We start from the raw sequence: 119,967 nt of genomic DNA, 5'->3' as shown, positions 1-119,967 counted from the left end.
GTATTGCAGGCTAACTGCCCACAACCTGGAGTTTGATCTTGATGGGGCTCAAGGTTTACTTAGCCTTCCATCCTTCCGAGGTCGGTAAAATGAGGATATAGAATTGAAAAGATTGATATAGCTTGATTTATTAACTCAGCTTACAATTGTGAAAAAGGAAATATTTTTGTTGGGGGGCTATTAACAAAATGAAAAATGGAAGTGCTAATGCTGTAATGCAAATATATATATAAAAACTAGGAAAGGGACAAGAGCTGTTGAGCAGCTGAAATGATTACTTACTTATATTTTGGCCTTTTTAATTCAGAAGCACTGTAATGAAAATGCAAACATGTTCTTTCATCATCTGGGTTAGGGGCCACTTTATACAGAAAAATAATCCCATCAAAGTATTAACCAATAGTTTAGCCATACTGATTAAAACAATACAGAAACAACAAATTACATTAATAGTTATGGATTGAATAATGCCCATATTTCTCATTTAAGATACTATAATATCAAAAGCAATAGCACTTAGACTTATACGCCACTCCATAATGCCTTACAGCACTTTCTGAGCGGTTTACAATGTCAGCATCTTTTCTATTCAGTCACTGCAACTTGTTTCTTCACAACATTTTTGTAATGTTAGTTTTTTTGTCCCTAAGCAGATCCTTTTAATTTATTTTATTTATTTATTTTTATATACCACCCTTCTCCCTGAGGACTCAGGGCGGTGTACAGCCAGAATTAAAAAACATGAAATACAAATATTAAAAACAATTAAAATATATATAAATTTGGCCCAGAATTAAAAATACAAACCAATTAAAACATTTAAAATTTCTTCTTAAGCCAGCCCGGCTTGCTGGAAAAAGTGGGTTTTAAGGGCACGGCGGAAGGCACTAAGGTCTTGGATTCTCCTTATCTCTGGGGGCAACTGATTCCAGAGGGTAGGTGCCCCCACAGAGAAGGCCCTCCCCCTGGGAGTCACCAGCCTGCATTGATTGGCTGATGGCACCCTGAGGAGGCCCTCTCTGTGGAAGCGCACAGGACGATGGGAGGTCGTCGGTAGTAGCAGGCGGTCTCGAAGATAGCTGGGCCCGATGCCCATGGAGCGCTTTAAAGGTGATAACCAACACCTTGAAGCGTACCCGGAAGACCACTGGGAGCCAGTGCAGCTCGCGCAGGAGCGGTGTTACATGGGAGCGCCATGCTGCTCCCATCACTACCCGTGCTGCTGCATTCTGGACCAGTTGGAGCCTCCGGGTGCTCTTCAAGGGGAGCCCCATGTAGAGAGCGTTGCAGTAGTCAAGGCGAGAAGTGACGAGGGCGTGAGTGACTGTGCACAGGGAATCCCGATCAAGAAAGGGCCGCAACTGGCGAATCAGGCGAACCTGATAAAAGGTCCCCCTAGTTACAGCTGTCAGATGTTCTTCTAAGGACAGCTGCATATCCAGGAGGACTCCCAGATTGCGAGCCCTTTCTGTGGGGGCCAAAGACTCGCCCCCAATAGTCAGTGATGGAGTCAACTGACTATATCAGGATGCCGGGAGCCACAGTCACTCAGTCTTGGAAGGGTTGAGCCTTGCTTACCTGCAATTTCAATATTTATTTCAGAATTTGAAAACATTTTTTAAAGATTTTTTTGGGCTACCTTGTGTTATACTAAGTAAATTAACTGCTGATGTATGTCATCAGCAGATTAAGCTACTTTGCTCTTCACCCTTCAGAACAAATAAAAAACCAGTGGTCCAAATACTGACCCTCAGGGATCTTCTTGGTTAAGTTCTTCCACTGCAAGAATTACCTGTCTACTTTCTATTACAGCAGAGACATTTTCCTGGGTCCTAGAATATGATTGGAAAAGAGTTGCATGTCTTTTCCAGTGTTTATGACTAAATTATATTCACTTAATAGACAGAAAAAAGAAAGCTCAGCCAAACATTAAAAGAGTCAAGCAGCTCCCCTTTATCAGCTAATTATTTTGTATCCTTTATTAAGTAGTTCCATTCCTCCAAAAGGTGCTGGATTCTGAGGTTTTGGACAACTATCACACATAAAACTTGCCTTTTTGACAAAAATTATGGAGGTAGTTCTGGAATAACTGCTAGAGAAAGTATATTCAGTCATCGGGATTCAGCCCTGGGTTTCAAACAGCGACAACACTGATAATTTTGGTCAGCAACCCATGTTGAGGCCTGGATAAGGGTAGTATACATATCCTAGTCTTTCTGAACCTCTCAATGGCTTTCCTGATGGACTACATGCTGGGGTTGAAGAATGGGGGCATTGTTTTACAGTGGTTTCATTCTTTTCTCATAAGCCAGTTCCAGTCACTGGTGATTGGGGAGGAGGATTGGCTGCTCCCTTGCAGAATGCTGAAGGGAGTCAGATCTTCTTCCATTAGTTAATATCTATATGAAGCCTTTGGGAGAACAACTCTGGAAAGTGCTCACAACCTCAAGCCCCACTAGAGCTGCTGTCAATAGCTTGTTCAAAAGCCTGGAAACTTAGGATTTGGTTGGGAGAGAGAAGGCTTGAATTGAATGCTACTAAAACAGACCTATTGTGTGTACACCAAGGTTCCTCCGTCCTCAATGTATTGTTTCTGCCCCTGAAGGAGGAGGTCATCAACTTGGGTGTCCTCCTGGCCTCAAGGCTCTGGATCAGCAGATAAAACCTACGACCAGGGTGGAATTTGCACAACTCCTGCTAGTGCACCAATTATGACTTGTCTTAGGGCAACAGATGTGACTGGAGGTCTATGACCTCACCATCATGCACATAGACTATTACTGCAAAGTGTTCTACGTGGGGCTGGTTTTAAACATCACTGGAACCGCCAGTTGGTGCAAAATGCAGTAGCCTCGGTGCTTGCTGGTGGTCATGTATTACACCTATTTTGCTGGCAATGCCAAGACCTGTTTTAAACTATAAAGCTCTTTGTGGCTTGGCGCTGGGCTACCTTCAAGATCTCCTATCTCCATTGAATTTGCCCAACCTCCTTGAGAAGTGGATGATCGTCCCTCATTTTGGGGAGGCCCTACTTCAGGCCAGTCTGAAGAGTGGCTTCCTGTAGGAAATATGTCTGGCCCCCAACTTCAGTCACATTTCAGAAGTTCTTAAAAACAGATTTCTTGGAGGTAGTTTATGGGCGGATGCCAGATGCTATTTGCAAAATATGTTTTTGTTGTTGTTTTATTAAGATTTATATTTTCAATTTTTATTGGGTTTTTTTTATGTTGCAAGTCATGAAGAAGATGCTTTTGATTGTGGCAAGATAAATGTTCAATAAATAAAGACACAAACATCCATATTCATATATAAAGATTAATTTAATTCCTCAAGCAGATTACAAACTTCAAAAACATTTGGCATGGTAATAAAAAATGTATTTTACAAGAAGGTGATGAGCGCTAAACATTTGCCTAAGTAATCTAGCCCAAAAACAATTATTCACAATTTGGCAAAAAAACTCAAAAACTGTCCTTTTTATTTGAAGAATATTTTCAAATATGTACAATATTATTTTCTGGCTTGTTCCTTCTAGGTTTCTGCCATTTTATCAAGAACCAAAAGAGGTGCAAGAATTCTGGTTTTGTTGGTTTCTGCAATGCAACTATTTAGAACCATTTCATCCAAAATTATATGCACTCTGTCTAATTTGAACATGATCTGTATTCATAAATCAAGTTAAGGTCTTGTATTACTCCTTCAAGCAAATAGTATGAACTAAATTGCAAAATATCATATTTCATCAGTGCATTTATTTCATGTTTGAACAACTTAATTTAACTTTCTAATCAGATATTTCAATAGCTATGCCAAATTTATGACACCATGATTTATATTTCAATGTGGAATTTGCAAGAGTACATGAATGAAAAGAGACTTAGAAACTTGAAATAGTAAAAGCAGATGTTTGTAATATCAGTTACTACTGCAGACCTGGGACTGAGAAATACTTGAATTCATGTTATGAAATCTAATGCAAAGGTCTCACTATAAAATAATTATCCAAGTTTATATTATTTTTATAATAATAGTAGTGAGCTGGCCATGTTAGTGTTCAGAAAACTAATGTGCTCTCATTCCCATTTTTTTCTTTCAAACTATATATATTCAGATATATATATATTCAGATATATATATATATTCAGATATATTCAGTATGCATAATATTCAGTCTCAAAGATTTGCATAACTTTTTAAGAAATCGGCTTCTTTGGTTCTTTTAATATTTAATTTATTGTCAATGTGCTTCAACCTTAAGCATATTTTATCAAGGGAGATGATGTGTGATGTTACATCAGCTGGCTATTGTCTTCTCCAATAATCTCTGTGTTACAAACTTAAAAGAATTTTATTCTGAATTAATTCTCATGGCTTTTCTCCAACAATCCTGAGAAATTATAATTTGAAATAAGTACTCAAAATTCTTTAATAAAGATATTTGGCCCCTATCTTTTCTTGAACAGCAGCTTCCAGGGCTCACTCTCTTGAGATTGGAATAAAGCAATTTGATGACAAGTATAAATGAGATGGCGTCCCTATTGAAAACATTGTCTTAATTATGTACATAACTATACATGCATTCCACTGAGAGTCAAACATTCTTGACTTTCAAGTTAAGTCTTGAGTTTTATTATGAAAACGGCACAATTGAGATAGAAAGGGGAGGTTTGTATCCCTATTTAAAACTAGTGAATGAGTCTATTTAATGTATTGTGTGGGCATAGAATGCTGTTTGCCATTAAAAGCTAATTATATAGGAATAATCCAGGTATTTCAATACTGCTAATTTAGCTGTCAGAAATCTAATAAATGCTACCATTTCCTGGTGGATGGGGAAACCAGGAAGATCATTGGATAGATCTCCAAAACATGATAAAGCTTTAGGATTTGATGGGATACACAGTGCATTCCATTTTACAGTTCAAAAAGCATCTAGAGAGTAGTTGGGAGCTGAAAAGAAGGAAACCCTAAGAGGTTTCTTCATCATATCACCATGATGTGTGAGCTAACCACACCCTGCTAAGGAGCATTCCACAACTTCATTCCAACAGCAAGTATTTCATCTGCTCTTGACAACCAAGTGACTAACTTCCTTTTCATTCTCTCAGTCTTCTTTTGCTCATCTTGTTCTAAGTAAACGCTAGAGCAACCAACTGGCTTTTTTATTTTTTATTTATTTATTTTGGTGCAGCACACATTCTTAAAAATATGTGTTTAAAAGATGATTATTTTGACCCATTTTACTTAACAATGAAATTAAAATTAGCATTTTTTTTTCCAATAAAAAGAGATTGGCATCAATTTCATCAGGGACAAGTATTAAATGGATAGGAACTGGCTTAAATAATAATACATACCGGTACTACTTTATATAGAGAGTTTGTTGAGAACTGAAATTCTTCCCTATTCTTCCCTATTATAATGGGACTCAACATGATAACACAAATCACTGCCATGAGTGAGGGTTGATCTAAAATTGTGGTCGGCTCTGTATCTAAATGACGTGATCTGAAAGGAACCCTGTTAAGAACGTTTTGTGTGTGCTTTGTCTATACACCAATTTAATATCTCTGATTTTTGTGTACCTTGATCTCCTTGTATCTCAAACAAGCCTTCTTCTGACAATGTCACAGTTGGTGCATTTACCAGAATGGTTATTTCAATCATGAAAGGATAGTTCTTCCTTTAGCAGAGATCATTGAAATGTTGGCACTTGAACAAAACATTTTAGATGCCTACTATGGAGTAGCAAGCTTGGTTTTTGGTATTGATTACCTTGTGCGTCTGTTTCTCCTACCTATGAGTCATATATTTTTTTAAACTCTAACCCACTTCTTCCTTTCAAATGTTCTAACAAGCTTTTGTCCAATGTGCAGTGACATGTACATGTAAAGTAAACAGTGTACAGTTGTTCAGAAATAAATTCTAGTATGTTCACTAGGTTTCACTTCAGCTGTCTGGGTGCAGAATTGCATGTAGTGAACTGTTCACAATCCCACAATCAAGATATTTAGGTTACATTTTCAAAAAGAAATGTTTTTTCCCCACAAGCATTTAATTCATTTCAGATACGAAATTGCTGTAGCAGAATAGTAATTTAAACTATAGAAATTCAGGTTATGTTTAACCACGCTCCTCCAAATCCTTCCTGCTATATAAAAAAATTAGGACTTTAAATTGTTCCTCTTATATATACAGTATATATTTAAATAAATATTGCTTTCCTAAATTAGTTTCTCCAGCATTATCTCAAAGACTTCTCTTCCAATATTTTCAGGCACAAAGCTGTGAGCTTGTCAAATATTAATGGAATAAAGAACTCTTAATTCTATTCTATGGAGAAAAAGGTTTATATCCCAGCAATTTATAAAGACTTACTCTCTTTATCTTATTTTACTTTTTGTTATACTGGAACGTTTTTTTATAAAGGTAAAAATAATTGCTACTTCCTTTTCCTAAGATGTTTTCCAACTTTTTGGTTAACCTGTTTTATGCCTTCAAATCAGTCTTGACTTCTGGTGACTGCCTGGACAAGTCCCTGCAAATTTCTTGGCAAGTTTTTTTTTTAGAAGTGGTTAGCCCATAACTTCTTCCTAAGGCTAAAGGAAAGTAACTGACCCAAGATCACCAGGAAGTTTCATGCCTAAGGCAGGAATTGAACTCTCTGTCTCCTGGTTTCTAGACTGGGTTTTAATCATTACATCAAATTACCCTGGAATCCCCTGGTAGTTTTCAAACCAAGTGCAAACCTGGCACAATCCTGTGTGCTTTCAGGGCATGCCAGTACTTCCATCTGCAGAGATAAAGCCTAATTCCTAATAAACTTCCCCTGTTAGAAAATCCTGCAGGCTGACATAATGTAGTTTTCTGAAGATTGCACAATTTCCTTATCTAAAAATCAACCACTCAAAAAACTAAAAATGTTTTAATTGTTGAAATTCAGTTATTATGCATGCTCTTGTCTTTTCTTTTCTTACTGCAAATATTCCCCAAACGTTTGCAGTAAGGTCTATTGTTGAGTGTGCTGCATGGACATTTTTGTATTGTGCTATTGGGGTTTTTTTTAGTTATAAAGTGTTTATGTATTGCTACTACTGGTATTTACAGACTACAGGAATGTCAGTAACTAGGATGGAACACTATGTAATCAGGTTTTGGAAGGAATAGGGTAAAACAGAAGAGTTAGCAAGTGGCAGTGAGAAGGAGGGCACAGAAAGAATGATGAGCAAAGAAGAAGACAGGATCATCTGAATAAACTAGAAAAGTATCTTCTGGGATGGACAGTAAAGAAGTCTTCTTGATTGTTTGATCTGTCATATGGGAAGGTGAGTTTGCCAGGGCCATGAATCATCTGTGTCTTGGCTCCTATTAGAGCATAAATGTCCAGGAAAATGGAGAAAACTAGAAGTTTTCAGAAGAGTAGCAACTATGCGGAGATGCCAAGAAATAAGTTCCAGAGGAAATGCAGTAAAACAAAGAATTCCATTGGGCTCAATTTGAAGCTGATGGCAAATGAAAGATTCTGACAGTTAGTTTGGAAAATTGGCTACAAACATTTAGAGAGACTGTGGGAAATATGAAAGAACTGATATTTGAAGATACAGGGCTCACAGATGAGGATTGATGGGTTAAGGAATTTTGCAACTTCGGTATGCAGATGTGTGGAATGGATGAGAAAGTGGGATTTTGATTCCTGAGCACTTAACGTCCACCTTTACTTTATGATAGGTCGGCTACTCCATTTGGAACTAGGTCAGTAGGGGCAATGGAAACTCCCTGTACAGGAAACAAATTCCCACCCAAGAAAGGAATGACAGAAGGCACCAAGCTGGTTATGACATGACAAAAGAAATGTGCAATTTTGTTTCAGTCCAGCTTTAGGCATCTCTGTCTCCTCCCAGAAACTTGATGATTTGCTAGACGATCCCCTTGGCCGCCAGATAAATTGCTCACAAGGAAGTTGCTACTTGTGCTGAATCTTTCCAGATGTCTTAGACAATGTAGGTTTCTTTGAACTTCTAGAGATAGAAGAAGCAGGAGAAAAAATCTGGGTCAGGATCTCTGACCTTGATTCATGTCCTGCTTGGCTCACTGTAGCTGGTGAGGGACATTTCTTTAGACTTGGGAGAAGATTAATGACTCTTTGAAGGAGAGGATATTGCTCTCTGCCTTGAAGGAAATGGTGATGTATACCTTGCTGAAGAACCCATTTCTTGATCTAACTGTATTAGACAACTTTCATCTAATTTCTCTTCTGGGGGGAAACTGTTGCAGAAAGTGTTGGCACTATAGTTATAGATTGACTTTCCCAGGTTTATGGTTCTGGAAAATTTTAATCTATCTTTTGGGGAGGGATCTGAGATAGATCAGGAGTTTGTAGCCACTATGACAGCCATGGGTCTATCTCAGGTCATCCAGAACCCATCATGGGATAGTGGTCATACTTGATCTGGTTTTCTTTAAGACCAATGACAAAGTGATCTGGGGAAGCTCTCTGTGGTTCCTCTATCATGCTTAGATCATGTCCTAGTAACAAAGAGATACCACTTAAGGAACACTCAGATAAAAGAGGGAGGAGCCTACAATTGAGTAACAGGCAGAAAAACAAATACTTTCAGATTTGCAAGATTCTATTAATGTAGCCTTATAATAAAGTAGAATTAGCTCATCTTATTGTGATTCCTGCCTAGTCTACTTGGGACACTGACAGATGCCAAATTTAATGTGGGTCCTGTGAAAGTGCTTGGGGAACAATTTTGCCCTGATATCTAGAAAAGGTTTAAACCTGTGCCTAAAAAAGTGAAAGTTTGCCAGGAGGGAGATGTATGTGTGGGTTCTATGAAGGTGAATTCAATCTTGAGAGAACTCCTAAATTTAGCAGTTAAACCGTCAATGAAAAAAAAGGCATAGTGTTTCTATCCAAATTCCACTTATGTTACTCCAGTTCCTTTAATTTCAGTGGTGAAATTTAGGACCATGGTTTATCATTTGGTTGATGTTGTAAAAACAGCAATCACACACTAAGAAACCTTCCAAAACATGTTGCAAATCACCTGGAGATTTATATCTACATTCGGATGTATCTTTCTTCTATCCCTAGTTTAAGTGAATATTTTAGAGTGTGAAACTAGTCATCATGCAAATAATTATTTTATTATTACCATTTAAGAAAGTGTCCACTTTGCTTTTTTTGGCCTTTCAGATTTAAAATAATGAAAAGATAGTAGAAATAACAAAAACATATGCAGTTTCTCAAAATGCAGCACACAAAGGATTTTAAACAACTGGGTTAGTTTAAAAATCAGCACAGCATGACATTATTAAAGGCATGGTAGAAAAAAACCTTTCCTGCTCATCAGACTCAAGGGATGGAGACAAATAAGTCCTTTTAGGGGCAAGTCCAACTGGAATAACTTTCTAAAGGTGGGAACTAGCTCCAAGCCAGAAAAGACACTCCTTCAAAGGAATAAGAACAGGTATCACACACAGTCAGACTACAAATGTGTGTATTTAAAGCTTAAGAGCTTTCTAAATTGATAATAGCCTTCATTAACTATAAACCTTAGTTTACAGAAATGTGCTGATTTTCTATTAGTGTCTGGAATGCTTTTTTATGATTTGTACTATACATTTTTATATATGCAAGTTTGGAGATTTCAAGTTAATTCCTAAAACGGTTAATGCTCAAGTTGGTTAAAAAGAAGGGATAAAGCTTCAATATCCCAATATCTATAATCATGCCACTTTTCCTTTGTGTAAAATCTTTGTGACCTTTAACAACTTACCACAACTTTTAACGCTCACATATTTTATATTCTGGTTCAATATGATATAGCTTTAAATCAGGTGTTTGCCGAGTAGTGTGCTTTAGGTAAGAAAGAGCAAGAACATAAAGAATAAATAGATCGGTGGAATCAAAAAGGATACATCTAATTCACTCTGAAAAAATAATAATAAAAAAAAATTAGCAAGAGAACAGAACTGTTATTGTTTTGCTATTTTTTTCTAAAATCGATTTGTATATTAGTTTGCAAGCATAAGGATTCTAAATTCCTTCAATTTGCAAAATAGGTTTTCAATTTAGCAGAAACTTTTTCAAGAAAAATAAATGTGACATTTTTTATCATTTTCTTTTGCTGCCACTTCTTATGACCCCAAAAGCTCACCTCTTGTCATTTCTTCCAATGGAATGGAACAGTTATTTTTATTATTCAAGTAAAAGTTGAATCTCAGAATGCTGACTATGTTTAAACCCAGAGGGCATAATTGATCCCTGAGGGCATGTTATGCTATTCCCAACTTAACAACTGCAAGTGATTTTTGAGGATAAGTGGATAAGGAGGAAGATGATGGATGCAAGAGGAAAATCAAATTCTAAAAGAAAAAGTGAATGGGACTTAAGGAAATGATGAGTTTTACTCCCAAGTTCTGCTTTGAACATATTTGTTTTCCATTTGCCTAACTGATATGTGGACATTCTACAACTCCAAATGGTTATTTTCTAAACCAAATAACTTTGTACTTCTATCGCAACATTAGAAAGAACTCAAAAGCTAATGTCTTTTTAATGTCTATATTTGTTAATGTGTTCTGCAGAGGTGAGCTGCTAAAAACAATAACATTATATTTTGCCCATGTCAGTCTGCATGCCAAAGATTATTATATGCAAAATGCATTACATAAATTCAGCAGCCATGTAAGGAGTACCTTACACTTACAGTAATTTGAAAATCTGCAAATCTCATTCCAAAAACCTTCCCCTACTATTATACACTTTGTGATTATAGATCATTTAGCAGAGAATAGACAATTCACAATGTGTTCTCTTATTAAAAAATAATACAATTGCATTAGCAATAGCAATTTATAGGAATTGGTCTTGCCTCTCACTTTGTTAAACTCAGAAAGGATGAAAAGTTGGATAGACTATATTTTACATACTCTATTTCAGTGCTTCTCATCCTTGGCAGCTTCAAGATAGGTGGACTTCAACTCCCAGAATTCCCCAGCCAGTATACCACTTCTGAATTAAAATTGTATTTAAAAGATCTGTCCACAGTTGAGAGAGATTTGGGTATATGGGAATGGAACTCAAATCCTCACTCTCATGTCATCATAAACCTGATACTGTTAATTAATCCACCAATAAATTCATAGAAATGTTAATATGGACAAGCTATTACTTTCTCTAATAATCTCCATGCATTATTATTTTTGATTACTTAAAGCATTTTGGCGTGTCACATTTTTCAACTTTCAACTTCCAAACATTAGGGGTGTTCAAAAGTTGTGACATGCCCTAGGGATTGTAAAGATACTTTGGTAACTTTAATATAATGTAGATGTGCTTGGTAAGTAACTCCATAAATATCATAACTTTTTAACATTTTGTTCGAATCATGGAAAAAGTGAATCATGGAAAAAAACTTGCTTGGAAGGCACTTGAGGCACATACAGTATACGGCACAGCTGATAGAGCATACTCATGGTTTGTAGGTCATGATCTAATGATGAAGGCTGGACAGCCAATTGGTAGTGTGAGAAGGAAAAAGTGCCCTACGCACAAGTTTCCATATTCATGACTGTTCTCATGCATTTCATTAGAATTATGCCCTATACAAAGACATGCTACATGGCCTTCAGGCTGACTGTTCACAGTACAATTACAGCTGCTAAATTCATACTTACCACTCTGCTGAAATACTTGTCCAAAACCTCAACAAAATTATGAATCAGTTCAAATACAGCCATCTCATTCTGAAATTAAGTTCAAAACACACTTTAAAAAAGAACAATAGACAGGTGTGCTAATATGTTTTCTTTTTTTACAATAACTTACTGTATACAGTAACTCTAAAATATTAAACAGTATCAAGAGAAGCAAAAGTAGAAATTAAACCACCAAAGTCTCCTTAGTTATAGACTGGGGAGATAGGTAAGGGCCTGTGGGCCTTAATCATTTCCTGTAACATTCTGCTTTGTTTGGATACTATGGACCTATTATTGCTTTTTTGATCAGCCCTCTGAGAAGAATTTCTGTACTTGATATAATATAGTAATTATAAATAGAAGTTCTGTCCATCTTTGATATTGGATGTGTATCAACTGCCCCTCCTGAATGACATCCCCCAAGGGTCAAAAGAAAACAGTGTCCCAATTCTCCCTTAAATTCTGTATCTGCTGCACTGGCAAAATAAAGTAAAACAATAAGTGGTACAAGCAGAACACCAAGCTACGACACTGCACTAAATTTCACTGTGAGCAAATTGCCACTGACATGGATGTTTTAGTTCATGATTCCTGTTTGTAGCCTTGGGTTTTTCTCAAAGGTTTTTCTTATTATAAATACAGTTTATTTTTCTCAGGATTGAATTAAATATTTATAAAGTAATGAGAACAACACATTTCAGATGCATGTACAGCAAAAAGAATATCCATGAAGGAAGAGGTAGACTATTTTCACGAGGATCTGAAGATACAGAGTACCTCTGTAGAAAACCTCTGGTCACAACCAGAATTCGTTTCATAACTTTGGTTGCAAACCGATTTGGTTGTGACCTGAACCTAATTTAGGAAATTTGGCGCTTCTAAAAAAAATGGCACAGAAGGGGAAATCGGCCACGGGGTGTGTGTGTGTGAATTTTTTGGTCAGAACCCGATTTGGTTGTAGTCAGAAGCATTCGAGACCAGAGGTTCTACTGTAATTGATCTGCTGACAGAATTGAGAGCCAATCAAACTCAGAAGTTAGCTTGTGTGTCATGTGAGTTCATAGTATTCAATTTAGATATCTAGTTAAATCTATCATTATCACTACAAAAATTAATGCCAGCCTTTTGATCTTTAATGCACCATAGAAGTTTTAATTTGTTCCAGGGGACCAATACTGCTATCTGCTGGAATGTTTCTTGTAGCTGGTACCTCGTAATAGTTCCTTACTCTTCTTTTTAGGCTTCAGATTAAATAACAGTGTTAAAAAATTGGACTTATTGAGTCCTGTTTTGATTCTAGGATATGAAAGAGAATAGAAAGCAAGAGAAATGGAACAGAGAATCTTGTGTTACATCTAAGATCCATATAAAAAAACTCCTAAAAATATAACTTTCACTGTGATGAAAGCTTTCTACAGTTCTGAAGCAAAGAGCAATTTCAGTCTTTCTTTATGATTGGCTACTCTATTTTTTGTAGTTCCCCTCCTCTCACTGCATCAGTGTATTTTTATTAGCAAAACACAAAAAACTGGCTGTGCAGTTTGGGGCAAGGTCTAAACCATTGCAGGGTTTGCCATCTTTGAAACCCACACATCTCACCAAATATATATTTAAAAGGCCAAAATATTTCTATTTCATTCTTCTGGTGATGTCATAACATTGCTATGTGTTCCTTGGGGGGCAACCAGCATTTATGTAGTGATCAGCAGCAGAAATATTTGATGACTTATGAACATCAGGACAAAGAAGTATCAACAAGTAACTTTTGATGTAAAAGGCTCTTCAGGGTATATCTATATCTATAAATAAGAAAGTCAAAACATACCTCTGTTTCATTGATTCCAACTACTATGAAAAGAGCAGCATATTGTCTATAGACCAACTTAAAATCTTTGTATTCAAGAAAGGAGCACTAAAGGGAAAAAAAGTAAAAAGATGTAAATTGATATAAAATACCTAGATTTGTAGATGTGCATTAGCAATAATAATTGGTCCGATTTCTTATTTCATCACAAGAATATATAATTTATGATTGCTGGATTTGCACAACATGCTAATATAAAATCAAATGAACTACAGAATTATTCAGTGTGATAAGTGAATTTAATCACTCTTAGTCAAATTATATATCAGAGGCCACACCTTGTATTCAAGCTAGGATATAGAAAATGGTGAAAAAAGGATGCAATGAAGTTCAATAAGATACTTGGATTGTTCCCTTCTTGCATTATGTCAGTAAAAAAGAAACATCCTTATTCTTTATATACATATTATGAACAAAATGTTGATCACTTCTCTGTCACATTTAATAAAACAATTAAAACTCAAAAGACGTACGGATTTCTGAATCATTTAAGAACAATTATTTTTATATGTGTCCAATTAGATCATTCATTTATACTTTGTGCATACCTCTAAGACATAAATCAGGACTAATCTGATCATGGCTTGTGCTGTGGTCTAAATATCTTCACAAGGTATATAGCTTGTTATTGAATGGTTTCTGATGGTCCTAACTAATTGTGGTGTTACACATTTTGTATTTATAAAGTAAATGGCTGAATTACATATAGTTTGGCCTTCAAACGTCTGCTAAAGACAATGAAAAATATATAAAAATTATACTACCATAAAAACTACATTAACATTTATAACATTTTGGGAACTCTAGTCCAATTCATCAGATGCATGAAATGTCACAGTTACTTACTTGCTCCTTTGTACGAGAAAGGCACTGCTTGATTACTTCAGCTTCCAGAACTGTCCGCTTATGAAGGTCCATGTATTCATAATAACGAGAAAGCCTTGTTTGGCCTTGTTTATTCACCATCAGGAAAAATTTGATCATGGCTTGTGCTTCAGTCTAAATATCTTCACAAGGTAAAATGCTTGAAAGAGAAATCAGAAACTCAGATTCATCAGCACTGTCAGAAATGACCTGAATGAACATATTAAGAATAAATTGGGAACAAAAATTTACAGCAAGTAATTAGGCTGTGGAAGGTACTCCAAGCTAGTAGATGACATGGAAGGCCTAGAAAAGCTAGAGTTTTAGATAAGCCAGCTTTCAAATAACATTATCTCTTAAATGCATGGCTAGCAAATTAATTATAACAAATTTTTTCCAACATGGAACCTTTTTCCTTCAGTAGATTGCCAGCAAAGAGATATGGCTAGCAAGCTCAATGAAGAAATTGCATCATCAGCATAACTATGAAAGATTAGTATTCTATAGAAAATTGAAGGAATAGAAATAAGAATTATGAGAAATAATTTTATTAAAGATTAATCAGAGAAAGTAAAAACTAATACAAACTACAAAAATATTAAAAAGAAAAAATAGAAAGTGTGGAAAAGAAAAAAGAAAAGTATATAAGAAGCATCCTTCCTCTTCATCATCTGTATAAACAATTTTAGTAAGTTATCACCATCCCTTAAATACTACAAATACTCTCTTCTTCCCATAACTCATGTCTAAACTATAAACAAAACTCTGTATCATTCATTCCTTATCAGCAAATGTTCATTAAGGGTTATCAGAAACCACTACATATCTATTTTAATCTTGATCAATTCTGTATCCGTTCCCTGAACTTTTAACAATCTTAGGTTTTAATCCTTCAAATAATGTCCTATAATTTAATTTGTTTTTATTTTTTATTTGTCCCTTCTCAGAGAATCCTTCAAAACTTTAACAGATCTCTTCTGTACATTCAGTGAAAAAGGTTATCCAAACCACTCTAGTTTGATATTTGTATGTCATCTTTAAGTATTATGACACCAGCTAGTTTCATTTGTATGCCGGGCATGTCATCTTTTTTCATATTATTCTTATAACTTCTCATATTTAAATACACATTCAAATCAATTTCAGTCTCATTCTATATAGCTTGTTCGTGTTCTATGACATCATTAATACACCAACTATCTATGGTGTCAGATATTCTTAAAATTAATTTCTGAGTCCATTATTCAAAAAGACCCTTCAAAGCAGCCACTGTTAAAATATTGTACTCCATTCTTTGCTAACAAGTCAAATTGAAGTATTCTTCTCCTATAATAATTGTAGTGTTTAATTTCTTCTAGTTCCCTCTAGCACTCAACTTTCAAAGTACCATTCTATCATGTTTTTCCTCAAAGAACCCAATAATGACAGTCTCCACAAAAAGGATTTTAAAATTAATTTCAATGTTTGTATTCCAAATCCATCTGGGCTCTTCGTCTATTTTTAAACTTTGAGAATAACGCTCTAAACTCTCTTTTGCTATTTATTCCAAAAAATAATATTTTTTGAATCCTTAAAGTCATATTTAAAACTTTTTTCACTAAGAAGATGGAAACACATCCAGTGAATATAATAAAAATTGCCATTATGAAGGTTCTTAATACTTCAAAAGCAGGTCAGAACAAATCCAAAGGTGATTAAGAAATGGAGCTCCGTCGAGTTTTTTGACTCTAAATGTTTAGATGGAATCCCTCAATTCCCAGCCACTCAACTCATAAGCTGACTACAAAAACCACAATTCATGCAGACAATCTCACAGCCTCTCCTTCCTCCAGAGACATTTCACCAGCCAGAATCCTGCATATAGCCACTGATCTCTATCATGACTGTTGTCCCACTTTGGCAGGCACGTTTAGCTCACCATGACCTCACTGGAAGAACTCTCCTTTATTGTTACCACAGTTTGATTGGTCAATGGGAGGATTTGGAAAGTAACAATCAATATAATTGATGCACAGGTCGTTGCAAGAGTACAAGGAACTGTTACTTGTTAGTAAAAGATGCTTGTATTTAATATAGATTTCTTAAAAGTAAATGGCAAAGGGAGTTAATTTTTGACAATTCTATGGCACCTTCCCATATTTTTTAATTTGTCCTCTAAATTCATCAATGAGCAAATCCAAATTTAATTCTAGGGCTGTACCAGTAGAATGCCAGAGGTGATGAAAAAGGGGCAGTACTGAGCTACTGCTCAGATAAGGTGTTTGAGACTCTGGAATATAAAGTCATACTAGCTTTCAACACATTACTGACATGGAGAAAATTTAGGCCAGCTCTTGAAATGACCTGAAAATATCTAAGTGCTTTCAATGCCATTTTTATCCAATTTCTACCTTGGGATAATGGAACAAACATGCTTACCCAGGTCTAATTTACTGGGAGCTTTATCTGTTGGAGTCATCACCCAGCTCAGACTGAAAGTAAGAAAAGGATGACACAACATCAGGTTCTAACACTAAACTGGAATTAATCATCAGGAGCATGCAGAATTTGAATCGGGACCCTTACAGATAAAGACAAATATATTGCACAAATCAATTAATTCACATATTACTGAAAAATAAACACTCTATATAAAACTAAGATTAAAAACAGAGCCACAATACAAAATACTAGCATGTTAATTTAAAAGGCTGACTTGGGTAAAAGAAAAATATAAAGTTAGTTCTCTCTAATGTTTCTACAAATGGGGCATCTCAACTGAGAATAGGACTCTACTAGTCAGGGAGTCTGAGTTCTGGAACGTTCATTCCTTACATACCAGAGATTGCTCATGATAAAATTACTTAGGTTGTGGTCAGCAGTGTAAACAATACATCTTATTCCCTGGCTAACATCTTTAACCCTTGCTTAACTGATTTTTCCAGCACAAAATTAGAGTTTTAAAATCAAGCTGGGTAAAGTGTATCTCCCTGAACAGCAAAAAAAGTCATCCTTTGGAGTCCTCCAGATAAACCTGCCAAAAGGAATCAAAATGGATAGACACAAGAAAAATAACATTCTAATCAACATTTAGAGACAGTAGAATCAGCCAATGCAGAGCTATGAAAAAAATACCGGATTAATCAGCAGCAATAAATAGCTATTATGGATAATTATTAAGGACCATCAAACCAACTCATGGGGCCTTTTTAGACAAATCTTTATCATTTTATTTTAGTTATAACTGATAAGTCTTCAAACAGCATTCCAGTAATTATTTTCATCCTATCCAACCACCTTATGCATTGCCTTCTCTCTTCCTTTCCTTAAGCTAGAAGCTTACACCTTAAATCAGTATTTCTCAATCTTGGCAGCTTTACGTGGTTTAAACTTCAAACTGGCTGGGAAATTCTGGGAGTTGAAATCCACATCTCTTAAAGCTGTCAAGATTGAGGAAACTGCCTTAAACACTGCCCCATTATTCTTCTACACTCAGAATTCTTGGATTGCATTTGTATATGCTACTCCTTAAATCATGATTTACAAACCATAATATGGTAAATCATACTATGATTTCTTTGGCTTTTACTTAGAATTATGATTTGTAAATCATGATTTATGGTTTAGTGCTTTATGTACACACAGCCTGGTTCAATGCTCTAGCTTGGCCCTTTATTATGGATTAGCTTTGCTCTTATAATTTTTAATTCTTTTAAATAATTATATAATGGTTTTAACTAATGATTTCCTTATTTACTGATTTTACTGGACTTTTGTACACCACCCAGATACATTTTCCAGAGATAGGCAGCTGTATAAATTTGTGTAGTAAGCAAGTAAATAAATAAATAAATACGTCTCTCCTTCTGTTTTAAAAATAACTTGTACTTCATCTCTAGACTCAAAATCAATGCCTATATGCAACAGTCATATATACATCTGCATTTTCTCATTCTACATACAACACACAGCCCTCCTGATTCTATCGAGACAAGTGTTCATTTGGAGCTTTTTACTGTAATGATGTTCAATCCCCTGGCCTGTTGTGCTTGCTACAGTGGAATCAACATTTTCACAGGATGAAATTAAGCAAGGGGAAAGCTACTGCTAATGACATTTTCTATCTGTGAGCATCTACTGCCAGAATTCTCTGGTAACATTGCCATTGCAAAGAATTTGAGAAGTTGAAGTCCATAAATCTGGGAAGTTGCTGCATATATAAAGATTTGATTTGATTAGATTTGATTTGTATAGAAAATGTTATTTTCCGGACAGCTATTTTCAAATATTATTTTACTAGACATGTACCCTTTCAAGTGGAATTACTCTTTTGCCTATGAGTGTGAACGTTTGTTTCCTTCTCTGCAGTATGTGAGGAGAATCTCTTAGCTATCAATGTATAAAGGAATAATAAAAACACAATAAAGGAAAGCTAGAAATCTGTCTAGTATGTAAAAGTGGAACTCTACTTACATCTTTATAAATCTTTAGTTACAGTGAGTATTGAATCTTGAGTAAGTCCCATATATTTTAATTCTGACACTTTGGCACCCTTTATTTGATTATCTGTATACTATGCAGGAGTATAGCAAGTGTTAATTCACAGTTTAAAAATATTTGGTTTAAAGAAATATGGATTCCATTGCATATGAAGATATCATCCACCCACCACTCATAATCACCCCAAGAATTCTGGTGTATATTTCCAATAGAGAAGTTAAATTTTCCAAAACCAGGAGATAGCACTGTAGAGTTGTTGTTGTTATCATTCATTTTACATAAATGCATATTCAATTACATAAATACATGCTCAAATTTTCCTGCTCCACAACCTTTTCCAGTTAAACTGGCTTTACAGGTTCCATAAATTTCAGAGCCTGATTTCTGATGTTACAACTTGCCCTCCTACAGTAGAAATGGTAAGGCTTTTTTTAAAAAAATGTGAAGCTATATCCAACAGTATGGATACAGTATGGAATTGACACTTTGATAAAACACATTTCCACTTCCCCAGTAGATCCAAAATTTGCTCTATAAATTTGGGGAAATTTCTGAAATGGGTTTGGGTGTGTGCAAATTATTGAAGGAAGCAAAGGGTAAAGGAGAGGAAGTTCCATTGTGCAAGCAGAAACCTGCTTGAATTTTTTTGAAGTTTCACAAACTAATGAATCAGTGCTTATCTACAGTATATAACTATATATCTCTACATTTAGAAATACAATCTATGTCTCAGGAATGTGCTACTTTTCAAACAGTTTCCTTCAGGATTAAATCTGACTAGCATAAAGTAAAATCAGTTTCATCATGTCAGTGATTTGTACTGGCCCAGAGAAACTTCTACTTTGAAATGAATTAAGATGTTCTTATTTATTTCCATTTGATATAATTCCAATCTGTTCTGATTAAATGCAGTAAATTGTTGGTGGCTAGTGCCAAGGCAGGGTTGTAAAAAAAGTTAATTCCCACTGGTCATCAAAAGGTACTGCACAAACTATGGACCCATACTCTTCCACGAAGGTTTAGAATCAAAAAATGCTATTGATGATATACAGCACAAATGCAACACAGAACTGTGCAAACTACTGTGGCAAACAATCAAGTATTGAAGTTGCAAAAGAAGTACACATTTCTTCTCTCTCTCTGTGTGTGTGCCTTCAAGTCAATATTGACTTCTGGCAACTGCCTGGATAAGTCCCTGCAATTTTTTTGTGAGTATATTTGCACCCTGATCTGCATAATGGGCAGCTACAATAATAAGATCTAAGATCATAGGAGTAATATAACTGTACTTCTACTCATGTGGAAGTATATTAGGATAGTGGAGAATTATCATTCCTACATTTTTCCTACAACTTAGTAAAACATAGAAAATATAGTCACCATAACGTGCTACACTGCCAGAACTACACGGAAGTTTTTTAATTCTCTATCTATCCTTTGGCTAATTCTGATGTTATTGATTGATGAATACTGGATTTCTTCATAGGGACCTTATTTCTATGAAACACTGCCACTATGCAATGTTGCTCTTATTTATACATGCAGGCATAGTTCTTGTTCTAAATGCAAAATTTAATTATGAACTTGGTTAGGGATATCTGAATGTCCTATTAATTTCATCTTAAAGATGCCTTGTTTACTGTTATGCACATGCTTACATGATTTATTTCTCCTGTCATCAATAGTCCATAGATGAGCAAAGGTAACATAATTTTTTTTCCCCCTGATCAATGTGGAAGTAAGATTTTCTACCTTCTCCTAACACAAGGCTTCTATTTGCATCAGATGTGCGGCTTCAGGCACAACTGCAGAGATGATTGGCTGGCTTTAGTTGCTGTGGTCATGCCCCTTATTCTCAGGTCATTATTAACTTCTTTGCATCTTCCTTTCATTTTGGTTGCTGACATGGCATGACATGACACAAGTGAGCTGCAACAAAATTAACCTCACTAGAGAAGACAATAGACCAGAATCTCCCTCCGTGTTTTCTTTACATGGTGAAGCTATGTTAGACTAGGTAGATCAGGACATCTCTACTTTATCATTTTTAACAAACCTGGTATTGCTAGGGCAAGGCTTAATTGTTAGAGAAAATGGAATACCACTGAACTAAGAAAGTGATAGTCCAGAACATTTTTGAACAGTCCATGAGATACTAACGTACCTCCTTTTTAGAGTTCTTGATATTGTTAGAGAGAAAAAATAGCCAGGGTCTCTCAAAACAAAATTGCAAAGATTCTGTCAGATTGTTAAACTTGCCATTGCTGCCATATATCTAAACATGACCCTTTACCAAGGCCTAGGCTCATACCCTTTTGACCGATGGTTATTTTTCCCACTAGTTGGGAACCCTATCGATTGTTGTACCTTAATTTGCCTTATAGACTGTTAGAGAGTGGTACTTTGGTGAAATGGTTAATGATTAAGGTACAGAAACCAGGAAACTGTGAGTTCCAGTTCTGCTTTGGGTAAGTCACTTTCTCTAATCCTTAAGAAGGAGGCAAAGGCAAACCCGAAAAACTTGGCAAAAAAAAAAAAAACTTGAAGGGACTTATTCAGGCAGTCTCTGAGAATCGGACATGATTGAACAGAAGATCAAGCAGACTTGATCTTCTAGGACAGTAGCACTGACTGGATTGTTATTGAACACATTAGAGACTGGCTATAGAGGCAAAGCTAATTTCTGCTGGCATGTTTTGTGTGGTCTCATGGCCTGGAGCAAATCACATTAAAGCTGTCTATCTGCATGTATCCTTACCATATATTCAATTAGTACAGGAAGTCCTCTGTCCCCCAAATCTGACAATATAGTTGGCGTCCCCAAATTACAAAGCTTAGAAACTATGTGCAAAGAAACAGAAATAATGTTTTAAATATTACGAAGGTTTGTTTAATGTTAATTACCTTCTGCCTAATTAATTCCTAGGAAAAGCTGTGATTTTAAGAAACTGCAAAAAGACAATTTGTTGATAATATTTTTTAAAAGCACATTTTTTAAAAAATGCAATATTGTAATAAATGAATCCCAAATAATGACATTCACTTATTTTTATTTGCAACTATATTGCAGTTTTGGAAGCTAATTCTGAAATAACAGTAGAAATAGAACTGATTCATAGTTAATAAGACATATGTATGCATACAAGATATTTTGACAAGTGTGGCCTACCATTCACTTACTCAGCCCTTTTCTTTCCTGACTTTATTTCTTTGAATCATAGGAATCTATTTTAAAGAGTGTCAGACCATCAATATCAATATCAATATTGTTAAAACACTAAACAAATCTCTAGGGTTTCTGACTGGAATTTATCAACACTTGAACACACCAGGAAATTAACCTGGGACCTTTGACATAAAAAACCCAACTGTTTTACTATTAATTCACAGCCTCTCCCTGTAAGAAGTAGGGCTGAGAAGGTGTCTGAGAAAATCATAATTGTCTCTTAGAAGAGGAGGTGTTACTAACACCTTTGAAAATCTTAAGAAGTTTCTCCCAGAAAAAAAATCCTCTAGAGAAATGCAAAATAAATAGGGATGAAAATTGTAAAACAAGATGAACAGAAGCTCTTGGGGCACCTATAAAAACTCCACAGTTGTTTCCATTTCTCTAAGATGCCTTTTAATACAATACAGAAAGAAAATTAAAAGAAGTTAAGGGGAGGGAAAGAACTCAGAATTTTAGAATTGCTAACATCTCATAAAATTCAGAGCAGAAAAAACCCTTTTTTCCTTAAACTGTCTCCGTCAGTCCTTATCATTGGCAAAGCCAGATAAGATAGTTCTCTATTTGGACAAATTTTTAATTTAATTTAAAAGAGCTACAATCCATTGTATTAGTGTCCTTTTGCCTAATTGTAAGCAGAAAAATGGCTGAACTGTGATTAGTTTACTTTTGATGCAACTCAGTAATCATTAAGAAGATCAGGACTATAAAGTGATCAAAAATCTGATCCCAACTTGATTATAATTTTAACAAATATATAATTTTAATTACTTAAGAATGTTTTTAAAATTTCATAAAATTGCTTTTTGATGTTTAGATAAGGATCCAATTTCAAAGCATTAATATTTAACACTAAGTCAAATCAGATGTTGCAATAACTGCAAATCAGATTAGCGTATGTGTAGTAGAAATAAACAGGAAATGGAAAAATTCATAGATCCAGTAGAATGATCTGAGAAAGCTAAGAAAATCTGGAAAAATATAGTTTCTGAAAGATTTAGAAGCATGTATGATAATGCTAATAAGTAACAATGAAAATTAGTTTATACAAAAACAAGGGATTTCAATTCTACAAATTGACACTAATTTTTTATTCTTTTATTCTAAAACTAATCTGTTATTTGTAATGATGGTTGATGGAGAAGAAAATCTGCAATTTGCAGGGATTAGATGAAAATTAAAGCCTCTACCAATGACATTCTTCCATGAAAGATACTAATGCATCCAGTTTATCATTAAAACTAAAAATATATGTTAAAACCATTAAAAAATTTAGCAGCATTGATATGTATTGAAAGCTGTTACAATCTTGGGTAATAACATATCTTTTCTTTTATGTACACTGAGAGCATATGCACCAAGACAAATTCCTTGTGTGTCCAATCACACTTGGCCCATAAAAAATTCTATCCTATTCTATTCTAATAACAAATGGGAGGTTAAATCGTAATCTGAAATGCTTCCTCTAAAATGTGTTTTCATCAGAAAGACTGGTTAGGAACACGAAGAAAAATAAAGATGTGAGTACATGTGAGCATCGGGTGCTTGTCTTTCCCTCAACCATTACACAGTATCAGCTTCTGAGAGCATCACCTCTGGATAACAGAGACCTCACTAATTAAGATCTTCATTTTGAATTAAGATTATATAGAGTCTTTAAATACAACTCTGCAGTTCTTTTCTCTTGTTATTAACAAGTACATCTAGCCCTCTAATTTTTTACTTAATCCTTTTTAAGGCCATTGATGTTAATAACCATTGCAACATCCTATAGAAATAGATCTGACCAGTTAATTACCTGTTATAAAAGTACTTCTTTGCTTTCTTTGAAATCTGCTACCTGTCGGTTTGAATTAGTACTTTGTGGAAGTTCTGCTTTTGACAGCCAGTGCGGTGTAGTGGTTAAGATGCTGATCTAAAACAGGGGACCCAGGTTCTAATCCTCCCTTAGGCACAAAAGCCAGCTGACTCACCTAGAGCCAGTCACTCACTCTTGGCTCTAATTAGCATCAGGCTCTGCCAGAAGCTGGCTGAAAATAAAACGTCTCATCACATCATCTACTGAAAGCTTCATTATGTGAAATGAAGTGACTGTATTTTCAAATTTTGGCTGGATGAGAAATAGGGACTATCCTACACTGAGATCTATTCAGCTTCTTTCCAGTAATGCATTGGTCACAATTCTGGGGTGGGGAGATAGAATGACTGTTGTCATTTTTCCACAAAAATACTGGTAGATAGGAAGTGGCTGTTCCACAGGTGGCCTAATATGAAACTGTATTTATGAAACTGGCCCTTGGGGATAACCTGCTGTTGCTACTGTACCATACTTCCAAATGCACAGCAGCATCCCTAATTCAGCTATCAAATGTCTTTGAAGAGCTATTGTGGGTTCACTTATATTGGTACTCTAGGCCAGGGATGGGCAACTGTGGCCCTTTTACAACCTGTGGACTTCAACTCCCAGAATTCCTGAGACAGCCAAGCTCTAGGCCGATTCCCCTCATACTATGGAAAATTTCCGCCAGTTCCTTCATCAGATTACTTCTTTATGACAATGGGATTGACTGGAGACCCTCATTTCTACTGGAAGAATGGGACCATTCAAACATCCTACAAGGACCGGATGAATCTAAAGGGCTTCAGATAGGATTTTGGGAATAGCCAGTGATCTAGAGGGCAGTTCTGTTAAATGCCTACTTGGACTATGGAACCCAATGGCCAGAAGAACATTAGATAAGCTTATTTCTAAATAGCCTATCCACATCGATTGTTTTTCTGAGGAGGTCTGGGAAATTACTGTTTATTAATATATGCAGTCATATTATTATTGTTGTTGTTAATCTTTGGTGAGATTCACAGCCTTTGAGGCTGGTTAATAGCTCAGCAGCTCGAGTCCTAACCAGGGACCTAGGAACTGTTAAGGTATCGTCGGAGGATGTAAGCTGTTCCGAGTAGGGTGGTTTTTTGTAGAGCCAAAATGTTCAAGTCCGGTAAATTTAGAATTTCTAAATAGCGGGGTAGCCCTTTGGGTATTGCTCCAAGGGCTCCAATTACAATTGAAACAACACACGATTTCTTTTTCCACAGTCGCTCAAGTTCAATTTGCAAGTTCCAGTACTTTTTGATTTTTTCTTGCTGGTTATCTTCAATCCGTGCATTACCAGGTATTGCTATTGCTGAGCACATTGTAAGTCGCCCTGAGTCTCCGGAGAAGGGCGGCATATAAATCAAATAAAAAAAAAAAATGTCAATGAACCATACTTTTTTCTTTTCAACTATTGTTATGTCAGGTGTGTTGTGGACCAAGTGCCTGTCAGTCTGAATCCTAAAGTCCCACAAGATCTTGAGTTTCTCATTCTCTAAACACGTTCTCAACCTGATGTTCCCAGTGGTTTTTGCTGTACTCAAATCCAAACTTCTGGCACAATTTCCAGTGAATGATCTTAGCAACATGATCATGGCATTGTAGGTAGTCAGTTTGTGAAATTTTGCTGCACCCACTAATCAGGTGGTTGACTGTCTCATTTTCTCATTGCAGAGGCGGCATTTGCTGTGTTGGTAACATGTTGAATTTTTGCCTTCATGCAGTTTGTGGCTAGGGCTTGTTCTTGAGCTGCCAAAATAAAGCTTTCTGTTTCTTTTTTCAGTACTCCTGATTTTAACCAGTTCCAGGTTAGTTTCTAGTCAGCTTTGCCTTCAATACTTTTCAAGTATTGGCCATGCCTTGCTTTGGTTTTTCCAATTTTCAGCTCGCTGCTCAATTACTTCTTTCTTATATTCTGCTTTTGTTTTAGTTGCCTTTAAAAGGCCTCCTTTATTTACTTCCTTAATCATTGGTTCTTCACTTTTCTGGATGTAATCATTCAAGCTGCGTTTTTCTTCTTCCACAGTCTGCTTTACTTGTAGGAGTCCTCGACCACCCTCTGCTCTTGGTAAATATAATAGATCAACATCACTTTTAGAGTGCAAGGCATTATTCATTGTCATAAGCTTCCTTGTTTTTCTGTCCAAATTGTCTAACTCCATCTGGGTCCAGTCAATTATTCCTACAGAGTATCTAATCACAGGTATAGCCCAGGTGTTTATGGCTTTTATGATGTTTCCTCCACTCAATTTGGACATTAATATCTTACGAATTTGCCGAATGTACTTGGCTGAAGTTAATTCCTTATCTTTATTATGCATTAAGTCAGAGGCTTCTAAAATCCCCAAGTACTTGTAGCTTTCTTTTGATTTTACTGCCTTTATCATTTCTTCTTCTTCTTCTTCTTCTTCTTCTTCTTCTTCTTCTTCTTCTTCTTCTTCTTCTTCTTCTTTTCTTCTTCTTCTTCTTCTTCTTCTTCTTCTTCTTCTTCTTCTTATTATTATTATTATTATTATTATTATTATTATTATTATTAATTTGTTTGCCACCTATCTCACCATGATATACCCAACATATTCAGGGAAATTAAGTGGGTGAAGAGATTTCTAGAATGACAATGAGCAAAAGAAAAAAAAGCAAATATGACCAGACACAGGAATAACTTCAGGTTCAAATATACTTCGGATGATAAGGATGATGGAGAAGAATTCCTTTTTTCCTTACTGTATCTGTGGAATGAATTGGATGTGGGATAGACAGGATACAATGAGGCCTACAGTGGTTCTTAAGGATGTTGACAGAGTTCTTTGTAGCTGTACCTCCACTACATGTAATCTTGACCCCTGTCCCTCTTATCTAATTAAAGCAACCAAGGAAAAGCTTGGAGGTTGATGAATAGACCTGAATTACTTATTGTCATTTACTTCACATGGGGCTGACCTTAAAGATCAACAAGGGGAGGCGAGAGAGGTTGAGAGTTCAATCCTAGGCAGTGAGAGATACTTCTCTATCAGGGAGCAAAGAGAAAATATCTCCTGTGAATTCCATGTAGGTGTCAGGAAGGATATCCGGCCAGTAAACGCTCAGCTCCATTCAGCCGCCCAGACCCCACCCAGAAGCAAGGGATTACAGGGTTATAAAAAGAAAAAAAAAGTCTGTTACTATTACTGCATGGCTTACTATATACAAAAGGGATATTTTTGTACATTGTTTCCAATCAATTTATACATTTGTAAACAAAGAAAGTAAAATATAAATTAACAGCAAAATATTTTAAAAACAATGTTTGTTTACTTTTTTGTGACATGATTTAATGAGGGCATGCTTTTTCATTTTAATTTAATTTAATTTAATTTAATTTATGTGCTGTTTCCATTAAAGAACAAGACATTTAGGAATAAAAAGGAATCAAGACCACAAAAGAATGCTTTAAGAATTATTATTAATCTATAGAAGTAACAATAGTATGGAACATTAACCCTCTTTAAAGAGTTCCTAGAAGAGACAGAGAACACTACGAAACCAAAAGGATAGATTATCACCCAGCCACCAATATAGTAGTTGAATCCTGCATTTCCCCCAAACTTGTGTCCAGATTCCCTCATGGGAATGGAAGAACTCTCTTTTTTCAAAATGTATTGAAGGACAAAGGGACCTTGCCTTGAGGAATTAGTTGAGAGGCAAATTTGGGGAAGGAAATGAGAAAGTCTTATGTACAACAACTTACTTAAAGTTTAAAAGTATCTCATTTTTGGATTGTAGAAAGAACATAAATTGTAATCTGCAAAATAAAACTAGAGGGTATGATTTTCAGAAGTGTTAGCTCAATATTGATTTAACAAGGAAATAGACGTCTTTATCTGAGAACCAAGACAACACTGTTAACAAGCTGCTGCATTCCAGTGTTTTTGATAATTTCTGAGCTTTTTTCTATTTGATTTCTGATTTTTAAAATTTTAAGAATTATTTTTTTAAAAATCTAGGAAAGTGTTGCAGAAATTTTTTTTTTTTATTTTGGGATAGCTTGCCTTTACTTAGTAGCATCGATGATGCATTCCTGCTCAGATAAATAAGGGAAAAGGCAAACTTTGGAAATGGAAGTCCTGATTTTGACTTTGGGGCAGAGAAAGCTTGATTTTACCTAAGGGCTATGAGAGGAAGCTACAACAGCAAAAAGTGATAAAGATCTATTATTGTCAGTCGCAGTCAGCCAGAAGTTGTAAAATGTTTCTGCATGTAGCTTATAGTGTATATATGGGTTTCAAAGATGACTGAATAGACTATCAAAAGAAAAAGAAGCTGTTCACCACAGCTTTAACTAATTTTATTTTATATATTATAATGGATTTTCCATAGCTGATCTCCAGAGATTGCCTAGAAACCTCTCCTCTTACCTATTTATCCGGAGAGAAGTTATCATCTCTTAATATAATTTCATATTCATCACAGTTATTTGATACTAAGCTCATTCTCCAATTTCTATCTGCTGTCCTTCTACTTTGGATGACAGTATAATAATAACAACTGCAGCGTCAAAATCAAAGCATGCTTATATCCTAGAGCAGGGTATATGTGCTGTGCGTGTGATGAGTGAGGAAGCCTCCCCATCCACCCAAGCTGGTCAGCTGTAGAAATATGAGGAATGAAACTGCAATGCTAAGAATCTGTTGCTGGCCCAGTCCATCATCAGTGACTCAAAGCAAGTGAATTGAATGAGCAGCAACAGTGGGAGACTGAGAAATCAGTATTTGCCTTCTAAAGTGAGGTACTGTGCAATGAAGCAAACAAAGGACTCCTATGCAGTCCTTATAAAACACCAATGTAAGTTCCCTTCCCTTCTATGTTCCCGTTTTGTGGAAGAGTGAGATAAAGAATTACATATAGACAGAATTAGATACCTGAACCAGAAATGCTTTTCTTCTTGGCTTCTCCTGCCATTTTTAAGTATATTTTCCTGCATGAGAAAAATTTCATTCTAATGGGGGAGAAAACATTTTTAAAACATATTCAAATGAATATTACATTTATTTATAAGTTACAATGGCATTGAAAAAAGTGACTTATGACCATTTTTTACTCTTACGTTTGTTATAGCACCCCCATAGTCACGTAATCAAAATTCAGATGCTTGGCAACTGACTCACATTTATGACCTTTGCAGTGTCCTGGGGTCATGTGATCCACTTTTGTGGCCTTCAGGCAAGCAAAGTCAATGGGGAAGCCAGATTCATTTAAAAGCCATGTTACTAATTTAACAACTGTGGCAATTCACTTAACAACTGTGGCAAAAAAGGTCGCAAAATGGGGCAAATTTACTTAACAAATGTCTCACTTAGCAACAAAAACGTTGGGCTCAATTGTGGTTGTAAGTTGAAGACTACCTCTACCCCTTCCTCCTATTTTCCCCACAACTGTATATATGTAGTTGGGCTAAGAGGGAGTGACTGATTCAAAGACATCCACCTGGCTTCTGTGTCTCTGGGAGAAAGAAAGCTCACTTTTCCAGTTTCTAGATTTGTATCCTTCCTTTTTTCCCCAGAAGTTCAAGATAGTGTAACAAGTACTCTCTCCTTCTCTTTGTAACAAATGAGAAAAAATTTAAAACTGGTAGGACTTCTCTGTTGCTGCACCTGTCCTTTGGAATAGCCTTAACTATAAAATCCAGATGGCCCCAAACCAAACCTATTAGACTTCTGTAAGGCTGTGAAGACCTGGCTTTTTCGTTTAGGCGTTAGGGCCAGAATATTAATGGAGCCCAATATGTGCTTTTTGGCACTGTGAATTCTTGTGAGGTCTCTTGATTATTGTATTATCATCATTATCATTATTTTTAATTGAATTTTGTTTCAGTTTATATTGATTTTATTTTTTTAAAATCTGCCACCCACAACTACCAGTGTAAAATAGGCCATCATATAAATTATCTAAATAAACACATAAATGTGCTGAGAAGTGAATGATTCACTCCCATGGCTTCCAGAGCTGAGAGGGACCATCACAAGTATCTTCAGTCTTAATCCAACACCTTAACGACTAAAGTTTAATTAAATTTATATCTATTAACATTCGTCATTTACTGATTCACTAAGCCCTGAATTTCCAGAAGTTTAAATTCACCAGGACTGAACAACTTCATACCACAGTTTAACAGAACTTTAGAAGAATATGACAATGAATCTAAATGACAAAAAAATTAATTCAGATTTCCCCTCTGCCATGAATTTATTATTTATTTTATTTATTGAATCTACATTGCCACCTATTTTCCCATGTCAACTCAAGGTGGCTTACAGAATATAAGACCACATTTAAAACAATAAAATAAACAAAAAGAATCAAATAAATTAATATAGTACAATATAACATAATCAGCCCCCCCACCTTCCACCCCGGCCCTGGCGACAGCAGATCACACGAGCCATTTAATGGGCTCCATCCCGCTCTGGGTTCCCCAGGCCCGCTGGGAGAACCAGGTCTTCAGCGCCTTCCGGAAGAGTATTAGAGTGGGGGCCATTCTAATCTCTGGGGGAATGATGTTCCAGAGAGAGGGAGCCACCATGGGGAAGGCCCTTCTTCTGGGTCCCACCAGATATATCTCCCTCAGGGATTGGACCTGCAACATTCCCTGCCAACATTATGGGACCTTTGACACACCAATGTCCCTTAATGCAGCCAATTACAATAGAGGTAGTTCTTGACTTACAACAGTTCATTTAGTGACCATTCAAAGTTACAACGGTACTGAAAGAAGTGATTTATGACAATTTTTTACACTTATGACTGCTGCAGCATCCCTACGATCATGAGATTTACATTTGGATATCGACACCTGGTTCATATTTACAATGGTTGGAGTGTCCTGGAGTCATGTGATCACCTTTTGCAATCTTCTGACAAGCAAACATAATGGGAAGCCAGATTCACTTAATAAGCTTGTTACCAATTTAACAACTTCAGTGATTCACTTAACAAATGTGGCAAAACTCACTTAACAAACTTCTCACTCCAACAATATAAATTTTGGGCTCAATTGTGGTCGTAGGTTGAGCACTACCTGTACTGTATGGGAGATAACTATTGAACCAAGATTCTTGAAAGGGTTCTAAATCAAATTAAAGTAATATATCAGGATTACTCAAGTCTAAGATTTAAGAGGGGGAAAAAAAAACCCGGCGCATCTCCTTAACTGTAATCCTCTACGTGCTTTAAAAGCGATTTCTATGCCCTGCCTCAAAGAGTCATTGTACAAATAAAAGCCAAGCAGCAGCTAGAGAATAAGGCGCGCGGCGTTCAGAGAGCGGAAGCCCTTCTGATTTTCCTTCTGAATATGTCGCTATCCGAGAAAAGCCAAGCGAGTGAAAGAATGAAACGCAGAATATAAATCAGAAGCCATCAAAAGCTCAGGAAGCCTCTTCCGTCTCCCAGCCCAGGATTTTTTTTTTTTTCTCAGACGCGAGCGCATGCGCAGAGTAAGTCGGCGGCGGCGGCGGCGAACGGGGGGGGGGGCAGAGCAAGGCGGTTGCTGTTACCCAGCATGCTCGGCGTACCCCCCCTCCCCTTGGGTGGGTGAGTGAATCTGGCCGGTGGATGATGGAGCGGAGGTTGTAATGGCGGCCGGCGGCAACCGCGATAGAGGCGGCTCGGGTGTAGCTGGACTCTGACACCCGGGTGCTCCTCTACGCCGCTGGGACTTCCTCCCTGGGCCGGGCACTCCCCCCTCCCCGAGAGCACCGCTGAGGACTCGGCCGGACACACTAGGCGGGAAGAGGAAGAGGGGAGGACTTCTCACAGACAATGGACGAACATCCCGGCGCCGGAGGGGGGATCATGGCGGGGGCTACCCCGCGACCTCAACAGCAGCCACTGCCGCCCATCGGAGGCAACGTTAATTCCCAGCTGCTCAACCAGGGCTGCGCGGGATCTAACAGCGGCGGCGGCGGCGGGAGTCTCCCGTCCCAGCAGCAGCCTCAAGGTCCAACGACGGTTCAGGAAGCGGCGGGGCCCGGGAGCGGATCGGAGCTGTCCCGGCCCCAGCATTACACTATCCCGGGAATCCTGCACTACATTCAGCACGAGTGGGCCCGCTTCGAGATGGAGCGCGCTCACTGGGAGGTGGAAAGGGCCGAGCTTCAGGTAAGATGAAGCCGGGTTCCGGGGGGGCGAAGAGGGACACAATGAGAGAGACGGGCTGAGTTGAGCCCGGTCCGGCTTTAAGGCTGGCGGCGGGGACTTTGCCGATGATGCGGGGAAAAGGTGGGCGCGGAGGAGAAGGTACCTGTGTGTGGCGGGTCCGGCGAGGCGTGGCGCGGCGCGGCGGGCGTCACTCGGCACGTCCCCTTCGGTGCTCTTCGGGTTGGGCTGCTTTCCCCGGGGCAGCCATTTTGGTTTCTAGCATGGCGCCTGCCTGGCTCGGGCCTGTCAAGAGAGTTGGGAGAGGAGGAGGAGGAGGGGGGCTCCCGTCTCCTCCTCGCCCGGTCGGTCCTAGATATGAACCCCCTGTCTCTGCCGGCGTGGGACCTTCGCCTTGACAGTTATTCTCGCGCTGGGTCCGTCCCGGCCTTATTGCCGGAGCTGCAGGAATGTCGAAGCCGGCTGGACACCTCAGGGAGTTTCGCGGCCTAAGAAAAACCCAAGAGTCATTCATATATACATATACATATATAAGAGAGCGCTGTAAATATGAGTGTAACCGGGTCGTTGCATGTGTGTGTCTGTGTGTATACACATACACACACACACAGAGAGAGAGAGAGAGAGAGAGAGACAACGACTCGGGTCACACTCATATTTACAGTCCTGTCTTGTAAATGTAAATCATGCACACTCAAGGGACCCCAGTTTTTTTTTATCTTCCAGAAACAGGAGGGGTGTCCCTTCATTCTTAATTCAAAACACCCCAAAAAGAGATGGAGACGAAGGCATGGGTGACGTTAAGGGATTATCTGTTTAATCCTCTGCACCAGTTTACGTGATTTCAGTGACCTGTGTTTACAAAACGTAAAACGTAGGCTGCTTACAGTATGTTATATTGTAATTGTAGCAAACATAATTATGCTTTTATCAATGAACCAAAATTGGGGATTGTGTATACCTGGTTTTTACTGTGTTCTAATGAGATGACTGGGCATTTCAGTTAAGTGTGTGAATGTAAAGAGGTTATTAACGTTAAAGGTATATTTCAAAATAAACAACGTAATTGACATTTTAGACTTGGTCAATAATAACATATCCTCATGTTAAATTTAGATATGTGTCACGATCAATAGTGATGATTGTGAGAAATAGTGCTACCACGTACTGAGTTAAAAGCAAAGAGATGTGAGGTATGTGGTTAGTTCTGAAAAAAAAATAAAATGTTGCAATGTAGGTAGAAGATACAACTCTTTGAAAGTATGTGTCCTGACTTGTTTAATGTTATGCAGTTTTACTTTCAATTTTGCATTTTAAGAGAAAAGGGGCAAATAATAGCTATTGATCTTACAAAATTCTTAGGAGGGCAAATGCTGAATTTTGCAAAATGAATGCTGCTGAAAAGCATAATCAAATAGTTTATACAACAGCACTTAGAGAGGTATGCTTCATAAATCAGAACAATTCTTTTGGCAGATTTCTTTTATTTATTTACAACAGCTTGCATGCAGCTCAGTTCCAAGTTGCTTTGAGCAGTTTACATCAGACAACAACAACGTTAAAAACAAAATTATAATAATTTCAACAGCAAATATCCTGTAACTTCAGAAAGGGGGGGAAGGGGGCTAGGTCAATCCTCATTGTCCTTGAATGCTATTTTCAGAAGCCTGACAAGGAAAGGGTGATCAAGATACCCAGGGAAAAGTTATTTCACGGAAGAGGGACCATCACTGAAAAGGCTTCATCACAGGGTCTCCAAGGTGGTATCCCTGAGAGAAGGAACCCTAACAAGCCTTCTTTCTCCATTCTAATTAAACAGGCAGACTCAACCCAGCTATTATTGGACAAGCAAATTCAGCCTAGAGCAAAGGTAGTAGGGTTCTGAGACATGTAGGTTTATGTGACAATCAGCACATGAATCACACCTGGAAGTATACTGGCAGCCATAATAGTAATGTAGTGTCACATGGACAAATCTGGGTATGCTGGATCACTATGTTGAAGCTTCCATATGGTCTTCAAGGGCAGACCCATGTAGCTTGAAGTTTAGAAGTCCAGCCACAGGATGAAAGAGCATACATAATCCTGGTCATTGCCTGCTCTCTATGAATTGGTCAAAATTATTGACACTCTACACCAGATGTAATTTTATGAAGACCTTCCTGATCGCAAGCTCCATGTGCTGTTAAAGTGGAAGTTATGAGATCAGGAGGACCACCAGATCTGTTATTTAAGAAAGAATCCCATTTTTTGTGGACTTTGGTGATCATGTATGTCTTAGATCAAAGATAAACTTTTTTAACTTATAAAAAGTATTAAGTAATATAAAACTTTTTTATGCGAGGTAAATTGGATCAAATTCCACAAATGAAATAACTTGTTTCTTTTCTTTGTCAGCTATCAGGCCTAAACATTTAAAAACTAGAAATAGAATTTTCAGTTCTAGTGAGTTGGGGTTGTTGTAAATGGAATACTAGATCAATCTCTTCTAGATACTATATTAATCACCCGTGCCATTTAATGTTAGTTTGCATGCAAGAGGGCTGAACAATTCTGTGAGTTTCAGTGATATAATATGGTGAAAACATGAGTTGCCCCCAGCCCCAAATTTGTTGCTGATTAGTTGCAATTGTAAAAAAAATTATGGTACCTTAATTTTAATAGCAATTTTAATTTTTTGTCAACTGATACAGCTGAAGGTCTAAAATATTAGTGCCCTAGCTTGCTGTAATGCTGGTGGTACTGTCTCGTAATCAGTTGTTTTTGCTAGGCTCTTGGCAAAAATTTTTGACCTAGCAGAACATATTACTACTGGAATGCACCTTGTCCAAGCCATACTTTCACAAGCAGATGTAATCAGTGGGTTAGGATTAAGTCCATTCTTACCATTAATATTACAAGACTGAAGCCTGCTTCCAGTCCAAACTTCTTATAACAGCAAGATGTAGTTTTTGTCATCTTGCTTTCTTTAATTTGTTATAGCCTCCAGATTTGATTTTGATGTAGATATATTTTACAAGCAAACGATAAGGTCTTACTTCACTATATAATAATCTTTTATTTAACCAAATATTGGTTTGGTTGAATAGTTTTCACTTCTTTAAGTATTTTTTCCTCTTCCAGATTCATTTTGCATGTGAAGACTGTTGTATTATATGTGGTTTACCAGACTAGTAATAGCACAATATAATAGCTACAAGTAATAGCACTACAAGTCATTTCAACATTGTCATTATTATAATAAGCACAGTCTTAAAGAATTGTCAGCATTCATAAAGATTTTGCTTGCTTGACAGAATTTGTTGTAAGATGGAATAAAATCTCTTATGGTACAGAATGCCTGTGGTAATATAAATTATGTTAGAACAATGTGAGGCTGCCTTACTGCTTTAAAATTTTAGTTCAATTACTTAAGGTCAGTCAGATATCAGAAGTGATATCATATACTTTAATTGTAACAGATCTAATTCAAATTTAAAAACAGGTACTTCTTGAGTTATGGCAATTCCTTCAATGATTGTTCAAAGGTATAGCAGCACCTTATGACTGTTGCAGCATCCATGCGATCATTCAATCAACATTTTGGTGCTTGGCACCCTGCCCACACTTAAAACTGGGTATGCTTCCAACTCCTCCCACCCTCTGTGTCCCATCTCTATCTTTTTGAACCTCCTGCACCATCCTAGCCATGTTTTTGCTACTACTGTTGACCAGGTTGGTCGTCCTGGCCCTTTGCAAGGCAACTGATGGCCACAGGAGGACTTTCCCTCAAATGTGCATTTGGCGGTTTCATCGTGAGACCTCTGAAAAAAGGCATCACATGGGCAACAGCTCCCTCAAAAAGAGCCAGGGTAGGCATGCCTTGTCAGCAGAAAAATCAAGAACATGACCAAGGTCAAGTGAGGCAGGGCAGCACAGGGTAGCATGGCTATGGAGTGAGGGGTAGTGAGAATTGTTGGTCTGGCTGCATCTTTGTACCGCACTGCTGAGCTGAGATGGCTAGGGCTTCCTGGAAAGGCTGGGGCTTTGCACTGTTGGGCTGGAGTGGAATGGCTACAGCTTTTCTTCATTCTGCTGGGCTGGGGAAGCCATGGCATTACATTGCTGCGCTGTGGCTTCATGCAATGCTATTGGGCTGAGGTGGGGCAACTCTGGTAGTACAGTGCCTTGGTAGTACAGTGGTCTAAAGCACCCTGTTATTAAGACCAGCTGCCTGCAATTACTGCAGGTTCGAATCTCGCCAGGCTTAAGGTTGACTCAGCCTTCCATCCTTTCTAAGGTAGGTAAATTGAAGACCCAGTTGTGGGGGCAATAAGCTGACTTTGTATAAATATACAAAAGGATGAAGGCTATTGCTTAGCACATTGTAAGCCGCCCTGAGTCTCCGGAGAAGGGCAGCATATAAATCAAATTAAAAACAAAAACAAAAAAAACCTCTGGCATCATGCTGGATTGTGTCTCAGGGGCATCTTGCAATCCCAGAGCTGTGGCATTCCAGGAAGCCTTTGAACTGCAAACAACCGCACAGTTCTGGAGTTGCTTCACAAGGGAGGGTGAAGGGCATCAAAAAGAGCAGAGGTTGGGGGAGAATAGGTGGTTGGGGGGAGTTGAAGGGGAGGCAATGGAAAAACTGATGTTTGAGGTGGGTCTTTGCCTAATGGCAGGTGGGATTTGGTTAACAATGGCAACTAAGAGTCCTGTGATTACCATCACTAAGTGATGCAGTCATGTTATATCATGCTTTACAACTACATTACTTAGCAATGGAAATTCCAATCCCAGTTTCCATAGTAAGTCAAGGACTACCTGCAGATTAAGTCATCAAATAATAAGAATATTATAATTTATGTATTTTCTGTGGTATATTGTGAAAGATAGAGTTTCAAGTCAATGCTTCCCAGCAGCCATTGTTACATGATACAATGTGAAGGTAAAGAATCTGGTGCCTTCAGTTGTTTTGAACTAAGAATTTCATAATGTCTTAGTTTAAGGAGAAAAGTCTATCAATCCATTTCATTCAAAATTTAATCATGAACATACACAGCCACAAAACAGGAAGGAGCACCCAACCTCCCTATTTGGAAAGAGGAACTTTTCTCAAACTGATTAACAAGGTGGAGACTTCCATTGCATAAGATTAGATCTAGCATATGTTCCACCTGGTTTACTGATACCAAGAAAAGCTCATAGTGATATTTCAGGAATGGAGTATTGAAGTTGTTGAACTCCTAACTTGAAAGGGACTGATCTGTTTTTTGTTATTTTTGAGCTAAAGATTCAAATGTTGACAGAAAAAAGAATGGAAATTCCAGTTGCCATTTTTGAAAATAGTTTTTATATACGTTCTATTTTTATGAAGATTAAAAGATATAGATAGATTCATACAACAGTATTAAAGATGAACTTCAAAACAAATAAGCATACTCCTCTTTCCCCAAAAGGGAAGAAAATCCTTTGAAACTTTGCAGTTTAAAGATTGATAAACAATATATAAACAACCCATTGCTGGAAATCAGTTGTAGATTTCTCTTCTTTCTATCACTTCCCATGTCCAAAAAGTTCCTAATTCCTAATAGAGTCAGTATACAGGTAGTCCTCGACTTGCAACAGTTCATTTAATGACCATTCAAAGTTACAATGACACTGAAAAATGTGACTTTTGACCATTTTTCACACTTATGATTGTTGCAGCAACCCATGGTCATGTGATCAAAATTTTGGGCTCAATTGTGGTCGTAAGTCAAGGAATACCTGTATTGGAAATTTAGCCAAGAATTTATTTTGTGTGTGTGTGCGTGTATTCAGGATGTTTAATGATTAGTCTTGGGGTTCAGTTTAATAGGATAAGGCCAAACCTATTTCATCTCCAATACTATTAAAAATACAAATACTATCTGCTGATTCATCTTCAATAACAATACTTATTAAATATTCTTTGACCATTTTGTTGGTGATGAACTAACCTCATTTGACAATAACTGAAAGCTAATTTCATATTGTTCAATATGAATAATCCACTATTGATTCACCAAAATGGGACATACAAGCTTCGTGTTTAATTTCATCAGTTTTCTATAATAGAAGGATTAGTGCTTAGATGCTACAGTATATGAAAACACTGTGTAAATTATATTATGACTGCCTACATTTGCATCTGTTATATGTGGGCAATATTCATTATTTTTGGTTATAGTAAATAGCTTTTTAACCATGGCCTTTAGCTGACTGTTAAAAAGAAAAAAATATATAATAATAGGTGACTTATTCCAATGAATAGTAGTATGAATCCATTTTTCTTTGAATAGTGTTATTAGTCTATTAGCCTCATATTCTAAATCATGGTATGAGCTGCCTCCTCTCTTTCCAGCTGCATGTACTCAGTCACTGATTTTGGGAGATTTCCATTTTATCGTGAAGTTACTGGTTTATAAAGTTATTGTCTGTTTTTATTTTGTCTCCTAGAGCAGGAGTCCACAACCCCCGGGCTGTGGCCTATTCAAAACTGGGCCTTGGGAGAGATGGGCAGGGTGAGTGGAGCTTCACATGCAAGCACAAGCACCCTCTGCTCAAGTGCCCTCTACTCATGTGCTTGCCACTCGCGCGAGTTGAGCTTTGTGTGTGAGTGCAAGCATCTGCTGTTCGCTTGTGAAGCTCCATTTGCATGAGTGGTGGGCGCATGTGCCAGCCACTCAAACAAATCAAGCTGTGTGCATGCCACTCACATGCCCTTCCTCCCGCCAGGCCGGGTCACCAAGCTGGAAAGGTTGGGGAAAGGTTCTAGAGGCACTTATGCAGATGAGTAGTCTGAGAAATCAGAATGTGCTACATGATGTTTACATTGAGAATGTGCAGATAGAGCTTTTTTTCCCCAGAACATTTTGTTTTCCTTCAGTTAGTCTAGTTCAAGTATTTAAGAAATGTACTGTAATTGATTGATTGATTGATTACGTGCCATCAAGGTATTGTCATCTCTTACCAACCCTACTAGACAACTCATGACCCATTAAGTCATCATTCAATTGCTTCACTATTTTTATATAGCTAAAATTCTAGAAATTTTTATATAGCTAAACAGATCAACAGAATGATGAAAGACAGGCAAAAAAGCAGTGGGAGTGGGAACTTTCTGCTGCTTTCCCACTGACTTTGTGGGAAGCTTTCAGGGAGAATATCAATAAAGAAGCTGGGAGGGAAGCTTGCAAGTTGCTTAAGTATCCTACTGGTGCACCCTCCCCAGTCCCTCTGCAATCACTCACACAACCCTGCTCACCCTCCCTGACCTGTGTAACACCTTGCATAGCTCCTATAGCTCCCACTGTAGCTGTATACCCCTTCCATGACCCACACCCTTCCACATGCTACCCAACCTGTGATGCACTGTTATACACCCTCCATAATCCTTGCTGCACGTCTTGGGCACCCATCTACACCCTGATTGATCTGCATCATGCCTGTGTTGCACCCCCCCCCTCAGTCCTTCCTTGACAGAGCAGTAGACTGTCCCATAATGCTCCATTTCACTTAATTAAAGGTTACAAACAGATATGAGAGTTTTTTTGGGGGGGTGCAGATACACACACACTCACACATATTACACACACACACACACACACACACACACACACACACACACACACACACAAAAATGCAGGCCGAATTGGCAAAAGAAAGCTCAGGACTGTATTGGTTGGAAACATGTAGAAGAGGCCTTCATCCTGCAGTGAATAGACAATGGCTAAGATGATGGTGATGATATATAAATGCATTGCGTGGATAAATTTATTGCAGAAGGGGCAATCTATATGATTGATTTTATCTTGTGATAAAGCGGGATTAATGGGTGGGGGTACAAGAAGGAAGGCATGCATAGGATTTGGGTTGGATATATTATATACTGTCTTTAGGCATAGATGCAGTATTAAAGCTTCAAGATGCACAAAAATTCAGAGGGTTTGGGTCTTTTTTTACAAGCTATGATAAGATTAAATGCAGAAAAAAGGTTCAATTAAAATGGGAAGTAATAAAATAATTGCAGAGATAACAAAAACCACAATTTTCATACAATAACAAAATGAAGTACAATATACTAGTATATAATGTTTCATGGGTATTCATTAAGAAGTTCATAAACACCACAATTTTTAATATTTACACATTCATGTATACCTAATTATAGAGCTTTGACACAATATCTTATTGTAAATATTTCAAAATATTTAATAAATACTCAAGATTGTGCTGCAGCACCCTCTAGTGTTCATTGAACTCATGATCCATATCCCTAATTAAGGGAATAAGGATTGTTGGAAAAAGGAAAATATCCTCAAAAGTATTCTAGATCATTCAATAACTTCTTGATGTCCTTATTGAGTATGTTTATTTTAAAATGTGTTTTTAAGTAAACTGATGAAATACATGTTAATTTGAATGTCAGAACTAAATAATTTCATTTTAAATATAATGATCTCACACTGAAATTAATTGTGATTAATAAGAATACTAACATGACTTCATATACATGGTGTACTAAAAGCTAGGCACTATAGATACTTTATGATATAAATTACATTAAATGTTCTAATTTGTTGCCATTTTCATATAAACACTTCCTTATGAGTAGTCCTTGACTAACAACCGTTTGTTTAATTACTGCTCAAAATTACAAGAGCTGAAAAAAATGGCTGGTCCTTGCACTTAATTTAAGAGAACAAATGGATATTGCTGGTAAGGAGTCTGTCTGGGATCACAGTAGGGGCCTAGCAGGAAGGAGGTCATGGCTCAAGGGGCCTGATTATTGTGGGTGTGCTTAAGAAGATTGACCAGGAGCCTTTGCTTCAGGCTCAATAGTACTAAGCTTTTATTCTTAATAGTATTAAGTTTTAATATTATTTAATGGTTTCTGTTGTTTTTATTGATTTAAAATGTTTTAGTATTTTGATTGTAATACGTTTTTTGAATTGTAAATACAGAAAGAAATAAGTAAGTTCTGCCTCATTGCACTTTTCTTTTGCAGTTCAGTGTATATTTCCACAATGACTTTTTTCACCATTATTTCTCAAATATCAATGTAAATTTTAAAGGGAAGAGATCTGTGGATTTTGCTGGTATTTTTGTTCTGCTCTTAAGCTAGATAAGTATAGATAACAGCTAGACCTAGACTGGAGAGGCCCAGATTCTAGCTCTTGCTGGACCATAGAAACTACTGCATGACTTTGGACTAAGCATTCTCTTGTAAATACTTCTGCTATGTCCTTCAGAAAGCTTGGGGTCCCTGTTAAAGATTCTGAAATATATATAGGGACAATAAGAAGAGGATTAAGGAAATTTTCAGTTACACAAGTGAAAGTCCAATACTGTAGCATAATTTTAGAAGTCACCTTCTTTTACTGTTTATAGTGATTAAAAGAAATAAGCAGACATCTGGGAACCTGAATGCTAAAATAAAAGAAAATAAATAAAAGAAAATATTCCTGCTCCTGTGTGCTGTTGTTTTGAAATCTATAGTTCTTATGTAATATCAATTTCATTACATTGTTTAGCTGAATTTATACTGAATGCCTAAGTAAGAAAATATTTGTGTCCAGACTACTCAAACCACATGAACAACCAATCTCCAGATTTCATGAGATATTTTTTGTGGGATATTAGAGGTGAAGGAATGAAAATGCTCTATTGCCGCAAGTGCTGTTATGTTTTGCACTTTTCAACTAAAGCAATCGAGCAAATTTTTTTGATTGATATATTCCTTAAAACTTCAACTAATAATGAAATTTCACCATAGGGACTGTTAGTATACTAACAGTGCTGCTTTAAAGTTTTTTTCTGTGTAATTACAGTATGGCATTTATGCAAAGCTGTGGTTCTTTTATTTGTATCTGGAATCTTTCTGATTCCAGTTCATTAAATGTCATAGGATTAACAAGAACTGATGTAATGTAATGATGAATAAAGCATTTCAATGCTATTGAGCTTCTTGAATAGAGAGTTCCCCTGCATTTTCCTGTGAGGATTGTATTGTTCCTGCTTTATTTCTGTTCCTGGACCTATGATTTAGAAATACATATTTGTTTTTGAATGCTGTTCTGAACAAGTTTACTGCAAAATAATAATTTATTGGGAACAGGGCAGTTAGTTTGACAAAACATTGTATTTATCACAAAGCAATACAATTTCTTTTTGTTGATAACATCCCTGTAAATTCTTCTAGCAGGCATAGAACATAGAATTAAAAGATGTTATGTGGTATATTGTATAAACATAACTCAAATGAAAGATAATTATGTTACCATTTTGTATTTTCAGGCTCGGATAGCATTTTTGCAAGGCGAGAGAAAGGGTCAAGAAAACTTGAAGAAAGATTTAGTAAGAAGAATAAAAATGTTAGAATATGCATTAAAACAAGAAAGGTATCTATCTCATGTTTCTCAACTGAGAAGTTTATATAAAATGCTTTTGTATTAATTAACTTGACATTGATAATTGAAGAAAATTGTGGAATTTGAATATTGGTCTAAATGAAAAAGAGTAATATGGAACTAAATTCAGTTAAGTAGGAAGTGCTCTTGGTCCAAGATTTGGATTCAGCCTGTTCAAGATAGGGCTAATCCATCTGAAACAGCAGATTAACTATTACTTAATTACAGGGTGGAGGCTATGACAAGAATGAATTTGATACTTATTTAATGTGCTAGGTATGGCTGAACCAGTTGGTTTCCTGCCTTGATTGTTTCCCAAATTGTCTATTTCAATGTGCTCCATTAGAGTTCCCCTTGAAAAGTGTTCTGAAGCTCCAGCTGATGGAAAACTTGGTAGCTAGGCTACTAATTGGTACAAGTACTACAACCATAATATTTATTGCTTTGTCAGTTGCTTTCGAGGTACAATTAGAATGTATTGATGTCGTTTTATATATCCATACATGGCTTTGAGCATAACTATGTGAATGGTCTAAGATTGTTATGAATTTCTTTTAATTAGTGAAAGCTCTAACAAGAATTCATATACAGCAGTCTATGATTTGGAGATTATTCCCTCACGTTAAACTCTACACTGTTGATACCTATTGCTGGTGCCTAGTTACCTTTTTTTAATTTAGAAGACAAAATCAATTAAACAGGATATTTGCTAATTAAAACACTATTTGATATTTCCAAGTCTATCCGATGACCAAAGGCAGTTCGTAAGAGCAATCTTCACTGGCATAAACTTCTCTCCTCTCCTTTCCTCTTCTCTCCTGGGTGCAGTGGAAAGGTTAAAATAATCATGATTTAGCAATCACAATTAACCTTTGTTATTGATGTCCACATGCATATTAAGAGAAGACTTTGATTGCATGATCATGATCACCATCTTGAATTCTTTGAAACCCTGTCCCCTCCCCACTAGTCTTCAAGAAAGAACTTTTTGGACAAAGCTTAATAGGAAAGATAACAAACATTATGAAAAACTGGCCCCACAGCCCTACCAGACAGGATGCCATAGACAGTGATGGTGACATTGATCATTTCCTTTAATCATAGGGCCAGTTTCCTGAAGGGTGATTTAATTAGCCAAGATCAAGTAGATGGTAGCTCTAGCTATCAACATGCAGTATCCACTGATACTACTTGTGATTTTAATTTACAAGAGTGCAAGGATTAATGTTTAGACATCTTTGTATGAATGTTGTAAGGAAAATGCAAATATAAATTTTATTTACTAGTCAATCCACTTATGTTTTTCTTTTAAGGGCAAAATATCATAAACTAAAATATGGCACAGAATTGAATCAAGGTGACTTGAAAATGCCAACTTTTGAATCAGGTAAATATCTATTTATAACTATTCTATTTAGCTCACATTCTTTTGTCCATCTTTTATACCAAAATAAGTCTTTAGTATTGTCTAAATATAAGTCTTTAGTATAAAAATAAGTCTTTAGTATTCAGTATTGTTTTGTATTGTGATTAAAATTGGGTTTCACTTTATTCACAAAAGTTATGTGATCTTTTTCAAGTTTTCTTAGTATTAAACTATTAGCCTGAAAAAGACAGACATTTTCGGTTTTAAAACATCATTTTTATTATTAAGTCCAAAAATTATAATTTAACAAGGCGGAAGAATTTCAACTTTTCAGCGTTGTTAAAAATATTTACAAAAGAACAGAAATGCTGTTTCTTGATATCTCCATAAAGCAGTGTTAAAGCCCATAAGTGGGGGGAAAATTATAGAACATTTCTAAAGTTCTGGTGTTCTACCAGTTGACAGAGAAATAATCTTGAAATGAAGAAGATTTGGACAAAAGTGAATCTTCAAATAAGTGGATATCCTTTGAAAATCACCTCCAAGAAATGTTGTCTAAGGAGTCACAAAGAATCCTAAAATAACAGTCAGAATTCCGCAGGCCTTTTTTGCCTTGGTTAAAGTTAGCAATTATGATTCCATTATAAAACAGTTGCTGGGTGGCATAAGAGAACAATAAGGCAGTAATTGTTAGTAAGAAGAGTATTAATGGTGAGTTCAAATGTACTCCAGACCATCTGAATGAACCTATAAGCTTTGGAAGAATGTTCTAGGACACGGGTGTCCAACTCGCTGCATCACGATGGCCGTCACATGATGTTTTGCGATGTTTTTCCCATTCACAGAGCTGAGGTGGGCGTGGCCTGCATGTGACGCATCCAGCCCTTGGGCCTCCAGTTTGACACTCCTGTTTTGGGACAAATGACTCCAAAGTAGAGGTGTTGGTGTTACGTGTGTCATTATACCTGGTGGAAACCAAACATGATAACCTCATATTGCCTGTCAAAAAAGAGTGCTGTGGTTTGGGGGATGCTTTTCTACTTCAGGATATAGACAATTTGCTAACATTGCAGGAAGCATAGATTCTGCTTTGGCTCAGAAAAATTCTACAGCAGAATATCAAGTAATTTGTCATTTAAATCTGAAGCTCAAATGATTTATGCCACAGCACAATATTCCCAATTTATAAGCAAGTGTGTGAGAAAATGGATGATGAAGAAGAAATTCAGAACTGAATTTGGTCAAATCAAAATCTACCTAAATCCCAAAGAAATATTGTGGTAGAACTGAAATTAACAGTTCATGTTTAAAATTTATCAGATGTTATTGAATTCAAGTATTTCAGAAATGGACCAGAATTTCTACACAATGATGAATGAGAATGATAACCAATTACAATAATTAATTAAAACTGTATATAAAAATAATTATATACAAATATATAATTTGTACATTACAGTTAAAGATTAATCTAAAGAGGGCAAATCTTTTTTCTCACACTGCTACATCACATGGTGGATGACTTTGTTTATGAGCTAAATGAAACAAATACCACATTTCAGTATTACAGTTGCAAGAAAAAGTATGTGAACCCCTTGGGATTATGTGGAGTTTTGCATGAATTGGTCATAAAATGTGCTCTGAACTTCATCTAAGTCACAACAATAGAAAAACACAGTCTGCTTAAAATAATACTACACAAACATTAGATGTTGCCATGGTTTAATTGAACATAACATGTAAATATTCACAGTGCAGGGAGGAAAAAGTATGTGAGCCCCTAGCCCAATGACTTCTCCAAGAGCTAATTGGAGCCAGGAGTAAGCCAACCTTGACTCCAATCAGTGTGATGATATTGGATGTGTTGCTGACAGCTGTCCTGCCCTTTAAAAACACACCTGTTTTGGGTTTACTGGTTTCAAGAAGCACTGTCTGATGTGAACCATGCCTCGCAGAAAAGAGCTCTCAAGACCTACGATCAAGAATTGTTGACTTGCATGAAGCTGGAAAGGGTTACAAAAGTATCTCCAAAAGCCTTGATGTTCATGTGTCCACGGTAAGACAGACTGTCTACAAATGGAGAAAGTTTAGCACTGTTGCTACTCTCCCTAGGCGTGGTCGTCCTGTAAAAATGACTGCAAGAGCACAGCGCAGAATGCTTCATGAGGTAAAGAAGAATCTAGGAATGTCAGCTAAAGACCTACAGAAATCTTTGGCACATGCTAACATTTTTGCTGACACATCTACAATAAGGAAAATATTAAACAAGAATGGAGTACATGGGTGGACACCACGGAGGAAGCCATTGCTGTCCAAACAAAATATTGCAGCATGTTTGAAGTTTGCAAAAGAGCACCTGGATGTTCCACAGCACTACTGGCAAAATATACTGTGGACAGATGAAACCAAAATTGAGTTGTTTGGGAAGAACACACAACACTATGTGTGGAGAAAAAAAGGCACAGCACACCAACATCAAAACCTCATCCTCACTGTAAAACATGGCGGAGGGAGCATCATGGTTTGGGGCTGCTTTGCTGCCTTGGGGCCTGGACGGATTGTTGTCATTGATGGGAAAATGAATTCCAGAGTTTATCAAGACATTTTGCAAAAAAACGTACGACCATCTGTCCGCCAACTGAAGCTCCGCAGAGGATGGGTGATGCAACAGGACAATGACCCAAAGCATACAAGTAGTTCAACAAAAAAATGGCTTCAACAGCACAGAATACGCCTTCTGGAGTGGCCCAGTCAGAGTCCTGACCTCAACCCGATTGAAATGCTGTGGCATGACCTTAAGAGAGCGATTCACACCAGACATCCCAAGAATATTGCTACACTGAAACAGTTTTGTGAAGAGGAGTAGTCCAAAATTACTCCAGATCGTTGTGCAGGTCTGATCTGCAACTACAGGAAACGTTTGGTTGAGGTTATTGCTGCCAAAGGAGGGTCAACCAGTTATTAAGTCCAAAGGTTCACATACTTTTTCCTCCCTGCACTGTGAATGTTTACATGTTATGTTCAATTAAACCATGGCAACATCTAATGTTTGTGTAGTATTATTTTAAGCTGACTGTGTTTTTCTATTGTTGTGATTTAGATGAAGTTCAGAGCACATTTTATGACCAATTCATGCAAAACTCCACATAATCCCAAGGGGTTCACATACTTTTTCTTGCAACTGTATATCACTCTGGCTCCGTTTATATTCTGCAATAAGCTTGTTTCATCTAGAACACATGAAAATGCATCCAGGTCAGACTTCTGAAAATTATTGAATTGTTCCCAAAATGGTTCAATCCAGAGGGGGGAAAGAACATTTAAGACTTCTCCAAAACAGTCTATTTGTGGATTAATGAATTGCTCACATAGCTAGAAAAGTCTTAATAGTCAGTGATAAAGGTTATAATTACAGTACCTCTAGATAGTATGTCCCAAAGTTTCTTTTTCAAGAGGCAACTAGACTTTCTGGGTGTTTTTTTTGAAGACTTTTCGCTTCTCATCCAAGAAGCTTCAGCTCTTTTGAAGTGAAACGTCTTCAAAGAAAAGCCAGAAAGCCCAGTTGCCTCTTGAAAGCACCTTTGGGACAAACATGACCTGGATGACTGAGAATCTCCATAGACCTCTAGATAGTATATTTTCTTAGCCCAACACATTAAACATATGCCTTTCTATAAACAGATATGATTGGCAGTGGCAATTTGCGATATTTGCATTGGTCAGATCACTTTTAGAATACTGTATCATCACGTTAATGAAGGACAATGACACAATAAAGCATGTGCAGCTGAGGGCAAACAATTGTAAATGTCCTAGAAGGAAAACTTGAAGTAAGGTTTGATGCAGTAGCCCTATTTAGACTAGAGAAGAGAATATTGTGGGACAAATATGATGACTCTCTTCAAGTATTTGAAGAGCTGTCATGTAGAATATAGGGCAGACATTTTGGCTTGTTGTAGAAGACATGATAGGAATCAATGCGTTTTTAAAAAATCAGTTGGAAATCAGGGTATGTTTCTTAAAGGTAAAAAAAAATTAATAGTGCAAGAGTTGCATTGGGAGGTTGGAGTTTCCTTCATTGTAAATATTTAAACCAAGCTTAAATAGCCATAAGAAATGTTGTAGTAGTGGATTCCTACAATTGGCAGGGGAACTGGATGTTCTCCAAGATTGCTTCCAATCTTTACATTCTATGTTTCTTCACTTCCATAGTTCCCTTTTTTGTTCAAGTTTTCTTATTTTTTGATATAAGCCATTTATCATATTATCTGTGAACAAGCCACGTTCATGTTATTCCTCAAGAATAGTAATAAAAAAGTATGGAACAAAAAGTAAAATCAAGTTTTTTTTAAAAAAAGGTGGATTAAGTAAATTAATCAGAAAGCTGATCAAAAGTTGATACACAGTTTAAGAAATTAAAGATGGCAGGTGGCTATGCTTTTCCTTGTTTATGTTACTATCAGTTACCAAGAGAACATTCCATTCTTTAGTCCTATGTAAATATAAATGTTGATGTTCATGAGGAACATATGTATCAGCAAACATAGCTTTCCATTCAAGTGGAATATCATATATAACCTGGAATTATAAAGATTACATGTACCGTGTAACTTTTCCCTTACTTTTAAACATCTAATAATATGCTAAAAATAAATTGGTGCTCCATCGTTGGAGGCTTTTAAGAACAGACGGGACAGCAATTTGTCTAAATGGCATAGGGTATCCTGCTTGAATAGGGGGTGGGTGTAATAACAGAGTTGTTATTTTATTCAGATCACTGAGAGTTAACAGTGTCTTGATGGCACATAATTAGTCAATTTATTTATTTATTGTGTTTCAGAAGAAACCAAAGATACAGAGGTTCCTACAGTGCCTCATAATAGCCAGCTAACTTGGAAACAAGGCAGACAGTTGCTAAGACAGTAAGTATCATATTATATTGGGTTGAGGTCATTGTACATTGAAGCATAAGTATATAGGTTCTGATGTGATTGTGTATGCTTGCTTGAACTTAGTACTGTAATTAGCAATTAATCTAAAATAAGTGTTAGGGAATTTTTTTCTTGGAATAGGTTTACCTAAAAAGGTAATGTGAATTAAACTTTCTAGAACCAAAAAGTAGTGCCATAAACTTTAGGATACTTTTAAACAATTTGGTAATAATAGCTGTATTTTAAACTACCATACAGAACATTTTAAAGGCTCACTGGTGGATTGTGTGTGTGCATGACTACAATTCTACTTTCTTTTATCTTTTAGATATCTTCAAGAAGTAGGTTACACAGATACAATATTGGATGTACGATCACAGAGGGTGAGGTCTTTACTTGGGCTTTCCAATTCAGAACCAAATGGCTCAGTGGAGACAAAAAAATTGGAACAGATTCTTAATGGAGGAGAATCTCCCACGTCAAAACAAAAGGGACAAGACATGAAAAGGTAGGCAAACTAATACAAATGTTTAGCATAAATGACTGCCTTCAAAGCTATATCTGATAATTAATTTGTTTGCATGGTGTAGTTTTCTGTAAAAATGTTATTTTTACACAAAACTAAAATGATATACTGGTTGTCTTTGATTAGAAAGATGTATCTATTTTTATAAAAACAAAAAAAAAACCACATATCTCTCATCTGAGATAAATTCTGCACCTGCATAACTTAGGGTAATTTGCAAGAAATTGTGGAAGGAGTTTCTTTTCTTTCACTAGCAATTAATTAATTTATTGCTATGCTTCTATCATTATATTCATGCAATTATGACTACATAATAGTCATACTATTGACTATTAATCAACAGTATGACTACAATGGTCATACTATTTCATGGTTAAAATAAAATTGTTTATTTTCTGAAAATCTTCATTATGTGACAACTAACAATTTGTGTATTAAAAAGTACATACAAGTTCATTTTTATCCTTAATGACATTTAAACATGAAAAGGTTACAATCAGAACTTTTAAAAAATCATATACATAGTTTCCTTGGGGTTTATGAATTAGAAATAAATTTATTTTCTCTTCAGGTGAAATAATTGAGTCTTAGTTCGAAAAGAGATCACAGCTATTTCTGATATTGCAAGTTATTTTCTTTTGTAGGAACCCCAGTGATGTTCTTGAAACATTTAATTTTTTGGAAAATGCAGATGATAGTGATGAAGAAGAAGAGAATGATATTATAGAAGATATTACAGAAGGAAAAGAAAAACATCGGATAAATAAAAAGCACAAAGTAAAAAAAGACGAAACAGTTTTATTAACTACTGTTATTTTAAAGACTCTGTTATTCCTTTTTGCCTTTTTGTATAGAGAATTATTACAATAAAATGCCATTCATGGAATAGATAAATCAAACACCTTAATATTGTTGGTATTTTTGTTACAAATACCTTGGATAGGCATGAATGTGGGGGGAATGGTATTTATAAATACTTAATTCTATTTATCTGGCTGCTAATTCTGTACTGCAGCATAATTTTCATCTGCCATAATCATGTTAATGGGATTGTTGGTGCATGATGGATAAAAAAAATATTTAATCAGAATAACACATCCTTTGACAATCCTGAGAAAGGGAAGGAGAAGATTACGTAAAACTATCCCATGAATGATAGTATCTTTAATTGTGTTTCTATCAAAATTGATTTGTAGATTGGAAATGAAGGACTAGCTGCTGACCTTACTGATGACCCAGACACAGAAGAAGCTTTGAAAGAATTTGATTTCTTAGTAACAGCAGAAGATGGAGAAGGAGCAGGAGAAGCACGGAGTTCAGGGGATGGGACAGAATGGGGTAAGAAACATTAAAAGTGGTAGGAAAAGAAAAAGAATTGAAAGAAAAACATATATTTCAATTATATTAATTTAAATTTGTATTCTCTTTTCTCTGTGATATTTTTAGGCATTTAAATCTTGCTTGATGGTTATCATTTTATTTTTTCATCCTACTGCTTTTTTCCTGCAGAAGTAAATCATACATTTGTCAAATCATTTTGATAATATTAAGCAGTTTGTTTTGTATATCTTAAAGTTATTGTTTAAAACAAAGTTATGAAATAAGACAGTGTTTTTAATGCACACTTTAATTAATAACACTGGCAGTCAGTTATTTTACACATACAGATTTTCACAAAATACAGTTCATTACATGTTACATGTTGGCATGGAATATAATTCTTAAAAACATTTTTAGTAATACATGCTTACCTTAAATTTCCACTGAAATTGATGGATCTTGCTAAGATATTGTGCTTTCTAAGTTAAACAAATTGACCCATTCCATAGATCACCATTAACAAAAATACCCTTCACTATTTTTTGCAACACTCAGAATGCTGCATAACAGTCAGTTGAAAGATTAAATTTTTGATTACTTGTTAACAACATTAGATTCTGCTTTTCATGCCCTTTCCAAAGGTTTACTGTGTTGTCAATGGAGCTCAGTTGTGTGCAAAAATGCTTTTTAATGTGAATTTCTTTTTCTGCTTTTGTTTGTTGGATTGATTGTTGGAGACCTGTATTTATTTGTAAAACAACAGGAAATGGCTATATTTTTATTTTTTTCAAATCCATATTTATGTTTTTATTAATCTCCAAATTATTTTCAAAAGAGGTGAGAACACAACCAAAAAGAACAAATATATTAACATTATTTTACTTATTTTTAAGATTCCAGTTCTAGATATTATTCACAGGATGACTTGAAATAAGATAGGAAATATATAATTTGAAATATAAAAATTGCAGAGATTTTTTTTTTATTGTATTTAAACTTTATTGGATAGAATATGCATTGTGCAGGGTAAGGGATCCTCTGTAAAAGTGTAAGATAGAGAAAAGTAGCAGGAAGTATGCTGGAGTGATGTTAGATGTAGACACATGTTTTAAAATATACTATTTTAGCAGCGATCTGCCTTTTCTTCTGATACAATATTTTAAACTTAAGTTGAATACTTTGGATTTCATCCAGAAAAATACTTATGTAAGGGATGAGTGGAACAAGACCTTCCCACTGTTCTTGCTGTAGCCTACCTGATTAAGAAAAGGCTTGAAACTACAACAGTTAAAAATGTTGGGAAGTTCTCCATCTACTAAATCCCCTTAATGTTATAATAGACCATTGGATTTGTTACTATTTCACACAATATGAATCAACACATGTGCATAGTTGATATTCATATTATTATTATTCATAATTGCACAAGTTGATTACTTCCTCTAAGCTAATGAAATTGGCCTTCTGGTTCATGAAAGATAGGTAAGAAAGATTTCAGTGAATTTATATTTTCTTACTAGAAAACAATTTTTACCTATTGAGTAGACTGATTCAGTTATATTTGCAAAGCTGTGAGGTGTTCATTAAAAAATTTCCCTTTCCATAATTAATAATAGTATACATAAAAAAGAGGTTAGGAAGTTGAAAATAACTGATTTCAACAGGTTGTGTATTTTGCCTCCTTGTAAATTTTTGTTGTTAGTAGTTTAATCCATATTATGTAATATAAGTATAGCATAGTGTTATTAGACAAGAATTTTTAACTTGAGGTCATATTTTTCTTCCTTAAGCAACATTAGGAGTGTATTTCTAATTTATCTTAGAGGGCAGACAGTACCAGTGAAGAGGTAATAATGTTTTTTTGCTTGAAGTTCTATCTCACAGAAAGTTTTAGTTTCCTAGAACTAACGTAATGGATTCAAGAATTACTGTTAACTTGAAAGTGTGAACAATCTTGTTAATAAGGACATAAAATGAGCAAAGCCTTGACTATTTAGGAAATATTTTAGTGATCTCATTTTATTCAAAAAGTCTTAGCTGTGAAATTTCTTTTTCAAAATATTTTATTAGTATTCTGATTTTATTGTGGTTAGAAGTAAGCAGTGCTGAGTTCAGTAAACTTAGTCCCAAGTAAGCTAAGATAATATTAAAGCTTTCATCTTATTCTTCTCCATTAGCTCATGCTTGTTAGCAGGTAGAAATGTAATTAATTTTAAAATAAAATTATTGACGCTAGCTTCAGTATTGAAAATAATCGAGGGAAATCCAGAACTCTTATTCTTTTTCCAATGAGACTTCCAAGTAAAATACGTTACTTTTCTGGGCTTAAAGGGACAAACATTCAAGCATTGATTATGGATTTACACAAGTCTGTTTCAACCATCATTCTCTGCCGTCCTTAATTTGCTATGGCTGGTTGTGTTGTGGTGAATAAAAGGAAGAGTTCAGTAAATAAAAAGTTTGAAGATGTCCTACAATTTGCCAAACTATCTTGGTTATATTATTATTTTAATAATCTTAATAGAAGAAAACTTTCTATTACCTTTATTGCTGGATTTATTTTGGAGCTACTAGATATCATTGCATGGAGAACAAGGATAGAGGGGAAATGCATGGTTTCAGAATTCAGTTTGCACTTCCTAAATGGTATTGCATGAAATAAATTTATTTGCTTATTTAAGTCTGCCTGAATAATTTGTTAATAATGTCTTACTAAAGTTGCAGTAATTGCATACATCAGTTTTAATCAATTAATTTCATATAATTGAATAAGAAAGACATTCAAATTTCTTCTTTATTCTAGACCAATTACCATAAAATGACAGTTTGAAGCATTGTACCAAACAGTACAAGAAACTGCACCTTTAAAGTACTGGAATGTTTTTGAATAACACTTTTTATTGATTAACCTGTAACGCTCACAAATAGTTTGCATTCCCAATTGTTGATTTATTTTTCTTTTAATAATATGTTGCATGTAGACAAAGATGACCTGTCCCCAACTGCTGAGGTTTGGGATGTAGACCAGGGACTAATAAGTAAACTGAAGGAACAGTACAAGAAGGAACGAAAGGGGAAGAAAGGGGTAAAGAGTAAGTGCAGATTCTGAATCTTGAAACAATTTTCTGACATCATGTGGAAAACAATGTATGTTGTCATCTTTCCCCTCCATTTTAACGTTTTGCTATTTGGGGGGCAACTAACTTTAACTTTCTGTCTGAGATGTCTGGAAATCATAATTTCTGAAGATAAATTATTTTCAATTTACACTGGAGGGAGGAATGTCAGAAGGTGAACAAGGTGTTTTGCTTTGGAGTTGTCCAGGAAAATGGCAGCAATGATTGGAAATTCCTTCCAAATGCTAATAATGTTGCTTCTGACTATAGTTGTCAGACATTTAAAATTTTACTTGTTTTTTAAGGAGTTATGAAAAGAAGAAAATTAATACTGAGTATTTTTAATAATCCACAAGTTTGAGATTATTTTATAGTAATGCAAGTGGTCACCACCAATTACCTCCTTTCCTGACCTTTTACATATGTGCAAGAAATCAGAGTTGTATAGTTCTTACTGCTATTGCTGTCTGCAGAAATTGCATGGAATGCAGGCTTATTTTGTAGGTGACATTCGTTTGGAAAACAAATTAAAGGATAGGAGAGATTTGTTGGAGAGGGGAGTGATGGATTTGATTTGATTTGATTTAGTGATTTGGTACAAGCAAGAGGAATCTCTTCTGCTACTCTGCAGTATTGCTACAAGGAGTCTGATCCTTTGTTTTCCTTAATTTCCCTTCAATTTATGAAATTCTGAAGGAAAAATTAAGTTAGTGGTGAAAGAGTTATTCCTATTGATGGCTAACAAATTTATTTATGAATTCTTAATTTTGGACTGAAAATCATTTTAAAGCTTAATTTATATCATATTTAATATGGTATTTAAAATGTCATCACTCTCTTTCACTGAACATAACTCTTAAACAAGGAGATGTATAGTCCAGAGAAGAAGAATTCATAGAAAATACAGCAAGCAAAGGCAGAGCACTTATTTGCCAGATTCTATATTGGTGCTGCCCAACTCTGGAAGCTTGCAATATAATAATATATATATATATATATATACATTATAGTATATATACAATATAAGGAAAATATATTGTATTCGTGCTCCTAGAAGCACGAAGCCGAAAACACCAGCCTGAAGATGACGAATGAGACTTCGTCGAAACATTGCCAAGACACTTCCAATTTTACGTGGGAGAAAACCTGAATAACCAGAGACCTAAATATAAGGAAAATATATACAATATAACGAAAGCAAGGTAAAAATGCAATCATGTAAAATAAAAATACAATCAAGGAAATAATGAAAAATCTGGACAACCAAGCCCCCCAAATATACAACGAACAGGTAGTCCTCGACTTACAACAGTTCATTTAGTGACCGTTCAAAGTTACAATGGCACTGGAAAAAGTGGCTTATTTTTCATAGTTACAATCTTTGTAGCATCCCCCATGGTCATGTGATCAAAATCCAGATGTTTGGCAACTGGTTCATATTTATGACACTTACAGTGTCCCAAGATAATGTGATCCCCTTTTGTGACCTGACAAACAAAGCCAATGGGAAAGCCAGATTTGCTTAACAACCAGGTTACTAACTTAACAATGGAGTGATTCATTTAACAACTGTAGCAAGAAATGTCGTAAAATGGGTCAAATGTCTCACTTAACAATAGACATTTTGGGATCAATTGTGGTCGTTAGTCGAGGACTACCCATATATGAAGGACATCTACCAAAAGGTTCCATTCACACCACCTCCAGCTTGGAAGAACAACCACATCGTTGAGGCCCTCTGTAATGCTATTGGGGGAAACCATGGGGATCTTAAGGGGATGTTGTGTGCTTCCTGAGTCCCAAAAGATTACACAGCTTTGTTGAGGGGACTTGAGCATACCCACTCTGTTGGCGTATATCATCCAGGCACAAATCACAGAAAATAGGTAGTCCCTTAAATATGTAGAGCTTTATAGGCAATAACCAGCATCTTGAATTGCACTTGGAAGCACACTGGCAACTACTGTCACTCATGAAGCAAGGATATCACATCACTGATTGCATTCTGGGCCAGCTGAAGCTTCTCAGGGCAGGCTCACAAGAGGGCATTGCAATAGTTGAGCTGCAAGGTGTCTTAAAACTCATAGGCTTACTATGTAAGCTGCGGATAAGATAATCATAAACTGTTCCATGCCACATTCCTGGAACACTAGTAGCTACTCTCTTCTTGGTTTTAGTTTGCATTGATCTGCTTATGGCAATGCGGATTCAGTGCTCCAGTGTATCAATTCTGAATTACACTAAGTAGAATTCTGCTGATATTAATCAGTTTCATATTTTCTCTTCCTCTCTATCTCATCCTAGAAAGTAGCTATTTGGATGGACTGAGCAGCATGAGTTTAAACGAAGTTTTAAAAGTTAAACAATGTTACTTAACAGACAATCTTTTAAAAAAGTGGGGAATAGGTTTAAGGCAGGAAGAACTTAAATGGTAAATAATATACTCAGTTTGTAGGGCTGAAGTTTACATTCTAATTCTATCTCAAATGTACATTCTATCAGTAGAATTTACTTTCAGGGGTATACACATAAAAGAAACACACAAAAAAGACTATGAAAGTGAATATTTTCATCTTTTAGTAATATTTAAAAAATAGTGCCTTGGGGGATTGCTTTTCTTTTCTTTTCTTTTTGCATGATAATTTGCATTACTTCTTTAACCCAGTACTAATTGCATTATTCTGAATGGGCTTTTCCTGCCTCTGCTGAAATGTTTCTAACCTGTTATATTATTTTCTCCTTTATCTCAAATACAAACATCTGCTAGAAGATTATTGAGATTGCAGTATGGAATTGATCTAATGAATAACAGGTGTTAATTTTGAAAATTCTAAAACATTATTTTTTTTGAAGTCCACAGTCTTGCTAATCATAGCAAGAAACTAAAGGATTAGTTTATGTGCAGCTGAAGAAAGTGTGAACATTATTTGCTTTTTTCATCACATTATTATACAAGCAGAGCAGCTCCTTTATTTTGACAATTGGTGAAAGTACTGGAGAAATCATAAGTACTTATGTTAGTGAGTGATTGAAATAGTCGTGTGTGTGTGTGTGTGTGCGCGCGCGCGCGCGCGCGCATTCGTGTGCCATGTATTACAGGTAGTCCTTACAACTTGCAACCATTTATTTAGCAACAGTTCAAACGTTGCTAAACGTTGAAATGATTTACAACTGGTACCCACATTTACTACCATTGCACATCCCCCACATGGTCATGTGATTGTGATTCAGGTGCTTGGCAGCCGTTGCATATTTAGGATGGGTCACTTGACCACCATCTGTGATGGCTTCGGAGAAGCAAAATCAGAAAATCAAATCAAAATCAGCAAAAAAGAAGCAAAATGGGGAAGTTAGCAGGCATGTCTCACTTAACAATCCTGGTGAGTCACTTAACAACCTCAGTGAAAAGATCATAAAATCATATGTCATCACAGGTTACCACACTTAAAAATCAGTTAAAAAAGGTTACATCACTTAACAAATTTTTCAGTCCCTTTTGTAGTCATAAGTTGAAGACTATATGTATTTTTTAGTCAAAAGGATTATTTTTGGTAGTGTAGAACATCCAAGTAAGTAATACAATTAGCATTTTCCGATAGGATAATACTGGGGGAAAAAGTGTTTATAATAATTATAGCCTGATTTAACCCTAATGATCTACAAGTAGTATTCTAAACCTTTCTGAGTAAACCAGACACAAAACATGATCAGAGAAGCTAATTCTACTTTATTGGAAGTTTACATTAACAGAATTTTGTAAGTCTGAAGGTACAGACTGCCATCGTCACTTGTAATCACCTGATCAATTAGGGTAGGTCTTTCCTAAATTTCTACATCTGGCTGTTAATCCATTGGAGGCTCTCTCTCTCTCTCTCTCTCTCTCTCTCTCTCGCTCTCGCTCTCGCTCTCGCTCTCCCTCCCTCTCCCTCTCCCTCTCCCTCCCTCCTTCCCTCTCTCTCTCTCTCTCTCGTTTGATTGTTTCCTAGGCAGCATCTCTCCCCCTCATCTCACAACTACGTATAGGTACTCAAAGTCCAAACAAAGGCTTTCAGTACGTGCAGGTACTCAAAGTCCAAACAAATACATAAACCATTTCTATAAATAATATTTATTTATTTATCAAATTTATTTGCTGCCCATCTCATATCCTACGACTCAGGGTGGCTTACAATATATATGTTATTGTTATAAATCAACATTAAAAAAGTCTAGTACATTAAAGGCACCATTAATTTAACTTAAGAGCCAAATGCCTTGTGGAAAAATGCTGTTTTGACCTTTCTGAGCAATTTTTGAAGTAATTGTAGAAGAGAGACCATTCTTACTTATGGGGCAGAATGTTGAATAAAAAGAACTAAATATTAAGAATATCTGTTACCTGGCCCATGTCCCATAAACCTTGTTGAAGGAGACAGACCTGAGATACATCCTCTATAAATTACTGGATGCAGATTTGATTTTGACCAGGTATTGCCAATCCTGATATTGCACTTTTAAGGTTGATAATCAGGAGTTCAAATTCAAGCTGGATGTGTATTGGCAACTTCAGAATAGGTGTTATTTTTACTTCATGATTTGTTCTAAAAGCAATTTTGTACCACATATAGCTTCTGGGTCTCCTCCAAAGGCAGCCAAACATAGAATGCACTGTAGTAGACTACTTAGGTGGTATTAAGGGTGGTAATTCCTATTGCTGGAGCATTTTAGGCAGAGAGGATTGTAACTGGTGCACTTGGCTAAAGCTGGGAAAAAGGTTCTTCTGCCTGTAGTTTCCACCTGTTTGTAGTATGAACCATCAGTCCAGGAGAACCCGAAATTCATATACCACCTCCTTTGGAGAGAGAGTAACTCTTTAATGTAACTACCAAAACACTTGTTGTAAGATTGTCCTAAATTTACCAAACAACTCTGTCTTGGTAGGACTTAGACTTAACATGTAAATTCTTACAAACTCCAGAAACCAGTTTGGGACTTTCACAGCATGACCCATTCAGGATGAGAGAGCAGTGAAGAACTGGGTTTCGTCAGTATAGGTAATCCTTGATGTATGACCACAATTGAGTCCAAAATTTCTGTTGCTAAGCAAGGCTGCTGTTAAGTGGATTTTGCTCCATTTTATGGCCTTGCTTGCACAGCTGTTAAGTGAATCACTGCAGTTGTTAAGTTAGTAACATGGTTAAGTGAATTTGACTTCTCCATTGACTCCATTTGTCAGAAGGACTCAAAAGGTGATCACATGATCCTGGGACACTGTAGGCATTATAAATACAGATAGGTTTATAGTTGCCTGAACATCTTGGATAATTTGACAAAGTATTCATTGCTTACTGTAATCTAGAGATGCTAAGAAAGCCTGTTTTTATTTATTAGTCAGTTATAGATTTCAGTGGTTTTGATGAGTCAAGTTTCTTGAATGTATTTTCAACATAGGAAAAAACCAATGTGGCTTTCATAGTATCAGAGAATTGCTTTCCTCCTGTTTCCCTATCTGTATTTCTTAAAGCTAGATGGATCTCATTTCTTTTGCTTTTCTAGACTTCCATTTTTGGGCATTTTCTATCTTATTTCTGTGGTTTAATTCTGGAATTTCTGGGGCCACAAAACATATATTTAGGATTGCATACAGATAGCACAACTGTCCACTCCGATCTGCTCAGAGGAAATACATGAAATAGAAATTCTATGTCATATCTCAATTTTTATTTTTTTCCAACCCAGCAGAATATTGGAAATAAATTGTGTAAAGTAGATCAGTACTCTTATCAACAAGATACTTTACTGAAAATTGAACAGAATGGAAAAAAATTTGGGATCAAGGCAGAAGGTAGCGAAAGAAAGATTAGGTTTGAAAATGGGCTGAATCTGGCCCAGGGCTGTAGAGCAGTGGTCCCCAACCTTTTTATCGCCGCGGACCAATCAGCCTTTGATAATTTTACCGTGGCCCGCTGAGCGCGCGCAGGGGTGGGGGCTTTGGGCCACACGTGCGTACCTGCGCGGGGCTCTCTTCCCTGGAGCCTTTGCGCACGGCCCAGGAGCCTTTGCGCTGCAGCGTTCATGTCCCCCGGCCGCTGCGCGGCCCGGTGCCAGGTACTCCACGGCCCGGCACCGGTCCGGGGGTTGGGGACCACTGCTGTAGAGGATAAAAAAATATCCTCCAGTGCATCTCTGTGAACAGGTAGTTAGACAGTAGCGTGGAATGTTATGGACTCCCTCATTCTCAGATTCCCCCCCTCCCGTTTATATGACTTGGAGTGGAGCTATTAGTAAGGAAGAATTCCAGAAAGTATGTGCTAAGAGGATTTCCTATCTTACTTTTATATAAGAGAATACTTTGTGTATTTTTTAATTCCTTCATTGGAGCTACATGTCATATTAACAGTTTCAGATCAGCTTTCTGGTTATTAATGACTGTTCTAAACATTAAGTGTGCTTTGATACTTATAAATTATTTTTTTATTTAGAAACCCAGAAAAGAGGGAAAGTTGACAGTTTGTTGCCTCCCACTCACCTAATAATTGTTTCCCTTTTGGTAATCAAACTTCTGTCTAGTATTATCAATTAATAAAAATGCTGGGGGTGGTTTGTACACAAATTCTATGACCTTTCATAAGGAGTTCAGACATTCAGGTTTTCTCGTCTTTTACCGTAAGCAGAAAACCAGCAATTTAATAATAAAAAAACAGTCTGAATCCTTTTTTTAAGCTTCATTTTTTATTCTTTTTCAAATATGCAAAATACGCTTTATGAAGGCATCTTTATTTAATAACATCACATTAAAACAATATTAATTAGCAAAATGGGCGTGTAAATGGATATCAATTTAAGAGGGAGCAATAAAATGAACCTTTGCTGCTGACATTAATTTACAGGGGTCAACAGGACAAAACTGCACGACATGATATCTGATCTGGGCGATGATGAGCTATCCCACATCCCTTCAGGAGTTATTAATCAATCTAGGTCACCCTCTTCTAGAATGACTGATCATGAAGGTGCAAGAGCAGAGGAAGGTACAACAAATTCACCTATTTATTTGTATTTAGAAACTTTGATATAAAATACGCACATTTATAGCCCATATGAACCAGATGCCTATATTAAGATGCACTTGCAACTTGGTTCTGAAAAGACTACCACTTTATATTCACCAGCTTTTGTTTTGAATGATAGAAAATTGATACTTAAAATGGAATTTAAAATATATACATAGAATAAATGAACTTAATAAAACAGCAAGCAACAAATTATAAGAATTGAATGAAATAAAATTTTTGGTGAGTGATTTCCTGTTTTATTCATTCTAGTGTAAGATTCCCCCCCACAAAAAAGTTGCATTCACAGTAACTGATAGCACCAATAAAGAGTTGATTGCTAATATATTTTGGAATATGTAAATAAGTGCTAATCAAAATCTACATATTCATCAACTTTGAATATTTAATGCAATTTATACTCCTAAAAATTCCCTCCAGAAAAATAGAACCTTTCCTTAAAAAATAAATTTTTTCAAGTGAACAAATGGATTACAATGTAAAATCTTTGATACATTAGATTTATGTAACAAACTATGGACATTCACATAAACATCTTGACACTGGTTAGTCCGCTTTCACTACTATTAGTCCTGGATCCTTTATTGTCAGCAAGAGACAATAAAGAGCAGAATTGTAGAACTGCTATAAAACCATCTTCTTTCATGATTAACAATATTTGAGTCATTAAGCTATTCAAAGAGATATGTTGTCACTTTTATGATATGCAACGTAGCTGGATGGATCTGCTTATGATGCATAGAGGAATGGATGTATGACCTCATTCATCACAGTGCAAAATTCAGACATTCCATGTTGAAGTTTATTTTAAATAAATAAACAATAAATAAATTTTATCTTCTTTTGTCAAAACCAAAATATATCCTAATAATGGAAGGGATTGCTTTTTTAAAAAAATAATTTTCTAACTATGCTCTGCATAGGCATGATTTTTTTGCTTACTTTCTTGTTTTGTAGTTTCAGCGAGCTCTCCAATACCAAGAAATACAGGCTTGACATTATAAATAAATAAAACTACATTATTCTTTATATATTTTTTCTCTAACAATAATCACAATGAAAACTAATTGATCTTAACATGAAGTGTATGCATGAAAGAGTTCTAAGATAAATAACCTGATATCTCAGTGTAAAGATAGAACAGCCTTAAAATTCATATGAAAAGATCCAATGGTTTGAAACCATTTGCTTTATTAATTACATTTTAAAGAGTGATTCATTTTTTCAAACAATTTTTGGGGAGGAAAAAGCATATCTTGAGGTGAAGAGATGTGCTTCAATTAACAGATCCACTGGAAGAAGATGGATTTTTGTTGATTCTATAGCTTGCAATGTCACCTTCCATTTTCTTTCAGAGAGTACTACTTCTCTGTAAAACAGCTTCAGTATTTAAAGCTTTGTTCTTGGAGTAGTAGAACGAGAAGAAAATAAGAACATTTCCTTTTTTGCTTCATTCTATAAGCAGAATTCTGTATAGTTAAAACATAGTTATTCTAATATTGTATGATGTATTTAAAAACAATTTATTGGATTTTTACCTTCTGCAATCTTAACACACTCTCATTGGCTTACAAATACAATAAAACTCCAATAAAAAGCAAAAAATGCAAAATTTTTTGAAAAGGAATAAAATCCATAAAGCATAGAATACCAAATCAATGAGCTGCCATTACTCAAATACCTTTCAACATTATTTCAGAAGATGACAACAGTAGAAACAAATCTAACTTCAAGTGGGAAGTCATTCTGAAGGGCTGGCACTATCAGCAAAGAACAACACTAATGAGTATCGCTTCTCCTTGACCTCCCAAAAGTAGGGAACAATCAACTGCTTCTTCCAGCAAAATCATAATGGTTCTGTTAGGGAGATGCAGTCTTTTAGATAACTTGCTGCCAAGACATAAAGAGCTTTGTTGGTTAACACTTTATTTTATTTATCGACTTACTTAATTTATATTGTTGCCCATTTCTCATAAGTGGCTCTATCATAAGCTACTCAGAGCCACTTATGTGAGCATCTGGGCTGTGTATCATGTACCAGCTGAAGCTTCCACATGGCAGCCACATACAAGGTGCATTGTAGTAGTCTATGTATGTAGTGATGAGGGGATGAGTCATTGTTGCAAAGTTTTGGTTCGTTAAAATAAAATGTAATGGGAAAACTGTTTTGTAAATCAGTTGTATAAAAGATAGCAAAGAGGAAATAATCCCCATAATCTCTTCTGCATCTCTCCTCCTCCAAGTCTTTTATAAAGAGATTCTTTAGAGACATGCAAGAGGGTAGGATGATGCAGAGGGGAATTGAAGGAATATGTCCATTGCAAGAAGGGAAAAGAATATGCTTTTGAAAAGGTGAAGCAAATTAGTTGTATTCTTTCTTATATGTAGTCCTTAATATTTAAAATAGGTATGATAATTAAAATTGACCTTGATTTTCTGCAATAATTGATAATTTTATATAATAATAATTGAAATAATTCTGCATAACACTTTGTGATCTTATTACATGGTTACATAGTTCTTAAATTATAAATTGCAAAACTATTCAGACAAGCATAAAAACTGCATTTATGCTGGGTATATTTTTATAATATTTAGTTAAATCTTTAAGCTCATAAATTAATTTACATTAATTTACCTAATAAACAGTGTTTTGTTTCTTATAGCTGAGCCAATAACGTTTCCATCTGGAGGGGGCAAGTCGTTTATTATGGGTTCAGATGATGTATTGTTAAGTGTACTAGGCCTTGGGGATCTTGCAGACTTGACTGTGGCAAATGATGCAGATTACAGTTATGATGTAAGTATAACATGTTTAACACCTAATATTTTTTAAACTGAACCAAGAACTTTGGGAATGTTTAGAACACTGTTTCCCATCCTTGGCAATTTCCAGGTATATGGACTTCAAATCCTAGAACACCACAGCTAGCATGGCTATTGATACCAATTTTAGGAGTTGGAAATCCACAACCTGGAAATTACCACAATTGAAAAACACTGCTTTAGAACCATCAATAATGCTGCAGTACTGTGATATACATTTATCTAAATCCTATAAATAGATAATTTCTGATTGGAGAATCAGCACCAAAAAATATACTGTGCCACGTATTTATTGAATGCATTGAATGAACATTCACTGTCTTCATTGGGAAAATTATGTGAAGATTTAAGTTTAGTAACTGGTAGTACCTAAGGAACTAAATTTACCTATTCCAAGAACATTGGTTTAGAAGTGCTTTGCCATAGCATTTTTATTTAGGTTAAGATCACAGTTTTGACATAGCTACTCCAAAATACAAAATTTCTTATCTTGTAGATATGCATGCAATTTAGGTTTATTCTAATGCTGTTTGTTTAAACAAATTTTCAGTTCACAGATAGCATCTCCTATGCAGGTTGTTGGTACTATAATCCATTATTCCCTCAATAATTACAAGCTTTTCCAGATCCAGATACTGCAAAGGAGTCCCAACACGATACCTCCATTATTATACGTTTCATGGTTGAGATAACGCTTCTCAAATGAAATGAAATGCAATGCAGGGTTTTTCTCCAAACCTAACATTTCTCATTGATACCAGAAAGTTCCATTTTGGATTTATTTATCCCAGAATATTGTTCCAAAAGCCTAATGGAGTGTTTGGGTGAGCTTAAAGCTTTCAATAGAATTTCTTTGATATTATCCTGTTCATACCATGATTGTTCATGATTACTTAGACAGACAGACAGACAGTCACTCACTCACTCACTCACAGACTTGCTCTTCCTTCAACAGCATTCTAGGCATGTCTTTTGGTAGGCATTTCCCAGAGCTTCTCAGTAAATCAAGATGGACCCCAACATTGTAGCAACCCAAGGTCATGTCACCATGTTTTATGATAGTTTTGCAAAAAATGGCATTTATTCATGGTTAAAATCATTCATTTTTATTTTAGCTGCCAGCCAACAAAGATGCTTTTAGAAAAACATGGAATCCTAAATATACATTGCGCAGCCATTTTGATGGAGTGCGAGCATTAGCTTTCCATCCTGTGGAGCCTGTGCTGGTTACAGCCTCTGAGGATCATACCCTAAAACTTTGGAATTTACAAAAAACAGTACCTGCCAAAAAGCAAGTATACATTTACATATGTTAAAGAACATGGAAGTTCTGAAGTTTTAATACGTCAAGATAATGCTCACAGATTGCTTTTTGACATTTTTATTTTAGGAGTGCCTCATTAGATGTGGAACCTATTTACACATTCAGAGCCCATATGTAAGTATTTTTAATTTTTTAATATTCCTGACAAATGTTTCTCCAGGTAGTCCAATGAAAGTTCTACATCAGAAATTGTTGATTTAATGGCTGCACATTCATCCTTTTGTTTAACTTTTAAAACAAAGCAATCAGATATATTCTGAATATATGTCTAATCTTTAAAAATGTTTTATATTAGTTATGTAATTTAGGAAAAAAATCTGCATCAAAAACAGAAACCTACCACATAAATACACGTGTGTATTTTTATATATATAAATACACGTGCGTATTTTTATATATATATATATATATATAATAAATACACACGCATGCACACACATGCATATATATAAAATAAAATACAGATTTTTATTTATAGATGGGAAAAGAGGAAGGACTTAATACTTTTAATCATAGTATTAAATATGGCTTATCTACAACTTGTACATTCAATAACAAGGTCATATGCTTATGTTCTAAAACTTTTGGTAATCTGAACTTTCTAAATTCAAAAATTTAATTGTTTTATTAATAGTAATACTACTCCCTTTGTTTTAAAATAGTGGACCTGTGCTATCCTTGGCAATTAGTTCTAACGGAGAACAGTGTTTTAGTGGTGGTATTGATGCAACTATTCAGTGGTGGAATATGCCTAGCCCTAATGTGGACCCTTATGATACATATGGTAAGTCTTATCTATAAATGTAGTGATGTGTAATATCAGTCGCATAATTAACCTCTCTGAGATAACCTTTATGTTGCATAATAAACTGAACAATTGCTCATATGAATTTAAATTACAGTGTTTTCTGTGAACTTCGGACTGATCTCAGTCTCGAACCATATAGCATATTAATTAAGATCCATACAGCATAGTGAACGAATATGTCCTTAGCAATGTTAAATTTGGCAGTTGTGATTTTAATAAAATAGTTGCAGCATGAGCTAAATTAATACTAAGTTGAGAAATACTCAGATTTTTTCAAAAAAAACTAACATCTTTTTAAATTTTTCTACAGAGCCAAATGTTCTAGCTGGCACATTAATTGCTCACACAGATGCTGTCTGGGATCTCGCTTATAGTGGTATAAAGAATCACTTACTATCTTGTTCAGCAGATGGCAGTGTTAGGTTGTGGAATCCACCGGAAAAAGTGACCTGCATTTGCACTTACAATGGAAATAGAGGTGAGTTGTGTGAAAGTCTTTAAAGAAAGTTCAGAAGATTAAATCAAATATTTTAAAGAGTTGATTAATAGTAATTATAAAAATCAAAATTTTAATAGATAATTGTAATAATTCTAACAGAAGTTTTTTACCACATGCTTTGGCTATATATTGATGCCTTCTTGGTAGATCTGGGATAGTGGTCCAGATAGTGTGGGAAGAGATGGTATCCTATCCATTTATTTTAGGATGACAAAGTTACTAGCAATCAATGGAATTGGTTTTAAAGAAAGGTAGGTAGGCTTTAATTATTTTCCAGATAGTTTTATTATGTTATGAATTAGTACTTCTAAGCAAACACTGAATGAAGAAATGTAAAAATTTGGATTAACAAATAAATGGTTTTTACAGAATCTATGGGTTTTTTCCCCCTGTGTGCTTTAGAATATGGAATACCCACATCAGTTGACTTCATAGGCTGTGATCCTGCCCATATGGTGACATCGTTTAGCACTGGCAACACTGTCATCTATGATTTGGAAACATCCCAGTCACTGGTAATGCTGTCTTCACAAACAGATTCTGGTAAATTTGATTCTTTTGTTTCAATTTCTTTGTTTGAACTTAATCTTATAAGCATATTGCATCAAATTGACAGAATTGTTTTGCATATCAAATTGAAATGGTTCAAGTTCTAAACATTTAGGATAATGAATTGTATTGAACCATTGTTTATCTTGAGCTGTGATGCTCTTATATCCCCTTTTTTGCACACAAAGAAGAGAAATTAAAAATTGTAAGGTTTCAGCTTGCTGCAAACTTAAGTTTTGCCATTTCTAGATAAATGCTTTGCCACAGATTTGATGGAAATTTCTACTCTCTAGTATTCAATGGAATCAAAGAATCAGAGGAGGAGGTTAAATTTGAAATTTGCCATTATTCCATCTCATAATAATGTTTGTAGTTTTTAACTTCAATCCTGTATCCTCAATGGAAATTTCCTAGCAGAGTTGGCTAATTTAATAACATAGTAACAGTTTTAATAATTTTGAAATATAAGTCTAAAGCAAGCCATCTGTATTAATGCTTCCTTAATTCCTTACACTTAATTAAAGTGTAATAATTGCTTGTGTTTCATTCCTAGGATTGCAGTCAAGCAATCACATTAACAGAGTAGTAAGTCATCCTACACTTCCTGTAACAATAACAGCTCATGAAGATAGACACATAAAGTTTTTTGACAATAAAACGGGTAAGGAAATAAAAGGAGAGTTTACTTGAAATTTCCAAGTTTTATATTTCATTTTTTTGTTTACATTTTGGCTTATTTGAATGTTTGCCCTGTCTTTTTTATTTGGTTTTTTTCCTTCTGTTTTTCTTCCCTAATCCCTAGCCTTCACATTTCTATTTGACTTTTTGTCTTTTTCTTTCTTTGATCTGTTCTTTCATCTTAAAAGTGATTGGAAGAGAGCACATTCCTCTGACTGTAATGGTTGATCTTAGCTTGTTTCCTTAAACTTAAAGTTAGAAGTATTATTTGATGAATTTTTCAAAGGGATTAAGAAGTCATTAGAATCTAAATTTTGAAGCCTTTTTTTTTGATGAATCAGATAATGTTTTCTAGTAGTTACTGACTTATTTCATGTTTCAGTTAATCTGTTAATGATTATAATTACATTTTGAAATCAGGCTTATCAACCAGGCACCCATAAGGGATCAGAATAAAATTTAATAATTACAAAAGAAGATAAATGATATATTGACTGGGCTTTAATGTTCTCCTTTAAATGCTACAGATTCAAGGGCAAACTAATGGATAAAGCATGGTTTTTAATGGTTCTGAACTTGAGAAGCATCTAGCTCACGGGTGTCAAACTGAATAGCTTCTCGTGACATATTGTGACTTTTTTTGCCTTTGCAGAGCTGGGGTGGTGTGGCCTGTGTGTGACGCATCTGGCTTATGGGCCTCCAGTTTGATAGGCCTAATCTAGCTGAAAGCTGAATTACATAGAGTAATCTAATAAACAATTATTTTCTTTCTCTTACATATTTGTTTGGTTCTCTAGACTTCTCAAAGAGAAAGAGAATAAAATATAAATATTTTATTCCCTGCACTTATTAAATTTTTAAAAACATAATAAAAAAAAAGAAGTAGGAAAAGCATAAATAGGGAAGACATGTACAAACATTATAAAATTTAGTGAGCATTTCAAAGTAACTTTTGTTTGGTTCTATATATTAGAATATTTTATGTCAACTTTCAGAATAATGCTAGCATCAAAATAGAACAGAATAAATTGTCAATCAAACTGAGAAATTACTATTTCTGTTTCACCTAAATATTCTATCACTATTTAATAAGTCACAAAGAAATTTTAATTTAAAAAATTATAAAAAATTTAAAATTTAAAATTTTTTAAATTTTAAAATTTTACATTTGGTGAAACCCAAACTTCAGGGACAGTCTAAGCCTATACAGAATAAAATTATGATCTAGAAATGGTGTCCCTGTTGAATTCAATATGAGATTTTATTTTTAAGGTTATTTGTAACATTATACAACTCAGATGGTAAACATATTACACAGGTAGTCTTCAACTTATGGCCACAATTGAGTCCAGAATTTCTATTGCTAAATGAGACATTTGTTAAGTGACTTTTGCCCCATTTTATGGCCTTTCTTTCCATAGTTGTTAGGTGAATCACTGCATTTGTTAAGTTAATAACATGATTGTTAAGGTGGATTCCCCTTGACTTTGCTTGTCAGAAAGTTGCAAAAGGTGATCACATGACCCCAGAAGACTGCAACCATCATAAATATGAATCAGTTGCATCCAAATGTAAATCACATGATCATGAGGATGCTGCAATGGTCATAAGTGTGAAAAATGGTTGTAAGTCATTTTTACAGTGCCATTGTAACTTTGAACAGTCATTAAATGAGCTGTTGTAAGTCAAGGACAATTTAACATATTGTTCTTCTACAGAAAGAATTGTACATAATGTGAAAAGAACAGTGTATCCTAGCAACTATAACCATAGCTTCCATTTTGATATACTTTGTGGCAATATGAAGTTTGATAATATTTTAGTGTGTTGAAAAGAGAATTCAACTTTCAGAATTTGTTTGAGTTGGTAATCATTTACCAGAATTGTTGGATTTTGCAGCCTTGCCACCTAATGAGAAAAAATGATCCATCCCAATTATTATATTTCTGGACAGCCATTGAGATGACCTTGAAGAAACTCTGCAGCAACAAAAACAAAAACATGCTTTTGTAAGTTGTTGCCATGTAGTTTTTTCAAAGTCATTTCTGTTGCTCCACAATTTCCAGCATTTTTATAGAATGAATCTGCTTTGTCAATCAAGACTGAAGCAAAAGACGTTGTGCCAGTTTTTTCTAATTGTTATGTGCACTACAAATTTAATATCTTTCTTTCGATATTATCATTGCCGCATGTCAATTCTGTTTAAATTTTGTACCACACTCTTTTTTTTCTTCCAATCATATAATTATGTTACCTTTTAATAAAGTATAAGTCTTTATTTTTCATATATATTATGTACATTAATATTAGGTAAAATGATCCATTCGATGGTTGCTCATTTGGATGCTGTCACAAGCTTAGCTGTGGATCCTAATGGAATCTACTTGATGTCTGGAAGTAAGTTAACAAGCTCCTGTATTGCCAAGAGGCTCTGTAGTAATGCATTTATGCTTTATTTAAAACACTTCTATTTATCTCTTTGTTCAGGTCATGACTGCTCTATTCGATTATGGAACTTGGACAGCAAAACATGTGTACAAGAAATAACAGCCCATAGAAAAAAGCTGGACGAATCCATTTATGATGTAGCTTTTCACCCCTCAAAAGCATACATTGCAAGTGCAGGTGCCGATGCCCTTGCTAAAGTATTTGTGTGACACAATAAAGCAAGCCTGCACCTTGGTAGCAGGTTTGCCTGGACAAAAAGAGGGAATGCATCACTGCCATCACTGTAAAGGTTACTGATGACACTACATGTAACCAGCCTCAGCAGAGACTGTGTTTGGGGCAGGTATAAATTGGTCAGATTGCAATCTCCTGAATAATACTGGGCTGATTCATTTAACTGTAATTACTGTATTTTGGGGTGGGGTGGGGGGAAAGAAAACCAGTATTTGTAGCCTTGACTGGATACGAACTGAGCATTTGTTCTTTAGGTGTGTCTTTAAACGAACGTGGAATCAAATCTTATTAAAGACGTTTATTTTGGACTCTGTGTGCTGCCTTAGGGTTAGGAATGTGGTGCTCTTGTGGGGGTGAGGTGGGGGGGAGTGAGCTCCAAGAGTAGCTTTCTTTGCATCTCTTAGTATTTTCTGTTTATTGGTCAAATGCCACAGAATCCCCTTTTAAACTTTTATTTTGCTTTAAAGAAAAAGGAACTAACTTAAAATATTTAGCATTAGTTGCACAAAATATTTCGATAAAATTCTAGTTTTTATATGTCTTTTATATATTTAGCCTGTCATAACAGTGCTCAAGATTGTATGGATGACGTTTTTCTGCATTATAGTATCCTAAATCAGAGATCTTGCTGCCCTGCTGCCCTGTAACAACACGGTTCCCTTTGTTGCCTAACAAAGCTCTGCTACGTCCTTTCAATAGGATACTAATTCATCATCACTGCATTACCGGTTTCCTAAAGAACTGTAAAAAAAGTGTGTAAAAGGAACACAGAGGAATTAAACATGTCCAGCCCTTCCAATGAACTTTTAAAATTAATCTTGACATCCTATCACTATGTGATATTTTGTACATCTTACTGTATTTACGAGATTATTTATCAAGGTTTACCCATCTGGCTAATGGCCTATTATTTATTTCACTTTTTGTTGGACTTTATATTCTTTATGTAGTATGTTAATGGGCCCTGTATATCTATTATGGCACTCTTTAAACAGTCTAAAATAGACTAAAAATGGGACATGTAATAGTTTTTAAGTTACAGACAAACTTTTTTTTTCCCAGCTAAGCGTCTGGATTAAAGTTGATTCCAAGAAGTTGTTTCAGAACTTCTGGAGTGAAAATGTTTTTATTTGCAGTTCAGATAGAATGCAAAATTGTAGTTGAATCAAGAGTCAGAAATTGGCTGTGTTTTGAATTGTTATTCCTGCTTTTGATTTGTTTTTTTCAGATGTGCTTCAGTTTATAATGTAACTAAAGATTTTGTTTGTGTAACTGCATGATTAAGACAATAAAGTATTTTTTCTAGTCTTCCACAAAAATCTTTTTGATCAGTTTGCGAGTTTTGATGAGTTTTGTAAGTTTTGTTTTATGAACTATGAATCAGCAAATTTTTAAGATTGTACAACATAACAAAAAGTACCGCTGTTTAAAAAGATAATGTATATAAAATGCATATAATAAATACTAAATGGTGTACCTGTATATTACTGTTGGCTATATTTTGTTACAAAATTTATGTGTATCATTCTGTTCTCTAAATAATTGAACTAGGAAATGAATGTTTAAATAGCACCAGTATTGTTTACACGTTGAGGTAATTTTTGTTTTTTTAAGTAGTTGTATTATGTTATTAGTAATTTGAGACAGCACTCCTCCCTTACAAGAACTTGTTTCAAAACATATATTCCTGGTATTTTTAAGTGGCCAATACAACGGCAAGGTAACATATTTCGTATTTTAATTCATAACAATGCTGCCTTTGCTCAAGTGGTCTTTAAAAATCTTGGACTGGTTCTATAAATTCTACAAATATTGATGCCTTTAGAGAATAGACAAAATATAACATACTTTTAGATGTAGATTTGCTAATTAATGTTAAATGAGATATGTGAGTGGTTCTTTCTCATTCCTTGCCTCTCCTGGACCAAAGAACTGATAATTTCCAGTCTAGCAGTTAACAGAATTGACAGATTTTATTTTAAAATATATTTTTAAAGATGGCATTCTGAATGGATTTGTATACTGTGGATAATAATGACTTTCAAGTAGGAGCCTGGATAGCTCAACAGACTAAAAGCCTGTTATTAACATTCAGCTGTCTGCAATTACTGCAAGTTCGAAACTCACCAGGCTCAAGGTTGACTCAGCCTTCCATCCTTTCTAAGGTAGTTAAATTGAGGACCCAGTTTGTGGGGGCAATAAGCTGACTTTATATAAAATATACAAAAGTATGAAGGCTATTGCTTAACACATTGTAAGCCGCCCTGAGTCTCCGGAGAAGGGCGGCATATAAATCTAATTAAAAAAAAAAAAAGTAGTATGGCAATGCATTGAATTTGCAGCCTCAGTCCTCTCAAGTTTTTTGAGCCCAAAAAAATCAATTAAAAACTATTTTTTGACTAAATTTATTCTTGACTGGCAAGAGAAAGTAACAGAAATAAAGTTATGTGGTATTAATTACCATATTAAAAGGCCCTTACCATCATTTAGTTTTAAAAATAACAGGATTCAGATAAAATGTGTACTGTGTAAAGAGAAACAACTTTTTGGAGACGAAACAGAGTTTAAAATTTTAGTGATGAATCAATGTGCAATAGAATAATTCAAATTGAAAATTTTGGTAGATATGCCACAGATGTGGCAAAAGATTGAAAGTAAATAAAAATAGAACAAAGCAACTTGTTTACAGGGTCTATTTCATAGAAATAATTTACAATTTTTAAATATTCCTTGTAACAGCAAGATCAATTTATAGCACTTTTTATGAAAAATGTATTTGAGATATGTTTTTTGAAACTAGAATAGAAGCTGAAAATTGAAACCTCTTATTGTGTGTATTTCTGTTTCTATTCAATTCAGAAACCCAGACTTTTCCAACTTTTAAGATCTGTACTATAGGAGCTTGTTGAACATTTCACTGATGAGACCTGTTTGCCTAAAACAAAATCTATGTGCAGTTTGGGTTTTTTTCTTGACTCACAACTCCTGTTCAAAAATCAGGTGGCAGTTGTACTGATTGCATCCCTTCCTGGACCAGGAGGCACCGTTCAAGATCACTCATTTATCAGATACCTTCCAACTGGATTATTGCAATGTGCTCAGCATGGGGCTATTCTTGAACCATCTGGAAACACCAGCTGATTTAGGATACAGCAGCACGGGGAATTATGAATGCATTTCAGTACACTGGTGTTAAATCTGTGCTCCATGAATTGCACTAGTTCCCAGTATATATCTAGGTGGAATTCTAAGTGCTGGTAGTCACTTTATGATACAGGGTGAGATTTTTTTTGTGGAACTGCCTTTCCCTATCCAGGAAAAATATATTCCAATACCTTCAATTACAGAATGTCATTTTACAGATCCTTAGAAAAATATTTTTTCTGCCCCAGCATTTGCCCTTTGGAATACTGATAAGAACAGATTCACCTTTTATAAAACATTGAAGACCTGGAGTTCTTCAAATTAGATGCTCATTGAGAGGTTCTTATTGTTTTGGGAGGTTCGTAATGCTTTTGTGTAGGTTTTCATTCTTTGTTAATACCATTTTTTAATTTTTTCAGTATGTTGTTAGTCATACAACTTTGGATTGGCAAGTTAGGCTGTCATATAAATGAAAGGAAGCCAATCATGCATCTCACTTATTTGGCACCAAATTTTTTTTAAAAAAAATTTACTCTGCCCCCCCCCCTCCATTTATAATAGATTTGATGTAAAGATTGCAAAGAGAATTTGTTTTTCTGGGATCGTTTGAAGCAAAAAGAGATTTTTTTTTTATCCAGAGCTACAAATATTCTCTTCTATTGTTAACAAGGTAGCCCATTTTCCTCAAAGAATATCAAAAAGTATTAAATGTTACAAAGACTGTCAATACTGCCCCGATTTGGTCCTATAGGCAAGAAAGACCCTCAATTCCAATTTTTACCATAGTCATTCTACTTCTATTTGCAAATATTTATATTTTGTGTTTTTTTCTGCTGTTTCTCGTCTAATATGCTGTCTCCAGGTACTGCAGTATCCTTTATTTTTGTCTTTTTTACTGATAATTGTTAAGTTTAGGTGTTATGTGGCAGGTGCTTGTCTATTTGAATTCTATGGCTGTAGCTTCTTAATTTTCTATTAATCTATTGTCTATTGCAGCAGTTCTTGCTTGCAAGCAAATGGTATTGCAGATATTCCAATGCTCCATTGTTGCTGCTTTGTCATGCCATTGTTTGTAGTCAGTCTGCGATCTTGCAGCAGCTAACTAGAGTTTTAAGCGTTAACTGTTTCCTCTGCTTCTTTGCAGAGATGGCATTTTACTGTCTTATTGCCTCCTCAATTTTGGTTTTATATCCATTTGTTCTTAAGGCTTGGCCCTTGTTCAGCCAGAATTAGACCCTTTGCCTCTTTAATTTTTCTGCTCTTAGCTATTGCCAGATTTTCTTGCTAACCTGCTTTGTCTGCTATATTTTTTATTTTATGGGTCATGTAATACTTTATTTATTTAGATTTATATTGCTGCCCACTCACTCTCAGTGACTGGGTGGCTTACAAACAATAAAAACCCAGTATAAAAAACAACAATCCCCCATCCCCCTAGTGACAACACACAATCAAACGAGCCATTTGATAGACTCCATCTCACCCTGGGTTCCCCAAATCCATTGGCAGAACCAAGTCTTCAAGGCCATACAAGAGTGTGTCAAAGGGAAGGGATAGTAAATCTCTGCAGAGATGGTGTTCCAAAGAGAGGGAGTCACTACAGAAGGTCCTTCTGTGTCCTGCCTGATGTACCTCCTTAGGAGACAGGACTTACAATATTCCTTGCTTCCCCCATTTATTGGGTTGGGTGGATATAACCGAAAAGAGACAGTCTGTCAGATAACCCAGTCCCAAGCCATGAAGGGCTTTAAAGGTGACAACCGACACTTTGAATTGCACCTGGAAGCAAATTGGCAGCCAATGCAGGTCCAACAGAAGAGATGACACCTGGGTCTGCACAATGCCATTAGGCCACTGCATTTTGAACCAGTTGGAGTTTCCGGATGTTTTTCAAAGGCAGCCCCATGTAGAGTCAAAATGGTGACTAGGGCATGAGTGACCAAGAAAGGATGTAATGTGCACAACTCATAGTTGTGCAAAGGCCCTCCTAGCTGTGACTGCCATCTGCTCTTTGAGCAACAGTTGTGAGTTCAGGAGAACCCCCAGATTATGCATTTACTCATCCAAAACCAAAAGTGGCAATTCTCAATGGACCAAAGAACTCCAAACCCACAACCACTGTCTCACCAGGCTCAGTTTCAGCCCATTGGTGCCCATCCAACCCTTAACAGCTTTTCTAAGTGCAAAGGAGAGGTCACAGCATCACTTAACTCACCATGGGTTGAGAATACAATCAAACATCATCATATTGATATCTCAGTCCATGGTGGCGGATGATCTCACCCAGCAGCTTCATGTAGATGTTAAACAGAGGGCGGAGAGAATACTGAGCCCTGCAGAATCCCGTAAAGCAGTGGACAAAGGACTGGACTTCTCATTTTATATGTTTTATTCCACAGAGGAAGCAAGTGAACCACAACAGAGCTCCCCCCCCCATTCCCAATTTTGAAAGCTGCTCCAAAAGGATATCATGATCAATGGTATCGAAGGCCGCTGAGAAGTCAAGTACAGCAAGGATGGATGCACTACCCTCATCCCACTCCCACCAGAGATCTTGCCATGTCTCTTTACTTGGTCTTGTAGGCCACTTTGATCTCTCCAGTACTCAGTAAGCTTTCATGGTAAATTAACTTAAGTGCATCTTTACTGTCCCTGTCCTCCAGATATTCTTCCAATGCCCCTTTTTCTTCAGCTCTCTAATGTACTTGCAACATTCCATTCCCACCTATTTTCCTTGATAAGTAGTCTGTCAGCTTCATTGCATAGATGAAGGGCATGATTGCTGGTAGGGAGGTCTTTTTGTTCCCTTTTTGGCTTGTTGTCTCTTCTGCATAGTTTGTAGATATTGTTTATGTCTATGAGTCTATTAGTAGCTAATTTGTGCAAGGCTTCTAGAAATTCCCTAGCATTTTTGGACCTGACTTGGTCTAGAATAGTCAGTTTCCTCATTGAAACTATGGTTAAGTCTGTCCATATATTGTGAAATTAAAAATTAAATTAAATTTACTAGTAATGCGAATAGTTGCATTTGCAAGAACTTTGGAATAAGCAGAATGCCACATTTAAATAAATCAAAGGTGAGTTTGAAAGAGTGATAAATGTGTTATGATTTTAAGATAAAAATTAGCTTTTTCATGCTAATTGGCCACCCCAGAATGTTTAAAAAGGATTGGCCATCCATTTTATTATGCTGGAACTGTAAAATGATGGAAAGCACATTTATTTGTTATCTTGTTTTGATTGAATATTAGCGGTTTGGGAAAGAATATGGTTTAAATAGATCAATGTGATTTTGAATTATGTTCATAATTACTTAACTATGAATATTTGGAATTTATCATAAGTACTTTTCTATAATGAAAAAATAGTACCACCCTGGATTTATATATATTAATGATCTACTTCAGAACTGTTTCTATATGGATATAATGGAAAGATGGATCAATATTATTCCTGGGGATAAAGCTTTAATTCTGTGTTTAAAGATCAAGCTCATTTTTATATGCCTTAAATATTTTTGCTCTTGTTTTTGGATTTTTCTCCCTTTTTCTTTGTATGCTAAAGCAATATTTTAAACAAATCTTAAAGAATGATGTTTCTTGAAATAGTGACACAGTGATTAAATGCATAATAGGACTTAGATCAGAAATTAAAGCAAAAATTTAACATAACACAGTAATCTAATCTCATATGCATAACATGTTTTCAATAATCAGCATTATTTCTACTGTGCTGCTTTTATGTAGTAAATTTAAACATTGCAACATTTGATTATTGTGATCAAGATAAGCCACTCTAAGCCCCTGGCTAGGATTTTTTTAAAAACTTCATTTGTATTCTCTCTCCCTCCAATCAATTGGCAAATATTTTTTGATAGTAATCTGAGAGGTTTTCCTGGCTGCTGGACTCTAATTGTTAAATTATATGTACTTATTTAATATGCTTCCCAAACGTATACTTTGCCCTTTAAAACTTGGTTAAAATGTGGGAAGAGATGCTTTTGTGGATATTTTTAAAAAATACTGTGAATAAAAACAAAACAATGAGTTGAATCACATTGTGCCATTCTGTACAGAGAAGAGCTACTGATTCCAAACCTTGCTGGTGGAAAAGGATTTCTGATAATTCTTTATCTTTTCCTTGATCAAAATCATCCGTATTGTGGAAGGAAGTACGTTAACACTAATGCAAAATTTGAAAATCCCCCTTTTCCTCTCGGAAGACTCTGCAAGACCGTAAAAAGAAAATGACCTTGGATACAGCCTCATTCATTCATTTGTGAAAAAAGACCACCAGAAAATCCCAGAAGTATAGGTTACATTAGGAAAAGGAAAACATTCTGGAACACAAACCACCTTCCTATTATTGTCAAGGAAACTATATGGACATAATAACCAGGAATGGCACTTGATTCATAGAAATCTTTACCACCTGCACACACACACCTTTCTAAATATTTATATACTTTAAGTTGAAGTAAGGTAGTAATGGGTCAAGTTCTGCTAACTTTCAAATTAATTAGATATCTTAATTAAATGTATCCGATTTGCATATTAGACTACCATATATTGGTTGAATTCATTTTTATCTTGCCAGTTACATAAATATTGGGATAGGAAAAAAAACTGGAATAACTAGTACCTCTGGGTTTGTGAATGAACTAGTACAATTTTATCATGCCCCAATTATATGAATTAGACAACTGTAGACTATTGTATGAAATTCTTATACTTTTCATAGTACTGAATTTTTTAAAGAAAGGAAAGTATTGTAATGTTTTATTGTTATGACTCAGCCCTTAAATCAATAGTTGCATTCCTTATTATTGCTTTATTTATACATTTAAAAGACATAGCAAAAACATAAATAATGTGTATTTTACATGCCAGTTTTTAAAGCTCTATGAGTAAAATTTTAGTAAACAAAAGATCAATTAGGGTAAAAGAAAAACAGGAATGTGTGGTACCTCAGAACACAACTGCTTTGAAACTTGTCAAATTTGGTACTTGACGCATTTTGATGAGAAAATTTTGTCTTGGCATTTTATTTTGACACATCGTTGTTTGGTATTCGACAGGCAAGCTGAAGGTTATTGGTGTCAGTTGCCTCCCTTTCCAGCCAATCAAAGGGTCACACATAGTAGCTCTTGCCCTTTGCAACATGCCATTGCACTCTTAGCTTAGCTTCTGTGATCATTTTGTGTTAACTTTTAGGTTTTTTCTCATATAAAGTAATGATATACAACCCTATTTTTATACAGTCTTAAAATATGCATTGTCCTTGGTTTGGGGACACATTAATTTACATTGTTCCTTATGGGAAAAAAATTGTTTGGTACTAGTTTTTGATAACTTGTCATGCCTCCCAAAACTAATTAATGATGAGTGCCAAGGTACCACTGTATAAGATACTGGTAATTAACTTTTTAAAAGACTTAGCCAGATAAATATTATCCCTTTGTACTTAACTGCTTTTAATTTTTTCCTTTGCAAGTCATTCCAATTATACAATTTTGTAATTGTAGGTTACCAGTTTCAGCAGAATGCTTATGTCATATAGCTTAAAATACTTGGATTTAAATTCAGAACATTAAATTTAACTGAGCTAAGTCAATTTCAAGCTCAAACAGATTTTATAAGTAAAATAATGTTTAAATGGTTTGAAAAAATGTGCAAGTAGTTCATCATAAAGACATTTCCAAGATAATTACAATGGTGTCTTTTAAATCAAAATTTATATATAGCAAATTTTAATACTAAAAATTTATAACTGAAAAGCAGTCTTTGGAACCATGTAATACTGTACTGCAAACTTATACTAATATCTGTCTGGCTATATACATTCCTTAGCAAAGATATTACAATGTTTATTAACTGCATACTCACCAGAATATTATTTTTACATAGTGAACATCATTCCAGAGCAAAAAAAATCATATTTAATAGAGTACATTGGATATTTCTACCTTAATTTGCAAAATGCTTAGTGAGTAACAGTGCCAGGAGCAGCTGCAGTTTTTTGTACATAAACTGAGTATTAGATAAGTTGGCCATCTTTAAAAAGTTAACAAGAATATTAAAAATAGTATCTAATAGTACTTTTAGCCAGGTTCTCTATTCAGAAAAAAATACACTGATTTTAATTGAAGTTTTGCCTAAAGGTATTGGCCAATAGTAAATCCTTTGTAAGCCAGTTCACCACCATGTAACTTTGTGTACTAAAATAACAGAACATCTTATACTCTAGAGATTTTAGTTTTGCAGATGTACTTAAAGAGTCAAACCCTTTCAGTCTGTCTTTTCAGTCTTCATTGTTTGAAGCCCAAAAAATCTCTGCAAATAGCTCTTACAATATTAGGCACAATCTGCTCCAGTCCAGTAAATTCTTTTGTGAAGAAAGTATGTGTTTCCTTAGGTTCAGATGCCATATCTTTTAAATCCTCGAGTGGAGCCCAAGCAATGCCAACAGAAAATATGTTGATACCTTTAAAAATCGTTGAGAAGAAAAGGAACATTGTTGAGAGTCTGCTTAAAGTTCATGTAGAAAAGGATTTGACATGCTTAATATCTATACAAACAGAACAAATGGTATTGTCTGAGCTAGGAAGCTAATGAATAGAGTACTGGACTTAGGACTCTTTGCTAAGGGATTGTGCTACTTGAATTCCAGAGGTAGATTTTAGCAAGAAGATTGCAGAATTTCACCGGAATAGCAGGAGAAAAAGCACTTTCTATTTCCATCAATCGAAATCATGAGTCTTTCCAACTACTATAATCCAAATGAGCCATGCCTATCAACCCTACTTAACACTTTTATCTTAATTATTGCCATTTTTGTTTCAATTTTTCTTAAGTTCTCTTTTAGGATTTTTTTAACTACAAGACTCTTGATTTTCTTCATTATTTTTGAGATGCTTTACATTTGGAAAGGAGTTAATTTAGAATTTGCACACTGCATGTTTAAACTACTGTCCAGTCTGACTCTAAGCCAGTTTAAGGAAAGTCGGTCTGGAATGAGATTCTATGCATCTTACAAGATATTCACTGCAAAGTACAGAATACTGCACCTCCCACTTTAAGACAATTCCTCTACTAGTGCGCCCTCCCATCTTTCTGTTGTAGTCTTTCTGGGCACAAACAGAAAAACATATCCAGAAATCACTTTTGGAGTGAATGGAGTGAAAATAAGTGTAACATTATTTCTACCTTCTAATTTTACTGGCTACTGGCCCATCTGGCAATGGAGCAACAGGATACCCTCGCACTTTATCATAAAGTGCTTGAGCTGTGTTTATATCATCGGGCATTACTGTGGATAAGTGAACTGTGGGAAATCAGGAATACTGTAGAGAAAATCTGAAATCAAGCTATTTATACAACCCCTGTCCCCACGTAATTAAACTATATGCAATATTCCTGAAGAATTTCATCGAATGATAAAATTAAACACCAATTTTTCTATATGTGTAGCTATATGTTTTCTATATGTGTAGATTAAATAATCTCCCCAATATGACCTATTTGTCATTTTAAAGTATTGTTTTATCTGTTTTAATTCTGATACACAACCCAGAATCACTAGTGAATGGGTGGCCCTAGAAATGTTAATAAAAAAACAACAAGCAAAGTATTTGAAGTATGGTGTGTTGAATGATTATTTCTTTGACGGAGACAATAAATATTACCTGCTTTATGAGCAGAAGTTGCAGGCCCTCGGATGTCATCGTAAGACTGGCCATCAGTCAAAATTACCAGAAAATTTTTGTTGGCTCCATCTCTCACAGGTGCAAACACATTTTTTGTTACATAAGTAATGGCTTCTCCTGTAGCAGTACCACCACTCATATAGCGGATTGCTTGAACACCTGAAAGAACCTTTTCCTTTGTTTTGTAGTCTGTAAAGCTGAATTCTATGCGCTGATTATAAGTGAACTGAATAACTGCAATTTTGGCACCGATATCTGTGATATCAAATGATTTGACAACATTACTAATAAATCCAAGCATGAGGTGGAAATTGTTGTCACCAATACTGCTCGAGCCATCTACGAGGAAAGCTATGTTGACAGAATTATAGCAAGTCTTGCTGCATAACATTTGCTCATGTGCACAGAGTTTTTGAACAAGAGGTTTCACGTGTTTTGTGGTACCAAACCAAGTGGGTATGTTGTAGGAAAAGAATCCATTATTTTGACAGACTGCCTGTTTTTAAAAGCATAATAAAAGGCATGAGTTTTAGCACATATGCAAAATGGATTTTGTGTAATACTATAACTGTTGTTTCAGTAAACACTACAAAGATTTGCTTGTGATGCATGATATTCATCCTGCATTTAGGAAGCCTTTAAGAGCCAGCTCTTCCAGAGCCTTTTGGGGACTGATATGCTGTTTAGTCTCCCACCCATCCTCACCCTTTATCATTTACTCATTTTGCTTTAGTTTGGCAATATGTAGTTGGCATTATCATGTTGGTTTGATTTATTAAGGGTCTGCCTATAGGGGAGTTATAAAAGAGTCTTAGCTCACAGAGACTTTCATAGATATTGCAAGTATGTTTATGAAGTTCAGTTTGGGCAACTTATAACCTGTATCTAGCATCTCCAGAACATACTGTTGAAATTCACCAGCAAAATTAATGAAGGAGAGAAGCAGCCTAGAACTAAGAAGGATTTCCTGACAGAATAATTAATCTGTGGAACAACTTGCCTCCAGAAGTTGGGACTGCTCCAACACTGGAAGTTTTGAAGAAGAGATTGGACAACCATTTGTCTGAAATGGTATAACATTTCCTGCCTGAGCAGGGGGTTGGACTTGAAGACCTCCAAAGTCTCTTCCAACTCTGTTTTTCTAAAAGAAACATTTCTAAATTTCTAAAATAACTAAATTTTGATAATATAGATTTAGGCCAATTTTTAGAGTTCAGATTTTGTAAAGCCAGGGATGGAGGTAGCCCAATTCCAACTTTAATCCCAGTTCAAACCCCAAACCATTGAAAAATGGAATGAAAAAAATGACTTTATGCCTTCTAGTGACATCAAATACCACATTACCCTCTGTAGCAATCTATAAAGTTTAGGAAGGTGATTTGTTGCTGATGTCGCCCATTTATGCATTAAGATATTACACTATTTAATCAGAACTAAAATGGCTATTCTGACTGTACAATAATGCAAACATATAGAGATTTTTCTTCTTACCTTTTCAACAAAATTTAGTTCTTCAATCATCCCCAGTTCTTCAGATGTAGGCTTTGCAATTGACACAAAGAATACATTAACACCAAATTCTCTAGCCAATATACCAGCTTCTTCCAAATTATCTGATGGCCAGCCATCTAAGAAAACTACAATGATTTTAGGAATGCCTTTGCGTACCCCTTTTTCAATAGAAAAAAATCTTTGTGCTGAGTGTTTCAAAGCTCTTCCTGATAGGGAGAAAGGAAAAAAAAAAAAAGAATTATTCTCAGTACAATAAAATTCAGGATATGTGTTTAATATCTATTTAATATCTAAAAAGAAAGATCTTATTCAAGGAACTACCATGAAAATAAATTGTACAATTATTTATAATTTTCTTCTAGACCTGCTATTTACATTTTATGATGGTGCAAATTACATAAAATTATTTTCATTATTTAGAACACTCAATACGATTTGACAGTCATTCCAGTGCCAAGTATTACATGTGCCAACAGCTCAGATGAAATGAAATTTTCATTCGCATATGATAAATTAATTCCTCCAACTAAGGAAAGTCTTCCCCCCCCCCAAAAAAATGGAGAGAAATAACCCCCCATAACTATTGTTCACTCTCAACTTCTGTTTAGCTGAGTTGGAGAACTGATTTGGATTTGGGTATGTAAGAACAAAGAGAGAAGGGAAAAGAGCCATTTATTGTATGAACATCTCCATACATGCAATGCTAAATTTAATCCATACTAATCCATACACCTGTGCCCCGTTGGGTCACTGTTTCAGAGATAATTCCTTCCCTAAATAGAGAATGACCATAGGTAATCAAAAAAATCAGTGAGAGTGGGAGTAGGAGCCACTTCCAACTTCCTGTCAAATTCCCTATTGAATTTCTTGTGGGAAACTGGCAGTGAACATTAGAAATCTTCCTTCTCTCTGTCCCTCTGTCACCCACTTCTGTTTCCCCCCTTGTCTTCTTTCGTCCCTCCCTCCCTTCATTCCTTTGTTTACCTTTCTCCCTTCCTAGTTTTTAATATATTGGAAAAAAAATCTAAAAATGTAGGGAGATATTTTACAGATGTATCTGCCTTGAAAGTAACCCATGTTAAACTGTATAGCACAATCAAACATCAGGATCTGATCACAGGAAATGTTTTATGATGTTTTGTATTTTATGATGTCCCTACAGGACAGGGTAGGTCCAAAGACCTACCGGTGGGGGCTTGGCAGACGGGGGTTTTGTGGAGCTCCGAAGAGCCCGCTAATTCCCCGTCTGTATCCCCGCAGCGCTAACTGGAAGATAATTCTTATGTCATATAATACTTTATGAAATTTGCCAAATTTCAATTTCACAGGAGTCACATGTGTGAAATTTGTAATGCAGTCTGCAAGTTAGCCATTTATGGTACATTGATTGAAAAAGGTTTGCCCTATAATGCATTGTTTCATCCAGTTAAAGATTAGAGACAGAAGAATTCTAATAGTATATTATAAAATATTTGTTATATTTGACCTGCATGGACAAGAATTACCTGTATTGGAATTGCCTCCTTGGAAAGCTATTTCTTTTATTGCAAATAAAACATCTTTTGAAGCGGTGAAGTTGTTCAGATAAAATTCAGTTTTTGGATAATCACTGGGAAAAGAACACATGAAGAAAGATGTGTGGCATGCAACAATTAAGGTGTGAATACAATTCTCATTCACTTTTTTTATTAAAAACAACTTAATTCAACATTTGGTAGTGTTGTTCAGTCGTTGTGCCCAGCTCTTTGCGAGACCATGGACCATGGCCATGTCATCTGCCCTTTTCCTCTGCTGTCTCCCAGAGTTTGCCCAAATTCATGTTTATTGCATTGATGACACTATAACCATCTTATCCTCTGCTTTTGCCCTCCATCTTTTCCAACATCAGATCTTTTCCAATGAGTTCTCTATTCTCATTTAGTGGCTGAAGTATTTGCACTTCAACCACTAAATGAATACTTCAGTATCTATCCTTCCAAAGAACCGTCAGGGTTGATTTCCGGATCAATATATATTAATTAAAAGGTAATTATCATTGAGTTCATTTATAGACTTGCAAGTGCAGAATCATTTGTGAAACCTTGTTCTAAGGATGTGGAGCCTAATTGTAACCAGCCAAGAAATACTTGACTGGCCAACATGATAGATTAGGAGCTATCATGATAGATTAAGATAGGTCTTGGCTTGGAGACTGACTGACTGACTGAGCAAAACAATCACTAGGAAAAATTGCAACTGTGATTATGATCTTACTTCAGCCTTCCTTTATCTTACAAACTTGCAAAGGTTGTAAATGAGAGAACTAGTTATGAAGTTACTTTATCATTAAGTGCAAGCAGTCACTAAACAAGGACCACCTAACTTAGAATATAGTTTAATTTTTTATTTATTTTAAATTTAGATTTTTTGGTGAGACTTTTTAATTCAAGATTAGAGGTCTGGGGAGTCGCATGCCACCTAGCCATGGCTGATCTGTGGGTGTGGCTTGGTGGGTGTGGCAGGGGAAGGATACTGCAAAATCCCCATTCTCTCCCCATTCCTGGGGGAAAGATATTGCAAAATCTCCATTCCGACCCCACTCTGGGGTCAGCCAGAGGTGGTATTTGCCAGTTTTCTGAACTACTCAAAATTTCTGTTACTGGTTCTTCAGAACCTGCTGAATAGCACCCCTGATACAAATGCATCTTTCAAGGGAGAGTACAAAGAGAGGGAGGGAGGGAGAGAGATGTAGTAAAAATAATAAAAAGTCATGGGTTGTGTTGTAAAGCAGTAAGAGTCAAGAAAGGGCTAACTGAGTTATAATTAGGGAGTAATAAGAACAGAGAGGTGAAGTGAAGAGTAAAGATCGTTAAACACAGAAACTTTCAAGAAAAACAGAACTCTACTGTAGGAAATTAAGTGGTGATAAGAAAGGAAAAGAGCTAACATTTTAAAATGTGGAAGAAGAAAGCCCGGTCTCTCCCCCGTCATAATTTGTTATAAACATACTGCAATACCCTGCCATTCCTAACATTGCCAAGAAAAGTGCATGGATGTAGTCAACACAAGAATGTATTTTTCCTTTTTAATCTTTGTAGTTACCCCAGAGCAAAGTTATGTATTAAAAAGTATTTGGTTCATTTCAATAAATTTTTGCCAAACACCTGTTGAGGCCTATTTTTCTGGTTTTTGCCACCATAATATTACAAATGGACCATAATCATTGGATAGGGGTCAAGCAAAAACACATCTAATTTAAGAAGTGCTATTTTCAATTTAGTTCTTGCCCTGCCTTAATCACTTGTCAGTGTTTTTCCACTATTAACTGCCTTAAAATATGAAACTTTCCTTGGCTCTCTATAAAAGTTTTTTTTTTAAAATGTTCATTTTGGAGTCTAGATTCTATTAATTCCCTTGGATGAAACATTAGTGGTCCTAGTATAGTCAACAAATATAATTGCAGTAATTCTTTTGTGTCTGAAAGTTTTATGGGCTAACTCATCAACTTGGTAACAAGCAGCTAAATTCTTCCAGATGTTTTGGGCATTTTATTCTATGTATATTTTAAAATCTGCTTATTTTTATTTTGTTCCTAAAGTAACCAACATTGTTTTGGTAATAGGTAGTGAGGATAGTAGAATCTGTTATTTGGGAACAGTTGCAGGGAAATTTATTTATTTAGTTTGTCAAGCATGTATGAGAAAACAAGTATAAGTATCAACATAACATATAAACATATAAGTATAAACAGGTATAAGTATATACATATTAAATGACTATATCCTACACTTTTGACTATATCCTACACTTTGAAATATCCTTATTTAATTTAATTTATTTATATTTATTTTATTTTATTATTTAATATAAATATATAATATTTATTTTATTTATTTATTTAATTTTATTTTGAAATAAAAAAATACACTTTGAAATATCCTACACTTTGAAATATCCTACACTTTTGACTATCACAGCCATTGCAACTTTTACAGGAATGAAAGTATAAATTGTAGGATTCCTCGTGTTCTTACCCCTAAAACTGGAAAATTATCACCCTAGAAAGCTGCATCACAGGCCATAAACATGAATATAAATACAAATCTCCCACTGATCTGAAATGTATTTTTTTTAGCCTGTTTGTTAATGGCGACGAAGACACTTGCACACCAATGATGCCAGATTCATACCCAAATAAAAATTGTATGCTACTGTAAGAAGCACATCCCTAAAACACTTTTAAGTTAAAAAGAATTGCTCTGGTGCATTGAATTCCATTTGAAAATACTATACCACTTGACCAAGTGTGATTGGACACAGAAGGAATTTGTCTTGGTGCATACATTCTCAGTGTACATAAAAGAGAAGATACATTCGTCAATCATAAGGTACAACACTTAATGATAGTCATAGGGAACAAATAAGCAATCAAATTATACTAGGAAACAGTCAATATAAATCATAAGGATACCAGCAACAAGGTTACAGTCTTGTTATGTTTTGTTATTTTAACTTAAAATTCATTCAGTGTCATATACCTACACACCCAAGGCTAAAACTTAGGATCAGCAGGGCACTACATTCCAACTCCTCATTATGAAGTTCAAAGAACAAGGATTTGATCAAAGCAGCTTTCACAAAGCTGAAGGAATCAGCAGCAAGCTTGAAATGCTAAAGAGAAAGACTCTACTACAATCTTTTGTTGAATGTACTTAAAATAAGACCGTCTTATATTTTTTGAACTCTGAAATAAGCGCTTGGCCTTATTGCCATGCACTCAAAAGCCCAATTGGACTTATTATCAGGGGATGTCTTATTTTGGGGGAAACAGGGTAGTTCCAATAGTTGTCTGCTAGATATGGTTACTGAACTATAAAATACCCAAATTAGAGTTTTCTGCACTTTGCAACAACAATAGCAATATCTATTTTGTGGAATTTGGAAATTATGGAAAGTTGAGTTTTTAAGCATTTAAGAGTTCTGGATTAAGGAAAAAATGGGAAATATAGGAAACATAGGCAATGTCAAAGCAAAGTCAAGGAAAGTTTCTACCACAAACCCTTTGATTTTGATTTGTCCATTGGGTATAAGAGTTAGTCCAAATGGTCAGATGCAACTCTAAGATTCTAAGCAAAGTATAAAGCTAGAAATCATAGCACTTAAGAAGGAGTAATGTACCAAATAGAATGTATTTCTCATACCTGGCTTGTATTACTCCCACATGTGGGCCTTCAGTTCCGATTCCCAGCGTCATTGCCACCTTTCCAATAAAGTTTTTCTGCAAATTAAATCTGCGCTGCCCAATATTGTAGCTTCCATCTATCAGGAAAGCAATATCGGCTTGACAATCTATGAACATGCAAAATAAGTTTATTAACAAAATGATACAATAATTTCAGAGATTTATTTAATGTGGTATATGATAATAACTTACCTTTGTTTCCAGACTTTTTCACAACAGGTTTTTTGGGTCGTTTTCCTCAAAAAAAGAAACAAACATAATTTAACTTTCTATATTTTGATGTAAGCACTAATGTGTCAAGTAAACCTGAAGATATTCTGCCTTCTTCTATGCATCCTTGTCTCTTGAATACAAGAAAATATGTAAATGTATTGTTTATGATGATTCTCAATCATCCAAGTCATGGATGTCCCAAAGCAACTGGATTTTCTTGGTTTTTTTCCTTCTTTGAAAACCTTTGGCTTCTCATCTAAGAAGCTTCTTCAGTTTCAAGAACTGAATCAAGGAAGTCCAGTTGCCTTTTCAAAAGCACCTTTGGTATTTTATATGTATTCTATCATCTTCATACTGTTAAATATACTTTACAAAAATGAGAGAATAAATGCAAAATTGCTTATTTACTGGAAACTTTTGGTGGAAAAAGACATTCTTTATTGATTTTTTTTTACCTGCAAATGGCCGTGCTGTTGAAATAGGATGCCCAGCTGCTTCAAGGGCTTCACCTTTAACACCTATTATCACATTGAAAAATAAAAGAAATGTATTGCTCTGCTCTCAAAAGATGTAAAAGAAGTTGAGTTTGTGAATTATTCCAATTTTGCTTGGGAAAGTATATTATAAGCAAGCTGAAATCTGAAGTTGTGTTAAATCTCAGAGGAACGTTTTCCTCTTTCTCTGCAACTTCTTCCTTCATCCTTCTATGAGTCTCTTGCTGAAAGTATACTGTTACCAGATCAATATAGTAGAAAAACTACAATTAAAATTTATTGTTGCATATCTTTATGATGCTGTGATATTTCCCATATCTCAGCACTACTTCCCGTAAGTACTTTCTTTCTATTTAATGTAACATAGTAAAATCATCAAAATACACATCTCATCATCCTTTGTATTACAGTTAAACCTCTATAAAGGAACACAGCCTTTTGCACAATATTTTGTAAAATAGTACTACATTGCACAGGGAGACTACAAAGCTACAGAAGACTGAAGACTTCCCATCACAGAAGCTTATTTTTGACATGGAAAAGGAGAGGAAGGTTGGAGCCAGCATGGAGGTCTCCCTTTCTCTTGGACTTTCTCTAACTAACATTCCAATAGAGTTGAAGGGTCCAATAAGAGAGATTTCTGTTTTGGTCAAATATGAATTGGCTATTGGGAGCCAAGGACAAAACTTTAGGAAAGTTGAGTCTTAAAGAAAAATAAAAGATATACATATTTGAAATATATGATCTAAATTTGAATTACAGCTGAGAGATCTCTGCAACCAAACATGTCTGTTTTTTACACTTTAAGAGTTAAATTAAGAGTGTATTTTATGTTATTTCCATGTCTGAAAATGTCATATAAGGACATTCAAATTAATCAAGGGATTGGAATAGTAAATCACGTTTGAACTTTTTTTGTTTGATAAAAGGGTATTAAGAAAAAAATATAACAAAAACTATATATTTGGAACAAAGTTGTTCTCTTCTGAACAGAAGTTCATCTCAAGCAGCCAGAAGGAAGAGTTTGATTTTTTTTAACACCAAGAATGGTTCATACAAAATTCATTATCTCAAGATGCTGGGTTAATTTCTAAAACTTTTGAGAAAATAAATCATCCACTTACTAGCTACTGAAAATGATGATCTTGATTTAGAGAAGAGTTGGGATTGGATTCCATTGGCATATATTGCAGAGTAATTCCCACGCCCTGGTAACATCTTCACTCTTACAGCCCCACCTGAACTGGTGATCACACCTCTGCAGCAAAATAAGGTTTTCAAATGTGTGCACTTTATTTGTATAGTACTTGCAACTACTACTCTTTGTAGTATGCTGCATTTGTTCATGCAAAAAGTAAGAATTGCTCCATCAACATGTCACAGATTGTGAAATAAAAGACAATTGCTTAGGTTCAGAAGCATGCTTAATCATAAAATAGAGATGGCAAATTGCACTACTTAGTCTGCATGTTGCTCTCCCAGCACTTTTTTGTAACCTCTAGAGTAGGGGTGTCAAACTCGAGGCCCACAGGCCAGATCTGGCCCATGGGGCCGCCATGGAAACAGTGAAGGACCGGCCCACAGTGCCTCTGTGAAAACAAAGCTCGGGAGGGCTGTGCCTGCCTCCTGAGCTCCGTTTTTGGCTATGATGGCCTTCTGCAACCCTCTGCCAGCGAAAACAGAGCACAGGAGGGCCGCACATTTTTGCTGGCAGAGTGCTTGGGCTGCCACAGGCATCCCTGACATGAGTGATGTCGAGCTGGCCATACACACCCAAGGTCAAACACAACTCTGATGTGGCCCTCACTGAAATCAAGTTTGACACCCCTGCTCTAGAGTCTGTAGCGATCCCATTGCAAACCGGTTGTAAAGGTAAGTAGAACCCACTCCTGGTTTACAATGATAAATATGGACTCAATATATCTCTTCTTGCAACACCTTTTGAGCAACAGGTCCTGGATGTGGTGAGATTGCCATGGGAACAAATTAAACAAGGCATATTATGGCAATTTTTTTTACAGTGACATGGATGGTGGGGGCAGGGGGATGGAGAAAGTGACAATGAGTGTTGGATCAAAGAATTGGGAGTATTCAGAGTAGAGAAGCTGACTGAATTTTAAAGAATATAGACAAAGAAGAGAAGAATGAGTGACAACAAGGATGAGAGAGAGATCACAAGAGACAGAGATCATTGTGATGGAGTACATGATTACATTATTGGCTGTATTATTAAATCAGGCACTGAGTGAGAAAGTAGTGTGGTTGGAAGAGACATTCATGGTGACATTCAACTAGAGAATAGATGGAAAGATTAATTGGAATTTCTGAAGCTTTTGTGTTTAACAACAATTGCTTAATTCAATGTTTATTAAATACAAACATAGGTTAAATTTAAAAATCACTGTTTACTACTCTATTGTTATAGTCTCTTGATTCAAAGAAACTACAATCATACATAAAAGATTATCATTTATTTCCTAGCCAGATACCAGTCCAAGATCTATTTTAATTCTTCCTATTTTAATTATTTTTTATTTATTATTTCCATTTTATGTATTCCATGATCTAATTTAATTTATTTTAATTTTTTATTTAATTTTATTTTTTCCTATTTTAATTCTTCTAAAATCTATTTTAATTCTCCTTGTGCTTTCAGGCCATACACAGTTACATGTTCCATTCATCCTTAATTTCCTATCATTCCTACTATTCATTCATAATTTCTATTGCGTGGTTGATAATAAACCTTACCTGTGAATGGCAGCTCCACAGATACTTGATTCAGAGGCATACTCAATGTTTCCATAGACATAGAACTGCCATATATGACAATTTGCTGGACAGATGACATCTACTGGATCCTTTCTAAGATCATATCCTCGTGTAAAACATGTAATAACAGTGGGGGCTACAGAGTGGATAAAAAAATACATAAAACAAGTTTTATGGAAATATCAGCACAATATATGCAAAACATCCACATATAATTATATTTTGCATTACCATCACTCCAAATGAATCTACTGCATGATGAAAGCCTCTTCACTAAAGGTTATAGACTAACTACCATACTGTTCCATTGTGTTGATTTTTATTTTACTTCCCAATCTAGAGCTGAGATAAAGACTCAGAGGGATAAGATTACCATAATGCATCCAATACAAATTTAAACATTATTTGTTCAATAATTCCCTTTAATTTTAACAATAAGTTAAAAAGTATCTCCCTTATAAGTGATATGCTAGTCCTGACCAGTCTCTTTTACTTCTTTTCCGTCCTGCATGCTGTTCCCTTTTATCTATTTTATAGTTTGCAGTATATGCATTAAATTTTCTAGTGTGTTTGATGAAAGGTTTATTGTAAAACCTACTGTATCTTACACCTCATGCAATGACATTAGATTCATTGAAGCTTTAATTAAAAAATCTGATCCTATCCTTCTGTAGAAATAATTTTAAATACTTTGGTGAAACTACAAGAACCAATGGGATTCTTCTGTAAATTGGACTCTTATAGGTATTGTATTCCTTTGGAAAAATAATTAACATATATGGTCCCAAACACTATAACTATAGTTTCCATCTTGGCATCCTTGCTCTATGCTTCCAAGATGCTAAACTGCTTGAATAGAAAAGAAAAAATTCTTATTCAAAAATTCTATTCAGCCTTTTTACAACAGATGTAGCTACAATATCCATCTAGTGGACTTTTGGTCTTATTATCATAAGAAATTAAATTATGACCGTTTTAAATTGAACATGAATATTTATTCATCTGTGTTTTTTTTTTAAAAGAATTTATTTCATCTTCTCATGACTGTTGAATTTACCTCCCTAAAAATGATCAGTAGATCAAATTACAATTCATGAATTATAGAATATTTGAAAGGCAATATAAAATTGGTCCCTAAAACACATCATATAATTGGATTTGGAGTTATCTAGTCCCGAAACACAAGAGTTGAGTTTGAGATTAATTTGTGTATTTAACCTCATTGCATTCAAATAAACAGCCAGTTTGGTTAGTGGTTAAAGGCACCACTTTGGGCCAGTCATTCTCTCAGCCCTAGGAAGTAGGCAATGACAAGAAACTTCTTGCCTAGAAAACTACAAGTCTTCACTGACTTGAAGGAGTGCGTGCACATGTGCACGCACACACACACAGATTTCAAACACATAATCAATTAATTCAGTCTTCAGAAAACATAATGACTTCTTTTTCGCAATAATTTTCAGTCTTTATGAAAGGCTTCTTGCTAGATATTCTTTTTTATTTGTCATCTGTTTGCAGCCTTCTAAAAATGAAATGGGTCAGTTAATTCTCAAGTACTCTCTGAAATTCCTTGTCTGGTACATCCTGCACTAAAGAAGCAGGCTCCCTAAGGAAGACAGCAGCTTCAAAGAAAACCTGTTCCTTTGTATATCTTGGCAAATATCTATGTTGATGTCTCTGGTTGTAATTTCAGCATTAGTTGCATGAGATATTTTAATTATTTTAAACTTTTGCTATGGAGCTGATTAAAAGTATCATGCACTGGTTATGCCTCTATTATTTTGGAGTATAGCTGTTGATTTTCTGTTTTTAATTAAATAATTTCACTGTAATGGTTACAGTTAGTAATGATACATTTAAACTGCAGTCCGGTTCCATACACTTCAGGAATCTGGTATTTGTTAGAAGACTATGCTTCTTTCCTAGTTGTTAAAAAAATATTACAGTTTTGAAATGCAGTAATGATGGAGGAGAGAAATATGACAATTCAAATTGTGGTAACCAAGAGGAAATTTAGAATTTAAGTGTTAATACTTTATTATAATTATACTATGTTTTTTAAAAGCCTTAAGGATCTATTTATGTTGCAATAAATTATAATTATTTATCACTATAATTATTAGTGAATGACTGGTGGCGCGGCAGACTAAAGCACTGTTATTAACAGTTATTAACATCAGCTGCCTGCAATTACTGCAAGTTCAAATTTCACCAGGCTCAAGGTTGACTCAGCCTTCCATCTTTTCTAAGGTAGGTAAAATGAGGACTCAGATTGTGGGGGCAATAAGATGACTTTGTATAAAAATATACAAAAGTATGAAGGCTATTGCTTAACACATTGTAAGCCGCCCTGAGTCTCCAGAGAAGGGCGGCATATAAATTAAATTTTTTAAAAAAATATCAATTCATTCTTCTGGATATTGAATAAAAAGTTGCAAAATACTGTGTTTCTAAAGTCTATGTTCTTCCACATAAATGCATCACTATTTTTATTGATTAAAAATACCTATTACTATTTTATTTCAAACTATAAAAAGTGAAATGGCATATGTCTTCCATAATGAATTTACGAGAGAATATGAAGACACTGATCAGTTGTTTGTATTTTTTTCTGTAAGACATTTGTAAAATATTAGTTTAATTCTGCCAAATGATAATAGATATGTGATTATAAAGCATTATATTTAACTCTTTAGAATGCCTGTTCAGTTCTAAAACTGAATTGGGAATTCTATTAATGATCAATGAATACAGTGCAAACTAGCCAAGAACTATATTCTTCATTCTGAATTCTATGATACTTATGATACCATATCTAAATATGGCAGAAAATTATATCTAAATGTATTTGATACTCTAGTTTTGCTTTGAATTTGGTTCTGTGTCCAAATTCCAAGTTGTTATAATGATCATCTTATACATATCAAAATCCGTATGATCTAAACTATTTTGCAATTCTGTACCTTATTGGATACCTCAAATATTTTATTTACAAGTTCTGCAAACACCCAATCGTTTTACAAGTTATTCCTAGAGAAGTCATAAATAATAAAAGCAGAAAGCAATAAGAGTAAAAACCCAGTGCCATCTGATGTAGCCAAAGCCATAATCTTTAGGTTTCAAACTTACCCTAACCCAGCACTCTTGGGGGGAAGAACCAGCTCTGTCTATAGAAGATTAAGAGGATGGAAGCCTGCTGGATCTCAAAGGGAATGTGTTCTACAGGGCAGGGGCTACCAATGTCATAGGACCCACTAAATATCCCTATTTAAGGAAAGGGACCTGAAGCATGTCTATTGTATCTGGTCTGGTGGGGTAAGGAAGAGACAGTCCCACAATTAACCTGGCCCCATGCCATATGGAGATTTAAAGGCTATACCCAGCACCTTGAATGCCATCTGGTAAAAAATGTGGGAGGCATTACATTATAGGAAAAGGAATGGCAGAACCTAGAGGCAGAATGAAGAGAGAGATCAGACTAGAATCCCTGCGTAGCCACAAAGTGAACAAACTCCAAACTTCGAGTGCTGTTGACCCTTATCTAACTCTAACCAGGTGCTGATCATTAGTTGACAAGATTCCTGTGTATAGGCTTTTAGCAATAAATCAGCTTAATTTAACCTTCACGTGCGGACATGGTTTTCATGCCTGACAGCAGTTCATGCTATGTGCCACGTCACATTCTGAACCAAGTGTATATATTTAACCCAAACATCAATTCACAAATCAATAGTAGAGGGGGTTATATGAATAAATATAAAGTCATAAAAGAGGGTTCTATTGTAATTATCTGCATGTTATCTTTATGACGTTTTTAAAACCTATCTGTAAATACAAGACACTAAAAATGATGAAGTTGGCTTCCTTTACAGTAACAGCCAATTCATTGGATTCATAAAGCCTCTATTCTTCCATACAACTCAGAATTGTATGGAAAAACTCAGAATACTTTTCTTCACTTATAAAAGCAAAGTTTATTTCTCCTAGAACATTCATCTTGTAAAGTAAAGGGGAAAAAAAGAAAAGAATTGACTTTCGACTCTTTTTAAGCACAGAATAAAATAGCATTACAGTTCCAACTTTTTTTTATTTTTACATACTTATACATGCCAGCTATTTTTAGAACAATAAGCTTATCTAATCAGCAAAATCCAAAATTTAATTTTTTTTCAATTCAAGCAACACAATCCAGAAGTTGTTTCCAAGTAGAAACCAAGTTGGATATTCTCTTTTCTTTGATTAGAGCAGTTAATTAGCCATCTCTGCTAGTTCCATCAGTTTTTCCAGTCATTCATCTATTGTGGGAATTAAACTGTATTTCAATTTTTGTCCATAAAGCATTCTTGCTGCCGTCAACATATATAATAGGGAGGTACCAGATTTTTTTTCCTTGTCCATTAAGCCTAAAAGTCTGACTAATTTCATTTTCATTTGTATTTTATTCTTTGATAAATTTAATAAAATTATTAAAAACCCAGTCATCTTTAGCACCAAAACAAACCCTTTTGCAAAGGCCTTCTCAGCCAGAATCAGGTCAACATTAAAGAAACTCAGCTCATCTGCTCTACACCAGGAAAAAAAAAAGGAATGAAATAGTGACTTGAAAAACAATACAAAGAGAGATAAAATTCAAACATGGACCCCAAAATTGCAATTCATAACAAGCATGCCCATTGTCTATCTGTATTATGAAAAAGAAGATTGAAATGAAATGCTGATTTAATAAACTAATGTAATCCTAATAATGGAAAGAATAGGTTGATACATGTGGAACATATCATGTTTCATTTTTCTGTACCGTTTTTTGAAGCCACCCCTAATTTCTATAATAATTCACCCATCAGCTTTTGTAGTTTAATTTCACAATTATACTAGTTGGAAAAATCACTTTTCAAAAGAAATTAGCATAAAGTTCTGTTCTACTTTAACTAGTTATGAAAGGAGAGGCTAGCAGGTAAGATTCAGAATTCCAAAGTTGCCTTTGAAGTATTATGTATGGCAAAAGTGTATCTTTGGATTTTAAATGTTAGAATTTAGGAAAAAGTAAATGTGGCTACTTTCTTCTCCATTGATGCTGGTTCTTAAAAACCAATAATAAAAAACCTGCAACTGTGCTATGTTCCCACATAATTTAAATCTAACTTTCTCTCTATGCAAGAGCAAAATCGACTTTCTTAATTGCTGTATCTCGGTTAAAGCAAAAATAGAGTCCCTTATCCGATATTTTATCACGCAATGGGGAGGGGAGAAGAAATAATCCTGCATTTCCTTTTATACAGCAATTTAACACTTAAAAACGGCTTCTTTGCGTTGAAGAAAAAGGAAACAATATCCTGGCGCCAGAACGATTAAGATTAAATAGCAAACCATCTTCAGCTGCAGAAACTGAACGCCGAAGTCAAGAGATCCTGGGAACAAACGTCAAAGAAAATGTTCCGAAGGCGAGAAATAAAGACGCTTTGCCATTCTTACAACGAAGGAGGAAAGCCGTAACCGACGAAGATCTCTCTAAACTCACCGGAACGTTCAGCTCCCTTGGCCACCCCGGCCGCCAAGACGACACCTGCAATCAAAGGCGGGGAAAGGAAGAGGCTTAACACGAAGCCCTCGGGAGAAAAAAAAAAAAAAAAGGCAGGCTTCGTATCCGAGCAAACCGCTCGGAAGGCAGGAGAGAGCTTGCCGTCGAGCCTCCCTCTCCCTTAGCTATTTCACCCCCCAGTGGAAGGTGCGCGTTTGCTTGCCGCTCTCCAATGGTCGCGACGGGACAGAGCGCGGGATACTCACCAAGGAAGAGCAGGACGGGCGCCATGGAAGCACCTAAGAAGAGAGAAGGGGCGCCGTCAGGGTACGGGTCAACTCGGGGAGGCATTCTCTCGTCCTCTCCAGAGCGAAAACGGGTGGGGGGGGGACAACACAATACCTTTGGGCTCTCTTCTGGCTCCCGCTCGGCGAGGGCTCACCCTCCCCAGAAGAGAATTGGGAAGAGGTCCACCCTGCTTGCAGAACCGGCAGGGAGAGAAGGTGCGAAGGCGCGGCGGTGAAGAGGAAGAGAGCGAGAGATGAGGCGGTGGCAGGTGGTAGCGCGCGGATATCGCCCGTCCCTGCCCGCGCTTTGCCTTTTAAATGCCGCCCGGGCGCATGAGCAACGCTGGGCAGGCTCTGGTCCGCCTGGGTGGGCTGAGAAGGCGGTTGTCCCAGAAGGCAGGCAGGGCGCCAGGGCGCACTAGGGTGCGCCGGACTCGGGCCTTTTGGCCGCTGTTAGCCGCTGCTTCTGAGGAGCTCCCCAGAGCCAACAGGTGCATGGCACCTCCCGCGCTGTTTAAACGCACACTTCGCGGCGGCGGGGGGACTCGCCTACCATCATTCAAAGCCCGCGTTTTCGCCTTCCCGCCCCCTCCCGTCCTATTAAATAAGGGTGAGGAACACCCACCCACCCAGCCACGCTGCTCGTGGGCTGTGCGTTTATTTGCCGCGCTTTTTGCTTTAAGGTGGGGTGAGAGGCGTAAACGAACGTAGGTCCGTCTCGGCCCCTCCGTAAATTCTCCCTCGTGAACTGGCGACGCACTAAATGGAGCTAGAGAACTGGTCCATCTCAACTGTAGGCTTGTAAGTCCCTATGGCTGACCCGACCTCTGCAACATTTCAGAAGAGGTTTTGTTTTATGTCGTTTTGTTTATCGTAGCCCAAGACTGAAGTTAGCGTCATCAACCTATCTAAGGCCCCTCGGACAGCTGCCTTTGCTTTCATTGGAGCCTTGTGGTGGACAAATGGGAGATTACAGGATCCGTCCCATAAAAGAGTATTTTGTTCTCCCAAAGAGCAGAACAATGCAGCATCTGGATCATATTGATTCTTGTAACAAGACACTTCAAGGACCTAAGTCTCAACTAGTTTTGTCCTGGGGTCATTCAGAATATGTCTTCTCATATTTACATTCTTCTGATGGCCACCCCTGATTTTAGCTTCCTTCATGTTTCCTTCTCCCTAATCATCTTCCTCTTTCCCTCCTCAAATTTTCCCTACCCTGATACTTTAAATATAGTAAATGCAGTAAAGAAACTGCCATCTCTCTCCCTCCCTCCCTCCCTTTCTCTCTCTCCCTCTCTCCCTCCCCCCTCTCTCCCATCCTTCCATCCATTCTATCTATCTATCTATCTATCTATCTATCTATCTATCTATCTATCTATCTATCATCTTTCATCTTTCATCTAGCTATCATTATTTATTTATTCCCACCTTTATTATTTTTACAATATAAGTCAAGGTGGCGAACATACTAATACTCCATTCTCCTGTTTCCCACCCCACCACAACTTCATTATTTTTTATCAAATCAGAAACATGAAGAGTGTCACTGGCCCTGATGATGCCTTACTGACATGACTGAGTGAAAACAGCATGTCACAGGAATTTTTTTCCACTGCGCAGCTGCCTCTGGGAAGTAACGTTTCGGGCTTTTTGTTTGCCTTCATAATACTCCAGGTCAAGATTCTATTGTGGGACAATATTTTCAACCCATATGTTAATATTAGTGTGGTGTGCTTGTGATCCTATTAATGACCCATGGCGTGAACTTTCAATATACTTTCTCAGTGATGCATTCTGAGTTTGAATTTTCTCCCTTTAAAAATATGTTTGGTTTCCACCTGCATCCTTTCAACTAACAAATAAAGCTATGTTTATTTATATGAAATTTGAGAGTGGATTCTAGTCCTGGAATTTGCATTGCTATTATATTACCTGATATATGTTTTTTTTTAATTGAACACATTTTAATTGCAGTAACCTTGTATTTATTTGTGCTGGCCTCACAAGACCCCTTTTGACAAGAATAGTGTTATAAATTAAGTGACTGTGATGATCTGAAGATTCAAACTGCAAATAAAAACTGAGAAGTAGAACTCCCTTTTAAAGTAGTATATATCTTAATCTGAAGGAAAAATTTAGATGTTGAAGCCCAGACTGTCATAGCCATTGTTGTTACTAAAGCTTGCAAAATTCTGCATAATATAACCTTGCTGCTTTTTTTTTTTTAACATGTAGCATTTAAAAAAGTTATTTCTACTACTTTGCTTTCCCATCTGGAAAATTTTTTGGCTCTGCTCTAATAATTACTGCTGATATTTCAAAACAAGTTTTTTATCCTATTTCCTTGACAAATATTCTGACCTATATGTGTTGATCAAATGTCTTTATGCTTTCGATAATTTAGTTTAATTAGAAGTTATTTTTTAAATTTATTTTCATTTTCTGTGGTATTTAATTAATACCCCACAAATAATTCAGTTTGCCTCTGGATAATCTTACTGTTCTTACTTCTTTGTTAATGGCCAATGGCCCACAAAGCTAAGGTTAGCAGAAACCATGAATTCTGAATCTTATTGTGATAATCACTATAAATGCTTTAATTTTCCATTTTACTAAAAAAAGTGTAGTATTGGAACAAAACTTAAACCATTTTAATACTTTACAACAAAAGTAATCAATAATGATATATAACAGAAGGCATACCAGTACAGTGGTGGAATTCTTGCTCACAAAGAGTTAGGCAGTCTGCCTGTTTCCAATGATCTTTATAGCAGACCCAGTGCCTAATAAGAAGTAAAGTCTATTAAATTTTAATCAAAATTTACTTTCGAAAGATAAATGAACAAGATAATGTAAATTAATTAAATTATACATAGTCACATTTTTCTTTTTTAAAAAATCTGAAATCTTTCTTTAATCAGATTATTATATTTCTTTTAAAATAAAACATCTGGTTTAGTTTTCTTTTTTAGAAAAAATCTGATAATCTATAGCAATCTAGCTCAATATCAAATGAAACCAAACAAGTAACAACTACATATGTTCATACTGATGTAAGATTATATAGTCATTATTAGATTATTTCTTTCTTCTTTGCACATCATATTTAATTATAATGCCAGGATTATAATTGTTGTCTCCTAAAATTAGTGAAAATACTGTATTTGAAATCAAAGGCTCCTTCGTGAATGGGGTAAATTGATGCCAGTTATTAATTTATTGAAGAGATCACAAGTGAATTATTTGCCCACTTCCAAATATATTTTAATGACAACAAAATAGGGTGATTCAACAACAACAACACCCTGCAAGATACATTGTAACACAGACTAATCTTTCCTGGTTCATTTTCCAGCAGCTGAATCCTTCATACTAAATCTATAGTGAGCACCAGTTTGATTTTTCCATTATGTATTTTTGATTAGGCACCAGTTGAATTGTTGGTTTGCATCACAATCCAACTACTCTAAATCATCAGATATTTATGTTATTTATAAAGATTTTACATTACAATGAGAATTACTAATTAGATTAAAACCTTACGGAGATAAATACTGGAATAGATTTGTTTTAGGAAATAGTACATCTGGACTAATATTTATATTTGCAGTTGCATGGATGATGTATTTTGCAGTTATAATTTCATCAAGCGTATGGAAAGCACTTATGTTACAGAATTGACAAAGCAACTATAATGTTAGGAAAATGGTCTGTAACTTGTACAACTTTGCAAATAGTTCCTTGTTAGAAAATGATTCAGTTCAATGCATTTACACTATTCTCACAATTGTTCAGCTAATTAATCTTTATGTTTAACATTTAGCTAATTAATCTTTAAGTGCAACATTTGAAGAGTCAATTCTTTCTCTAATTTTAATTTCAGTAGAAATTTGGATGCAGTGTTGTCCATTATATTTATAGAATTCATTTAATCTGGACATTTTTAATAGTTAACAGTCAGTTATGTTTTAATGTGATAGTTTAATGCACAATGTAAAGTGCATTACTGTGTGTATTAATTTATTGAAGGATATCTATGTAATGTGTGTGTGTGTGTGTGTGTGTGTGTGTGTGTGTGTGTGTGCATAATGAATAAAAACTATTCATTAAAACACTGGAGCATTCTACACAACAAAAGAGAATGTCTCCCAATCAGCCATGAAAAGTTGTCTGGAACAGATCTGATTTTATAATATTAACTTGTAAATAATTTAGCAACTGAGGCAAGAGACTGCTCATGCAATAATTTCCTTTTCACTTTTGTGTGTGTGTATGCATCTTTGTTAAATGAAGATAACACATTAGGCTAGTTAAGTTTTGTGAAGAAAATTTTTATTTCACAATAAATCTATTAATCTTTAAGATGCCAGACAAGTTTCTAAATTTCAATTGACTGAATTGAAAAAAAAAATCTTTTACCATTATATGTTCAAGCAAGAGACTTTTTTTGGCTTTTTTCAAAGCAGCACAAAATCTATCTCATTTTTGGTTTGAGTATCTTTCTTAGTAGATTGTGAGAATGATATGGACATAGTATACTTTGATTTCAAGAAAGCACATCACTATATTTTGATTAGTCATCTGTTTAAGTTTGGGCTGACAGTTAAAGTAGCATGACAAACAAAAAATGTAATAATTATGTGGATATATAGCTGGTTTGGGCATTGTACTAAAATAATGCTCAGCATCAGTTCTGTATGAAAACACAGTAGAATATTGAGTGCAATCCCACAAGATTCATTCCTGGTTTCTATAGTTTATATTTTATATTAACATATCTTATATTTTAATGATTGATTTAGATGAAGAGGCAGAAAGAGTATTTTTCAGAATAATGGTGCAAAATCTGGCTGGATAGCTAATATCTTTGAAGACAGAATTAACCTCAAAAACAATCTTGATAGCTTAGAGCAGGGCTGTCAAATTCCTGGCCCATGGGCCGGATGCGTCATGCGTCGTGCGCTGGCCATGCCCATGCCCAGTTTAGCGAAGAGGGAAAAAGTCCCAATATGTCACATGATGCCGCTGTGACTATGTGAGTTTGACACTCCTAATTTAGAGTAATGAACTCAAAAAGAACAAAGAACATTTCTCTGCAGTCAGGATGCAAATGACAGTGCACTACTCATGCCCACCAGTAGGTGGAGTATGTTCCTCCTTTAATTTAACAAATAGTTCTTGTTTATTCCTGCTAATGAAAAAAGAGGAAAGGATAAGGAGGAGGTATGAATGGAAAAAGTTGCTACCCCAATACACAGATTTTATTTAAAATCAAAAGATCAGCTTTTGACTTGGCAGAATAAAGAAGAGTGATATTACGGTTGAAATATGAAGGGTAAAAAACTGCCAAGCGGAAGGGATATTTTAAAACTCTACCTATTTGTGTATTTTAAAATATTCTAAGGCTTTGCTGCAAGACAAATCTGCATGGAAATGAATAGAAGCCTGGAGTGGCTCTTTATTTGGCATAAGTAATTCAATCATCACAGCTTCCACTCCTGAATAAATAGATGGATTAAGATGAAAAGTTTTCTTTAAATTTTTTTCTTTTTAAAAGAAACAGATTTCTGAATGTAAATATAGTTTTGAATAAGTCTAAGAGGGACTTATCTTTCTCTCTGGAATAGCAGGAAGACAATAATTAGATACAATTATGGGTGTTCCTGCTAGATTTAAATGATGAACCATTTTCTGCTTGAAGAAAGTCAAATTTCTCTCAATATTTATTTCAGGATGTGTCAGGACTTCTTTTCTCTGGAGTGACATGAAGAAAACATTTAATACACTTTAATTTATGGGGAAACATTTCATGTTTACAAGATAAGTTATCTGTGTACATCAGGGGTGAGTTTCACTTACCTTTGCTACCGGTTCCCTTGCGCACGCACGCATGCTTTGCTCGTGCATGTATCACTTCTGCGCACGCGCAGATCGAATTTGATGACGTCTGGGCAGGTGGGCGGAGCCTCCCACTGCCACTGCTATCAGTTCGCCCGAACCGGGATGAACTGGTAGCAACCCACCACTGGTGTACATCCTATTCCAACTTGAACAAAAGCTGTGAATCTCACTTAGTGCTTATACCTGTTTTGTCTTTACAAAATACTCTATAAATAATTGGCTTTTTAAATGTATGCTTTATTTTTAATTTGTTAGATTTGGGCACTGATTTTTGGAGAAAGTAAAGTAGCGCTTAAGGCTACTACAATAACAATACTTTCAAAATGCAGAGTCACTTTATAAAATGCAAATTAATAATCTGCAACAGTATATTTACCAAATGCATTATACGCAAAGCTGAAATGCATGCCTTTAAAAAATGTTTAGCCCTGTAATGCAGGATGGGATCATGTCCACTGATTTCATTCTCACATATAAAAATAGCATTTAAAACTTCATATGGGGATGGGGAATCAGGTTTAAAGTAAAAGGATTAGACCTCAAAGTTATAAAAAAAATAGCCAAAAATAATACAAAAGTATAACTGCAGTCACACTTTTGATTACTTCTTCACAGTGTTACTTAACAATGCCAGTTCGTTCCTGCAAGAGTAAAATAATTGATACATTTAAAATTCCAGAGAAATGGATGTGTTAGAGCTATAACCTGGTAGCATTTTTAAAGGCTGAAGAAATTGTTGTGTCAAACTTAATTTGGGTCAAGGCTCACTTGTCAGATACACAAAATTGTATCCCTATTTGGCATCTCTGCTAGAAATGGCAATGCTATTACAAATTAAATCATAAACATCTGCAGCATAAGGGAAATCCATTATTTTACTGTGTAGAGCCCTAAAGAAAACAAAATTGAAATGGGGTAGCTATGAGTTACTCCCAACTGAATTTTCAGAACAAAATGATTAATTAAAAAGGGACTTTCTGTGTGAGCCAGAAAAAGTATTTTTGGTAGTCTGACAGTGCTAAAACTACATTTGAATTAAGTTCAGCATCATTGCCTTCTACTGACATAATATAATCTGAATATTATTAGACTGAAGTATTTTGCAGCTTGTTGGACATCACACTGGATTTTGAACAACAATTAGAATAGCTTGAATAGCAAAGAATGTATTTTAAAACAACACAGTTTAGACAAGAGAAAAAAATAGCTACTGGGCTGATTTCCTGAATAATGAGAAGTAGTCAAACACTGGAGACAAACTTTATGGCTATATGACTTTTTGTGGGAAGCCCTGCAAATACTGGACTTTGATCAAGCTAGCAAGACCATAAAACAGAATTCTTGACACAGACAATATCAGTTTTGGCCTAAGATGGTTTAAACTATGGAGGGTTCCCTATAGCTTCACTCAATTATTGCCAATTTCTGTTGAGTTCTAAACATCACAGCATCTGTGTGGTTAGTTCTTCTCAGTTATTACTGAATGCAGATATTAAGATCCTGAAATTGGGATATTTTCCCCCTGTGGTTCTCAGGAAATTGAGGATGTAGACTATAACTTATTATAGAGATCTGCATACCACCTAATCTCTGCTCTCCTTAAGGTTCTACCAGTGTGAATCCATATCTCACTTCTTTTGACAGATTTCTGAACCAATATTAGCCAATCAATTGAAAGTCACAGTTATGAAAATTTGCTTGCAATTGATATTTGGCACATCAAATCTTCAATACCAATTGGCCCATTTTGCGCTCGTAGTGACAATGAAAGTTAAATTTACTCATTTTAAAATCACGTATGCATCCCTAAATATACTCTTGATGCTTAGTACGATATCATATTTTACATGGTTTTACAATAACTGATAACAATTTGATTTTATTGATTTTATTTTATTGTAGTCAATAAAAAATTTATTGTTTGTTTGTCTCATGTCTTTACATTCCTATTTTTCTCACTGGTTCATCATTGGCTGTAATAAACAATGAACCCAAACAATAAAAAGTTTTTATTTAGGAATACTGATATCACTTTTAAAAAAAACCTTTCTGAACAGTTCCTCCTATAAACAAGTTCAGTGCCACTGAGTTATCCAAGATTTGTTTTCTTGTTATTTCTTGGTTCACAGCAAATAGACTTAAATTTGTAAAATTTTATGGAGCCCTCCTGAAACAGTGGAGGAAATGTCACAGCAGGTTGCAGAGTATGGGATAACAAAGTTTCTCTTCTCCTTTCTCAATACAGGATGTTCTGATCAAACTCTGCAGAGATAATGATTTCACGGGTAGAAAAGAAGCTGGACCCAACCCAATGATTTTTTTCCAGGAATGTAATCAGAGCCTCTCAACAATTTACATACATTATTCATAGACAATCTGATTCTATTTTAAATAATTCTTTTGAGGGTTTTTTTTTTTAAATCTTTGAAACAAGACATAATATTTTTATAGCATTAGAATTGGAAATTTTGCAATAATGTTTTTCTCTCGTATCGTAGAAGGTACTCATTTTGGCTGGGAATGTGTAGCATTGAAAGGAATATAAAACAGCTATGGATGCCATGATAGTGAAAGAAATGTGAAAAGAGGATAATAGTAATCTAATCTGAAATAGAAAGGTAGACAAAAATGCAAAAGGTTCATGTAATAATGATTGCATTATTCTCCTTAGTCTTCTTGAAAGTCAAGATAATAAATGATAAATCAAGTTGAAAAGGGAAGAAATTTTATGTATTCATTTATAAAAAGTATGTATTTATTTACATTTTACATAGTTCATGTATATTAATTTTTAACATTAGAATTGCCATGTCAAAAGGGCAGTTGTAATCTGTTTGTAGAACAAAGAATGGAAAAACAAAAGGGAAAATAAAGTGCTTACCCATGCAAGATTGCTGTTACTATCCAAGAAGAAATAAAATAAAAGTATAGATAATGGTTGAATCATTCTCATTTCTTTCTATCTATGAAATTTTATAGAATGAATCTGAAATAGTCTTAGCAGAGAAGATGCAATATTCTAAACAATTAGCTGCTGACCTATGCTCTTTACTCATAGAAAATATGTATTTTTATTATAAAAGGTTAGACATTAGGTGTCAGAGAAATTTGTGTTTGCTTAGGAATCTCAAATTACATTTTTTAACATTTCATAAAATCATAGATATGGAAAGGCTTATTTAGGCACTAACTGCAGCTCCATCTTCAGTACAAGAATTCAAATTATATCACCCCAAATATATAGTTGTCTAGCTGTCACATGAACATAACCAGTGAAGAAGAGTTTACCTCAAGTCATGGCTACCCTTTTTCATTGGAAGGTCAGAAGATGAGAATAAACAAGGTTTGTTATTTTGGCTCAAGTTTGGATCAAGGAATGGAAGTTAAACCTATCTCTGTAGTCTTTTCAGACTCTGCAGTTCTAGTCACCAATCTACAACCTGTAAGTCTCTGTTGAATGGTGAGAGATAAAATGGTGGAGGAACACCAGGTTGTAGGGATGAGTTTTTGGAAGAGATGGTGTGAGAGGGCAGCTCATGTTGTTCATGGTTGTGGGTGTGGTAGTTTTGGAGAAGCAATGGATGCTGAAGGGCTCTTAGAGTGAGAAGAGTTGTAGGTTTTCCAATCCAAATAGGAAACTGGAAGCAACCTAAGGGAAGAGGAGAATTGGAGAACTCACTCCTGATATAAAACAGAGCAGCAATAGACTTAGGAAAGGTGTGGAATCCAACTAGGACTACTACTTAAGCATCTGCTGGTATCTGGGTAAACTGAGTAAACAAGACTAAGGGGGTGAGGTGTTGGAATGGGCTCTCTGGAGTTTGAGGAGTCCACTGAATTGAGTTTTTTTTTTTTTTTTTTTAAACCCTGTGACAGATGGCATCATAATTATAATGGCCTGAGTCTGGGAGAGGTAGCTGCTGGGAACTTTACAAAGCAGTATCAACAACCAACATGGTTGCTGGATACCATGTTCATTTTAGCTTGTCTTGAACCCCAGATCCAGTTCCTATATCATTAAATATACTGTTCAAAAAAATAAAGGGAACACAAGCAGAAGACATCCGAGATCTGAATGAATGAAATAGCCTTATTAAATACTTTGTTTGTTACATACAGTAGTTTTGTGTTCCCTTTAGTTGTTTGAGCAGTGTATAAACTAATGTATGTAAAGAACAAAGTATTTAATAAGGCTATTTCATTCATTCAGATCTCGGATGTCTTCTGCTTGTGTTCCCTTTATTTTTTTGAGCAGTGTATATTGACCTTAGGTGTTTCATTAACCTTATTGATCACCATTGCTATTCTGCCTTGATCTTCTATTTGTACAGGGTTTTTTTTAAGTTTTAGACTCATAGGCCTGAATAATAATTTATCTTGTCTATTTGACAATTTTCTTTCTCCTTTTCCTGCTGTTGAATTGTGGGAAGAATACAACTTTCTAGCTAATTAGTTCCATTGTTTAAATATTCTTATACAAAAGGTTTTTCTAGCATTTTTAAAAAATGTAATGTACTGAAATGTAAATTTATTGTTCTGTGCTTTTCCATGTGAAATGGTTTGAAATGGTGAACAGGTTTTGATGCTGACTTCCTTTTTCTGCCTTTTTCTTGGCGTATCAAACTCATCCTGCTCACTTCCTCCAATCTGTCTAAGATTTCATTTCTAGTTCTCTAATCATCCCTCTTTGCTTTCTCCAGATTGTCTGAATATTTTTTAAAAGTGTACTAAAGCCTTCAAAACATCCTGTAAACCAAAAATCCCAGCATCCCCAGAAGAAAAACAGTGTAAGGACTAACAGCCACCGTATAGGGCAAGCAGGCAGAAGACGAGCAGAGCACATCCATGAACATCAACCAGCAGTTAGAAGACATAATGGACTTAATTTCACAAAACATACTGTCAGCATCCTAGACCAAGCCAAGTACAAATATGCTAGAGAATTCCTGTAAGACTGGTATGTAGATAAATTGGCCATCAACAGGCACATAGAAATAAACAAAATCTATATATCATTCAAAAGTGACAATAAAAAAGCCTCATCAGTAATCAACACCCAGATGAACAGACATTTGCACCAAGATTAACATTAGACCAACTATCAAGAAGCAAACAATGCCCGAATCATGAAATACCAACTCAGACAGTCAAGTTAACAGTAATCAGCAAGCCAAAGAATCACCAAAACCACTCCCACCAATATTGACAGGGCAAGCCACTATTACAGAGTTCCCCAAGGTTTCTGGCTTTGCAGACTAGCAGGCGAGGGAGAGGGGTGGGTTTGTGTGAGTGGGGGGCAAGCTCTATTTGCACAAGCAGTGGGCACTTAAACCTGCCACCTGTGCAAGTCGAGCTCATGTGCATGCCCTTGCTTGCCACTTGCATGAGTGGGGATATGCACACATGCTCATCAGGGGTGGGTTCTAAAATTTTTTACTACTGGTTCTGTGGGTGTGGCTTATTTTGTGGGTGTGGCTTGATTGTTATGTGACAATTCTTTAGGATTTAGCAGAGGTACTGGTCTACCAGGCTTTTAACTGCTTGTGGAGCTGTACCGGTCTACTCATCTGTTTTTGGAGGCACCGGTCTACTCATTTGTATTTGGAGGCACCAGTCTACTCATTTGTTTTTGGAGGCACTGATCTACCCATTTATTTTTGCAGGCACCGGTCTACTCATTTGTTTTTGGAAGCACTGATCTACCCATTTATTTTTGCAGGCGCTGGTCTACTCATTTGTTTTTGGAGGCACCGCTCTACCACCACACTGCCTTTAACACTGATCAGCTGTAGGGCAGCCCTTTGAAGCCCCGCGGCAGTTTAAACAGATTTTTTCCTTCTAGCCGATCAGCTGGGACTCAGGAGGCAGCAATAGATTGGGGATGGGGCCAAATAAAAGGTAAGAATAATGTGGGGGGGAGCGGGGCAGGAGGGCCCAGCTCCTGAACCAAGAGAACCGGTTCGGTGACATATCGTCACCGCTACCAGCTTAGCCGAACCGGGAGGAACCCACCACTGACGCTCATGTGCGCCACTTCCGTTGCCTGGTTCCAAAAGACTCAAGACCCGGTAGTGGGCTGCAGTATGAGGATTAGGGAGTCCTGCACTAGTATATAAAATGAGAGCAAACCTCATTCCCTACTAACAATGATTATGTTACCTAGTTTGGTAATGAAATGTCCGGAAGAAAACAACCAAGTTCAGAGAGCACCATAGATGCCACAGTTCAACCCTGAGCTACAAATATTCTTTTCTATCAGATACTTCTAAGCAAGCTCCTTTATTGCTCCTCACCTATAGACAGAAATTTTGCCAAACTAAAGCAAACTAATGTATCATTAAAAACATATTCTGAGAATTTTTAGAGGCACCTCTTTCTTCCAACCAAACTATTGAAATTTTTCTATTTAAAGTAACATATAAGAACAAAGTGTCCAGATAGCAAAATAGTACAAAATAAAACAACATTTAATTTAAAATAAATTAAAAATAAGAAAGAAAAAAAGAGTGGAAAAATAACTCAAGTTAATAAATTACAAATTTTACAGTACACTATACAAATTTCAATTAAATGCATGAGTCATGAAGATTAGAGATTTGAGTTATGTAAACTCCTGCCTTTTCCAAATGTGACACTAAGGAAATTTTAATGCTTTTAAATTAAGCAACCTGAACTAAAAATGTTCTTTTGTTAACATTTTATTTTTGACCAGACACTTCATGAAGTATAAAGGACCGTTGCAAATGGTTTCTTTTAAACTGCTGCATAAGATATGTGGTTTTGTAACATGCACAGGATTTCTGGCTCCAGAAAAAGAATAAGAAGTCTGTTCTGACTGAATACAGGAATGGCAGACTGGGGTGTAGAATTTCTGTTTGTACCACACAAACTATTTGGAATTTGATTTATGTTTTAGAACACATAGTGGCTTGCTTTAAATATTAATATGGGGGTTTGAAAAGAGTTTCAGTGTTTGCTCAGGCATATATTAAAGAGTCAAAATAACTGGCAATTGCAATTTTTCTTTAAACTGTTGAGAAACGTCAGGAAGAGTAGAGTATCTGTTTTTGTTTACTTAGGCATCTCTTCCTTTCCTATTGTTGTTTATAGTGGCTAATAAAATATCTGTTTCATTGCTAGCAAATCTGCTTCAGACAAATATCACTGGATTCTTGCCCTTGTCACCTCCCGCCTGGACTATTGCAACGCTCTCTACATGGGGCTCCCCTTGAGGAGCACCCGGAGGCTCCAACTGGTGCAGAGTGTGGCCGCTCGGGTGGTAATGGGAGCGACATGGCGTTCCCATGTAACACCCCTCCTGCGCGAGCTGCACTGGCTCCCGGTGGTCTTTCGGGTGCGCTTCAAGGTTTTGGTTACCACCTTTAAAGCGCTCCATGGCTTAGGACCTGGGTACTTGCGAGACTGCCTACTACCACCAATAGCCTCCCACCGGCTGGTACGCTCCCATAGAGAGGGGCTCCTCCGGGTGCTGTCGGCCAAACAATGCCGACTGGTGGCCCCCAGGGGGAGAGCCTTCTCTGTGGGGGCACCTACTATCTGGAACAAGCTCCCCCCAGAAATACGGAGGATCCCGGATCTGCGCACCTTCCGCTGCGCTTTAAAGACCTTATTATTTCACCAGGCGGGCCTGGCCTAATTTTCTCCCTCTTTTATAAAAGATTTTTAATTTTTAAATATCTTTTAGTATTTTATACATTCAATTTTAAATTGGTTTTAAAAGTTTGGGGTTTTAAATTTGTCGGGGCCAAAATTATTTAATTTGATTTTATTCTACTTTTAAATTTTGTATGTATGTGTTTTATTGTTTGGCTGTGCACCGCCCTGAGTCCTTCGGGAGTAGGGCGGTATAGAAATCAAATAAAATAAAATCAAAATCAAAAATTCTTGAAAGAACGTATTGAAAGGTATAGGGTAAATTCAGATGCTTTTTATGAGCATATTTGCCAGTAACTAATATCAGATACTGGCATTTTTATTGTGATCTGAAACCAAAATCATAAATTCTTCTCTTTGTTACTTTTAAGTCATTATTCAAAATAATAAACAACTTATTTAGTTGTTTCCTTTTGGAAATTGGTAGACAATTGTGTTGTCATTAACGTTTGGCAGTGTGATTTCTGGAGACCATAAACATCTTGGAGATATTAAACACAATTTTGGAACTGATTCTGGTTTTTTTTAAAATATCCCTTTTAAAAAAACTTTAAAACTTGCTATTTTCTCTACAAAACAAAACGGTTTGCTGCACAGTTAGATTTTATCACTGGATACTGTCTCTTTTTATAGTTTCCCAAGAAAATATTACTACTCATGAAAATGTTAAGTCAGCATAAAAACAATGCAGCTGGTTTGACACACTATTATAGCTCTAATACAATATTCCTCTTTTTAAATTAGAAAAAAATATCTTTCTTCAATGGATTTTCTCTTTCTCTCTCTCTCTCACCCACATACAGACATAGACACATACAAACAAATGTATTGATCAGGGGACCACGAGTGATAATTTCTGGAGTATTTTCAAAGCAAAGATAAACCTGTAGGCATGCCCTCTCCTTCTTCCAGGACCATTATTGAAATGGTGGTCTGGAATGAACAGAGAAAGTGAGACACTGCTGCATTTTTAAAGGAATGGCAGTAGAACAACACATTGCTGTCTTCTTATTTTGATCATGCAACCATATTGTCATTGTAGTTTCAGACTTTCAGTGCATATGAGACATGTTTTCTAAACAGAGCAGCATACATTCTTTATATGAACTGCATTGGCAGATACTGAAGTCAGCCACTAAATGTGTTAAATCATTCTAGTCTGTGTCTTCCAGCTGTGCGACATCACAAAGCATCACTGTTGTTCTTTTGCAGTATGGGGTCCAGTAAACTATTACTTTTTCAGGTAAACTTTATTGAAATAATTTTTACACTTGCCTATTTATTTATTGAACATCTAAGTAGCAAATAATGATTTGTTTTTTTTAAAAAAGTAAATCATTCAGAATAATTTCAAAGAAATTAAAACAGCTGTCAATATACCATGTTCTGAGGGTTCAAATAAAAAGATAGCAAATAGATTTAATCCAGAAAAATAACCACCAGGGCTCACAATGGACAGGACAGAAATCAATTAATTTGTCTCTAGTCTATAACAGGCTTTGTTGAGATAAATGCTGGAAATGTGTTAAGTATAACTACACATATTTGTTTAGATTGGATTCACACATTTTTGCTTGACTGTTCGGCATATTTGAAATTATGAGGACATGCTTATGTATGTATTAGTTTTTTAAAAAATCCCACTGCAATGCTTTAGAAATAACTCAAGGCAGCAATATATCTAATACTTCTTCCTTATCCTAATTTTCTCCACAATAACAATCCTGTGAAGTGGGTTTTGCTGAGAGAGAGCGACTGACCCAAAGTCAAAGTCAGCTGGCCTGTATGTGTAGTCACAAAAATCACTAATATAAAGACTTGCCTGTTTGCCAAAAGTCTGCCAAATTGGACAGAGCCAATGATAAAACAGCAGTTTTTCAAAAGGGTGATGCATGTAGGTACATACCAGTGGTGGGTTGCCCCCGGTTCGGATTGGTTCTATAGAACCGGTAGTAAAACTGGTGGGAGGCTCTGCCCACTGACCTGGACATCATCAGGAAGCTTCTGCACATGCACAGAAGAGCATGCGTGTGCGCTAGCGAAGTGAGTGCGCATGCGCAGCCCCATTGCGAACCGGTAATAAAGGTAAGTAGAACCCACCCCTGGTACATACTCATTGAAAACTCAAACACATTCAACCGGACCATAATTTTCCAAAAATCGGAACAGTATTCCAATTATTTTTGCTTTTGTAAAGATATTATTAATCTCTGTATGCTCTGTATTTGTTTTGGAAATCATTATACAACATTGTAATATACTGTATAACATTATAATTTCTTGGCTAAATTAGGAAATAATAAGAAATATAAGCTGGATGTGACACTTTTTGATGCTTGGTGGACATGTAAAAGAGCTAAAAAATGGATTCAAATATATACATTGATAAAGAGAATTTTAAATATTAATATTCAATTAATATTCAATGAAGCCAGAACTTTTCTTTTGGGGATTGATAGATAAACAGAAAAAAACCATGCAAGACTATTTCAATATAAGATTACTGCTATAGTATTATATATATAAAGAGAGAAAGATTTGGCATCACCCACCATAGTGGAATGGTTGATGAAATTGACAAGACTTGCTGAGATAGACAAACTTAACTTCTTTGATTTAGAGAAAGGAAAATATCTACATTTATGTAGGTGTTTGGAAACCCCTTACAGACTTTTTGAATAATTTTTTTTAAAAAATGGTTTTTTTGAAGATTAAAGGTAATGGTAAAGATTTCCCTTGCACATATGTGCTAGTCATTCCCAACTCTAGGGGACGGTGCTCATCTCCAAGCCGAAGAGCCAGCATTGTCCGAAGACGTCTCCATGGTCATGTGGCTGGCATGACTAAACGCCAAATGTGCACGGAACGCTGTTATCTTCCCACCAAAGGTGGTCCCTATTTTTCTACTTGCATTTTTTACATACTTTTGAACTGCTAGGTTGGCAGAAGCTGGGACAAGTAACGGGAGCTCACCCCATTACGCGACACTAGGGATTCGAACTGCTGAACTGCCAACCTTTCGATTGACAAGCTCAGCATCTTAGCCACTGAGCTACCGCGTCCCACTTTTTGATGATTAGACAGGATAAATTATAGAAAGAAGAAAAGCATAATGTAACTTTAGAGAGATAAAAATATTGAAAGCTACTTCTTCATATTGTTATATCTTTTTTTCCTATTCTCTTCTATTTTTTTTCTATTTCTATTCTCTTTTCTTTTTTTGAATTGCACTTTTAGCTTTTTTTGTTATTTCTCTGTTTTCTTATTGTTCTATTGTAATTTATATTGGTTCTTGTTATTGTTGTTAAAAGACTTTCAAGCCATGGGTGCTAAGGGCATGTGTGTTTCTGTGTTCAGCATACAAATATAGTGATTTTTTAAAAACCTTTATTTCTTTATCTCTTTGGAGGAATGCAAGTGGAGTTATAGCTAGAGCTGGCCACAAAGAAGAAGTTATAGATTAGAACAAAATTTTATTTGCTTTTATTGGCTTTTTAGTTTGGGACTGGTTCTTTAGCTTGCTGCTATATAGTTAAATTTTCTAAGATGGTCTCCTGGTATACATTGGGTCATTTAAAATGACAAACTGTGCTATTGTTTCAGTGTTGGCATTATTCAATTGGTCTCAGAATGCTGGAGGTCAGAGATAGAGCATCCTAAGTGCTGAGTGCCAGGTCTATGGGAAGTCCATTCAGGCATCTGATCTGTCAGATGTAAATGCCTTATTCTCTATTGTGTAAATAATGTATATATGGGACATCAGGGGTTAACTTATTCTTTGGATTTTAATGTATTCATAATTTACCACTCCCATTCCTGGCTCCACCCCTTGTATATATAAGGAGCCACCCTCACCATTTTCTTTGCTTCTATCTTGAATATTCAGCGAATATAGAATGCCTATTATTATTAAAGAGAAATATATTTAAATCTCTAATTCTTATTATCTTTATTGAGTCTGATCCTGAAAATATTGCAACAAGCTGGTAGCAGAGGATGGTTAATTGACTCAATAAATAATTAAAAATGTCTAAGAAAGATAGGCCCAACACCAGGGCCTACAGCAAGGAAATAGAAACTGAACAAGAGATGATCAACGAATCCACTAACGCGATTTCGAGAGAATCCGAAGAATACACCACTGAAGAAGAAGAACTGATAAATGAAAATAATGACCAGGAAGAAATCGAAATAGAAAATAACGAACTCAGGTCAGAGATATTGAAGATACTAAAAAGCCAGAAGAACGATGAAAGCCTCATCGCGAACCTCCAAGAAATGCTGAAGAACAACGGAGCAGCGAGAGAGAAAAACGTCGTTAAAGAAAAACCCAAAGATCAAAAAACTGTGAGTGAAATGAATACTGAGAAAGTCGTTGTAAAAAAGAAAAGATGTGATCCCGCGCGAAATTTTGAATGGCAGCCATCTTGGTTTCAACGAACTTCAAAAGAGAGTGAAGCAGAGCCAATCAAAACGCTCAGTTCAAAATTTCTGGCGCGAAAAACGCTATCAGACGACGAAAGTGAAAAAGAAGACTCAAACTCTTCAGAAGAACCAGAATCAGAAAGTGAAGACGATTTAACAAAGTCTCAAGTAAAGTCAGCAATGAAAACGCTTTTTGCTGCTTTTGGGCCAAGATTGAAAATTTCCAAGGCACCAACGAAGAAGCAAGAGATCAAACCGACAACTCGAGACCTGCACGCTCCCATCCTGACTTCGAAGGCGACGACACCTGAGCCCAGAGAGCCATGCCGATTCCGTCCTACACCGCAGACCGGATCAAGTGCCAACGCACACGAAAGAAAGAGAAGAGCTGTCGCCACCACCAGAACCCCTAAAACCGAACCAGAGACCGACTCATCTGAAGAGGAGCGGAACGAGAGAGCTGAAATGGAGAGAACCTTCCACGACGACGCCAAGGAAGAAATGAGCAACGCGCATGTGCAAAGCTACGTAGACGGCCCCGAAAGACTTGAACTGGCCAGAGAACCGCGCAGACTCGTTGCGAGCATCCCCATGCCGTTCTGTAATTTTCTGCACTTGCGAGACCACGGACTGCCTCAGGTTGTAAGTAATGGACAAAATAATGTGGGGAACTTACCCAGTGACTTCCCAAAACTTAGAATTGATGGCATTAATTTACAAGAGTGGTATCAACAGCTTCAGGTTGTCTTTATGAAAGAAAATTTACTATTCTTTATAACTAGTCCTCCAAGAAGACCTTGGACTTTAAAAATAGATTGTTTACATCATAGAGCATTTTTCATAATAATATCTAGCGTATCTCCTGCAATGTATCATAGCAGCAAATCAAACCTAACTGTGTCAGAAATAATTCAATGCATGTTTAATCTATTTCACAGCGATAGCGTAGCTACAACTACAAGAATGTCTAAAGATTTCTTTTCTTCTAGAGTGAAACCAGGGGTTTCTATAAGTGAGCATTTGATATCTCTAAACAAAATAAGAGCTGAGCTGCAATTGAGGGGGGAAGTGATTTCAGATCAAACAATGAAAAGTGTTATTATCAATTCACTTGATCCATCATGGGATAGCTTTATGTCACACTTAGATACTATTAATTTAGGATATTTAACCATAGAAAGTCTATCTAACAAATTGATAGCAGAAGACAATTCAAGAAAAAATCGTTCCAGTAATCAAACAGAACACAAATCTTTTAGGAAAGTAGCTTTCCAAGAAAAATATAATGAAGCCTTTAGATGCCACAATTGTGGGTCCAGGGAACACAGTAGAAGAGACTGTCCCAAAGTCTCAAGGGAGAGACATAGGCCAGAATATAGGAGCAAATACAATTATAGACAGTCTTCCACAGATAGACACAAATATAGAAACCCACCAAATTACAGAGAAAGTAGAGGGGGTAGAGAAAATTCAAAAGAGAGAAAATCTGGGTCACTAAATGGACTAAACAAACAAGAAAGCACCAAAACACAACAAAATGAGAACAATAATTGGCTTATTGATTCTGGTGCAACCAATCACACCACTAACAACAAAAGTATATTATCTTCATTTACAGAAGATAAGTTTGTGATAAAGGTAGCTAATCAAGAAAAGGTTCAAGTATTAGGCAGAGGAAATGTGACCTTGCCTGGTTTAGGTAAAATAGAGGGGGTATTATTAATCCCAGAAATACCTCATAACATACTAAGTGCTATAAAACTAAGCAGAGATTCTGACATCAATATAGTTTTCTCAAAGGGGAAAGCAACTTTAGAGAAGGACAAAACAAATATAGGCACTGTGATGATAAAAGGAGGTCTACCCTATCTGATAACAAAAGAAAGATGGTTACATAACATTGATTCAAATATGGAAGATTGTATTGAAGCAGATGATGAAAATGTTAGTAACAGTGACAATGATGAATGTAAAATACCTCATGATCACAAAAATACACACAATGAGAAGAAACCAAAAATAGGTAAACCAATTCATGATGAGTGTGCTCACATCTTACATAGGAAGTTAGGACATGCAAGCTTTCCTGTAGTTCAAAAAATGACTGAACACGCAGAAGGTGTCAAAATAAAAAATTGTGAAAATTATTTGGAATGCTCAGTATGTAAATCCACCAAACTAAAAACCAGTCCCAGACCAAAAAAATCTAACAGATCAACTAACAATATTTTTGACTTAGTACATATGGATTTAGTTGGTCCATTAACTCCATCAATTACCTATAGAAAACGTTACTTTCTAACAATAGTGGATGATTATAGTCGCTATGGTTTTGTTTACACATTAAAGCACAAGGATGAAACCTTTCAGAAATTTAAGGAATTCTACAAACGCATAGAAACACAACATAATATCAGAATAAAACAAATTATGACAGATAGGGGATGTGAATTCATGTCTAAAGAATTCTCCCAATGGTTAAAGGATAGGGGAATGCTACATTTCACGTCCAATCCATTTTCTGCGTTTCAAAACGGGATTGCAGAGAGAAAGAATTCCACACTACAAACCATGATTAGATGCACATTAGAGGATGCTGGTTTAGGCAAACAATTCTGGTCAGAAGCCCTACATTATTCAAATTACACTCAAAATAGAACCTGGTCCAGTATTGTGAATAAGACACCGTATGAGGTGATGTACAATAGGAAACCTAAATTAGCACACATGCACATATTTGGAGTCACTGCAGATGTGCACATACCTAAGCAGTTGAGGAGAAAGGGAGAAAACGTATCCAGAAGATTAAGATTTATGGGATATGAAACTGGAACCAAAGGGTACAGATTCATTGATAATAATAACAAATTTATAGTCTCCAGAACAGCTGTGTTCCATGAGCAGGCCAATTGGTCTAAACTGCACCTTAATGAAATATTTCCAAATAAATGCAAAGATGCGATATCTTGCGAGGAAGGGACAATAGAAAATCAAAACATTAACAAAAATAAGAACAAAACCAAAACTTGGACAAATAGTCAGCATAAAATAAAGACAGACACATTAACAAAAAAGGAAGCTAGATATTTGCACGACAACCATAGCAAACCTGAAAGAGCTATTAGAAACAATAGAAATCAAATACCAAGTAAATACAAAGATTACATAATGCATATGAATGGAGAACAAATAACACCTAATATATATGAGGAAGTATTAAAACTCCCTCGTGAAGAAAGAGAAAAATGGGAACTAGCTATGAAAAAAGAGATGGAAAGTTTGCAAGGATTAAATGTATTCACTCCTGCGATCGCACCTAAGGATAAAACAATTATAGGTACCAGGTGGATTTATAAAATTAAGAACCTAGAAGGAGGCAATACTTTATACAAGGCTAGACTAGTTGCACAAGGTTATGCACAAAAATATCCAGAAGATTATACTGACACATACTCCCCCACGGTGAGGACAGAGAGTGTTAAAACAGCTCTAGTAGTAGCATCTGCACTCAATCTGGACGTATTTCAATATGACATACAGACTGCGTATTTACACGCAAAACTAGATAAGGAAATATATGTAAGAGCACCACATAGTCAATACACTAATAAGAATGAAATTTGGTTATTAAACAAGAGTCTATACGGATTAAAGCAATCTGGCAAGAGATGGTACGATTGCTTGGTAAAAGTACTAAAGACCATGGATTTCAACGCTACCACTGCTGATAACTGTTTCTTTGTAAAAAAGAGTGATGATCACATTGAATTTGTATTAATTTATGTGGATGATATTTTATATATAGGAAAACACAAAGAGAGCAGAGAAATCTTTGTAAATAAGTTAAACGAACATTTCTCGTTGAAATCTCTAGGTAAAGTGAATAAATACCTTGGTGTACAAATTAACAAAACTAGAAGGGGATTCAAACTTACTCAGAAAGATAAGATCATTGAACTTCTAAACAAATGTAATTTAAACAATGCCAAAACCTGTGACACTCCTATGCAAACTGATTTCCTTAGAAACACTGATGAGTCTTCCCCTGAATTTAAAGATAATACATTTTACAGATCAGTTATAGGCTCACTCCTTTATATATCTAATTGGACCAGACCAGATATTGCATTACCTCTCAATTTATTGTCAAGATATGTTAGCAAACCAACCATGTATCATTGGGAAGCTGTCAAAAGAATTCTAAGATATTTGAAAAGTACATTAGATTTTTGTTTAGTATTAGAACCTAATAATGACAAAGAACCAAAAATTACCTGTTATGCGGATGCAGATTGGGCTGGTGATACATCATGCAGAAAGAGTACTTCTGGTTATATTTTTCTATTGAATGATTGTCCAGTTTACTGGTACACTGGTAAACAAGAACTGGTAGCCACTTCAACCACAGAAGCGGAATATGTTTGTTTATCCAAAGCTGCAAATAACCTTGTATGGTTCAATGACTTGATCTCAGATGTTTGGAAAAAACCTGCATTACCTTTTGTTGTGCATGAAGATAATAAAGCAGCCATTGAAATATCCAGATCCGATGCCATTGGACAAAGGTCCAGGCATATTGATATAAAATTTAAGCACGTGAGACAATTATCTCAAGATGGATTCATCAAAGCAATACATTGTGATACTTCTGAACAATTAGCTGACATATTAACGAAGCCTTTACCTTCTAAACAGCACAAATATTTAACTTCTAAATTGTATGTATTATATTGTCCTGAATCTGAATGTAATTGGTGTTGTATAGCGAACCGGCATTTAGAGGGGGATTTGTCAGATGTAAATGCCTTATTCTCTATTGTGTAAATAATGTATATATGGGACATCAGGGGTTAACTTATTCTTTGGA

At 35.7% G+C, this 119,967-nt stretch overlaps 3 protein-coding genes across 5 annotated transcripts; 1 reads left to right on the top strand and 2 right to left on the bottom strand.

Moving 5' to 3' along the window:
• Window positions 1-3,367: 3,367 nt before the first annotated feature.
• Window positions 3,368-32,367, bottom strand: AP4S1 (adaptor related protein complex 4 subunit sigma 1). The gene is made up of 6 exons (XM_070940296.1): window positions 32,285-32,367; window positions 14,420-14,597; window positions 13,535-13,621; window positions 11,689-11,757; window positions 9,928-9,939; window positions 3,368-3,660 (listed from the first exon to the last, which is right to left on the bottom strand). Exons 2-6 carry the CDS (start codon window positions 14,555-14,557, stop codon window positions 3,532-3,534), a joined length of 435 nt encoding a protein of 144 aa, XP_070796397.1. The 5' UTR covers window positions 14,558-14,597; window positions 32,285-32,367; the 3' UTR covers window positions 3,368-3,531.
• On the top strand, window positions 31,586-71,713 carry STRN3 (striatin 3). Of its 3 annotated transcripts, XM_070940268.1 has the most exons (18): window positions 31,586-32,142; window positions 42,442-42,545; window positions 43,868-43,941; window positions 48,761-48,842; window positions 49,180-49,359; window positions 50,022-50,154; window positions 50,574-50,715; window positions 53,679-53,789; window positions 60,683-60,823; window positions 63,532-63,665; window positions 64,807-64,982; window positions 65,082-65,129; window positions 65,678-65,799; window positions 66,134-66,301; window positions 66,725-66,865; window positions 67,425-67,532; window positions 69,860-69,946; window positions 70,037-71,713. In XM_070940268.1, the coding sequence occupies exons 1-18, from the start codon at window positions 31,804-31,806 to the stop codon at window positions 70,204-70,206; spliced, it is 2,460 nt and encodes an 819-aa protein (XP_070796369.1). In that variant the 5' UTR covers window positions 31,586-31,803; the 3' UTR covers window positions 70,207-71,713. The 3 variants fall into 3 exon arrangements, with proteins under 3 accessions (XP_070796369.1, XP_070796377.1, XP_070796385.1); XM_070940276.1 differs by lacking the exon at window positions 53,679-53,789; XM_070940284.1 differs by lacking the exons at window positions 53,679-53,789; window positions 60,683-60,823.
• A 7,969-nt stretch (window positions 71,714-79,682) lies between these two features.
• On the bottom strand, window positions 79,683-97,101 carry COCH (cochlin). The gene is made up of 11 exons (XM_070931369.1): window positions 97,077-97,101; window positions 96,811-96,855; window positions 91,272-91,428; window positions 89,645-89,778; window positions 88,482-88,544; window positions 88,006-88,050; window positions 87,773-87,920; window positions 84,098-84,201; window positions 82,572-82,798; window positions 81,060-81,576; window positions 79,683-79,858 (listed from the first exon to the last, which is right to left on the bottom strand). The coding sequence occupies exons 1-11, from the start codon at window positions 97,099-97,101 to the stop codon at window positions 79,683-79,685; spliced, it is 1,641 nt and encodes a 546-aa protein (XP_070787470.1).
• Window positions 97,102-119,967: the final 22,866 nt, after the last annotated feature.

This window comes from Pituophis catenifer, unplaced genomic scaffold (genome assembly GCF_029215685.1).
Source record: "Pituophis catenifer annectens isolate HBS135680 unplaced genomic scaffold, rPitCat1.0.hap2 SCAF_1, whole genome shotgun sequence".
NCBI lineage: Eukaryota > Metazoa > Chordata > Lepidosauria > Squamata > Colubridae > Pituophis > Pituophis catenifer.
This window is presented reverse-complemented; position numbering and strand designations above follow the sequence as displayed.

What these genes read in the sequence shown, in the direction of transcription:
- AP4S1 (XM_070940296.1), bottom strand. Translation starts at nt 14,557, where the DNA reads ATGATCAAATTTTTCCTGATGGTGAATAAACAAGGCCAAACAAGGCTT. An exon ending in TTTCTCGTACAAAGGAGCAA is followed by an intron (nt 13,622 to 14,419) that starts GTAAGTAACTGT and finishes TTTTCCCTTTAG; the next exon opens with TGCTCCTTTCTTGAATACAA. An exon ending in TTGGAATCAATGAAACAGAG is followed by an intron (nt 11,758 to 13,534) that starts GTATGTTTTGAC and finishes ACTTAATTTCAG; the next exon opens with AATGAGATGGCTGTATTTGA.
- STRN3 (XM_070940268.1), top strand. Translation starts at nt 31,804, where the DNA reads ATGGACGAACATCCCGGCGCCGGAGGGGGGATCATGGCGGGGGCTACC. An exon ending in ATGCAGATTACAGTTATGAT is followed by an intron (nt 63,666 to 64,806) that starts GTAAGTATAACA and finishes TTTTTATTTTAG; the next exon opens with CTGCCAGCCAACAAAGATGC. An exon ending in GGACCCTTATGATACATATG is followed by an intron (nt 65,800 to 66,133) that starts GTAAGTCTTATC and finishes ATTTTTCTACAG; the next exon opens with AGCCAAATGTTCTAGCTGGC.
- COCH (XM_070931369.1), bottom strand. Translation starts at nt 97,101, where the DNA reads ATGGCGCCCGTCCTGCTCTTCCTTG. An exon ending in AACAGCACGGCCATTTGCAG is followed by an intron (nt 88,051 to 88,481) that starts GTAAAAAAAAAT and finishes TCTTTTTTTGAG; the next exon opens with GAAAACGACCCAAAAAACCT. An exon ending in GAAAAAGTCTGGAAACAAAG is followed by an intron (nt 87,921 to 88,005) that starts GTAAGTTATTAT and finishes GCATGTTCATAG; the next exon opens with ATTGTCAAGCCGATATTGCT.